The 144,179-nt window shown below is 48.9% G+C and overlaps 1 protein-coding gene across 1 annotated transcript; it reads right to left on the bottom strand.

Moving 5' to 3' along the window:
* Positions 1-40,366: 40,366 nt before the first annotated feature.
* Positions 40,367-106,377, bottom strand: LOC127570495 (growth hormone-releasing hormone receptor-like). The gene is made up of 13 exons (XM_052016128.1): positions 106,234-106,377; positions 90,442-90,547; positions 87,958-88,065; positions 87,670-87,767; positions 76,998-77,095; positions 73,061-73,193; positions 56,378-56,531; positions 53,479-53,539; positions 52,340-52,409; positions 51,838-51,929; positions 44,836-44,965; positions 42,207-42,248; positions 40,367-40,468 (listed from the first exon to the last, which is right to left on the bottom strand). The coding sequence occupies exons 1-13, from the start codon at positions 106,375-106,377 to the stop codon at positions 40,367-40,369; spliced, it is 1,338 nt and encodes a 445-aa protein (XP_051872088.1).
* Positions 106,378-144,179: the final 37,802 nt, after the last annotated feature.

Below are 144,179 nucleotides of genomic sequence, written 5' to 3'. Positions count from 1 at the left end.
GGGTGCGCGGGTGGGGTCGAATGGAGATATACAAAATTAGGATGGCATAATTTAGTGAGAAACTTTGCCCCATTATGGAGACACCTAAAACCAGAGGACACAGGTTTGAGGTGAGGCAGAAGAGAAGATCTAAGGAAGTACTTTTTCACCCACATGGTGGTTGGAATCGGGAATCCACTACCTGAGGAGATGGTGGAGGCAGAGACCTTTACAACATTTACAAAGTTTCTGGACAAGCACTTGAATCACCAAGGGAGAGAAGACCATGAGCCAAGAGCTGGTAAATGGGATTAGTAGAGAAGATAGAACACAGTACAGCACAGAACAGGCCCTTCGGCCCACAATGTTGTGCTGACATAGCTATTCCCTCCTACCTACAGAATTCCCCATATCCCTCTATTTTCCTCTCATTCATGTGCCCATCCAAGCCCCTCTTCAAAGCCCCCAATGAATTTGCCTCCACCACCCTATCAGGCAACGCATTCCAGGCATCCACCACTCTCTCAGTAAAAAACTTACCCCTCGCACCTATTCTGAACCTACCCCCTCTCACCTTAAATGCATGCCCTCTGGTATTGGATCACTCAATAATGGGAATAGATATTGCTTGTCCACTCTGTCTATAGATGCGTACTTGATGGTCAGCATGGACTTGGAGGGCTCAAGGGCCTGTTTCTGTGCTGTATTACTCTATGACAATGATTCTAAGTGAGGCTGTGGAAACGAGCTTTGATCGAGGTCTTACCAAAAACAAAGAAGGGAAGCAGAAACCAACAAGGACTCGCGTGGTGTCATCAAGTTGTAACATTGACTCTGTTTCCCCTTCCACAGTTGCTGCCCAGACCTGGTGAATGTTTCGGCTCTCAGCACCTCTCTTGGTTGCACAGGCAAAAAGTGCAATCAGTTTAGTCACCTACAACTTGCTGTGCGAAAGGGATACGACAAGCAGACTCAAGGCCTTGGAGATGGGGAGATATGCTGGAGCAAATAGGAATGTGGTTGAGGCAGGTACATTAGCAACATTTAAAAGACATTTAGACAGGCATATATATGTGCAGGGAATGGAGGGGATATGAATCAGACGAAATTAGTATAATTTGGTATCAGTTGAACAGTTCCCTCCTACAATAAAATGGACTCTTGACCTCACAACCTACCTCGTTATGGCCTTGCATCTTATTGTCTGCCTGCACTGCACTTTCTCTGTGACTGCAACACTTTATTCTGCATTCTGTTATTGTTTTCCCTTGTACTACCTTAATGCACTGTTATCATGAATTGATCTGGACGATCGGCATTCAAGACAAGTTTTTCACTGTACCTCGGTGCAAGTAACAATAATAAACCAATAAATAAAGTCATGCTTGTCACTGACATTGTGGCTGAAGGGCCTGTTCCTGTACTGTACTCTTCTATGACCTTGTCAGTCACTGACTGATGTATAATAGTGGATTCAGTGCAATAGTATCCTAAGTGTAATGAACACAAGATCCATACACACTGTGTTGAACTCCCCGAGCTAGAAATGTTCCTTACATTAATATTGACTCCTCACCTCACTGTTATCCTTCAGTCTCAGACAAACCACCAATGTTCAGGCTTCTGAGTGTCTTTAATGGCTTAATTATTGACCAGAAACCATAAAACTGAAGACTGCCATTGAATCCATGCAACTCATCAGGTGTGGCCTTGTGCACAGAGGGAGACTGACCCAACACTACTCCAACACTGTTGGTTGTAAAGTGCAGCGTCAGCTCCCCCACTGGTCAAGTGTGGAAATGCACAGGATAAATTGTAAATTGGTCTATTATTGTCACTTGTACAGAGGTACAGTGGAAAACGATTTTTTTGGCATGCCATCCATACAGATCATTTCATCACACTGAGGTAGTACAAGGGAAAAACGATACCAGAATGCAGAATAAGGTGTTACAGTTACATAGAAAGTGCAGTGCAGGCAGACAATCAGGTTCAAGGCCATGATGAGGAGGTAGATTGTGAGGTCAAGAGTCCATCTTATCATACTAGGGAACCCTTCAATAGTCTTATAACAGTGGGATAGAAGCTGTTTTTATCACTCACCGACTTTTACCGATGCACCATATCCGGATGCATCACGGCTTGGTACGGCAACTGCTCTGCCCGGGACCGCAAGAAACTGCAGAGAGTTGTGGACACAGCTCAGCACGTCACAGAAACCAACCTCCCCTCCATGAACCCTGTCTGTCCCTCTCATTGCCTTCCTGAAGCAGCCAGCATAATCAAAGGCCCCACCCACCCGGGTCATTCTCTCTTCCCTCCTCTCCCATCGGGCAGAAGATAGAGCCTGAGGGCGCATACCACCAGGCTCAAGGACAGCTTCTACCCACTGTGATAAGACTATTGAATGGTTCCCTTATACAATGAGATGGACTCTTGACCTCACGATCTACCCTGTTGTGCCCTTGCACCTTATTGACTACCTGCACTGCACTTCCTCTGTAGCTGTGACACTTTACTCTGTACTGTTATCATTTTTACCTGTACTACCTCAATGCACTCTGTACTAACTCAACGTAACTGCACTGTGTAATGAATTGACCTGTACAATCGGTATGCAAGACAAGTTTTTCACTGTAGCTCGACAAGTGACAATCATAAACCAATATCAATGTGCTTTCAGGCTTTTGTATCTTCTGCCCAATGGGAGGGGGGAGAAGAGAAAATGTCCAGGGTGGGTGGGGTCTTTGATTATGCTGGCTGCTTTACCGAGGCAGTGAGAAGTGTAGACAGAGTCCACGGAGGGGAGGCTGGTTTCCGTGATGCGCTGGGCCGTGTCCACAACTCTCTGCAGTTTCTCGCAGTCCCGAGCAGAGCAGTTGCCGTACCAAGCTGTGACGGGCAAATCATGGGCACAGAAAGACTTGTAACTACTGGATGCCCCAAGATGAGGAGCACTCTTACAGTACAGCCACAACTGTAGTTTCCAAAATGCGACCACCAATCAATGCACAGCAAGCTCCCACATTAACCAATAGAGTCGGCAACCGCACAATCTCTTTTTGGCTGTTGGTGAGGTTAAATGTTAGCCAGATACTTTTCTGTCCTTCCTCAAATTTTTAGTGTAGCAAGAAAACAGGTCCTTTGGTTCAATGAGTCAAAGCCTGCATCAAGCACCCACTTACAGCCGTGATCTTATTGCGTGGCGGAGCAGGCTCGACAGCCCAGATGCCTACTCCTGCTCCTATTCTTTATGTTTTTATGTACGGTAATCCCATTTTATTCTCCCCACAGGTTCTACCACTCACCCACACACTGGGGGCAATTCACAGCGGCCAACTAGCCCACCGACCTGCCCGCCTTTGGGGGTTACTGGAGCACCCAGTTCAAACCCTGGCGGTCACAGGGAGAGCATGCAAACTCCACACAGACAGCGTGGGAGGTCAGGACTGAACCCGGGTCAGTGGAGATGTAAGGCTGCAGCTGTACAAGTCGTGGAACTGTGCGTCCACAGTTATGGGGAGGTTGGTGCCAGCTGAGGGCAAAATGGACTGCATTGCTGCCACACAGACTTCAAAGTCTAACGAAAATCCACGTGCCTCTCCTCCCCTTTTATCGGCAAGATACTTTAGCCCGTTGTTGCAGGCATCTCACTGGTGTGGGACAAGAGGCAGAAAGTGAAGCAAGTTGAGACTGTCCAACCTCTCTGCCATTTGATAGGATGGTGCCAAATCCACCTCATCCACTCTCCCATCCTACCCTCACATCGACATGGTCCCATGTCCAAAAATGTATTAGAGACATAATCCTACAGCCATAGAGTAATGCAGCAAGGAAACAGGCCCTTCGGCCCAACTCGTCCATGCCAACAAAGCTAAGCTGGTCCCATTTGCCCACATTTGGCCCATATCCCTCTAAACCTTTCCTATCCATATCTTTATCCAAATATCTTTTAAATGTCGTTGTCCCTGCCTCAACCACTTCCTCTGACAGCTCACTCCATATACCCACCACCCTCTGCGTGAAGAAGTTGCCTCTCAGATCCCTTTTAAATCTTTTCCCTCTCACCTTAAATCCGTGCCCTCCAGTTTTTCGTTCTCTTTCTGTGGTAAAAAGACGGTGTGCATTCACCCTATCTATGTCCCATTGATCTCAGTTTCAAGTTTACTCCGTGAGAGAGAATGCAAATGCTTCACAAGATGTAAGACAAGATAAGATATCTTTATTAGTCACATGTACATTGAGACACACAGTGAAATGCATCTTTTGCATAGAGTGTTCTGGGGGCAGCCCGCAAGTGTCGCCACACTTCCGGCGCCAACATAGCACGCCCACAACTTCCTAACCCGTACGTCTTTGGAACATGGGAGGAAACTGGAGCACCCGGAGGAAACCCACGCAGTCACGGGGAGAACATACAAACTCCTTACAGACAGCAGCGGGAATTGAACCCGGGTCACTAGCACTGTACTAGTGTTACGCCAACTGCTACACTACCATGCCTGCCCAAATCAGTCCCAAATGGCCAACCCCTGGTCTTCAACCCTCGAGCTGTTGCCCAGATTCTGAGCATATGTCTTGTCAATCCCCACTCAGGGGCAAAAATGTTTAGATGGGGTTACCTCTTATTCTATTGAAGAGCAGGGGGCTCCCCCAACTCATCTGCCCAAATATTCCCCCACTATCAACATCTCGGCTCGCATGGTGCTTGTGGGTGCTCGAATTGGCTGACGCACTTCCAGCATTACCATGGTAACGACACTTCAGAAACACCTCATTGGTTGTGCAAGTTTTTTTGAGGGATTCAGGGGGGTAGCAAAACGCAGTGTATTACACAATGCTGCTTTTTTTTCCTGCACTCCAGGGTGCTTGGTGTTCTGGACGAAGTAGGGATGCTTTGAGAATCTGCTTATTTGTGCATCTAAGCGTTGTCGTGTACTGAGCAAATTTCTTTGATGACTTAAGGATTCCTTGAGTAAAGCTTTCTATTCATCCTTGTCTTTGTGAAACCGTATTCACCATTCTGACACCAGTACAAAGTCCTCAAAGCAGGGCTCATCTGACAGGCTGTCAGTAAGCCTCAAGGACAAGGGTTCCCTGTTGACCTCCACCGGGACAGTCAAGAAGCCCCACCATTCAGTTCTTCTCAATGCAGGCTGTTGCCATGGCTACCGCCATGGACATTTCCATCACAAGGTGAGGCTTTTCAGCCCATCATACCCATGCTAGCTGAGAGACTTCCAGCCCAGCTCAACTCTGCGTTGTGAATTTCATAGTGTTGTACATCAGAAACAAGCCCTATAGCCCAACAAGTCCACACTGAACATCAAGCACCTCACTGATGCCAATTCCAATGGAGGCGCATCCTGATGCAAGATTTCGACCTGAAACGTCGACAATTCCTTCCCCCTTACAGATGCTGCTCAACCCATTGAGTTCCTCCTACAGATTTTCGTTACGTTAATTCCAATGTATTCTCAGTCCTACAAATCCACACATCAACAATAGAAGCACAAGTTGCTGTTGTTGAAAAGCATGGAATATGAAAGACCTGCATTCATATATCATCTTGCAAAGTGCTGAAGCATAACCTTTGCTGCAGCATTGTAGACAATTCCAGAGACTCACCTCCCTCTGCAAGAAATCCCTTCACACCTCAGTTTTAAATGGCCACTAAACTTGTAACTATGTCTCCTCACTCGAGACCCTTCCACTTAGTGGAAACATCACAACATCCATCCCGTCATAGAGTCATAGAGCAATACAGCACAGATACAGGCCCTTCGGCCCAACTAGTCCATGCCAACCACGGTGCCCACCCAGCTAGTCCCAATTTCCTACGTTCGGCCCATATCCCTCTAACCCCCACCCCTCCATGTACCTATCCAAGTGCTTCTTAAATGATACTTTTGTACCTGCCTCAACCATATACTCACTAACCTCTGTGTAAAAAAGATGCCCCTCAGGTCCCTTTTAAATCTTTCCCCTCTCACCTTAAACCCATGCCTCCTAGCTTCGGACTCCCCTACCCTGGGGAAAAGACTGTTACCGTCCACCTTATCTATGCCTCTCATAATTTTAAACATTTATATAAGGTCGACCCTCATTCTCCTAAGTTCCAAGGAATTAAGACCTAGCCTGGCCAACCTCTCCCTATAACTCAGGCCCTCGAGTCTTGGCAACATCCTCGTACATCTTTTCTGTATTCCTTCCAGTTTAACTACATCTTTCTTCTAACAGGGTGACCAAAACTGCACGCAGTACTCCAAGTGCAGCCTCACCAATGACTGATACTGTGACTTACACTGTCAAGCCCCCTGAGGATCTTCTATGGTTATATCCTATAAGATTTTATGAGATATCTCCTTCTTCTAAATTCCAAAGAATATGTGCCTCATTTCTTTAGTCACTCATGATAGGTTAACCCTTTCATTCCAGGAATTAGCCTAATGAATCTGTTGGTCTGCCTCCAATGACAGCATGTCCCTTCTTAAATAAGGGGAGCAAAACTGTGTGTTGTACTCCTGGTGTGGCCTCACTCTGTACCCTGTGCAAATGGAACTCTCTCTCTCAGATACTTCCCAACTTTTGTCACTCTGATCCAACACTCAAGAGTGACATGGAGAACATTCAATCGGTAAATTGGTTTATTATTGTCACATGTACTGAGGTGCAGTGAAAAACTTTGTTCTGCATGCCGTCCGTACAGATCATTTCATCACATCAGTGCATTGAGGTAGTACAAGGGAAAACAATAACAGAATGCAGAATAAAGTGTCACAGTTCCAGAGAAAGTGCAGTGCAGACAGACAATAAGGTGCAAGGTAGTTTGTGAGGTCAAGACTCCATATTATTGTCTGAGGGGACCATTTTATAGCCTTATAACAGCAGGATAGAAGGTGTCCTTGAGCCTGGTGGTATACGTGCTTTCAGACTTTTGTACCTTCTGCCCGATGGGAGGGGGGAGGAGAGAGAATGTCCGGGGTAGGTGGGGTCTTTGATTATGATGGCTGCTTCACCGAGGCAGCGAGAAGTGATTTACCTGAGGCAGCAGGTTAATTCACAGGGAGTAGGGCAGGAGAGCTCCAAAGTCCTGACCCTTCTTCAACAGCACAAAAACACCAGAAAAAAAAGGAGCAGGAGAAAGCCATTCAGCCCCTCAAGCCTGCCCTGTCATTTAATATGATCATGATGGATCCACTCTGGCCTCAACTCCTCTTCTGTGCCAGTTACCCAAAACCCCCAATTCCTCAATCTTTTCAAATATTTATCTATCTCCACCATAAATACATACGACAATCTGGCCTCTACCACCTTCTGGGGCAGAGAATTCGAGAGGTTCACCACCCTCTGAGAGAAAAAATTGCTACGCAACTCAGTTTTAAATGACCGCACCCTTATTTTGTATCTATGTCCCCTTGTTCGTGACTCCCCCACTGGTGAAAACATCCCAACATCTACCCTGTCAAGTCCTCTGAGGAATGACTGAATCAGGTCACCCATCATTCTCCTAAACTCCAAGGAATACAGAGCCAAACTGACTAGCCTCTCTTGGTAGGACAACTCTCTCATCTCAGGAATTAGCCTGGTGAATCTCCATTGGACTGTCTTCCAAACGTACCACCTCTACCAGATGGAAGAACGAATGTTTTTGGGGGGCGGGCTGTTAACGTCCCAGTTAGTAGCATCCAGCATAATCAAAGACCCCACCCACCCGGGTCACTCTCTCTTCTCTCCTCTTCCATTGGGTAGAAGATACAGGAGCCTGAGGGCACGTACCACCAGGCTCAAGGACAGCTTCTACCCCACTGTGATAAGACTATTGAACGGTTCCCTTATACAATGAGATGGACTATGACCTCACAATCTTGTTGTGACCTTGCACCTTATTGCACTGCACTTTCTCTGTAGCTGTGACACTTTACTCTGTACTGTTATTGTTTTTACCTGAACTACCTCAATGCACTCTGTACTAACTCAATGTAACTGCACTGTGTAATGAATTGACCTGTACGATCGGTATGCAAGACAAGTTTTTCACTGTACCTTGGTACAAGTGACAATAATAAACCAATACCAATACCATAATCCACAAGTGCATCTAGGAACTGCTGCGAGATAGGCCACATGTAGACAGGGGTGTAATCAACAAACTTCAGAGCAAAAGTAGAACTTTGCCATGTCAGCACTTGGCACTTGTGAAAGTTTCAATTAAACCTCCTTCTTAGATGTATTTAAACTTCATTGTGAAATTGTGCTTTACTCTCTGTAGAAGCTGTGTGAACCCCTCACTGAGTTGGCTGTCTCGCAATTAGACTGAGGCATCTATTATTCTGCAGAGAATGTGTTTGAACCTCCTGATTAAATTGGGGCTTTAATGTTCACAGCGAGATCTACTCCAGGCAGTGGATAAATCACCTGAGACTGTCAGTGGGACTCTGTTCTTCTCCAGTATGGGAGGAAGTTGTTCATGTGTACATCAATCATAAAAATTCCTGCCTGGAATGTCAAAACACAAACATTTATTGGAGATAAAAATCAGGAAAGAGGAGCAGGAGTAATCCGTGAGGCCCTGACCGATCCCCACATCTTACAGTAGATAAAAGCAATCAATCTCATTTGAAAGTTAGGTAAAGTAAATCAATAGAAAGTCCAGGAGATGTACAAGGAAGCTTATGATCTCAGGATATCACAGAACACTTTCTGGCCACTGAAGCTTTCTGAGGTTTAGGCACTGCTGAACATGCTCCCGCAAAGATCAGAGTGATAGTAACAAATGATCTGCTGGAAGAACTCAGTGGGTCGAGCAGCATCTGTGCGAGGAAAGGAACTGTCGATGATTTATAGAACGTAGAACATAGAACATTACAGCACAGTACAGGCCCTTCGGCCCACAATGTTGTGCCGACATTTTATCCTGCTCTAAGATCTATCTAACCCTTCCCTCTCACATAACCCTCCATTTCTCTATCATTCATGTGTCTATCTAAGAGTCTCCTAAATGGTCCTAATGTACCTGCCCCCACCACCTCTGCCGGCAGTGCGTTCCACGCACCCACCACTCTCTGTGTAAAAAACTTACCCCTGACATCCCCCCTATACTTTCCTCCAATCACCTTAAAATTATGTCCCCTCATGTTAGCCATTGCCGCACTGGGAAAAGGTCTCTGACTGTCCACTCGATCTATGCCTCTTATCATCTTGTACACCTCTATCAAGTCACCTCTCATCCTCCTTTGCTCCAAAGAGGAAAGCCCTCGCTCACTCAACCTATCCTCATAAGACGTGCTCTCCAATCCAGGCAGCATCCTGGTAAATCTCCTCTGCACCCTCTCTAAAGCTTCCACATCCTTCCTATAATGAGGCGACCAGAACTGAACACAATACTCCAAGTGGTCTAACCAGGGTTCTATAGAGCTGCAACATTACCTCGCAGCTCTTGAACTCAAGTACCCCGACTAATGAAGGCCAACACACCATAACGCCTCTTAACAACCCCAATCGACCTGCGCGGCAACCTTGTGGGATTTATGGACGTGGACCCCAAGATCTCTCTGTTCCTCCACACTGCTAAGAGCCCTGCCAATAACCTTCTATTCTGCCATACATCGAGGTTGTACAAAAGCAAAATTAAACAGGCTTGGCAAAGAGAGGGGACCTGACTGACAGTGGCTCAGAGTAACTGGTTGTTTTCTTGTAGTTCCAGAGAAAGTGCAGCACAGGCAGACAAGTAGAGTGCAAGGGCCACGATGAGGTAGATTTGCAGATCAAGAATTCATCTTTATTGTTCAAGAGGTCCATTCAAGAGTTTTATAACAGCAGGATAGAAGCTGTCCTTAAGCCTGGTTTTTCATGCTCCTGGGCTTTTGTATCTTCTGCCCAATGATAGGAGGGAGAAGGGAGAATGTCCGGGGTGGGAGGGGTCTTTGATTATGTCGGCTGCTTTCCCGCCGCAACGGCACCTGCACCCATTGTAGGCGACAAGGCAGCAACTGAACTTGCTCTGTTCCTTAACTAAGTCAATTCTGCTGACCCAGTGCGCTGTTTCCTCAGCCTTTCCCCATGTTGGTTAACCTGAGGGCTGGGGAGTGAGTTCTGGAGTTGGTGGAGAGTGACCCATATCTCAATAGGTATTAACTGGGCCGATGGAGGAACAACCCTGAGGGTGGGTTCAGACTCAAGGAGCCAAGCACTCTGTAGCCATGGTGAATGACTACGATGTACAGAGGGATCTTGGGGTGCAAGTCCATAGCTCCCTGAAGGTGGCAACACAAGTCGACAGGGTGGTAAAGAAGGCATACGACATGCTCACCTTCATCGGTCAGGATGCTCAGTAAAAAAAAGTAGGGAGGTCATGTTGCAGCTGTATAAAACTTTGGTAAGGCCACATTTAGAGTACTGTGTGCAGTTCTGGTCACTGCATTACGGGAAGGATGTGGAGGCTTTGGAGAGGGTGCAGAAGAGGTTCACCAGGATGCTGCCTGGATTAGAAAGTATTAGCTCGAACAAGAAGTTGGACAAACTTGGATTGTTTTCTCTGGAGCATTGGGGGCTGAGGGGAAGATCTGATAGAAGTTTATAAGATTATGAGAGGCATAGGTAAAGTAGGGTCTTTTTCCCAGGATAAAATGTCAAATACTAGAGGGCATAGCTTTAAGGTGAGAGGGGGAAAGTTTAAGGGAGGTTCATGAAGCACATTTTTTACACAGAGAGTGGTGGGTTCTTGGAATGGGCTGTTGGGGACGGTGGTGGAAGCAGATATGATAGCAACATTTAAGAGACATTTAGACAACATGAACAGGAAAGGAATGGAGAGATATGGACCATGTGCAGTTTCAATCGGCATCTATGCATCTCCTAATTTTATACACCTCTATAAGATCACCCCTCATTCTCCTACACTCTAATGAAAAAAGTCCCGACCTGCTCAACCTCCCTCCATAACTCAGTCCCTCAAATCCCAGTAACATCCTTGTAAATCTCCTCTGCACTCTTTCCAGCTTAATGGCATCTTTCCTATAGCAGGGCGACCATAACTGAACACAATGTTCCAAATGCGACCTCACCAACGTCCTGTACAACTGCAACATAACATCCCAACTTCTGTACTCAGTGCCCTGCCTGATGAAGGCCGGCATGCCAAATGCCCCCTTCACCACTCTGCCTACCTGTGACGCCACTCTCACTGGCCTATTGGGGAAAGTAATCCAAGGTAGTGGGCCAATCCCACACAGCTGAAATCTCTCTGAGAATGCTTTTGTGTGCAGGGGCAGGCAAACACAGGTAACGCTGAACCTCCAAAGATCTTTATTTCGCTTGAGAATGTTTCCATGGAAACCACTGAAGGACTTAATTAATGATCTGCTTGCTCCCTGTAGGAAGGAAGCTCTTCAGAAGATCGCCCATGTGAGATAGACTGGCAGTCCAGAAGCTTGAATGAGCTGCCAGCAGCATGTGGCTCAGTGGGTAATGTGCATGTCTTGGGAAGGTAATAGTTCGAATCTTGCACCTGGGACTTCAGCACAAAATCAAACCTAGTACTCCAGTGGTATTCATTCATTGACCAATGAAGGCATCTGGCATGCTAGCCGTCATCAGTCAGGGCACTGAGTATAGAAGTTGGGATGTTATATTGCGATTGTACAGGACGTTGGTGAGGCTGCATTTGGAACATTGTGTTCAGCTTTGGTCACCCTGCTATAGGAAAGAAGCCATTAAGCTGGAAAGAGCGCAGAGGAGATTCACGAGGATGTTGCTGGGACTCAAGGGACTGAGTTATGGAGAGAGGCTGAGCAGGTTGGGACTTTTTCAACTGGAGCACAGGAGCATGAGGGGTGATCTTATAGAGGTGTATAAGATTATGAGGGGCATAGATATGGTAAGATAAGATAAGATATCTTTATTAGTTACATGTACGTCGTAACACACAGTGAAATACATCTTTTGCGTAGAGTGTTCTGGGCGCAGCCCGCAAGTGTCGTCACGCTTCCGGCGCCAACATAGCATGTCCACAGCTTCCTAACCCGTACGTCTTTGGAATGTGGGAGGAAACCGGAGCACCCGGAGGAAACCCACGCAGACACGGGGAGAACGTACAAACTCCTTACAGACAGCGGCCGGAATCGAACCTGGGTCATTGGCACTGTAATAGCGTTACGCTAACCGCTACACTATGTGTGAATGTACACGGTCTTTTTCCCAGGGTTGGGGAATCAAGAACTAGAGGTCACAGGTTTAAGGTGAGAGGAAAGAGATTTAATAGGAACCCAAGAGTCAACTTTTTCACCTGGAGGGTGGTCAGTATATGGAACGAGCTGCCAGAGGAAGTGGTTGAGGCAGGTACATTAACAACATTTAAAAGACATTTGGACAGGTACATGGATAGGAAAGGTTTAGAGGGATAAGGGCCAAACACAGGCAAATGGGACTAGCTTGGATGAGAATCTTGGTCGGTATGGACCAGTTGGGCCGAAGGGCCTGTTTCCATGCTGTGTGACTCTATTATTGTCACATGTGCCGAGATAGAGTGAAAAGCTTCTGCTTTTCGTGTCATCCAGTCATCCGTGCCAAACATGTAGTGGACAGGATACATTTCTGCTATCGTTCACAGACATCCATCAGCCAGTGTCATTAGAAACAGCTGAACTGTTTGTGGGATCTTACTGTGCAGATATTGACCGCTGGAGACACAAGAGACGGCGGATGATGAAATCTGGAGCAATACACAAAAAACTGGAGGAACTCAGTGGGTCAGGCAACATCTATGGATGGAAATGGACAGTCGACATTTCGGGTCGAGACCTTTCATCTGGACTGAAAGAGGGGAGATGGCCGGTATAAAGGGGTGGAGGGGAAGGGAAGGGGCAAGAGCCAGCAGGTGATAGGTGGATCCAGGTGGGAGAAGGTGATAGGCAGATGGGGGAGGGGAGAGTGGGAATGGCGCCAGAATCTGGGAGGTGAGAGGCGGAGGTGACAGAGGGCCTCAGACGGTGGAATCTGATAGGAGAGGAAGGCGGAACATGGAACCAAATCAGGGAGGTGGGGTGGGTGGAGGGGAACAGTGGGGGCGGGGACCCCGTGGGAGGGGTGTGCGGGTGACGGGCACGTTGGCTGCTGTTTCCCACAGTTTGAGAAACCAGGGATCATACTACCTGGAGCAACACACACAAAGTGCTGGAGGAACTCTGCAGGTCAGGCAGCATCTGTGGAGGGAAGTGGACAGTCAATGTTTCAGGTCGAGACCCTTCACTGGGACTGGAAAGAAAGAGGGGAGATGGCCAGTATAAAGAGGTGGGGGGGAAGGCGTGGACAAAGAGCTGGCAGGTGATAGGTGGATCCAGGTGAGGGGCAAGGCAGATGAGGATGGGAAAGATATCAGAAGGTGTGAGGCTCCCCTCTTTCCTCCCAGTCCTATTGAGGTGTCTCGACCTGAAACGTCGACCGTCCATTTCCCTCCATGGACGCTGTCTGACCTGCTGAGTTCCTCCAGCACTTTTTGTGTGTTGCTCCGGATTCCAGCATCCGCAGTCTCCTGTGTCATCATTACTGTCTATGGATGAGGCGTACGTAGCTTTTATTAATTGCCACCTTTTTACAATCGATCCTTTATTTTTTAAAAAGAGAGCACAGCCCAGTTGATGTATTTTTGACAGGGGCCCATCCCTGTTGAAAGAAACTTCTGCTGTTGCTTATTCTGCGGTCTATTGACTTCCTAGATACTGCGTCAGGGAGTGGGTAACCCCAGGAGAGGGGATCCCTCCAAGGGCAGCCATGGGGACTTTGAAAGGCTCCTGAGCATCCGCCAGACAGCCTCTGAGCTGCTCTGTCACAGAGGGGAGTGGAGGGCCAGGGCGTTGGGAAGGACTGCAGGAGGAGGATAGGCAAAGGAGAGGGACCAGGAGATCAGGCGCCTTCAGGACTTCAAGGAGACACACAACAGGCAGAGACACCAGGAGATGATTTCAAAGTGGTTGATCTACAGGTGAAGTCTCTCTTAAGTCAATCACTCACCAGCGTGACAGGGAGGCAGGGGGTCGGTGGGGGACAGGGTTGGTTGCCGTGAAAACAGGAGTTCTCATTAAGCTGCAACTCTCAGCATTAAGTGGGATTGTGCTGTTGGTGCTGAGGTGATGTCGTCCAGTCTCCAGACATGGGTGGGGGAACACCAAGCAGTTATCTCCGACTCCTCCCAGGTTTAGGCAGGTTCGTGGCTGAGTGACACTGAGAGGGTGAGGGGGCTGGCTGGATGTGAGAGGAAACAAGAAGCCAATTTGTGCATAGCAAGCTCCCACAATGATCACTATCAGTGATTGGTATTTGAAGGTCATTTGGAGTATTGTGTGCAGTTCTGGTCACCCCATCACAGGAAGGATGTGGTGGCTGTGGAGAGGATGCAGAAGAGGTTCACCAGGATGCTGCCTGGATTGGAGAGTATGAGCTAGGAGGAGAGGCTGGACAAACTTGGGTTGTTTTCTCTGGACTGCCAGAGGCTGAGGGGAGACCTGATATAGGTTCATAAAATTATGAGAGGCAAAGATAGGGTAGACGGTCAGAATTTTTCTCCCAGGGTGAGAATGTCAAATGCTCGAGGGCATAGGTTAAGGAGTGAGGGGCAAAGTTTAAAGGAGATGTGTGGGGCAAGTTTTTTACACAGAGGGTGGTGGGTGCCTGGAACGGGCTGCCAGGGGTGGTGGTGAAGCAGATGCGATAGTGGTGTTTAAGATGCATTTAGACAGACACATGAACAGGCAGGGGAGGGAGGGATATGGATCATGTGCAAGCAGGCCGAAGGGCCTGTTCCTGTGCTGTACTGTTCTATGTTCTATGTTACGTATGGGAAAGGCAACTGGGAGGTTTCACATCCACCCTAGGGAGCAAGGGCACAGTGCCAGGAGACAGGGCAATCACTGACAGAGGTGAGGGACAATGTCTTCTCTCAGAGGATCGTGAATCTTTGGAAGTCTCCACACAGCGCTGTGTATGTCTGTATGAGTGTGAGTGTGTGTGTCTGTGTGGCTGTGTATATCTGTCTGTGTGTATGTGTTACTCCCTGTGTGTCTGCGTGTGTGTATGTCTGTATGAGTGTGAGTGTGTGTGTCTGTGTGTATGAGGGTGTGTGTGTGTGTGTGTGTGTGTGTGTGTGTGTGTGTGTGTGCGTGTGTGTGTGTGTGTCTATCAGTATTACTGGATGTCAGGTGTTATTTGTAACTCATTTGCAAGTTGTTGGCATGTACCACCTCTCAGAAGACCAGCCGTGGTAACATACACTGGGCTTCACTACTCCAGCCAAGTCATTTGTACATTTTCCAGCGATGAGCTTCTTTGAACTGAGAAGTATAATTGGAACTGAAGCACATTATTCAGTTGAGTAGCAGGTATATTTTAATTTGTAATTACCATCTGATTGGGACCTTTGTTTGTATCGGGTGCTGGAGTTGGCCAGATGTGTTGTCAAATCTCGGGCCCCCTCTCCTGGTTTACACTTTCAGTGAGTCGGATCACAATACGGTGAAGAATTCACTTAGAGTCATAGAGTCATACAGCACGGAAACAGGCCCTTCAGCCCAACTGGTCCATGCTGACTAAGATTTCCATCTAAGCCAGTCCCATTTACCTGCATTTGGCCCATATCCCTCTGAACCTTTCCTGTTCATGTACCTGTCCAAGGGTCTTTTAAATGTTGTTATTGAATAAGTGCAGGGACTTCCTAGCACTGAGCTCTGAACACGGAGAGGCACAGCTGTGAGTCCAAGCCAGCACTCACCAGATGTGGAGCCTCTAGCTGGGAGATCAGCCCAACACTTGCCAGATATGGAGCATCCAGTTGGGAACTCAGGCCAACACTTGCCAGATGTGGACCATCCAGCTGGGCGTGTGCCAACATTCACCAGATGTGGATCGTCCAGCTGTGAGAGAGCCGTCACTTGCCAAATGTGGAGCCTCCAGCTGTGAGTGCACCATCACTCGCCAGATGTGGCACCTCCAACTGGGAGCCCAGGCCACCACTTGACAACCGTGGAACCTCTCCAGCCTTGAGCCACGAGCCATAGAGTCATGCAGCACGGAAGCAGACCCTTCAGCCCACATCATCCGTGCCGACCTTTTTGCCCATCTACACTTGCCCCATTTGCCCACACCAGGTCGGAATCCTTCTATGCCTTGCCTCTCTGAGTGTCTGTCTAAATGCTTCTTAAATGCAGTATAGAACATAGAATATAGAACATAAAACACTGCAGCACAGTACAGGCCCTTCGGCCCACAATGCTGTGCCAACATTTTATCGTGCTCCAAGATCTATCTAACCCTTCCCTCCCACATAGCCCTCCATTTCTCTATCATTCATGTGTCTATCTAAGAATCTCATAAATGTCCCTAATGTATCTGCCCCCACAACCTTTGCCGGCAGTGTGTTCCACACACCCACCACTCTCTGTGTAAAAAACTTCCCCCCTGATATCCCCAATCACCTTAAAATTATGTCCCCTCGTGTTAACAATTTTGGCCCTGGGAAAAAGTCTCTGACTGTCCACTCGATCTATGCCTCTTATCATCTTGTACACCTCTATCAAGTCTCGTCTCATCCTCCTTCTCTCCAAAGAGAAAAGCCCTAGCTCACTCAACCTATCCTCATAAGACATGCTCTCCAATCCAGGCAGCATCCTGGTAAATCTCCTCTTCACCCTCTCTAAAGCTTCCACATCCTTCCTATAATGAGACGACCAGAACTGAACACAATACTCCAAGTGTGGTCTGACCAGAGTCCTATAGAGCTGCAACATTACCTGCCAGCTCGTGAGTTTAATACCCCGACTAATTAAGGCCAGCACACCATAGAACATAGAACAGTACAGGAACAGGCCTTTCGGCCCATGATGTTGTGCTGAACTAATTAAGTTAGCAATTAAATGCCTAACACAACTAATTCTTTCTGCCTATCCCTCCATTCTCTGCACATTTCATGTGTCTAAGAGCCTCTTAAATGCCTCTTTTAATTATGTGTAATTTTAACTTTAATTATAATAAATAATTGTACCTGATTCTGCCACCTCCTCTGGCATGCCCACATCCACCAGATGTGGAGCCTCTCAAGATGTGAGGCCATACCTGCACTCACCAGCTACGTTCTGCATGTCTTCCCAATCAGTTTGGTTTGTGCCGTGTGGCCCCTGAGTGATCCGAACAAATTTATGGAACTTTTTCTAAATGTGGGGCAGGACTGTCTTTTAATGATATTACAATGATTTTGAATTTATATACTGTATATTTCACAAAACTCCTGCAGAATTGTTTCATGAGGGCCTCACTGATTTGGAAAATCGAGTTCTAACTCAGGGCGGTGGTTCCTCCCAGTGAGCCTGACATCTGTTGTCAGGTCCTGGTTGTGATCCCATCCTATCCAGATGCATTACGGCTTGGTATGGCAACCACATGACCACAAGAAACTTCAGAGTTGTGGGCACAGCCCAGTCCATCACGCAAACCAGCCTCCCCTCCATGGACTCTGTCTACACTTCTCGCTGTCTCGGGAAAGCAGCCGACATAATCAAAGACCCCACCCACCCCGGTCCTTCTCACTTCCCCCCCCATTGGGCAGAAGATACAAAAACTTGATAGCACTTACCACCAGACTCAAGGACAGCTCCTATCCCACTGCTATCAGACTCTTGAACAGACCTCTCATACGCTATAAGATGAACTCTTGATCTCCCAATCTACCTCATCGAGGCCCTTGCACCTTATTGTCTGCCTGCACTGCACTTTCTCTGTAACTGTAACACTACATTCTGCATTCTGTTTTCCCTTTTATTACCTCGATGTACTTATGTATGGAATGATCTCTCTAGACGGCATGCAAACAAAAGTTTTTCACTGTATCTCTGTACATGTGACAATAATAAACCAATAGATAAGATTAAAATAAGAGATCTTTATTGGTCACATGTACATCAAAACATGCAGTGAAATGCATCTTTTGCGTAGAGTGTTCTGGGGGCAGCCCGCAAGTGTCGCCACACTTCCGGCACCAACATAGCATGCCCACAACTTCCTAACCTGTACGTCTTTGGAATGTGGGAGGAAACCGGAGCACCCGGAGGAAACCCACGCAGACACGGGGAGAACGTACAAACTCCTTACAGACAGCTGCAGGAATTGAACCCGGGTTGCAGGTGCTGTAATAGTGTTACGCTAACCACTGCACTACCGTGCCTGCCAATAACAATTCCAATTCAGTTCCAATTCTGAGGCTGTGACTCTGGTTCCAGACACCTCAGCCAAGGGAATCTTCCACCCTGCATCCAGGGAATTGTGAGAGCTTCAATGGGATCTGCTGGAGAATGCAGCCCCAGTCTACTCAACCCCTACTCATGCAGCAAGACCACCATCCTTGGAAACAGTCTGGTGAATCTTCTCTGCATTCCCTCCTCACCTAGTACATCCTTTCCACGATAAGGAGAACTAAACTGTGCTCAAAGCTGCAGGTGTGATCTTGACAGCGCCCTGTACTGAGACATTTTAATCCTGTACTTCTCTGTAACTGTAACACTTTATTCTGCATTCTGTTATTGCTTACCCTTGTACTACCTCAGTGCACCGATCTGTATGGATGGATGGCATGCAAAACAAAGATTTTACCTGTACCTCGGTACATGTTACAATAATAAACCAATTTACAATAAAAGCAAACACCTGCGTTCTGTCCTCTGTGGCCGTCTGGATCTCCCGGTTTCTGGCCGTTTTAATTCCCCTGCCTGTTCCCACACCGACCTGTCTGTCCTCGGCCTCCTCCGCTGCCAGGGTGAGGCTAAACACAAACTAGAGGAACAGCAGCTCATATTCCGCCTGGGTCGTCCGCAACCCGACGGCATGGACATCGACTTCCAGTAACCTGCTCCCCCTCCATCCCTTTTCTCTGCTCCTGATCCACCCAGTCCCTCCTACACCCACCCCCAGCCCCCATCACCCTGTTTCACCCCCCTCCTCCATCAGCCAATCACCCACACACCCCTCCCACTGGGTCCCCTTGCCCCACTGTTCCCCTCCACCCTCCCCACCTCCCTTATTTGGTTCCATGCTCCACCTCCCTCTCCTATCAGATTCCACCGTCTGAGGCCCTCTGTCACCTCCACCTCTCACCTCCCAGCCTCTGTCACTACTTCTGCCCTTCCCTCCCCCATCTGCCCATCACCCCTCCTCACCTGGATCCACCCATCACCTGCCAGCCCTCGCTCCACCCCTCCCCTCCACCATTTTATACAGGCTATCTCCCCTCTATCTTTCAGGTGAGGGGCCTCGGCCTGAGACGTCGACTGTCCACTTCCCTCCACAGACGCTGCCTGACCCAATGAGTTCCTCCATTTTAAACCATTTGCCTTCCCAGCTGTGTGCTCTACCTGGGCAAGTTCCAAGGATGAAAAGATTGACCTGTGAGGAAAGCCATGGACGAGGGCATCAAAGTGGCTTTGAATTTCAACATGACCTACTCTTACAACACAAAAGGAGACGATTCATCCCATTGTGTCCACACTGGTTTCCAGCAGAGTAATGCCACAAGTCCCACCTGCCCCTCTCCACTGCTACCACTTATTCTGCTTCCCACATGCCTATCAAGTCGCCTTTAATTCTTTTTCTCACTTACCCACACAAGGGGCAATTTGCAGCAGCCACTTTATCTGCCCGCACGTCTTTGGGATGTGGGAGAAAAACCTGAGGGAATCCCACGCGGTCAGAGGGAGAATGTGCAGACTCCACGCAGACAGCACCGGAGGTCGGGATCCAACCTGGGATGACAGGGCAGTATAACAGCAGCAGCACTACCAGCTGCGCCGCCGTGAATCCCTTCCCCCACCATTTCAGAAACAGAATCACGTTTATTATCACTGACCTGTGTCATGAAATTTGTTGCTTTGCGGCAGAAGTACAGTGCAAGACAGAATTTCTATAAGCTGCAAAAATAAATAACGAGTGCAAAAGAGGAATAACGAGGTAGTGTTCATCAGTTCATGGACTGTTCAGAAATCTGATGGTGGAGGGGAAGAAGCTCTTCCTGAATCATTGAGTGTGGGTCTTCAGGCTCCTGTACCTCCTCCCCGATGGTGGTAACGAGAAGAGGGCGTGTCCCGGGTAGTGAGGGTCCTCAATGATGGATGCCGTCTTCCTGAGGCACCACCTCTTGAAGATGTCCTCGATGGTGGGGAGGGTTGTGCCCGTGATGGAGCTGGCTGAGTCTACAACCCTCTGCGGCCTCTTCTGATCCTGCACATTGGAGCCTCCATACCAGGTGGTGATGCAACCAGTCAGAATGCTCTCCCCCGTACATCTGTAGAAATTTACAAGGGTCTTTGGAGACATCCCAAATCTCCTCAAGCTCCTAATGAAGGAGATCCGCTGGCGTGCCTTCTTCCTGATTGCATCAATGTGTTGGGCCCAGGATAGATCCTCTGCGATGTTGATGCCCAGGAACTTGAAGCTGCTCACCCTTTCCACCGCTGATGCCTCAATGAGGACTGGTGTGTGCTCTCCCGACCTCCCCTTCCTGAAGTCCACAATCAATTCCTTGGTCTTGCTGGCGTTGAGTGTGAGGTTATTGTTGCCACACCACTCAACCAGCCGATCTATCTCACTCCTGTACGCCTCCTCGTCGCCACCTGAGATCATGCCAACAACAGTGGTGTCATCGGCAAGGTTATAGATGGTGTTTGAGCTGTGCCTGGCCACACAGTCATGAGTGTAGAGAGAGTATTTTAAAAAATACTCTTCTGTAATGGTGAAGGCTCCTCTCAGTGACGCTGGGAGGTGGACCCAGTGACAAGCGACAGCAGGCGATATCTGGGTCGGTGTGGGCGTCAGCGCAGGGGTCAGAGGGGGTGGTATTCCTGATGCCTTTGTCGTTCCAGCTGGTGGAGCTCACAGGTTTGGAAGTACTGTCGAAGGAGCGTTAGCAAGCACAGACTGCAGCGACTGTGTGGTGGATGCAGTGGGTGTTTACAGTGATAAATAGGCTATTGATCAAGTGCGCTGTTTAGTCCTGGGTGGTATTGAGTGTTACCAGAGCTGCATTTATCCAGTAAAACATCCCACGGTATCCCCGACTGTGGGTGTTAGAAAGGCTTTGGAGCCACTCCCTGGAAGATACCCAGCTTCTCACCTGCTCTTGAGTTTGCCTAGCTGCTCCGGCTAACTTTCTCAATACTGGTTACCCCTAGAAAGGCGCTAGGATGGGATGGAGTGATGGTAACATCTCTGATGGTCGTGGGGAGGTGGTTATTTACAGGAGGAAGTCATTGCCTGGCACTGGCTTGGCGGAAGAAAACAGAGGGAGCCGGTGGAGGGTTGTTCCTCGGACTGGAGGCCCGTGACCAGCGGTGTGCCTCAGGGATCGGTGCCGGGTCCACTATTGTTTGTCATTTATGTTAACGATTCGGATGGCAAGAGTTGTTGATGTGGTTAGTAAGTTTGTGGACAGACCACAACAGGATCTTGATCAACTGGGGAAGCGGGCCAAAGAATGGCAGATGGAATTTAACTGGGACAAGTGCGAGGTGTTGCACTTTGGGAAGTTAAACCAGGGCAGGACTTACACAGTAAATGATAGGGCCCTGGGAAGTGTTGTAGAACTCCTGTCCCAACTCCCACACTCGGTATTCTGACCGATGAAGGCCAGCGTGCCAAATGCTTTCTTCACCACCTTTGTCACCATTTTCAAGGAACTATGTACCTGCACCCCTCAGCAGGCAGAAGGAGCACACGGCCTCACAATCTCCTGCCCCATGTGTGGAAAAGTCACGAAGGCCTCCTCAGCCAATCCGACAGAAACTGCTTCAACCCCACTGTGATAAGATTATTGAACAGTTCCCTTATACGATGAGATGGACTCTGACCTCACGATCTACCTGGTTGTGACCTTGCACCTTATTGCACTGCACTTTCTCTGTAGCTGTGACACTTTACTCTGTACTGTTATTGTTTTTACCTGTACTACATCAATGCACTCTGTACTAACCCAATGTAACTGCACTGTGTAATGAATTGACCTGTACGATCAGTATGCAAGACAAGTTTTTCACTGTACCTTGGTACAAGTGACAATAATAAACCAATACCAATACCAACTGCGTGGAGGCAAGTCATCCTCAATCCTGAGGGACTGCCCAAGGTATAAACCACTAAGCAACCCTCAATTAGAATCGAGCCCGAAACTAACTACTAGCTATCCATTATTTAATATATAAACCCATTTAGATTCCAGCGTTTCTATGTATCCATTCTTCCTTCCAGCAAGCCTGCACCTAACAGTGATAATTTCAAATACCTTTTTACTGGGTTCATCAATTAATTAGCACGCAGAAACTCTGAAGCTGAATTAATATCAACATCGTATATCATTCTGGTCGCTGTACAGAGCAGAATTCAATACCATTAGCTCAAAATTAATTTGCCCAATTGCAAAAATTATGTTAACAAAAACCGCCTTGGTTACCAATCAGATCACATCAATTATAAATGAGTTTCTATCTGCTTCTTACCCTGTTCTCTCCTCTCCTGTTTAATCCAACAGAGTGCGACAAGAATAAATCTCAGTCTCTTGTGGCTGGTTTTGAAGTAATTTTAACACCTGATGTTTTATTGACTGAGATTTCCCTTGGCATTTGTTAATTGGTAATTTGGAAAGGTCTCATCTCAAACAAACATTGGTTGAACTGGCACAGACCAGCGGACGTTGAAGCATTAATTGTGTCGAGCCAAAGCAGATGAAGATTCGGAAGAAAGTAAGAACAGAGGGAGGCAATTTGGCCCCTCGAGGAGTTCTGAGACTCAATGAGACTTAGCCCAGTTTTGACCTACTACGCTAATATATTTGATTAACAAAAATTAACATTTATTCATAGTCATAGCGCACAGAAACTGAGCATAGGAGAATTGAGGGGTGACCTTATAGAGGTGTGTAAAATCATGAGGGGCATAGATAGGGTGAAGGCACTCAGTCTTTTTCCCAGGGTTGGGGTATCAAGTACTAGAGGGCACAGGTTTAAGGTGAGAGATTTAATCGGGACCTGAGGGGCAGTTTTTTCACCCAGAGGGAGGTCCGTATATGGAACGGGCCTCCAGAGGAAGTGGTTGAGGCAGGTACGTTAAAAACATTTAAAAGGTACTTGGACTGGTACATGGGTAGGAAAGGTGTTGAGGGATATGGGTCAAACGCAGGCAAGTGGGACTCGCTTAGATGGGAATCTTTGTCGGCATGGACCAGTTGGGCTGAAAGGCCTGTTTCTGTGTTGTGCTGACTCCATGACACCATGAGGAAGAAGTCCTTGAGGCCACCGTGACCATGCCAACCATCTACAATCATCCGGTTTACAGAGTGTGGATGCCACTGGCAATGCAGCATTTATTGCACATCCCTAATTGGCCCTGAACTGAGGAACCAGTTAAGAGGTAACCACATTGATTGGTCTGGAGTCACAAATGGAGCTAGATATTGTATGTTGTTCTGGTCGCCCCATTACAGGAAGGATGTGGAGGCTTTGGAGAGGGTGCAGAAGAGGTTCACCAGGATGTTGCCTGGACTAGACAGCATTATCTATAAGGAGAGGTTGGACAAAGTTGGGTTCTTTTCTCTGGAGCGTCAGAGGCCGAGGGGAGACCTGAGATAAGTTTATAAAATTGTGAGAGGTATAGATAGGGTAGACAGACAGAGTCTTTTCCCCGCAGTGGAAATGTCAAATATGAGAGGGTATAGGTTTAAGGTGAGAGCAGGAAAGTTTAAAGAATGTGTGTGGGACAATTTTTTTTACACTGAGAGTGGTGGGTGCCTGGAAGTGGCAGAAGCAGATACAACAGCAATGTTTAAGAGGCGCTTAGACAGACTCATGAACAGGTAGGGAATGCTGGGATATAGACCACATGCAGGCAGATCTGCAGCTTAAATTAGCATCGTGCTTGGCACAGACATGGTGGGCCAAAGGGCCTGTTCCTGTGCTATGTTCGATGTTCTTTGTTCTATGTCCATGAGGATTGCAGATTTCCTCCCCTGAAATTGTTGGTGAACCAGATAGATTTTTTCAACAATCCACTTGTTGCTAGGTCAGTCACTTTACTGGTTAATATCCTAGATTTCTTTCATGTTCTTCATTTAAATTTCCCATTTGATGTGGAGGGATGTGACCACAGCATGGAAACAGGCCCTTTGGCCCATCAAGTCAGTGCAGAGTATCATCCACCCATTTGTAGAACGTAGAACATAGAACAGTACAGCACGGAACAGGCCCTTCAGCCCACAACGTTGTGCCGACGTAACTAATCCCTCCTTCCTACAGAATGCCCATATCCCTCTATTTTCCTCTCATCCATGTGCCCATCCAAGCCCCTCTTCAAAGCTCCCAATGAATTTGCCTCCACCACCCTATCAGGCAACACATTCCAGGCACCCACAACTCTCTCAGTAAAAAACTTACCCCTCACGCCTGTTCTGAACCTACCCCCTCTCACCTTAAATGCATGCCCTCTGGTATTGGATCGTTCAATAATGGGAAAAAGATATTGCTTGTCCACCCTATCTATGCCCCTCATAATTTTATACACTTCCAACAGATCACCCCTCAGCCTCTGCCGCTCCAGAGAAAAGAGCCCAAGTTTGTCCAGCCTCTCCTGATAGCACATGCCCTCTAATCCAGGCAGCATCCTAGTAAACCTCCTCTGCACTCTCTCTGAAGCCTCGACATCCTTCCTAGAGCGAGGTGACTAGGATTGCACGCAATACTCTAAATGCAGCCTAACCAGAGTTCTATAGAGACACATCATAACTGCTTGACTCCTGTACTCAATACCTTGATTAATGAAAGCAAGCATTCCATAAGCCTTCTTAACCACCCTGTCTACCTGTGTAGCCACTTTCAATGAGCCACGGACTTGCTCCCCAAGGTCTCTCTGCTCTTCAACACTGTGAAGGGTCTTGCCCTTAAGAGTGTACTGCCTCTTGACATTGGTCCTACCAAGGTGCAACGCCTCACAGTTATCCGGGTTAAACTCCATCTGCCATTTCTCTGCCCACATTTACACCAATCCTACATTAATACTCAGAATACTCATTCTCCCCACATTCCCATCGACTCCCCCCAGGTTCTACTGCTCACCTACAAACCAGGTGCAATTTACAGCCGCCAATTAACCTAGCACCTGGCACATCCTTGGGTTGTGGGGAGAAACCGGGGCACCCGGGGCAAACCCATGATGTGATACGACAGCAACGTTTAAGAGGCATTTAGACAGGCATGTGAACGGGCAGGGGATGGAGGGATATGGACCATGTGCAGGCAGATGGGATTAGTTTGGATTGGCAGCATGTTCGGCACAGCCATTGTGGACTGAAGGGCCTGTTCCTTGTTTGGGTGAGAGATCTGTTGGTGGAAGTCACTTTTACACTGAAGGTAGTTTTGACCTCCAGCCTGTATGTGGAAAGAATGAATCAAAGCTTTCAAAAGGGACATGACAGAAAATGATTGAAAGAGCCTACAGAGAAAGAGAGGGGGGAATGGGAATGGTGGGATTGCCCCATCAGGAGCCAGACACAATGGGCTGAACAGCCTCACTCCTTGACCCCAGTTGAGTAGGTCTAATGAACCGATCGTTGACACCAATTGTTGATTGAACAACGTGACTTGCCTCTCACCATCTCACTATAAGGCTTTACCTCCAATAAAGCTCCATAGTAATATTTTGGCTCCATGAGTCAATAATTCTGTTAGTAATCAATCCGAGGAGAATCCTCTTTGGCACTGTGCATCATTCCCGCCAGCAACTTCACCCAATGAATCATCGCTTGGTGAGTTAGGGCTGTGTTGCCTGTAACGAGCTTCACTTGTTAGGAATATGCTTTCAATAAATAACCTCCTCCATAGATAGTCTACTCAATGAATTATTCTCTCTGAAAAATATTCTGAATAGTTTACTCGCTAGGAAAACGGTCCCCCTGAATGGTCTGCTCAGACAATGAAGCAGTCCATGCTCACAGGAGCAAGACTTGGATAACATCCAGGACTGGGATGGTAAATGTTGAGCAGTGCTCAGAGCCACAGCTTGGAAACGGACCCTCCGGCCCAACTCATCCATGCCGAAAGAGTCGTCTACCTGAGCTAGTCCCATTTGCCTGCGTTTGGCCCATATCCCTCTGAACCTTTCCTATCCATGTACCTGTCTGTATGAAGTTTGTACGTTCTCCCCGTGTCTGCGTGGGTTTCCTCCGGGTGCTCCGGTTTCCTCCCACATTCCAAAGACGTATGGGTCAGGAAGTTGTGGGCATGCTATGTTGGCGCCGGAAGCGTGGTGACACTGTGGGCTGCCCCCAGAACACTCTACGCAAAGATGCATTTCACTGTGTGTTTCGATGTACACGTCACTAACAAAGATATCTTATCTTATCTTGTCTTATCTTAAATGTCTTCTAAACGTTGCAATTGTACCCGCCTCTACCACTCCCTCTGGCAGTTTGTTCCACACACCCACCACCCTCTGTGTGAAAAACTTGCCCCTCAGATCCCCTTTAAATCTTTCCCCTCTCACTTTACACCTATGCCCTCCAGTTTTAAACTGACTAATAAATATATCTTATCTTACAGAGGTCCAAGTCCACAGCACTGATAGTGACCACAGCAGGGGAATCCAAAACTAGAGGACATAGGTTTAAGGAGAGAGGGGAAAGACTTAAAAGAGACCTGAAGTGCACACAGAGAGCGATGATTATATGGAACGAGTTTCCTCATTCTCTGTCTCCTGGTTCGTGACCCCTGCACCAATAAGAACTGTTTCTCTCTAGCTAACCCTGACCTCCTCCATCAGATTCCCTTGCAACCTCTCTCTCTCTCCGACCCTCTCTGTCCCTCTCTCTCCCTCTCAGGCACGGTAGTGTAGTGGTTAACATAACGCTGTTACAACATCAGTGACCCGGGTTCAATTCCCGCTGCTGTCTATAAGGAGTTTGTACATTCTCCCCGTGTCTGCGTGGGTTTCCTCCGGGTGCTCCGGTTTCCTCCCACATTCCAAAGACGTACAGGTTAGGAAGTTGTGGGCATGCTATGTTGGCGCCGGAAGTGTGGTGACACTTGTGGGCTGTCCCCTGAACACTCTACACAAAAGATGCATTTCACTGAGTGTTTCGATGTACATGTGACTAATAAAGATATCTTATCTCCCTCCCCCCCCCCCGATCTCTCTCTCTCATGATATAGAAGGAGGCCACTTGGCCCATCGATTCTCTATCAGCTCACAGAGAAATCCCATTCCCCAAATAAGTTTCCCTGTAACCTATTCTCCCCAAAGTCCCATCAACCCTCCCCAGATCCCACCACCCACCTGCACACTGTGGCCTATTTACCTGCCAACCCGCACGTCTTTGAGATGTGGGAGGAAACCGGAGCGTTAGAGGGGGAGGTGGGGGGGGAAACACATACAGCGGCAGGGAGAACGTGCAGACTCCACACCGACAGCGCGCGGGGTCAGGATGGAACCCGGATCCCTGGAGCTCCAAGGCAGCGGCTATACCATCCTCGCCACTGTGCCAGCCAGGACTCTGCTACTCACTGACGGCCTAAAAGGGTTCTCATGGTGTTCCGTCAATCCCAACGATGGCAGACTCAGCCTGGCCACCTCTGCCCTTCCTCGAAGCCTTCGTAATGTGAGACAGAAGGCAGCACTTTACTCTCATTGACCGTGGGTAGACTGGAGAATGCAGAAAACATAGAACAGCACAGGAACAGGCCCTTCAGCCCACCAGGTCTGTGCCAACCGTGGTGCCAATTTGAACCAATCCCATCTGCCTGCACATGATCCATATTCCTCCATTCCCTACCTGTTCATGTGCCTGTCTAAGTGCCTTTTAAAGGACTGCTGTAGATTGCTGATCAGCAAGGGAGAGTTTGAAGAGATTCACAAGGATGTTGCCTGGAACCGAGGGCTGTAGTTATTGGAGAGGCTGGGTCTGCTCTCACTGGAGTGTAGGAGTCTGAGGGGTGACCTTATAGAGGTTTATAAAATCACGAGGGGCAGAGATCCGGTGGATAGTCAGAATCTTTTTCCCAGGGTAGGGAGTCTAGAACTGGAGGGCACAAAGGTGAGAGGGGACAAATTTGAAGGAGATCTGAGGGGTAGGTTTTTGACACTGAGAGTGACTACCTGGAGTGAATACCAGAGGAGATGGTAGAGACAGATGCAATTGCTTTTGGATAGGAAAGAGGGATACAGGCCTAATGCAGGCAAATAGGATTAGTGTAGATAGGTATCAGGGCCAGCATGGACAAGGTGGGTCGAAGGGCCTGTTTCTGAGCTGTACAACTCTGTGACTCTAAGACTGCAGATTTGAGGTTACAGTCAGATCAGCCATGGACTTATTCAATGGCAGGGCAGCCTCGAGGAGCTGAAGAGGGTCCAGAGGAGGTTCACAAGAATGATCCCAGGAATGAAGGGGTTAACTTATGAGGAGCGTTTGATGTCTCTGGGCCTGTACTCGATGGAGTTCAGAAGGATGAGGGGGGGGAAATCTTATTGAAACCTACCGGATACTGTAGCTATTGTCCACTCTGGACATTCTCTCTTCTCACCCCTCCCATCGGGCAGAAGATACAAAAGCCTGAAAGCATGTACCACCAGGCTCAAGGACAGTTTCTATCCTGCTGTTAAAAGGCTATCCGACAGTCCCCTAGCACGATAAGATGGACTTTTGACCTCAAAATCTACCTCGTCCATGGCTCTAGCACCTTATTGTCCGCCTACACTGCACTTTCTCTGTGACACTTTATTCTGCATTCTGCAATTTTCCCTTGAACTACCTTGATGCACTGTTGTGATGAAATGATCTGTATGAATGGCATGCAAAACAAAGTTTTTCACTGTACCTCGGTACATGTGACAACAATAAACCAATTACCAATTACAAAGTCCATCTGGAGCTCCCAGTTGCTGGCCATTTTAATTCCCCTCCCCATTCCCACACCGACCTGTCTGTCCCCGGGCCTCCTCCACTGCCAGGGTGAGGCCAGACACAAACCAGAAGAACAGCAGCTCACATTCCTCCTGGGTCGTCGACAGCCCGACGGCATGAACATTGAATTCTCCTTGGACCCTTGCTGCCTTGGTGAAGCAGGCAGCATAATCAAAGACGCCACCCGGGTCATTCTCTCTTCTCTTTTCTTCCATCAGGTAGAAGATACAGGAGCCTGAGGGCACGTACCACCAGGCTTAAGGACAGCTTCTATCCCACAGTGATAAGACTACTGAATGGTTCCCTTATACGATGAGATGGACTCTGACCTCACGATCTACCTGGTTGTGACCTTGCACCTTATTGCACTGCACTTTCTCTGCAGCTGTGACACTTTACTCTGTACTGTTATTGTTTTTACCTGTACTACCTCAATGCACTCTGTTCTAACTCAATGTAACTGCACTGTGTAATGAATTGACCTGTACGATCGGCATTCAAGACAGGTTTTTCACTGTATCTCGGTACAAGTGACAATAATAAACCAATACCAATGCCCTCTGTCCCTTTCCCTCTCCCGATCGACCCAGTTCCTCCTACACCCATCCGACACCCACCATCTCTAACACCCGGTTTCTTTTCCCTCGCTCACCCACCTCCAACTGCCCACCACCCACCCACAGGGTCCCCTCCCCCCTACTGTTCCCCTCCACCCTCCGCACCTCCCTGATTTGGTTCCAGGCTCCACCTCCCTCTCCTATCAGATCCCACCGTCTGCGGCCCTCTGTCACCTCCACCTCTCGCCTCTCAGCCTCCGTCACTGTTCCCACTCTCCCCTCCTCCATCTGCCTGTCACCTTACCCCCCCCTCCCCCCTCACCTGGATCCGCCTATCACCTCCCAGCCTCTGTCGCTATCTCCGCACGTCTCTCCCCCACCTGACGCCACCTACCTGTCACCTTCCTTTACCTGCATCCACCTACCGCTTGCCAGCTCTTGCCCCTCCCCTTCCTTCCACCTCTTTATACTGGTTATCTCCACTCCAGTGGAAGGGTCTCAACCCAAAACATCGACTATCCGTTTCCCTCCGCAGATGCTGCCTGACCCGTTGTGTTCCTCCAGCATTTTGTTTGCTCCAGATTCCAGCATCTGCAGTCTCTTGTGTCTCCCCTCAACTTTCGTTACTTCAAAACCACCAGCCCCATCTTCCCTCTGGGGCTGAGATCCCTCATTCCCTAGAACAACCATCCCAGTAGATCTCTCTTGTACCCTCTCTAGGACCTACCCAGCCTTTGAGAGCATGGAAACGGGCCCTTCGGCCCAACTGGTCCATGCCGACCAAGATTCTCACCTAAGCTAGTCCCGTTTGCCCATATTTGGCCCATATCCCTCTAAACCTTTCCTACCCATGTACCTGTCCGAGTGTCTTTTAATTGTTGTTAATGTACCTGCCTCAACCACTTCGTCTGGCAGCTCGTTCCATATACGGACCACCCTCTGGGTGAAAAAGTTGCCCCTCAGGTTCCTATTAAATCTCTCACCTCTCACCTTAAACCTATGCTCTCTAGTTCTTGATTTCCCAGCCCTGGGAAAAAGACTGTGCACATTGACCCAATCGATCCCCCTCATGATGTTATACACCTCTGGTAGGTCACCTCTCATTCTCCTATGCTCCAATGAATAAAATCCATGCCTGCCCAACCTTTCTCCATAACTCAGTTCCTTGAGTCCTGCCAACATCCTCATAAATCTCCTCTGCAATCTTTCCAGCTTAATGGCACCCTTCCTATAGCAGGGTGACCAAAACTGAACACAATATTCCAAATGCAGCCTCACCAACATCTTGCAGAACTGCAACATAACATCCCAACTTCTATACTCAGGGCCCTGACTGATGAAGGCCAGCGTGTCAAAAGCCTTCTTCACCACTCTGTCTACCTGCGACACCCTTTCAGGGACCCATGTACTGCTGGGTCCCTCTGTCCTACAACACTCCCCAGGGTCCTGCCGTTCACTGTGAAAGTCCTACCCTCATTTGTCTTCCCAAAATGCAACACCTCACGCTTATCCAAATTAAACTCCATTTGCCATTCCTTGGCCCACTTACCCAGCTGATCAAGATCCCTCTGTAAATCCCCGAAAAACATCTCCTCTGTCAATGACACCACCTATTTTAGTGCCATCTGCAAAAAGTGACCTCCTATAGTGTAGCGACCAGAATTGGACTCAGTATCCCATCTGTGGCCAGACAGGCGTTTTGTGTAGCTTCAGCATAACCTCCCTGCTTTTATATTCTGTATCTCCCTTCACAGATCATTGATCCCATGAGCTTTGGCTTCTAATACTTCTTAATTTTCCCCCTCATCAAGCGAGCTGGGTCCCCCAATGCACCCCATAGTCCTTCTTATCTGTGCGATGTGTTGATCTGATGAGCCACACTTTAAAAAAAAAGCAGGAAAGGCTTGTCCCGAAGCCGCACCAATGAATAATGAACGCAAGTTAATAAAACATGTTTGTGCGCACCCTGGCGCTGAGAGAACGATTGATGTCAATAAATAAAAGCTTCAGAACCTTCCCTGTTGGAGACATTGCCAGAAGGAGTAGAGAACATTGACCACAGAGCTGTTGCCATGGCAATCATTTTATACTTTTTCCAAACTTGTCGTTGCATCTTATTAAAGGGACTTCAGGTCTTTCGTAGCTGAGCGTGCTCGATGACAATCTTTTTCCTTCCCTGAAGAACTGACGACTTCCTGCCTCTGTTTCTGATCCCCTTATTTGAGGAGAGATACACTTGTGCTAAAGGAAATTTGGGGAAGCTTCAGAATACTATCTCCAGGGATGAAGGGCCGACTTCTGTGGAAAAGTTGAGCGGGTTGGGCCTTTACTTGGAGTTTACGAGAACAAGTGTTACTGAACTGTATGATTCTGAGACGGCTCAACATAATCAAAGACCCCACCCGCCCCGGACATTCTCTCTTCTCCCCTCTTGTATTGGACAGAAAATACAAAGGCCTGAAAGCACGTACCACAGGGCTCAAGGGCAGCTTCTATCCCACTGTTATGTCTATTGAATGTACCTAGATAAATACCCACAGGTCACAGTAAGGATTGAATACAGGCCTCTGGAGCATAACCAAAGACCCCACCCACCTGGGTCATTCTCTCTTCTCCCCTCTCCCATCAGGCAGAAGATACAGGAGCCTGAGGGCACGTACCACCAGGCTCAAGGACAGCTTCTATCCCACTGTGATAAGACTATTGAACGGTTCCCTTATACGATGAGATGGACTCTTGACCTCACGATCTACCTTGTTTGACCTTGCACCTTATTGTCTACCTGCAATGCACTTCCCTGCAGCTGTGACACTTTACTCTGTATTCTGTTATTGTTTTACCCTGTACTACCTCAATGCACTGTGTAATGAATTGATCTGCATGAACGGTATGCGACAAGTTTTTCACTGTATCTCGGTACAAGTGACAATAATAAGCCAATACCAATACCAATTCTCTATGAGCTGCACTACTCTGAAGCCCAAAACTCAAAGCAATGTTCATCCTTCTCAATTCACAGTTCTCAATTTAAGAGAATGGCAAACATCAACAAGGCAACAGTGTGAAAATAATTTGGGCACGAATTATTGTGATCTGGACTGCACTCCTCGAAACGACAGTGGAAGCAAAATCCGTTGTCGGATCCAAAGAAGAAATGAATAAATATTGAACAGAAAGGGCATGGAACTAATTCAAGAAATCTTTCCAGACACAGCCAAATTTTGGGCCAAATTGTCACCTTCTGCAATGCATCATTTTGTGACTTTATGGATTCCCAGAAATCTTATCTCAGCACATGCAGTACTATTCCGGAAAGGCGGGTGGGAAAGACACAATCCCAATCTCAAGACAAGAAGTCTCATCAATTCGAAGCATCAGGTGATAAAGTGTTGAAAAATACCTTGGTGAAAGTTAGTTGTAGAGTAAAAAAAGTATATTTCTTTTACAAATACATAGCAATTGTAAAGAATTGCAAAGAATTCAGTGACACTGCAGCCGTGTCCTCCACATTCTCCCAACCCAATGTTTATCCCTCATCTGCCACGGCTAAGAACAAGTCCCTCTGGTCGATGTTGGGCAGCTGCTGGTGGGATCCTGCTGTGCCCAGATTGGACACCCACATCTCCCACGAGGAGGAAATGTTTCACTGGCGGGGAAGTGCTCTGGTAGGTGCCGAGATTCCAAAGGGCGCTGACGCTGGGTGGAAGTTCTACACACAACCAGGGTCATGTCAAAATGCCAGCCAGGTTCCTCGTTAACTTGGCCCCAGTCCCATCAGAGAAGATCGCATGGGCTCATCGTGGCTTTACAGCTCTCCCATGTGGGTTTCCCCAAGTAGGTGAAGAGATGAGCTCTGGACAGCTAGTCCAGAACAGGGTCTGTTCAGACAAATGGACAGCCAGCTTCGACAGTTCACCTGCATTACACAAAAAACACAAGAGATTATTGGGGATACTTCAAGCAGCCACATTCTTAAGTCACGTGAGCCTGGGTCTGGGTTAGGCATCTAATCTGACCCTCACTAACCTTTATCGATGCCCCGTCGAAAGCATCCTATCTGGATGCATCACAGCTTGGTACGGTAACTGCCCTGCCCGAAACCACGAGAAACTGCAGAGAGTTGTGGACACAGCTCAGCACATCACAGAAACCAGCCTCCCCTCCATGGACTCTGTCTACACTTCTCGCTGCCTCAGTAAAGCAGCCAACATAATCAAAGACCCCTCCCATCTCGGACATTGTCTCTTCTCCCCTCTCCCATCGGGCAGAAAGATATAAAAGCCTGAAAGCACGTACCACCAGGCTCAAGGACAGTTTCTATCCCGCTGTTATAAGACTATTGAACAGTCCCCTAGTACGATAAGGTGGACTCTTGACCTCACAATCTACCTCATTATGACTTTGCACCTATACAGTTACAGAGAAAGTGCAGTGCAGGCAGACAATTTCTCTGTAACTGTAACACTTTATTCTGCATTCTGTTATTGTTTTCCCTTGTACTACCTCAATGCACTGTTGTAATGAAATGATTTGTATGGATGGCATGCAAAACAAAGTTTTTCACTGTACCTCGGTACATTTGACAATAATAAACCAATTTACCAATGAATCCCTCACAATATCTTCTCCCAGGGAACAGTAGACCTCCAGAGTGAACACCTTCCCCCATGGTAGACATCCATAGACTCACAACCTTCAGGCAACAGCTGGACCTGATATGATACATACTACCAGATGGCATTATCACAGCCAGGGAGACCTACAGGACAAGATTATACCCCACTTTTGGGGCAGCAGGGGATGAGTATCAGTGAGAAACTTCTTGGTTTCCCCTCAGCCAGCTCTCCTGGGTTTTAATCTGCCTTACATTCCCCTCCCTGATGATCTGACGGGTTTATCGTGTGATCCCAGGTACCAGGAGAGAGTCCACATCAGCCCTTCACCATTTGGGCCTTAAATTACCACTTCCATTTTGGTCCTGCAAGTCTTTGCCTTGTCTCTTCAAACAATACAACCGGGACGGGAATTCATTTCTGAGCGCTTGTAAACGGGATTCGTGCAGATGGGCGGTTGATGGCTAGCACGGACATGGTGGGCGAAAGGGCCTGTTTCTCTGCTGACTAGGAGGATATCGGAGCAGCACTGCAGGGTTCTGTTGATTGGCTACTTCCGAGCTGACCCTTGGAGGGATCACATGGTCTGGGACGGGAGTCAGCTCGGGGCCAGACTGGGTGGAGTCAGGCTCCGCTCAGTGCTACTTTCCGCCCTACTTTACACTAACTCCCAGTGCAGTGATGCATTGGGTCTTTCAGATGAGGCAGTGTCCTGAGACCCTGTGTGCATGCAAAGATCCCGTGGTGCTTTCCTCAAGGTTCACCTCATGGAGCCGTAGAGTAATACAGCACGGAATCAGGCCCTTCGGCCCAACTCAGACACAGGACATATTTCTGCTGGCTCCCGAGCTTTTCACCTCTAACTGTGGAATTTTTTGCCACGGGCGGCTGTGGAGGCAAAGTCACTGGGTGTATTTAAGGCAGCGATTGATAGGTATCTGAGTAGCCAGGGCGTCAAAGGTTATGGTGAGAAGGTGGGGGAGTGGGGCTAAATGGGAGAATGAATCAGTTCATGATAGAATGGCAGAGCAGACTCGATGGGCCAAATGGTTGACTTCTGCTCCTTTGTCTTATGGTCTTATGGTCTAACTGCCAATGGGACCTTAACTGTCTTTACTTCACCACTCCCCTCACCAACTTCCGACCTCACTCCCTCTGAACTCACTGCCCTCCACTCTCTCCCCACAAATCCTAACCTCACCATCAAACCCACAGACAAGGACGGTCCTGTTGTAGTCTGGCGGACCGACCTCTACCTTACTGAGGCCAGACGGCAGGTCTTGGCCATCTCCTCAACCAGGACCCCCCTCAAGAAGCATCAGGCACCATCTCCCACACCATCACCGGCCTCATCACCTCTGGAGATCTCCCATCGACAGCCTCTAACCTCATCGATCTCCTACCCCGCACTGCCTGTTTCTACCTCCTACCCAAGATCCACAAACCTAACTGCCCCGGTAGGCCCATTGTTTCTGCCTGCTCCTGCCCCACTGAACTCGTATCTGCATACCTCGACTTTGTTCCCCTTTGTCCAGTCCCTTCCCACCTACATCCATGACACTTCGAAAGCTCTCCATCACTTCAACAACTTTCAGCTCTCCGGTCCTGACCACCTTATTTTCACCGTGGACGTGCAGTCCCTGTACACCTCCATCCCAGGTTATTCCCTCTTCTCCCTTCGCCCATCAGGCAGAAGATACAGGAGCCTGAGGGCACGTACCACCAAGCTCAAGGACAGCTTCTATCCCACTGTGATAAGACTATTGAACGGTTCCCTTATACAATGAGATGGGCTCTTGACCTCACAATCTACCTTGTTGTGACCTTGCACCTTATTGTCTAACTGCAATGCACTTTCCTGTAGCTGTGACACTTTACTCTGTACTGTTATTGTTTTTACCTGTACTACATCAATGCACTCTGTACTAACTCAATGTATCTGCGCTGTGCAATGAATTGATCTGTACGAACGGTATGCAAGACAAGTTTTTCACTGTACCTCAGTACAAATGACAATAATAAACCAATACCAATACCAATACCCCGTCAGGAAGGCCTCAGGACTCTCCGCTTCTTTCTCGACAGCAGACTAACCAGTTCCCCTCCACCACCACCCTCTTCTGTCTGGCAGAACCAGTAGTCACCCTCAACAACTTCTCCTTCGGCTCATCCCACTTTCTCCAGACCACAGGTGTAGCCACGGGCACTCACATGGGCCCCAGCTATGGCTGCCTTTTCATCGCTTATGTAGAACAGTCCATAGTTCCAAGCCTACACCGGTAACGCTCCTCAACTCTTTCTCCGCTGCATTGACGACTGCATTGGGGCTGTTTCCTGCACCCGTGCTGAGCTATTCAATGTTATCAACTTCGCCCCCAACTTCCACCCTGCCCTCAGATTCACTTGGTCCATCTCCGACAGCTCTCTCCCCTTTCTGGATCTCTCTGTCTCCATCTCTGGAGAGATTAACCACAGACATCTTCTACAAACCCACTGACTCCCACAGTTACCTTGACTACACCTCTTCCCACTCTGTCACTTGCAAGGATGCCATTCCCTTCTTCCAATTCCTCGGTCTCCACCGCAGCTGTTTACGGTCTATGTTGATGATTTAGATGAAGGCATTGTGAATAACATTAGCAAGTTTGCTGATGATACAAAGTTGGGTGGCAGTGCGACATGTGTAGAGGAAGTTAGGAGAATTCAAGGTGATTTGGATAGGTTGGGTAAGTGGGCAGATACTTGGCAGATGAAGTTTAATGTGGATAAATGTGAGGTTATCCACTTTGGGAGCAGGAACAGGTAGGCGGATTATTATCTGAATGGTGTGGAGTTAGGTAAGGGGGAAATACAAAGGGATCTAGGAGTCCTTGTCCATCAGTCACTGAAAGTGAATGAGCAAGTGCAGCGGGCAGTGATGAAGGCTAATGGAATGTTGGTCTGTATTACAAGGGGAATTGAGTACAAAAGCAAAGAGATTCTTTTGCATTTGTACAGGGCCCTGGTGAGACCACTCCTGGAGTATTGTGTACAGTTTTGGTCTCCAGGGTTAAGGAAGGATATCCTGGCTATAGAGGGCATGCAGCGTAGGTTTACGAGGTTAATTCCAGGGATGTCGGGACTGATTTATGCTGAGAGGTTGGAGAGACTGGGATTGTACACGCTGGAATTGAGAAGATTGAGAGGGGATCTGATTGAAACATACAGGATTATTAAGGGATTGGACAAGATAGAGACATGAAATATGTTCCAGATGTTGGGGAATTCCAGGACCGGGGGCATGATTTAAGAATAAGGGCTAGGCCATTTAGGACAGAGGTGAGGAAAAACTTCTTCTCCCAGAGGGTTGTGAATTTGTGGAATGCACTGCCTCAGAGGGCAGTGGAGGCCAATTCTCCGGGCACTTTCAAGAAGGAGCTAAATAGGTTTCTTATAGATAGGGGAATCAAGGGATATGGGGACAAGGCAGGAACAGGATATTGATTGTTGGGGATCAGCCATGATCTCAAAATGGCAGTGCAGACTCGAAGGGCCGAATGGTCTACTTCTGCTTCTATTGTCTATTGTCTATCTGTTCCCATGATGAGGCTTTTCATTCCAGGACATCTGAGATGTCCTCTTTTTTCAGAAAATGGGGTTGCCCCTCCACAACTATCGACGCAGCCTTCACCTGCATCTCCTCCATTTCCCGCACATCTGCCCTCACCGCATTCCCACCGCCCCCCCAGACGTAACAGGGACACAGTTCCCCTTGTCCTCACCCACCGCCCCACCAGCCTCCACATCCAACACATCATTCTCCGCAACTTCCGCCGCCTCCAACGGGATCCCACCACCCGACATATCTTCCCTTCCCCTGTCCGCTATCTGCAGGGATCTCTCTCTCCGCGACTCCCTTGTCCGCGTCCCTCCCCACCGATCTCTCTCCCGGCACTTATCCCTGCAACCGCACCAAGTGTTACACCTGTCCCTACACCTCCTCCCTCACCACCATTCAGGACCCCAGACAGTCCTTCCAAGTGAGGCAGCGCTTCACCTGTGAATCAATCAGGGTCATTTATTGCATCCGGTCCTCTCAGTGCGGCCTCCTCTACGTCGGTGAGACCCAATGCAGATTGGGTGACCACTTCGTCGAGCACCTTCGCTCCGTTTGCCCGCAACCGCCAGGATCTCCTGGTGGCCAGCCTTTTTAACTGCTCTTCCCACTCCCGCACTGACATGTCTGTCCACGGCCTCCTCTACTGCCACGTTGAGGCCAGGTGCAGGTTGAAGGAACACCTCATGTTCCGTCTTGGGATTCTCCAACCTGACGGCATCAACATCGATTTCTCGAACTTCTGGTAACCCCTCCCCTCTTTCCTTCCCTCCCGCTTTGTTTCCCCTCATTCCTGTGGCCCCTTCACCCCGTCTCTTTCCCCTCGCCCTCCCTCATGACCTGCCCACCTCCTTCCCCTTATTCCATGGTCTGCTGTCCTCTCCTATCAGATTCCTTCTTCTTTAGCCCTTTGCCTCTTCCACCTATCACCTCCCAGCTTCTGGCATCCCTCCCTTTCATCCCCCCTCCCCCCACCCACCTGCCTTCCCCACCCTCACCCGGACTCACCTATCACCCGCTTCTCCCCCTCACCCCACCTTCTTATTCTGGCTTCTGCCCTCTTCCTTTCCGGTCCTGATGAAGGGTCTCGGCCCAAAACGTCGACTGTTTATTCCCCTCCATAGATGCTGCCTGACCTGCTGAGTTCCTCCAGCATTTTGTGTAGGTTCCTTCGGCCTAACTCGTCCATGCCAACCATGGTGTCCATCTAAGCTAGTCCTGTTTCCCCGTGTTTGGCCCATATCCCTTGGAACCCTTCCTATCCAAGTACTTTCCCAAATGTCTTTTAAATGTCATTATTGAACCTGCCTCCACCACTTCCTCTGGCAGCTCGTTCCATATACCCACCACCCTCTGCGTGAAAAGGATGCCCCTCAGGTTCCTATTAAGTCTCTCCCCTCTCACCTTAAACCTATGCCTTCTAGTTCATGATTCTCTGGGGAAAAGACTGTGTGCATTCACCCTATCTATGCTCCTCATTATTTTATTCACCTCGAAAAGATCACCCCTCATTCTCCTACACTCCAATGAAAAAAGTCCCAACCTGCTCAACCTGTCTCCATAATTCAGTTCGTCGAATCACGGCAATATCGTCGTAAATCTCCTCTGCGCTCTTCCCAGCTTAATGGCACCTTTCCTCTAGCAGGGTGACCAAAACTGAGCACAATGTTCCAAATGTGGCCTCACCAACATTTTGTACAACCGCAACATAATATCCCAACTTCTGTACTCAATGCCCTGACCAATAAAGGCCAGTGTGTCAAAAGCCTTCTTCACCACCCTGTCTAGCTATGATGCCACTTTCAGGGAACCATGTACTTGTACTCCAAGGTCCCTTTGTTCTACAACACTCTCCAGAACCCTACCATTCACTGTGCAACACCTTGTACTTATCTGAATTAAACTCCGTCTGCCATTCCTTGTATCACTCATCTGATCAAGATCCCTCTGGAAATCCTGATAACCATCTTCCCTGTGAATAATACGACCTACTTTAATGTCGTCTGGAAACTTACTAACCATTCCTTGTTCCTTGTACACTCTCATCCAAATCATTGATATAGATGACAAATACCGATGGGCCTGGCACGGACTCCTGGAGCAAACCACCAGTCACGGGCCTCCAGTCCAAGAAACAATCTTCTACTGTCACCTTCTGCTTCCTACCATCAAGCCAATTGTTTATCCAATTAGCACGCTCTCCCTGGATCCCATGCAATCTAACTTTCCACAGCAGCCTAACATGTGGAACCTTAACAAAGGCCTTACTGAAGTCCATATAGACCACATCTACCGCCCTGCCCTCATCGACCTTCCTGCTAACTTCTCTAAAAAACTCAGTCAAACTCGTGAGACCTGAAGTCATGCTGTACTCATTGAAGAGTGTATTATATGACTGTGTGTAGGAAAGATGGCCAATCAATGCATCACTCACCCTGGGTCCATCCAAGTTGTTCATTCACAGCGAGACACATTCTTCCTTGTGTGAAGGCACCAGGGAGATTTCCTGTAACAACTGTATGTGCGGGCGTTGTGCGAGTGGAGTTGGTGGGGCGTGGTTAGGACGCAGATTTCGTCAGAAGTGAGAAGGACAAGGTAATGAGAAATGTAACACAGGATTGGCAGGGGATTGGTTTGACCTTAGACACAGAGTTCAACAGGAGGTGTCCATCAGGCTCCTCCCGATGACGGGCACAGCTACGTAACTGTCCATCTGCCTCCTCCGCAGCCACCTTCGATGTATTTCAGTCTGAACCTGGTGAGAGAAGGGCCATTCCTTTAATGTATTAACAGCATGACATCAGTGAGCAAGCAGGAGCAGCTCCCTGAACAGAGAAATCCGTCCCCTCTACTTCCACAGTTGTGTTGAATAGATTGAGGGGGCCAAGTGGCCTATTCATAGAATCATAACCTCACACAGCACAGAAACAGGCCCTTCAGCCCACTATGTCCATGCTGACCATCGTAAAGCTATAGTCATAGGGTTATACAGCATGGAATCAGGCCCTTCAGCCCAAGTCATCCATGCTGACCAAAGAACCTACCAGAGCTAGCCCCATTTGTCTGCGTGTGGCAAATAAACCAGTACCCATACCAATACCAAGGAGAGAGAAAACAATTCAGGCACAGTGACGCAGCTGGTCGAGCCGCTGCCTCACAGCTCCAGTGACCCGGGTTCGATGCTGACCTCGGATGCTGTCTATATGCAGTTTGGCTATTATTGCGTGGGTTTGCCCCCAACACCCCCCCCCCCGGGTGCTCCGGTTTGCTCCCACATCCCAAAGAAGGCGGATTCGTGGGGTAACTGACTTCTGTAAGTTGTCCCCCCATGTGTGGGTGATTGGCAGAATCTGGGGGCAGTTGATGGGAATGTGGGGAGAATAGAATAGGTTCCGGTAAGGTGAATTCTTAACCTCCCAAATACCTTGCGTGGTCCTTGCACTTTATTTGTCTACCTGCACCGTACTTTGTAGCAGCAACATTTTTTCTACCTCGACGTACTTGTGGATGGAATGATCTGTCTGGATGGCACGCAGGCAAAGGCTTATCACTGTATCTCGGTACATGTGACAATAATAAACCAATTACCAATACGAAGGTCAGTGTAAATAGTTGTTCGATGGTAAGGTGGGTCAGTTTTCCCCTGGAGTGTACATACTGAGGGGTGACCTTATAGAGGTTTATAAAATTATGAGGGGCATAGAAAGGTAGATGGTCACATTCTTTTTCCCAGGGTAGGGGAGTCTAAAACAAGAGGGCATAGGTTTAAGGTGAGAGGGGAGAGATTTAAAGGGGACACGAGGGGCAGGTTTCTCACACAGAGGGTAGTGGGTGTATGGAACCAGCCACAATTACAACATTTAAAAGACCTTTAGACAGGTACATGGATAGGAAAGGTTTAAAGGGATATGGGCACCTTGGATGGGCACCTTGGTCAGCATGGACGAGTTGGGCCTGTGTGCTGTACAACTCAATGTCTATGATTCCACTTGATGGTCAGTGGGCCAAGGAGCCTGCTTCCCTCCTGTATCTCTCTACGGCTCCATGACGTTCTCTGTCTCGTTGACAAGTGTAATATCTTCACTGACTCTTGGGAAACCCTGACCCATGACCACTCAAAACGAGGACCATTGAAGAAAGCATTGCACACTTCATTTCAATCATCCGTCACCTGGTCCAAACAGCCCCAAACTACCCACCATGTCAACCACCTCCTGTGGCAGAGTCTACCAGAAGAAAGTTGGGCTCATCTGTCACCTCAGAACCCACCCGGCGTCTAAGTGCTTGACCCTGACAGGCAGCTGAAGAAGGAGATGAAAAAGCTTGGAGCTGTTCTATTTGCCCAAATTACTGACGTTTGGTTGCTAACGCAGTAGACAACAACAGGTAGAGTCTCCTGTTCCATCGAGTGATTACTTTAACGGAAAATTACTTTGGATGATGGCTGGAAGAGAGGCATTCAGTTAACACATTATATCAAGATTCCACCTTACCTCCTGATTCAGAAAACAGTACAGGATTCCCACTGTCAAACCCTGTGATGAAAGGAAGAGAGATTGATCAGTAATAATGTAAAGCACTACTAAATAAGAGAGAGGGGAAAGATTTAAAAGGGACCTGAGGGGCAAGTTTTTCACACAGAGGGTGGTGGGTATGTGGAACGAGCTGCCAGAGGAAGTGAGTGAGGCAGGTACAACAGCATCATTTAAGAAGCATTTGGATAGGTACACGGAGGGGCAGGGCTTGGAGGGATATGGGCCGAATACAGGAAATTGGCTCTAGCTGGGTGGGCACCATGGTCAGCATGGACCGGTTGGGCCGAAGGGCCTGTATCTGTGCTGCAGTGCTCTGTGACTCTAAATGAGTTACTCTTTATAACCGTTGGATGGAAAGATTTTGGGCGTTTAATTATTCAGGATTCGGATTTGACATCACCAGCATTTATTGCCCATCTCTCACTGCCCTTGAGAAGGAGGGCATTGAGCCACCTTCAGGGACCACTGCAGTCCTTCTGGTGAAATTGCTCCCGGGAGAGAGTTCCAGGAGATGGGCCCAATCACAATGGAAGGACTGGCGATATATGTCAAAGTTGGATGGAGTGAGACTTGCAGGGGAATCCATTTGCCCACTGCCCTTGTCTGACTTGATGGTAGAAGTCGCAGGTGTAGGGTAGCCTGGGCAATGTGTTATGTAGCAACTGCTCTGCCTAAGACCACAAGAAACTGCAGAGAGTTGTAGACACAGCCCAATCCATCACGCAAACCTGCCTCGCCCTCCATGAACTCTGCCTACACTTCTCGCTGCCTCGGTAAAGCAGCCAGTATAATCAAAGACCCCACCCACCCCGGACATTCTCTCTTCTCCCCTCTCCCATCGGGCAGAAGATACAAAAGCCTGAAAGCATGTAACACCAGGCTCAAGGTCAGCTTCTATTCCACTGTTAGACTATTGAACGGTCCCCTGGTACCATTTGATGGATTCTTGACCTCACAATCTACTTCATCATGGCCTTGCACCTTATTGTCTGCCTGTACTGAACTTTCTCTGTAACTGTAACACTTTATTCTGCATTCTGTTATTGTTTTACCTTGTACTACCTCGATGCACTGTTGTAATGAAATGATCTGTATGGATGGCATGCAAAGCAATGTTTTTCACTGCACCTCGGTACATGTGACAATAATAAACCAATTTACCAACTTATATCCAACCAATTATGTCCGTGTCTATGAATCTTGCACTACCCTGCAGCCTCACAGAATATTTTGGGCACATTAGGAGGGATTTCTATTCTACTGAGTTGATTAAAATTAATATTTCACAGCTTTTGGTAGAATGAGTGCTGGGGACTAAAATGGTGCTTTCCAAGGTGAACACAAGGCTCCCCAGTCCAGCAAGTCTTAAACTAGGGCCACAGTCTCAGGTTTGTCCTATGGGGAGAGGTTAAGCAGACGACTCTCTGCAGCTCAGTGAAATGAGAGGGAATCCATTCAAAACCAACAAGGGGCTGGCCAGCATAACCAAACACCCCACCCACCCCAGACATTCTCACTTCTCCTCCCTCCCACTGGGCAGAAGATACAAAAGCTTGAAAGCACGTACCACCAGGCTCAGGGACAGCTTCTATCCTGCTGTTATAAGACTCTTGAACAGACCTCTTGTACAGACCACTCACACACTAAAAGATGAACTCTTGATCTCTCTATCTATCTCGTCAAGACCCTTGCATCTTATTGTCTGCCTGCACTGCACTTTCTCTATGACTGCAACATTCTGTTACTACTTTTCCCTTGTACTACCTCAATGATCTGTATGGATGGCGTGCAAAAGTTTTTCACTGTATCTTAGTACATAGAGTTATCGAGTCATAGAGTCATACAGCATGGAAACAGGCCCTTCGGCCCAACTGGTCCATGCCGACCAAGATTCCCATCTAAGCTAGATCCATTTGACTGTGTCAGGAAGTCATATTGCAGCTGTATAAAACTTCAGTTAGGCTGCACTGGGAGTACTGTGTGCAGTTCTGGTCGCCCTATTACAGGAAGGATGTGGAGGCTTTGGAAAGGGTGCAGAAGAGGTTTACCAGGATGCTGCCTGGATTAGAGGGCATGAGCTATAAGGAGAGGTTAAACAAACTTGGGTTGTTTTCTCTGGAGCATCGGAGGCTGAGGGGAGACCTGATAGAAGTTTATAAAATGATGAAAGGCACAGATAAGGTAGACAGATTTTTTTTCTCAGGGTGTAAATGTCTAACACTAGAGGTCATGCATTTAAGGTGAGGAGGAAAGTTTAAAGGAGATGTGCGGGGCAAGTTCTTTTACACAGAGAGAGGTGGGTGCCTGGAACGGGCTGCCAGGGGTGGTGGTGGAGGCAGATACGATAGTGGTGTTTAAGAGGCTGTTAGTTAGACACATGAATGTGCAGGGAACGGAGGGATGTGGATCACGTGCAGAAGAGATTTAGTTTAATTCGGCATCATGTTCAGCACAGACATGGTGGGCTGAAGGGCCTGTTCCTGTTCTGTGTAAATTAGGGGAGCAAAACAGTGGTCCCAGTGTGAAGGTGATGGGCGTGAGGTTCTTCAGAGGTTCCCGTTGACGCAGAGTTCAAAGTTCACCGTACCTGAAATGACCCAATGCAGAGTTCAAGGTAAAGCCGAATGGCCAGCACTGCTCTATCCGGTGGGAAGGCACAGATGATGTAGTGGATCCCAAACAAAGGAACCAGAAGCAGTGTAGACTTTGTCAGCCGCCTGTAGGAGAGGAGAGGAGTCATCAGGAGGTCACTGGGGTCCAAGTAGCTCAATTATAATTAAAAATAATTACATATTAAAAATACGATAACATGGACTCTTAACCTCACAATCTACCTCGTCATGGCCTTGCATCTTATTGTCTGCCTGCACTGCACTTTCTCTGTAACTGTAACATAAGAAGCTGCAGAGAGTAGTGGACTCTGCCCAATACATCACAGGCCCATCCCTTCCCACCATCGGTAGTACCTACAGGAGGCGCTGCCTCAAGAAGGCAACATCCATCATCAAAGATCCCCACCATCCGGGCCGTGCCATCTTCTCACAGCTACCATCGGGCAGGAGGTACAGAAGCCTGAAGTCCCACACCACCAGGTTCAGGAACAGCTACTTCCCTTCAACCATTCGGTTCTTGAACCAACCTGCACAACCCTAATCACTACCTCAGTACAGCAACACTGGGACCACTTTGACCACTTTATACTACAATAGACTTTTTTGTTGTTCTAATTGTGTTCTTTCTTGTAAAAATTGTGTATAATTTATAATTTCTGTTTTTCATGCGACTGCTGCTTATCTGATGCTCTGTGCCTGTGATGCTGCTGCAAGTGAGTTTTTCATTGCACCTGTGCACACATGGACTTGTGCATGTGACAATAAACTCGACTTTGACTTTGACTTTAACACTTTATTCTGCATTCTGTTATTGTTTTCCCCTTGTACTACCTCAATGCCCCGACGTGATGAAATGATCTGTATGGATGGCATGCAAAACAAAGTTTTTCACCGTACCTCAGTACATGTGACAATAATAAACCAATTGACCAATTCAAATTACCCCAGTCAAAGTGCACCCTAACCTATTCATCAAAGGGCGTACATTCAAGCGAACACACACACACTTCACCAGGATAGAGCTGGCCCAACCAGAAAGAGCAGCAAGCGACAAAAGACTCAAAATGCAAACTATCTGCCACTAAGAAGTAGCAACAAGAGTACTGTGTGCAGTTTTGATCGCTGCATTAGAACATTGACCATAGAACACTACAGCACAGTACAGGCCCTTCGGCCCACAATGTTGTGCTGACATTTTATCCTACTCGAAGATCTATCTAACCCTTCCCTCCCACATAGCCACATGGATGATAGAGAAATGGAGGTCTATCTAAGTGTCTCTTAAATGTCCCTAATGTATCTGTCCCCACAACCTCTGCCGGCAGTGCGTTCCACGCACCCACCACTCTCTGGGTAAAAAAACTTACCCCTGACATCCCCCTTATACCTTCCTCCAATCACCTTAAAATTATGTCCCCTCGTGTTAGCCATTGTTGCCCTGGGAAAAAGTCCCTGACTGTCCACTTGATCTATGCCTCTTATCATCTTGCACACCTCTATCAGGTCACCGCTCATCCTCCTCCTCTCCAAAGAGAAAAGCCCTAGCTCGCTCAACCTATCCTCATAAAACATGCTCTCCAATCCAGGCAGCATCCTGGTAAATCTCCTCTGCACCCTCTCTAAAGCTTCCACATCCTTCCTATAATGAAGCGACCAGAACTGAACACAATACTCCAAGTGTGGCCTAACCAGAGTTTTATAGAGCTGCAACATTACCTTGCAGCTCTTGAACTCAATACCCCTACTAATGAAGGTCAACACACCATACGCCTTCTTAAAAACCCTATCGAGCTGCACGGCAGCCTTGAGAGATCTATGGACTGGAAGGATGTGAAGGCTTTGCAGAGGGTGCAAAAGAGGTTCACCAGAATGCTGCCTGGACTAGAGGGTATGATCTCTAAGGAGAGGCTGGACAAACTTGGGTTGTTTTCTCTGGAGTGTCAGAGGCTGAGGGGAGACCTGATAGAAGTTTATAAAATTATAAGAGGCAGAGATAGAGTAGACAGACAGAGTCTTTTTCCCAGGGTGAAAATGTCAAATACTAGAGGGCACAGGTTTAAGGTGAGAAGGGGAGAGTTTAAAGGAGACGTGCAGGGCAGGTTTGTTTCCTGGCAAGTGGTGGGTGCCTGAAGCGCGCTCCCAGGGGAAGTGGTGGAGGTAGATACAGTAGCAAAGTTTAAGAGGCATTTAGACAAACACCTGAACAGGCAGGGAATGGAGGGATATAGACCATGTGCAGGCAGATGGCTTTAGTTTGAATTGGCATAATGTTCAGCACAGACATTGTGGGCCGAAGGGCCTGTTCCTGTGCTGTACTGTGTTCTATGATTGGACGCCTCTTTCAAACAGCCATGATAAACTAATACACCGATTGGACATTTTTATGCCAATGTCTTGGAGCAACCCCATCAAAGGGAGGCACAAGGCTGGAGACACAAAATGGCTCAATAATCCAGCAAACATGGGCTTAAACCTATCACCTCCCCCTCTTGACAGACATTGCCCATAACGACCTCGCGTTTACATAGAATCAGAAATACCGGAAACGCTCTGTAGATTGGGCAGTGTCCGTGGAGAGGGTAACATAATGCTTTGGATCGATGGCCCTCAGCTCTCATTGAGCCAGAGAGTCATAGAGTCCCACAGCATGGAAACAGGCCCTTCAGCCCAACTCATCTATGCCGATCAAGATTCTCATCTAAACTAGTCCTATTTGTCTGTGTTTGGCCCATATCCTTCTAAACCTTTCCTACCCATGTACCCGTCCAAGTACCTTTTAAATAGTGTTAATGTACCTGCCTCAACCACTTCCTCTGGCAGCTCATTCCACATACTAACCACCCTCTGGGTGAAAAAGTTCCCCCTGAAGTTCCTATTAAATCTCTCCCCTCTCACCCTAAATCTATGCCCTCTAGTTCTTGCTTCCCCAACCCTGGGAAAAAGACTATGCGCATTCACCCTATCTATGCCCCTCATGATTTTATACACCTCTATAAGATCACCCCTCATTGTCCTGTGCTCCTATGAATAAAGTCCCAACCTGCTCAACCTCTCTCCATAACTCAGTCCCTCGAGTCCTGACAACATCCTCGTAAATCTCCTCTGCGCTCTTTCCAGCTTAATGGCATCTTTCCTACGGCAGGGTGACCAAAACTGAACACAGTGTTCCAAGGGGCACATACACAAAATGCTGGAGGAACTCAGCAGGTCAGGCAACATTTATGGAGCAAAAGAAATAGCCCTGTGGCCCCGTCGCCCCTTCTCCACCCTCATAAACTGCCCATCTACTCCCTACCTCCTTCTCTTTACTTCACGGTCCACTGCCCTCTCCTACCGGATTCCTCCTTCTTCAGCCCTTTTGCCTCTTCCACGTATCACCTCCCAGCTTCTTGCATCACTCCCTTTCACCTTCCCCCCCCCCCGTCTCTCCCTCACCCACCTGCCTTCCCCCTCTTACCTGGACTCACCTATCACCTGCCACCCTGTGCTCCTCCCCCTCCCCCCACATTCCGGCTTCTGCCCTCTTCTTTTTCCCGTCCTGATGAAGGGTCTCGACCCAAAACATTGGCTGTTTATTTTCCTCCATAGATGCTGCCTGACCTGCTGAGTTCCTCCAACACTTTGTGTGTGGGTTGGTCCAGATTTCAGCATCTGCAGAGTCCCTTGTATCACAATGTTCCAAATGCGACCTCACCCACCTCTTATACAACTGCAACATAACGTCCCAACTTCTATCCTCAGTGCCCTGGCTGATGAAGGTCTCTCTCTGCTCCTCTCTGGACAGATGTTGTCCAGGGTTCCACATAAGTCCCACTGCCTCCAGGTCGAGATACATTGGTACAGAAATTCCACCAGCCACTTCTACACAATCCTTCCCTGTGACGATGATGCAATTCTCCATGCAATGATCTTTTAGACTGATAGAGGCGCCTGAAACTGGGTGAATTGGGAGGTGCAAACAGAGGATACTCAATGGGGACGCAAGAGACTGCAGATGCCGGAATCTGGAGCAACACACGAGATGCTGGAGGAACTCAGCGGGTCAGGCAGCGTCCGTGGAGGGAAATGGATAGTTGAAGTTTTGGGTCGAGACTCTTCATCTGGACTGGAAGATAGAGGGGAGATGGCCGGTATAGAGAGGTGAGGAGGAGGCGCGAGGCAAGAGCCGGCAGGCGATAGGAGAATCCCATCGCATTACAACCGTCAGTGGTCAGCGCTGTTTCATGCATAGTTCCTCACCACTGCTCCTCTGCAGAACTTGCACCTCTCGCCACCTGCCCTCCTCCCAACCCTCGTGTCTGACCTCTTCCACCTCCGCTTCACCGTCTCTGGGCATTTCACTTCCCACACCTGGAGTCTGATCTCGAGGGACCTCTCACAACTCATCCCCACTTCTTGCTCCCAGGGTCCGACCTCTGGGCGTCTCCCACCGCACCTCTCGACCCACGATCCCGGCACCAGCTGCATCTTCCCCTCCCCACCCTTTTCTGCTTTCCGCAGGGACCACTCTCTCCGTGACCTGCTCACCTCTGCCCACCTATCCCTCCGCCTCCCGAGGCACTTCCCCCGTGACCTCTCCCTACAGCTCCTCCCTCACCACTATCCGGAACCTAAACAGCCCTTAAGGTCAGGCAAACATTCACCTGCACCTCCTCCAAGCTTGTCTATTGCATCTGGTGCTCCCAGTGAGGCCTCCTCTACATCGGTGAGGCCAGACACAGACTAGGTGACTGCTTTGCAGAGGATTGGTACTCCGTCTGTCCGCCGTGGCCGCCTGGAGCTCCTGGTTGCCGGCCATTTTAATTCCCCTCCCCATTCCCGCACAGACCTGTCTGTCCTCGGCCTCCTCCACTGCCAGGGCGAGGCCAAACGCAAACCTTGTATTCCTCCTGGGGAGTCTATAACCCAACAGCAAGAACATTGAATTCTCTGATTTCTCTTCTCCCTCTCCTCCTGATCCACCCAGTTCCTCTTACACCCATCCCCAGCCCCCATCACCCTGTTTCTTTCCCCTCCTCCATCTGCCCGTCACCCACACACCCCTCCCACTGGGTGCCCTCCCCCCGCTGTTCCCATCTGCTCTCCCCACCTCCCTTATTTGGTTCCATGCTCCACATCCCTCCCCTATCAGATTCCATCTTCTGTGACCCCTTGTCGTCTCCCCATCACCTCCCAGCCTCTGTCGCTGTTTCCCACTCGTCCCTCCACCACCTGCCTTCCCCCCCCCCCACCCCTCAGCTGGATCCACCTATCGCCTGCTGGCTCTTGCCTCGCCCCTCCTCCTCACCTCTCTATACCGGCCATCTCCCAGTCCAGATGAAGGGTCTCGACCCAAAACGTCACCTGTCCATTTCCCTCCACAGATGCTGCCTGACCCGCTGAGTTCCTCCAGCATCTCCTGTGTTGCTCCAGATTCCGGCATCTGCAGTCTCTTGCGTCCCCATTGAGTCACCTTTCTTTGCACCACCTGATTCACCCAGTTTCAGGCGCCTAGTCCTACCCCTCGCATTTGAACTCTGCCATGCATAGAACACATAGAATACTACAGCACAGTACAGGCCTCTCGGCACACAATGTTGGGCCGACATTTTATCCTGCTCTAAGATCTATCTAACCCTTCCCTCCCACATAGCCCTCCATTTCTCTATCATTCATGTGTCTATCTAAGAATCTCTTAAATATCCCTAATGTATCTGCCCCCACAACCTCTGCAGGCAGTGCGTTCCACGCACCCACCACTCTCTGTGTAAAAAACTTACCCCTGACATCCCCCTTATACCTTCCTCTAATCATCTTAAAGTTATGCCCCTTCGTGTTAGCCTTTGTCGCCCTGAGAAAAAGTCTCTGACTGGCCACTCGATCTATGCCTCTTATCATCTTGTACACCTCCCACTTCACCCACTCCCCTCTCACCTTCTCCCTCACCCTCCAAAAGTACAATCTCTAGATACTTCCCACCTCATTCTAGGGCATTCCTCTCCCTGCCTTTGCCACCAACTCCAGATAACTCCCCTATCTTAGAAGGTGCTACCCTTCCCCCAACCACCACCCTAATAATTCATTCACTCTAAGTAGAAGGATTAAGCCTGGTTCACCAGTTGCTGCTGCTTCATCCAGACAGGGATTAATTGACATAACTCTCAGACAACAGTCATCTGTCTTATAGAATACAAAGCCCTCTCGGCTAACAGAATCTACTTGAAAAGAGCACTACAGAGGTCTACAGAGTGTACCTGAAAAACATCTTTCACATCCTGACATAAAATTATGAGAGACATGGGTAAAGTATACAGCCGGTATCTTTTTCCCAGGGTCGAAATGTCTAATACTAGAGGGCACACATTGAAGGTGAGAGGGGGAAAGTTCAAAGGAGATGTGCAGGGCAAGTTTTTTTTACACAGAGAGTGGTGGGTGCCTGGAATGCGCTGCCTAGGGTGGTGGTGGAGGCAGGTACAATTTAAGAGGTTCTTGGATAGGCACATGGATGTGCAGAGAATGGAGGGATACGGACCATGTGCAAGCAGAAGGGATTAGATGTCTTTAGCTTAATTAGTTGGGAACAGCATTGTGGGCTGAAGGGCCTGCTCCTGTGCTGTACTGTTCAATGATCTGTATTGAATGTGAGGAATTCATGAACAAAACTGCAGAAAGATTCTCCTGATCACTGCAGGATGGTCCCCTTGGCTACGGGTCATCAGTGGCGATTGGTCACATGATACAAATTACTAGTTCACAGCAAGTGGAGGAAAGACACGGAGACTCAATGATGTGCTAGCACAGGCGCTGCAGGCAGAATAGCCACTGTCTGCGTTTTAGGAATCCCTGATGAAGAGCCAGGGGCCTGGTGACCCTACAGGGCTGAAGTCAATAGTGCACTGCATTAGGAGCCATGAAGGAAGCCGGCCATTTGATTGTGAATCAACAAAGCAAGGAGAATTGTGCGACGTTCGTGCTTCCGGTCTGTTGAGTTCTCCCACCTGTACTGAGAGGAATTGGCCAGGTGCAGCTCCCCAGGGATCAGCTTTTGGACCAAGATCCTGATGATGTTCACAAAAAGTACAAAATTGATCTGCAAAAGTGAAGATACAATCAGTGAAGTGAGCAGGCAGATTAAACAAGAGTCATTGATTGGTAAGGGGGGGTTAAGGGTTACAAGAGAAGGGTGGAGGGTGGTGTTAAAAAAAAAATCAGCCGATGGGCCAAATGGCTTAATTCTGCTCCTATATTTTATGGTCTTATGGAGAGAGATTTGATTGGAATCTGAGGGGCAACCTCTTCACCCAGATTGGTGGTGCATATATGGAACGAGTTACAAGAGGAAGTTTTTGAGGCAGATGCATTAACAACATTTAAAAGATACTTTGACGTGTTTCCATGCTGTATGACTCTATGACTCTATTAACATGTTCTGCACCCACTCCCACCCCACCCAGCAGAGTATTTCTCCAATCTGAGCTGAAAAGACTCAATCATACTTACTGCAACAGAGGCTACGTTTGGTCCTTTGATAATCCACCAGTAAGGAGAGCCTTCTATAATATCCCAGCACCTGGAGACAGAGCAAAATATTAATATATAACATTTCTTAAGCAGCAATCTGCAGTGTGCAATGTCAGCACAACAGCAACAGAGTCAGTGTGTTCTTTGCTGTTCAATAACACAATAAAGAAATTTGTTAGGGCCACAGCCTCACATCTCCGGTGACCAGGGTTCAGTCCTGACCTCCTGAATGGCCTCTGCCTGAACTGTAAATGTCTAAGGTTCTGCCAGCTGTTTGCGGGAGCTTGCTGTGCACACAATCGGCTGCTGTGTTCTCTAATTGTGACCGCGACTGCCCTTTAAAAAATTGTCCGTAAAGCAGTGTGGGATGTTCAGAGTTCCTGAAGAGCACTATATAAATGTATGTCTGGCCTTTCCTTGAACTAACCCTTGTCATAGCCAGTTCTCGGGTAAAAGAAGCTTCTCAATTTCCTGGAAATGGGTTCCTGATGGTCGGCACAAACTCGACGGGCTGAAGGGTCTGTTTCTGTTCTGTGTGACTCTGTGACTTGCCGTCCAGATTTATCTGTGACTTATTACATGGCTTAATAAACAGCCGGATGAACTCAGCGGGCCGAGCAGCATCCGTGGAGGGGAAAATAACTGTCAACGTTTCGGGTCAAAACCCTGCTTCAGGACTGAGAGCAGGGAGGGGAGATGGCCAGGGTAAAAACGGGGAAGGGGAGAGGTGTGACAGGGGCCCAAGGTGGACTGAGGAGGGGTGTAAGATGACAGGCAGGTAGTGCCAGGTAGGGGAAGGGAACAGGGGTGGAGTTGGTACATGGAGGCAGGCAAAGAGAGAGAGGGAGAAAGACCTCGGCTCCTATCCCCTTGGACTCCTGTCTCACCCCTCCCCTTCTCCTCTTTATACTGTCCATCTTGCCTCTCTACTCTCAGTCCTGATGCAGGGTTTTGACCTGAAACATCGTCAATTCCTTTCCGCCCCACAGACACTGCTCGACCCGCTGAGATCCTCCAGCAGATTGTTTGTTTTTCCGGACTCCAGCATCTGCAGTCTCTGGTGTCTCTTATCACACGGTTTGTTTAAAGTGTGAGCTGAATACCTCCTTTATACTTACTCTGTGTTCTCAAATTGACTTTTTGTAATCACCCAGGCAGTCGTGCAGACAGTCGGAACACCTTGAAGAAGAGAAATTCTTCATTAGATTGCAAGCGAGCGAGAGATTTCTTACATTTCAGGCTGGAGTTGTACAGGTACCTCGGAGCAGGTTGCAGTCAGTGCCGGGCTCACTGTTGTTTATCATCTCTATTAACTCTTTGGATGAGGATGTACAAGGTGTGGTTAGTAAGTTTGCAGATGGCACTAAAATAGGTGGTGTCGTCAACAGTAAAGAAGGTTATCAAAAATTACAGAGGGATCTTGATCAGCTGGGTAAGTGGGCCGAGGAATGGCAAATGGAGTTTAATTCAGGTAAGTGTGAGGTGTTGTATTTTTGAAAGTCAGATCAAGGTAGGACTTTCACAGTAAATTGGGAGTGTGTAGAACAGAGGGACTTGGAGTTCAGGTACATGGTTCACTGCAAGTGGAGTCCCAGGTAGACAGGGTGGTGAAGAAGGCTTTTGACACACTTGCGTAGAGAAGTTGAGAGGTCATAGTGCAGTTATAAACGACACTGATGAGGCCGCCCTTGGAGCTCTGTGTTCAGTTTTGGTCACCCTACTGTTATTAAACTGGAAAGAGCACAGAAAAGATTTACAAGGATGTTGCCAGGGCTTGGGGGACTGAGTTGTAGGAAGAGGTTGGACAGGCTAGGACCTTTTTCCTTGGACCGTAGAAGGCCAAGAGGTGATCTTTTATACAGAGGTGTATAAAATCATGAGGGGCATAGATAGGGTGAATGCACCCAGTCCTTTTCCCAGAGTTGGGAATCAAGAACGAGAGGATATTGGTTTAAGGTGAGGGGGAAAGATTTAATAGGAACTTGAGGGGCAAGTTTTTTTTGCACAAAGAGTGGTATGTTAGTGGAACGAGCTGCCAAAGGAAGTGGTTGAGGCAGGTACAATAGCAACTTTTAAAAGACAGTTGGACAATACGTGGATTGGAAAGGTTTAGAAGGTTATGGGCCAAACGCAGGCAAATGGGACTAGCTTGGATGGGGCATCTTGGTCAACATGGACGAGTTGGACCAAAGAATCCGTTTCTGTGCTGTATAACTCTATGACTCTATGCACAGTCAGCCAGCCTCATTTCAAGGTAATCTCTCTGCAGCCAGCAGTAGATGGCCAAATCAGAAACTTACCATTGAGGACGTGATTGTACTGGAGAAAGGGCCAAAGAGATGTTGCCGGGATCAGAAGACTTTAGTTATGGGGAGTGATTGGACTGACAGAGGCTGAGGGGTGACCTGATACAATTGTGTAAGATTATGAGAGGCATTGATAGGGTGGACAGTCAAAATCTTTCTCACAAGGTAGGGGTATCAAAAACAAGCGGGCATAGGTTTAAGGAGAGAGGAAGGAGTTTTAAAGGGGTCTGAGGGGGGAGTGTTGTACACAGAGGGGTTGATATCTGGAATGTGCTTCCAGAGGAGGTGGCGGAGTCAGATACATAGAGAGGTTCATAGTCATAATGCCATACAGCACAGAAGCAGGCCCTTTGGCCCAACTCACACACGCCAATCTAAGATAATCCCATCTGTCTGTGTTGGGCCCATATCCCTCTAAACCTCTCCCATCGAAATGTCTTTTAAGCATTGTAAATTTTATCTGCTTCTATGACCTCTTCTAACAGCTCACTTCACAGCCTATCCAATCTTTCCTTATAATTAAATCCCTCCATTCTAGAAGCATCCTGGTGTATCCCTTCTGCGCTGCTTCTCGCTCTACCACATCCTTTCTATTGTGTGGTAACCAGAACTGCACACAATATTTCCAAGTATGGCCGAACCAATCTCTCATACAGCTGCAATGTGATAGGACATAGAACACAGAACAGTACAGCCCAGGAACAGGCCCTTCAGTCCGCAATGTTGACACAAACTAATTAAGCTAATGATGCCTAATTACATTAATCCCTTCTGGTGTGTCCATATCCCTCCATTCCCTGCACATTCATGAGCCTATCTAAGAGCCTCTTAAATGCCTCTATCATATCTGCCTCCACCACCACCCCTGGCAGCGCATTCCAGGCACCCACCACTCTCTGTGTAAAAAAACTTGCCCCGCACATCTCCTCTGAACTTACCCCCTCTCACCTTAAATACATGTCCTTGAGTATTAGACATTTCGACCCTGGAAAAAAGATACCGGCTGTCTACTCTGTCTACTGTTTGTTTCTCATAATTTTATCAACTTCTATCAGGTGTCCCTTCAGCCTCCAACGCTCCAGAGAAAACAACCCGAGTTTGTCCAGCCTCTCTTTATAGCTCATACCCTCTAATCCAGGCAGCATCCTGGTGAACCTCTTCTGCACCCTCTCCAAAGCCGCCACATCCTCCCTATAATGGGGCAACCAGAACCGAACACAATACTCCAGATGCAGCCTTACTAGTTTTATAAAGCTGCAACATAACTTCCTGACTCTTGAACTCAGTGCCTCGACTAATAGAGGCAAGCATGTCGTACACCTTCTTCACCGACCTGTCAACCTGTGCGGTTTTTTCACACAGAGAGTGGTGGGAGCCTGGAATGCTCTGCCAGGGGTGGTCGTGGAGGCAGATACGATTGAGGCATTTAAGAGGCTCTTAGATAGGTACATGGATGTGCGGAGAAGAGCGGGAAATATACCTTGTATAGGTAGAAGGGATTAGTTTAATTAGGCATTTAATTACCAGTTTAATTAGATCAGTACAACATTGTGGGCCGAAGGGCCTGTTCCTGTGCTGCACTGCTGTATGTTCTATGTATGTTGCTTCAGGACACGCTGTGTTGAGGGAAGTTCCTGCTGTGTACCGCGCTGCCAACCATAGACATTCTGCTGTCATGGTCTCACCAGCTGCTCAGAACTGTGGTACCTACCCCACCCCAGCAGACTCCACCACCAGATGTAACTCCTGACATAGGAGAAGGAGGCCACCAGCAGCAAGTTGAGATACAGAGCCTCCACCAGCAGCCAGAAGTAATTCGTCATCGTGGAGAAATAGCAGAACACCACGGCAATCTTACAACCCACCTGCAGCAACGGAATGGTCACAGCGTTAACCCCAGCACATTGTTGAATCCCTCTACCCTCTCCAGGAATGACGTAATTTACCCTTGCTTCAGCAGATGCATTTTGAGAAGCTAGGTGATGCATTTTGAAAGTCAAATAGGGTAGGACGTACACAGTAATGGTAGGGCACCAAGGAACGTTGATGGACATTCATAAAAGCAAGGATGTACTGCTGAGGCTTTATAAGGCGTTGGTCAGACCGCATTTGGAATATTGTGTGCAATTTTGGGCCCCGTATCCTTAGAAGGATGTGCTGGCCCTGGAGGGGGTGAGAGGGTCCAGAGAAGGTTCACAACAATGATCCCAGGAATGAAAGGCTTATCTTATGAGGAGCGTTTGATGCCTCTGGGCCTTGACTCCATGAAGTTCTGAAGGATGGGGGGGGGGGGGGGAATCTTGTTGAATCCTACTGGATACTGAAAGGCCTGGATAGAGTGGATGTGGAGAGGATGTTTCCATCAGTAGGAGAGTCCAGGATCTGAGGGCACAGCCTCAGAATAAAGGGACGTCCCTTTAAAACTGAGATGAGGAGGAATTTCTTCAGCCAGTGGGTGGTGAATCTGTGGAATTCATTGCTACAGATGGCTGTGGAGGCCAAGACATTGGGTGTATTTAAGGCAGAGATTGATAGGTTCTTGATCGGTAAGGAAGGGTTACAGGGAGAAGGTGGAAGAATAGGGTTGAAAAAAAAATCAGCATGATTGAATGGTAGAGCAGACTTAATGGGCCGAATGGCCTAACTCTGCTCCTATATCCTATGGTCTTATGGAATTGAAGGACCTTGGAGTTTATTCATGTTTCCCTGTAAGTAGCAACACAGATCATAGAGTCATAGAGCAACAGGCCCTTTGGGCCAACTGGTCCATGCTGACCAAGATGCCCATCTAAGCTCATCTCATTTATATCCCTCTAAACCTTTCCTATCCATTAGGTCAACAGGGTTGTGAAGAAGACAGATGGCATGTTTATCTTCATAGGCCATGGAGTAGAACATTAGGGTTGGGAGTTGGGATGACCCATCCTGGGCCCACACATAGAAGCAACCATAAGGACAGCACACCAGCATCTTTACTTTCTTAGAAGGTTAGGGAGGTTTGGCTTGTCACCGAACACTCTAATGAACTTCTGCAGACGTACTGTTGGAAGTGTCCTGACTGGTTGCATCATGGTCTGGGATAGCAATTTGAACGAGCAGGAGCATAAGAAGCTGCAGAGAGTAGTGGACTCTGCCCAATACATCACGGGCACATCTTTCCCCACAATCGGTAGCATCTACAGGAGGCGCTGCCTCAAGAAGGCAGCATGCATCAGCAAAGATCCCCACCATCTGGGCCGTGCCATCTTCTCGCAGCTCCCATCAGGCAGGAGGTACAGAAGCCTGAAGTCCCACACCACCAGGTTCAGGAACAGCTACTTCCCTTCAACCATTCAGTTCTTGAACCAACCTGCACAAGATCAGTAGAATTTCGCAACACTATGACCACTTTGATCACTTTGTACTAAAATTGACTTTTTTTTATTCTAATTGTGTTCTTTCTTGTAAAAATTGAGTTCACTTTACGACATTCTTGTGACTGCTGCTTGCTATGTCGGCGCCGGAAGCGTGGCGACACTTGCGGGCTGCCCCCAGAACACTCGACGCAAAAGATGCATTTCACAGTGTGTTTCGATGTACACATGACTAATAAAGAAATCTTGTCTTGCCTTGTCTTGATGCTACATGCCTGTGATGCTGCTGCAAGTAAGTTTTTCATTGTACCTGTGTGTACATGTGCTTGTGCAGATGACAATAAACTTGACTTTGACTTTGACTTTGTCATGTTGCAACTTTACAAAACACCGGTTCAGCCACACAAGTCACCACACTACAGGAAGGATGTGGTTGCACTAGAGAGAATGCAGTGGAGATTCACCAGAATTCACCACTGGATTAGAGGACTTCAATTACGGTGCGGGTGAGATTGGACAGGCTGGGTTTTGTTTTCTCTGGACCGAAGGAGGCTGAGGGGAAACTGATAGAGGTATCTCAAATTATGATACGGTGGATAACCAAAATCTTTGTCCTGTGGTAGGACTATCAAAAAACAAGAGAGCGTAGGCTTAAGGTGAGAGGAAGGGGTTTTAAAGGGGATCTGAGGAGTAAGTCTTTTTACGCAGAGACTGGTTGATATCTGGAATGTGCTGCCGGAAAAGGTGCTACAATCAGGATACAAACAGAGACATTTAGACAGACATTGAGGCAAGGCATAGAAGGGTACAGTCCTGATGTGGGCAACTGGGACTTGTGCAGATGGACATGGTGGGACTGTTTCTGTGCTGGACAGCTCAGACTCCTGGAGGTGAGGGTGCATTCTGCCTGCTGTGTCACCGCTGATTCTAAAGGTTGTGGGTTCCAAGCATGCAGACCTGTAGTGGGAGCAGGAAGAGACCACTCAGACCCTCAAGCCTGCTCCACCACTCAGCCGAGCCTCAGCTGATCTGACTGTGTGTGCGTTCCCGTTTACCCAGCCCTGTAACCTTTCACCCTCTGCTTATCATGAATCCACCTGCTCCTGTCTCAAAAGTGCTTATAGACTCTGCTTCTACTGCCCTTTGGCAAGGAGAGTTCCAAAGACTCCCAACCCTCTGACAGAGAAAATTGTTCATCTCTGTTTTAAATGGGAGACTCTTAACTTTTAAATAGTTATTCTAGATTTTCCCACAAGGAAGTATCCCATATCATCCACCCTTCTCAACGTTTTAAACAAGTCCTCCATCCTATCTGACTTTCCTACATAAGTCAACCCACTCACTACGGATATTAGTCTGGTCTTTGAACTACTTCAAATCCATTCACACCCTTTCTTAAATACTGCACACTGTACTCCATACATGAATTTTCCAGTGCACGAGGTAATTAAAGCATTTCCTCCCTAGTTTTATATTCTGTGGGCTTCACTGGAACATAAGAACATAAGAGATAGGAACAGGAGTTGGCCATCTGGCCCGTCGAGCCTGCTCCGCCATTCAATAAGATCGTGGCTGATCTGGCCGTGGACTCAGGTCCACCTACCTGCCTTTCCCTATAACCCTTAATTCCCCTACTATGCTAAAATCTATCTAAATGTGTCTTAAATATATTTAATGAGGTAGCTTCCGCTGCCTCCCTGGGCAGAGAATTCCACAGAATCATTGCTCTCTGGGAAAAGAAGTTCCCCCTCATCTCCGTCCTAAATCTACTCCCCTGAATCCTGAGGCCATGTCTCCTAGTTCTAGTCCCACCTACCGGTGGAAGCAACTTTCCTGCCTCTAATCTATCCCTTTCATAATGTTATATGTTTCTATAAGATCCCCACTCATTCTTCTGAACTCCAGTGAGTATATGGCAGGCACGGTAGTGTAGCGGTTAGCGTAAAGCTATTACAGCCCCAGCAACCTGGGTTCAATTCTGGCTGCTGTCTGTAAGGAGTTTGTACATTCTCCCCGGGACTGTGTGGGTTTCCTCCGGGTGCTCCGGTCTCCTCCCACATTCCAAAGACGTACAGGTTAGGAAATTGTGGGCATGCTGTGTCGGCGCCAGAAGCGTGGCGACACTTGCGGGCTGCCCCCAGAACACTCGACGCAAAAGATGCATTTCACTGTGTGTTTCGATGTACATGTGACTAATAAAGAAATCTTGTCTTGCCTTGTAGTCCCAGGCGACTCAATCTCTCCTTATAGGCTAACCCCCTCATCCCTGGAGTCAACCCAGTGAACCTCCACTGCACTCCCTCCAAAGCCAGTAAGTACATCTCTCCTCCAGTAAGGAGACCAGAACTGCACGCAGTACTCCAGGTGCGGACTCACCAGTACCCTGTACAGTTGCAGCATAACCTCCCTGCTCTTAAATTCAATCCCTCTATCAACGAAGGCCAACATTCTATTTGCCTTCTTGATAACCTGTTGCACCTGCAAACCAACCTTTTGAGATTCATGCACCAGCACTCCCAAGTCCCTCTGCCCAACAGCATGCCGCAATCTGTCACCATTTAAATAATAATCTGAAACCTTCTGACAACCCAAAGCTATCCTGGGGGAGTGATGCATCGGTGGGGATGCTGCCCTTGAATGAGGTATTAATCTTAGGTCCTCCCTGCTCTTCTTAGTTGAATAACATGGTACATGGATAAAATAAAGGCTTAGAGCAATATGGACCAAACACAGGAAAATGGGACTAGCTCGGGCCAAGGGGCTGTTTCTGCGCTGTGCAACTCCCTGACTCTTCAAAAATGTCCCATGGCCCTATTTTGTAGAGAAGGTCGGAAAACACTGATTGTTCAACGCCTACAAATTAAACAATATCTGTTCTTTTATACAAATAGAGCTTGTTGGAACCCACTGTGCAAAAATTGATGGCTGCTTTTCCCACATTACAACAGGAACTGTGCTTTAATGTGTGTTTCACTGACTGAATTTGGAAGGTGCTATACAAATGCCGGCCACCCACTTACAGCATAGAAACAGGCCCTTCAGTCCACCATAGAATATAAGAGCAGGGATGTGGAGGATCTATAAGGCATTGGTAAGACCTCACTTGGAGTACTGTGTGCAGTTTTGGGCTCCTTATTTAAGAAAGGATGTGCTGACATTGGAGAGGTTTCAGAGAAGATTCACTAAAATGATTCCAGGAATGAGAGGGTTAACATATGAGGAACATTTGACAGTTCTTGGGCTGTACTCCTTGGAGTTCAGAAGAATGAGGGGGGGCCTCATAGAAACATTTCGAATGTTAAAAAGCCTGGACAGAGTAGATGTGGCAAAGTTGTTTCCCATGGTAGCGGAGTCTAGTACAAGAGAGCACGACTTCAGGATTGAAGGGCGCCCATTCAGAACAGAGATGCGGAGAATTTTCTTTAGCCAGAGAGTAGTGAATCTGTGGAATTTGTTGCCGTGGGCAGCTGTGGAGGCAAAGTCATTGGGTGTATTAAAGGCAAAGATTGATAGGTATCTAAATAGCCAGGGCATCAAAGGTTATGGTGAGAAGGCGGGGGAGTGGGGCTAAATGGGAGAATGGATCAGCTCATGATAGAATGGCGGAGCAGACTCGACGGGCCGAATGGCCGACTTCTGCTCATTTCTATTATGGTCTTATGTCCATGCCGACTATCAAGTCCATTCTATACTAATCCCTATCTATGCTAATTTCTTTAATAATAGTCCAGTAAACAGCCAACCTCTCTGAGGATGTAGCTTCTTGGTTGGATCATGGAAACCCTCTTGATACCTGTGTGCATATGATTCCAAGAATAGTCCTCTGAGAGCTCCAGAAGATAGTATACAAGAAGCTCGGCTTCAAAGTAAACATGATGGACTCTACATACTACATACAGGTGGAAGGATGGTGCTACAGGAGGTCAGAGGGTGGCAAATGGAGCTCAGGGGATAAATCACAAGGACAGGTTACTTAACCTAGGCTTCTGTTCTATGGAGTGGTAAATTGGTAAATTAGTTTATTATTGTCACAAGTATGGGGTACAGTGAAAAATTTGTTTTGCATGCCATCCATACAGATCATTTCATTACAACAGTGCACTGAGGTAGTACAAGGGAAAAGCAATAACGGAATGCAGAATACAGTGTTACAGTTACAGAGAAAGTGCAGTGCAGGCAGACAATAATGTGCAGGGTCATAACAAGGTAGATTGTGAGGTCAAGAGTCCATCTTATCGTACTAAAGGACCTTTCAATAGTCTTATAACAGCGGGATAGAAGCTGTCTTTGAGCCTGGTGGTACGTGCTTTCACGCTTTTGTATCTTCTGCCCGATGGGAGGGGGCAGAAGAGAAAATGACCCGGGTGGGAGGGGTCTTTGATTATCCTGGCTGCTTTACCAAGGCAGCGACAAGTGTAGACAGGGTCCATGGAGGGGAGGCTGGTTTCTGTGATGTGCTGAGCTGTGTCCACAACTCTCTGCAGTTTCTTGCGGTCCTGGGCAGAGCAATTGCCGTACCGAGCCGTGATGCATCCGGGTGGGATGCTTTCTATGGAGTGTTGAGGGCTGATCTGATCAAGGTCTTTGAGATACTTAATGGATTTGATGGGGGTCATAGAGAGACACTACAGGGCATGCATTTAAGGTGAGAGAGGCAAGGTTTATGTGCAGGGCAAGTTTTTTTTACACAGAGAGTGGTGAGTGCCTTGAATCCACTGCCTGGGTGGTGGTGGAGGCAGATACGACAGTGGTGCTTAAGAGGCTGTTGGATAGACACACGAATCTGCAGGGAACGGAGGGATATGGCTCATGTGCAGGCAGAAGTGATTAGTGTAAATAGACATCATTAGCTTAATTACTTAATTAGTTATGCTTAATTAAAAAGTTAATGCCTAATTAGCACAACATGGTGGGCTGAAGGGCCTGTTCCCGTGCTAAACTGTTCTATGTTTCCCTCAGAATCAGACTCCACCTATTTTTTGATGTGTTTTAAACAATTAACCACAGGTGGAGCCCCGAACAAAAAATAAGTCAAGAAAATGGTCAAACTGCAGTTGGAAATGAGGTCAGGATGTCTTCTGTTGCCATACACAAGCACTAAAATAGGAACAGAGTGACTCATGAAGGGACCTCACTCAAGTGCACACATCTCGCTCCTGCCAGGCGGGGGAGCCCTCCCTCAAGGGCAGGGTCCACGTCTCGCTCCTCTACCTCCTGTCTGCTTCCTTCAATGGACGAGGTTGTGCAGTCTTCAGGACAAGGTGCTGAAGTCTCTATATCGTTGGCAGATGGCCAAGAAATGGAAGAGGAGAGGATGAGGGTGGGAACCTGATGGAGATTTGGAAGAGGTTCACCGGGATGCTGCCTGGATTGGAGGGCATGAGCTATAAGGAGAGGTTGGGCAAACTTGGGTTGTTTTCTCTGGAGTGCCAGAGGCTGAGGGGAGACCTGATAGAAGTTGATAAGATTATGAGAGGTATAGATACGGTGGACAGTCAGAATCTTTTTCCCAGAGTAGAAATGTCAAATACTAGAGGACGTGCATGTAAGGTAAGAGGGGTATTGGTATTGCTATTGGTTTATTATTGTCACTTGTACCGAGGTACAGTGAAAAACTTGTCTTGCAAACTGATTGTACAGGTCAATTCATTACACAGTGCAGTTACGTTGAGTTAGTACAGAGTGCATTGAGGTAGTACAGGGTAAAAACAATAACAGTACAGAGTAAAGTGTCACAGCTACAGGGAAGTGCAGTGCAATAAGGTGCAAGGTCACAACAGGGTAGATTATGAGGTCAGAGTCCATCTCATTGTATAAGGGAACCGTTCAACAGTCTTATCACAGTGGGGTAGAGGCTGTCTTGAGCCCGGTGGTACGTGCCCTCAGGCACCTGTATCTTCTGCCTGATGGGAGACGGGAGAAGAGAGAATGACTCGGGTGGGTGGGGTCTTTGATTACGCTGGCTGCTTCACCAAGGCAGCGAGAGGTATAGACCAAAGAGGAGGCAGGTATAAATGAGATGTGCAGGGCAGGATTTTACCCAAAGAGGGGTGGGTGCCTGGAACGTGCTGCCAGGGGTGGTGGTGGAAGCAGATATGATGGTGGCGGTTAAGAAGCTTTGAGATAGGCACAGGAATATACAGGGAACGGAGGGATGTGGATCACGTACAGGGACAAGAGATTTAGTTTAATTCGGCGTCGTGTTTGGCACAGACATGTTAGGCTGAAGGGCCTGTTCCTGTGCTGTACTGTTCTATGTCCTATGCTCTAGCTATACAAAATTACGAGAGGCAGAGACAGGGGAGACAGTGAGAAATAATTCCCCATGGCAAAGACATGAAGACCCGAAGGCACAAGAGATTCTGCAGATCCTGGAATCTGGAGCAACACACAGAAAGTGCTGGAGGAACTCAGCAGGTCAGGCAGCATCTATGGAGGGGAATAAACAGTCGACATTTCCTCTCGAGACCCTTCATCAGGACATCAGTAGTAAGGAAAGCAAATGCAATGTTAGGATTCATTTCAAGAGGACTAGAATATAAAAGCAAGGATGTAATGCTGAGGCTTTATAAGGCATTGGTCAGACCACACTTGTGAGCAGTTTTGGGTCCCATATCTAAGGAAGGATGTGCTAGCGTTGGAGAGGGTCCAGAGGAGGTTTACGAGAATGATCCCGGGGATGAAAGGGTTAATGTATGAGGAGCGTTTGATGGCTCTGGGCCTGTACTCACTGGAGTTTCGAAGGATGAGGGGGGATCTCATTGAAACCTATCCAATATTGAAAGGCCCGGATAGAGTGGACGTGGAGAAGATTTTTCCAGTAGTGGGAGAGTCTAGGACCAGAGGGCACAGCCCCAGAATAAAGGGACATCCCTTTAGAGCAGAGATGAGGAATTTCTTTAGCTAGAGGGTGGTGAATCTGTGGAATTCATTGCCACAGAGGGCTGTGGAGGCCAAGTCATTGGGTGTATTTAAAGCGGAGGTTGATAGGTTCTTGATTAGTAAGGGTGTCAAAGGTTACGGGGAGAAGGCAGGAGAACGGGGTAGAGGGAAAAATAAATCATCCGTGATCGAATGGCAGAGCAGACTCGATGGGCCGAATGGCCTAATTCTGCTCCTATGTCTTATGGACTGGAAAGGAAGAGGGCAGAAGCCAGAATAACAAGTTGGGGGGAGGGGGAGGAGCACACGCAGGCAGGGGACAGGTGAGTCCAGGTGAGGGGGGGAAGGTAGGTGGGTGGGGGAGGGGGGTGAAGGGGAGTGACGTGAGAAGCTGGGAGGTGATAGTAAGAAGTGACAAAGGGCTGAAGAAGAAGGAATCCGATGGGAGAGGACAGAGGACCATGGAATTAAGGGAAGGAGGTGGGGAACCAGAGGGAGATGATGGCAGGTCATGAGTGTGAGGGAGGGGAAAGAGAAGGGGTTGGGGGGGGGGGGCCACAGGAATGTGGGAAAAGTGGGGGGAGGGGGAAACGGAGGGAGGGAGTTACCATAAGTTAGAGAAAGACCAGAAAGCATAGGCTGAAGGTGAGAAGTAGGAGGTTGCAAGGAGATGGGCTTGTTTTCATTAGTGTGAAGGAGACTGAGGGGTGACCTGATAGGGGTTTATAAAATTATAACAGGCAAGGATAGGGTAAATAGAGTCTTTATTCCATGGTAGGTGTATCAAAAACAGGAGGGTATTAGTTTAAGGTGAGAGGAAGGAGTTTTAAATGGGATCTGAGAGTGGTTGATTGGTTGGTATCTGGAACTCACTGTCAGTGGACATGGTGGAGTCAGATATAATTCCAACATTTAAGAGGCATTTAGACAGACCCTCGCATAGACCAGGCATAGGATACAGACCTAATGCGGACAAATGGGATTTGCGTAGATGGACAAATCCCAGAACCCAGCACCTGGCACGCGTGTAACTTCACTCTAAGGCCCCAAAACTCCTTAACCCACCCCAACCCCCCCCCCCAACAACCAATGCCCTGAACACTAGATATAATTCAGGTAAATAAGGACAAACTTTCAACTAAAGTTTGGAGCTAGGGCTTTACTCTTTGGAGAGGAGGAGGATGAGAGGAGACATGATAGAGGTGTACAAAATATTAAGAGGAATAGATAGAGTGGACAGCCAGCGCCTCTTTCCCAGGGCACCAATGCTCAATACAAGAGGGCATGGCTTTAAAGTAATGGCTGGGAAGTTCAAGGGAGATATCAGAGGAAGGTTTTTTTACCCAGAGAGTGGTTGGGACATGGAATGCGCTGCCTGGGGCATTGGTGGAGGCAGGTACATTGGTCAAATTCAAGAGATTACTGGATAAGCATATGGAGGAATTTAAAATGGAGGGATATGTGGGAGGAAGGGGTTAGATAGTCTTAGGCGAGGTTTAAAGGTCGGCACAACATTGTGGGCCGAAGGGCCTGTATTGTACTGTACTGTTCTATGTTCTATGTAAATGAGAGCCATCAATTTGACTATATCTGATCTCAGCCTCCTAAGCCAGTCCCCTGAATTACTCCTTCAATATTATCGTTTGTACAAGCTGATATTTTAAACCCTCTAGTATAATGCGTGTATTGGTTAAGTGGATTTGAACTAAGAGAATGAAGATGTGGGCCCCATCAACGTGGCGGTGAGCAGTGAGGTTGACGGGTGATGAAAAGAACACACAGATGAGGGGCAGTTGCCCCACTGCTCCCAGATTGACAGCCTAACCCCTAACGCAGCCTTCAGTGAGCTCGGTAGCTCCAACAGGCCTCCCAATGTCAGCCGAGCGTTGCCTTAGATAGTGAGAGTATTAAACCAACAACCTAGCACAATGTGCTTTTAGCTTAAGTGAGACCACCCAGCAAGACCTCCAACTTTCACCTCCCAGCCTCTGTCGACATCTCCACCCTTCCCTCCCCCAGCTGACTGCAGCTGCCTATCACCCCTCCTCATCTGGATCCACCTATGGCTTTGGTATTGGGATTGGTTTATTATTGTCACTTGTACCGAGGTACAGTGAAAAACCTGTCTTGCATACTGTTCATACAGGTCAATTCATTACACAGTGCATTGAGGTAGTACAGGGTAAAGCAATAACAGAATGCAGAATAAAGTGTAACAGCTACAGACAAAGTGCAGTGCGGGCAGACAATAAGGTCCAAGCCAGCTCCTGTCTCACCCCTTCCCCTCCCCTCTCTACCTCCCCTCTTTCAGTCCAGAAACATTGACTGTCCATTTCCCTCCACAGATGCTGCCTGACCCTATGAGTTCCTCCAGCAGTTTAGCTTTTGCCAAGCAAAGGTTTTATTGTGGAGCTGTCTCCTCCGATATATGTTGGTGCAGGCAGAAAGGGTGTTGCACAGGTGGTGACACCACTTGTTGGGTGCCTGACACACTGAGGAAACAACAGGTGGGCTAACACGGATCATGCATCAAGGTTATTGGGACAATTTCACATCTGACACCTGGAAATTATTAAGGGAGCGGTGTGCTCAGGGCAAAATCAAAGCAGCGTCACGTAGCATCTGAAAAATAAGGGCTATGCTTTCCAGTTTCTGGGCAATGACTTCTTGAGATGGAGGAGCACAGATAATGGGATTGAGTCATAGAGTCAATCAGTCTATGTAGAGATAGAGAAATGGAGGGCTATGTGGGAGGTAAGGGTTAGATAGATCTTAGAACAGGATAAGATGTCGACACAACATCGTGGGCCGAAGGGCCTGTACTGTGCTGTAATGTACTATAGAGTCATAGAGCAATACAGCACAGAAACAGGCCCTTCAGCCCAACTCGTCCATGCCAACCAAAATGCCCACCTAAGCTAGTCCCATTCATCTGTGCTTAGCCCATATCCCTCTAAGCCTTTCCTATCCATGTACCTGCCCAACTGTCTTTTAAATGTTGTTAATCTACCTGCCTCAACCACTTACTCTGGCAGCTCGTTCCACATACTGACCACACTCTGGGTGAAAAAGTTGCCCCTCAGTTTCCTATTAAACCTTTGCCCTCTCACCTTAATCCTGTGCCCTCTAGTTCTTGATTCCCCTCCCTGGGAAAAAGACTGTATGCGTTCACCCTATCTATGCCCCTCATGATTTTATCCACCTCTATAAGGTCACCCCTCATTCTCCTACGCTCCAAGGAATAAAGTCCTAGCCTGCCCAACCTCTCTAGATATCTCAATCCCTCGAGCCCTGGCAACAGCCTCATCAATCTTGTCGTTCTGAGAGCTGGCTCAGGAGGTCGACTGCCCCACAGCTCCAGCGATCCAGGTTCAAGCCTGACCTCCGCCGCTGTCTGTGTGGAGTTTGCATGTTCTCTCTGTGACCGCGTAAGTTTCCTCTGGATTCTCCGGTTTCCTCCAGCATCCCAAGGATGTGCCAGCTGGTAGGTTAATTGGCCGTTGTAAATTGTCCTTAGTGAAGGGAGAGTGGTACAGTCTGGGGTAATTGATGGTAACAGGAGCATTTTTGGAGATCAAATGTAAAGAGACAGTACACAGTTAATGGCAGGACCCTTAACAGTGTTGATGTACAAAGGGATCTAGGGGTCCAAGTCCCTGAAAATGGCTGCATAGGTTGATAGGGTGGTAAAGAAGGAATATGGAATGCTTGCTTTTATTAGTCAAGGCACTGTTCAAGAGTCAGGAAGTTATGTTGCAGCTTTATAGAACTCTGATTAGGCTGCATGTGGAGTATTGCATTCACCTGGTCTCCCCATTGTAGGAAGGATTTGGAGGCTTTGGAGAGGGTGCAGAAGAGGTTTACCAGGACGCTGCCTGGATTAGAGGGCATGCGCTATAAGGAGAGGTTAGACAAACTTGGATTGTTTTCTCCGGGGTGGTGGAGGCTGAGGGGAGACCTTATAGAAGTTAGAACATAGAACACTACAGCACAGTACAGGCCCTTCGGCCCACAATGTTGTGCCGACATTTTATACTGTTTATGAGAGGCATAGATAGAGTAGAAAGCCGGTATCTTTTTTTGCGCTCTAATTCTAGTGGGCCTGCATTTAAGGTGAGAAGGGGTAAGTTCAAAGGAGATGTGGGGGGCAAGTTTTTTTTACACAGAGAGTGGCGGGTGCCTGGAATGGGCTGCCAGGGGTGGTGGTGGAGGCAGATACGATAGATGCATTTGTGCAAAGAACAGAGGGATATGGACACTGTGTAGGCAGAAAGGATTAGTTTATTTAGGCATTTAATTACGAGTTTAATTAGTTCAGCACAACATTGTGGGCCCAAGGGCCTTTTCCTGTGCTGTGCTGTACTGTTCTGTAGGTTACCAGGAGCCAAAGTCAGCAAAACCTTCTCATAGAAAGGCTGAGAGAAATGGGGAACTCTTAGTCATGCAACAATTTGCATTTGTTTAGCACCTTGAACGTAGCAAGAACCCCCATGGTGTTACACAGGGGCATGATCAGAAAGAACTTGCCACCAAGTCACACAAGGAGGTGGGAGGGCAGTCGACCAACGAGTGGTGAAGGATGTAGGTTTCCGGCAGCACCTTGAAGAGGGAGAGAGAGAGACAGAGAAGTTCAGGGAGAGAACTCCAGAGCACTGGAGCTCCTGCATGTCAGCCATTAAATTGTTTTGGTCGGCCCCGCTATGGGAAAGATGCCATTAAAGCTGGAAAGAGTGCGGAGAGGATCTACGAGGATGTTTCCAAGACTCAAGGGACTGAGCTATAGAGGGAGGTTGAGCAGGCTGGGACTTTATTCATTGGATCATAGGAGAATGAGGGGTGATCTTATAGAGGTGTATAAAATCACAAGGGGCATAGGTAGAGTGAACGCACACAGTCTTTTTCCCAGGGTTGGGGAATCAAGAACTAGAGGGCACAGGTTTAAGATGAGAGGGGAGAGATTTAACAGGAAACTGAGGGGCAACTTTTTCACCCAGAGGGTGGTCCGTATAGAATGAGTTGCCAGAGGAAGAGGTTGAAGCAGGTACATTAACAATATTTAAAAGGTACTTGGACAGGTACATGGATAGGGATATGGGCCAAACGCGGGCAAATGGGACTAGTTTAGATGGGAATCCTGTTCAGCATGGACCAGTTGGGCCGAAGGTTCTGTCTCCGTGCTCTATGACTCTGTGACTCTAAATCAGGGATGATCAAGAGGCCAGAATTGGAAGAGTACAGATGTGTGAGATTATACAGATGGAAAATTTATGTTTTTCTTGTGAATGCTGCTTCTATGATGCTCTGTGCCTGTGATGCTGCTGTAAGTTTTTCATTGCACCTGTGCATATGACAATAAACTCGACTTTGACCTTGACTTTGACTTTGAGGTTATAGGAGTGGAGGAGGTTTCAGAGAGACTCCAGACCCACCAAGGACAAGGAAGCCACTCTGTTCAGAGGCAGTTAGGGATGGGTGATAAATGCCAGTGATACCCAAAACCTGAAAAAGTGAATAGAGTAAAAACAACCAGCGCCTCTACTTCCTCAGGAGGCTAAAGAAATTCAGTATGTCCCCTTTGACACTCACCAACTTTTATCAATGCACCATCTATCTGGATGCATCACAGCTTGGTACGGCAACTGTTCTGCCCAGGACCGTAGGAAACTGCAGAGAGCTGTGGACACAGCCCAGCGCATCACGGACACCAGCCTCCCCTCCATGGACTCTGTCTTTACCTCTCGCTGTCTTGGTGAAGCAGCCAGCATAATCAAAGACCCCACCCACCCGAATCATTCTCTCTTCTCTCCTCTTCCATCAGGTAGGAGCCTGAGGGCACGTACCACCAGGTTTAAGGACAGTTTCTATCCCACTGTGATAAGACTATTGAATGGTTCCCTTATAAGATGAGACGGACTCTGACTTCACAATCTACCTTGTGACCTTGAACCTTATTGTCTACCTGCACTGCACTTTCTCTGTAGCTGTGACACTTTACTCTGTACTGATATTGTTTTTACCTGTACTACCAATGCACTCTGTACTAACTCAATGCACTGTGTAATGAATTGACCTGTACGATCGGTATGCAAGACAAGTTTTTCACTGTACCTCGGTACAAGTGACAATAGTAAACCAATACCAATACGTTCAGCGATGAGGTGGAAGGATTTCTGTAAAGTGACAGCAAGAGATATTGGACGTCAATGTGGAGGCAGACAAAATGGAACCTCATCGGGTTAAATGAAGTAAACAGTTAAACGAAGGTTTTGTGAAATGTAAACTCTGGTGTGGAGTGGATGACTTGTTATAATGCTACTCATCTATGCATCGAAGAATATGAAGCCAAGTGTGTTGAAGATCTGTCACAATCTAAATGAGTGAAGGAACAGATTTAGGGGAATAATTGGCCAGTTCCTGTCCCTAATATATCTGTGGTTCCATTTTAAAACCAAATCAATTACATAGATCGGGATTGGAAGCTATGACGACCTCTGAAAGTGGGGCTTGAAGCTAAATATAGACAGACAAAAATCAATGAATCATTGGATTACTGTATTCAAGTTATTCCGCCCAGCAGGTCTCAACTGTTATTTATTCTGTTCTGTGGCAGAATCTCTACCAAGTAATTTTCTGCCAACAGCCCCAGCTCATTTATTTCAAAAGGAGCTGTCAGCTTTATTCATTTGTTTCTCTTTCTCGTCCACATGTCTGGTAACTGATTCTGGGCAGGAGTTAAATTCCAGTGCATCGAGGTGAAATATCCCAACTTCAACCACCCTGCCAAAGGTCACACTTATATTGGTTCGTTGGGTGGATGAGGGGAGGGTAGAGCAGGGCAGTGGAGGGGGAGGGTAACAGCTACTGGTTTAGATGGTGACCTTACGCCTCTGGGCATGTCTCCTTCATTGACTCTTGACGATCCATTGGGAAGCCAGTTTGGATGGTGGGGATCCGCTATGTGCAGACCTTGGAGAAGGTGCAGAAGAGATTCTACCTGAACATTCAACTCAGCAGGTCAGGCAGCATCTATGGAGGGAAATGGACAGTCAACGTTTCGGGTCGAGACCCTTCATCAATCCTCGACCCAAAATGTGTTCTGTCCATTTCCCTCCATAGATGCTGCCTGACCCGCTGAGTTCCTCCAGCTTTTTGCGTGTTGATCCAGGTTCCAGCATCTGCAGCCTCTTGTGTCTTCAGCTGGATGCTGCCTGGATTAGAGGGCATGAGCTATAAGGAGAGGCCGGACGAACTTGGGTTGTTTCCTCTGGAGCGTCGGAGGCTGAGGGAAAACCTGATACAGTAGAGGTTTATAAAATTATGAGAGGCATAGATAGAGTAGATAGATTCTTTCTCACAGGGTAGAAATGCCAAATACTAGAGGGCACAGCTTTAAAGTGAGAGAGGGAAAGTTTAAAAGAGATTTACGAGGCAAGTTTTTCTTTTACACAGGGAGTGGAGGGGTGCCTGGAATGCATTGCCGGGGTAATGGTGGAAGCAGATATGATAGCAACGTTCAAGAGGCATTCAGGCATGAACAGGCAGGGGGTGGATGGAGAAAGATCACAAGTCCGTAAGATATAGGAGCAGAATCAGGCCATTCGGCCCATCGAGTCTGCTCCGCCATTCAATCATGGCTGATTTTTTTCAACCCCATCCTCCCGCCTTCTCCCCGTAACCCTTAACCTCCCCCCCTTACCAATCAAGAACCTATCGATCTCTGCCTTAAATACACCCAATGACTTGGCCTCCACCGCCCTCTGTGGCAACGAATTCCACAGATTCACCACCCTCTGGCAGAAGAAATTCCTCCTCATCTCAGTTCTAAAGGGACGTCCCTTTATGCTGAGGCTCTGCCCTTGGATCTTAGACTCTCCTGCTGATAGAAACATCTCTCCACGTCCACTCTATCCACGCCTTTCAGTATTTACTATGTTTCAATGAGATCCCTCCTCATTGGATAAAGCTCACATGGAGGCCTATGTGTAATTTAAGTTGACATCATGGTCGGCACAGACCTGGTGGGCCGAAGGGCCTGTTCCTGTGCTGTACTGTTCTCTGTACTATGTTCTAGAAGCCATTCTCCAACCCTCCCACCAAGATCTCCATGGAAACAGACACCAAACCCAGCCCCAGGCTCCAGAGGTCAAAGGGTACGTTACCGTAGAGAAGCTACAGTGGTCAATATCATTATCGCCAAAGAGAACAGCATCCTTAATAATCACGGATAAACTCCGGAGGATAAAAGTAATGAACAGCTGAATGTGGATGTAATTCCGTGTGCAATGTAGCTTCCTGGAAAAGAAGAATGGGAAAGTGGTTTGGAAATTGGTGCTGGATAGGAAGTCAACTTGCTTCTTATCACCACCCTGTGTCCACCCCGCCTCCCCTCTTCTATCCACCTATCACTGCTCTGCTTTTCCCTCCTATATATCGGGCTTCCCCTTTTCCTATCTTCAGTCCTGAAGGAGAGTCCTGACCCGAAACGTTGACCGCCTGCTTTTCTCCACGGATGCTGCTTGGCCTGCTGAGTTCCTCCAGCATCATCGTGTTTTTCATCTGCTTCTGCTGCAATTGTTTCTAAGTGTTTGAAGCTTGAGACCATAACTTAAGGATTAGAGTCATAGAGTCACAGAGCAATACAGCACGGATACAGGCCCTTCGGCCCAACCAGTCCATGCCGACCACGGTGTCTGCCCAGCTAGTCCCAATTTCCTGCGTTCAGCCCATATCCCTCCAAGCCCTGCCCCTCCATGTACCTATCCAAATGCTTCTTCAGTGATACCATTGTACCTGGCTCAACCACTTCAATAAAAACAGAAAATGCTGGAAACACTCATTAGGTCAGGCAGCATCTGTGGGAAGAGAAACAAGAGTTTCGGGTCTGTGGGAAGAGAAACAAGAGTTTCAGGTCGAAGAATTTTTAATCGCTGCTTCTGACTAAAGACTTTCGACCTGAGACATCAGTCTCTATCCACAGATGCTGCCTAACCTGCTGAGTATTTCCAGTGTTTTCTGTTTTTACTTTAGATTTCCAGCATCTGCAGGTTTTTTTTGACTTCCAGTTAGGACACTCTTCAGTTGAATGTTACATACTAAGCTAGGAAGGTAAGAAAGGTATTCCAAACACATAATTACAAAGCAGAGGTGTATAAAACCAGAGGGCATAGGCATACAGTAATCAGTCATAGAGATATAGGGCACAGAAACAAGGCCTTCAGCCCACCAAATCTGGGTCTACTGACAAAAAAACCACCTACGCTTATTCTCCCCTCATTCTTATCAACTGCCCCCAGATTCTACCACTCAACTAGACATCAGGGGGCAATTTGCAGCAACCAATTAACCCACCAACCCGAATGCATGTGGGATGCGAGACTTTCCCGGAGGAAACCCACACGGTCACGGGGGGAACGTGCAAGCTCCACACAGGCAGTGCCAGAGGTCAGGATCGAACCCGGGGCTCCAGAGCCGTGAAGGTGAAGAAGGTTTATAGGGGACCTGGAAAAGAATTCCTCTGTCCGAAGGCTGCTTGTAATCTGGAAGGTACTGCCCGAGGGGATGGTGGAAGCAGAGGATCTCACAACACTTATCTAGACAATAACTTGAATCAGCAAGGAAGAGGAGTATGGACCAAGTGCTGGTAGAGGGGATGAAGATAGATAGGTGCTAAACTGGAAAGGGTGCAAAAAAGATTTACGAGGATTATACTGGGACTGAAGGATTTGAGTTACAAGGCGAGGCTGGATAGGCCGGGACTGTTTTCCCTGGAGCGTAGGAGGCTGAGGGGTGAATAGAGTCATGAGAGGCATAGGTAAGGTGAATAGCCACAGTCTTTTCCCCAGGGTAGGGGAGTCCAAGACTAGAGTTAGAGGGGAAAGGTTTATAGCGGACCTGAGGGGCAACTTTTTCACACAGAGGGTGGTGCCAGAGGAAGTGGTTGAGTCAGGTACAATTACGACATTTAGAAACATAGAAAACCTACAGCACAGTTCAGGCCCTTCGGCCCACAAAGCTGTGCCGAACATGTCCCTACCTTAGAAATTGCTAGGCTTACCCATAGCCCTCTATTTTTCTCAGTTCCATGTATCTATCCAAAAGTCTCTTAAAAGACCCTATCGTATCCGCCTCCACCACCGTTTCCGGCAGCCCATTCCACGCACTCACCACTCTCTGAGTAAAAATCTTACCCCTGACATCTCCTCTATACCTATTCCCCTGCACCTTAAACCTATGTCCTCTTGTGGCCACCATTTCAGCCCTGGGGAAAAGCCTCTGACTATCCACCCGATCAATGCCTCTCATCATCTTATACACCTCTATCAGGTCCCCCCTCATCCTCCGTCTCTCCAAGGAGAAAAGGCCTTGGAAGACACTTGGAGAGGTACATGGATAGGAAAGGTTTAGAGGGATATGGGCCAAACAGGGATAAGTGGGACTAGGTGGGCAGGCACGGTAGTGTAGTGGTTAGCGTAACGCTATTACAGCGTCACAGACCCGGGTTCAGTTCCCGCCGCTGTCTGTAAGGAGTTTGTACGTTCTCCCCGTGTCTGCTTTGGTTTCCTCCGGGTGCTCCAGTTTCCTCCCACATTTCAAAGATATACGGGTTAGGAAGTTGTGGGCATGCTATGTTGGCACCAAAAGTGTGGTGGCACTTGCGGGCTGCCCCCAGAACACTCTACACATTTGCACTTGGGTCCCTCTGTTCCATAACACTCCCTGGGCTACCATTCTCTGTATAAGTCCTTGACACAAGAGATTCTGCAGATGCTTGAATCTGCATAGAAGTCCTACCCTGATTTGATCTCCGGTAATGCAATACCTCACATGCTTGTCTTAGAGAAAAGTGACTTCTGTTGTGTTTATGATTTGCCATTGTCAGTAAGTAGACAACACAGATTTACGATAACTGGCGAAAGAACCAGAAGGGAGACATGGAGAATCTTCTAACGCAGTTGCTGGCACAATGACGCAGCTGGTAGAGCCACTGCCTCACAGCGCCAGTTTTGCTGCTTCAATCCTGCTGTCTACGTGGACTTTGCACGTTCTCCCTGTCACGACGTGGGTTTTTCCCTGGTTGCGGAGACCGGCAGTTGTTAGATTAATCGGCCACTGTAAATTGGTCCTGGTGTGTAGGTGATTGGTAGAACCTGGGAGGAGTTGATGGGAATAAAATGGGATTGGTGTAGAGTAAATTGGTGCGTGATGTTGGTGCGGACGGCAATCTGAGGGGTCTGATGATGTGTTGTATGACTTTATGATTCCAATGGTGTCTACCCTTCAAACGCGTTCCACTAGTGCCGAGGAATGCAAGAGGCAACACAGGGTGGTGGGACCCAGCCAGTTCCACCGTGGGTACAGCTCTCCCCACCATCAAGGACGTCTACAAGAGCCGATGTCTCAGGAAGGCGACATCCATCATCAGGGACCCCCACCATCCGGGCCGTGCCCTCTTCTCGATGCTGCCATCAGGCAGGAGGTACAGGAGCCTGAAGACCCCACACCTCAAGGTTCAACAACAGCTTCTTCCCCACTGCCGTCAGGTTCTTGAACCCACCTGAAAAGACTTAACACTAGCCCAGTCTATATTTTTGTTTTCTCTCTCAATCATGTACTAATGTCATTATGTTTGTTTTGTTGTTTATTTTGCAAATCTGTATGTATAATTTATGTTAATTTAAGTTAATTTAACAACTTAAAAGTTAATTTAATTATGTTAATTTAACTTATGTTTGTCAGGTTTGTAATGCACTGTGTTGCTGCTGCAAAAAGCTAATCTTCATGGCATTTACACCCTGGGTGTGTGCATATACCTGTGACAACAATAAACTTGAAGCTTGAGGTTGTGAAAGGTGCCTCAGAAAAGTAGTTCTAGTGAACTGTCTGATTTCCATCACAGAATGGATGTTCCTTGGTGGTCAGCATGGATATGTTGGGCCGAATGGACTGTTTCTGCGCTCTATTATGCCAGAGCCAGTTTATAGGAAGTCCTGATGTACACCTCAAAGCGATCATTTACCCTGAAACCAGACTGCATTGTTACAATCGCAACTTTCATCAATCGAGTTAATCTCAGAGGCTTCGGTGTGAAATACTTACCGGAAGATCAACAAAATGACCACAGCGATGATAAGCACAATGAGAGACAGACTGTAGCCCACGGTGTAGATTACCTGTATTGTACTGAAGTACGAGACCTGCATTGAGAAGAAGGAATATCAGTCTTGTATCCAGGTTGTCATAACAACAGCACACACAAGTCATTGAGACATCCAACTTCAGACCCTTGAATGTTGCTGAATCTAATAACTCCACCAGTGACAGCTCTGCCTTCAGTTATCAAAGCTCTGAGCTCTGGAAGTCCCTCCATAAAATTCTCCTCCTCTTCATCTACTGTGGGCAGGCACGGTAGTGTAGTGGTTAGCATAACATTATTACAGCGCCAGCGACCCAGATTCAATTCCTGCCGCTGTCTGTGAGGAGTTTGTGTGTTCTCTCCGTGTCTGCGTGGGTTTCCTCCGGGCGCTCCGGTTTCCTCCCACATTCCAAAGACGTCCGGATTAGGAAATTGGCACTTGCGGGCTGCCCCCAGATCACTCTACGCAAGAATGTATTTCACCGTGTGTTTCGATGTACATGTGACTAATAAAGATATCTTATCTCTCTCCTTCTTAAAACCTACTTGTCAGGGCCAAGCTATTGGTATTGGTTTATTATTGTCACCTGTACCGGGATACAGTGAAAAACTTGTCTTGCACGCTGTTCGTACAGATCAATTCATTACACAGTGCATTGAGGTAGTATGGGTTAGGAAGTTGTGGGCATGCTATGTTGGCGCCGGAAGCGTGGCGACACTTGCGGGCTGCCCCCAGAACACTCAACGCAAAAGATGCATTTCACCGTGTGTTTCAATGTACATCCAATAAAGATATCTTGTCTTGTCTTGTCTAAAAACAATAACAGACTCTACTTCCTCAGGAGGCTAAAGAAATTTGGCACATCCCCTTTCAGACTCACCAACTCTTATCGATGCACCACAGAAAGCATCCTATCTGGATGCATCACGGCTAGGTACGGCAACTGCTCTGCCCGGGACTGCAAGAAACTGCAGAGAGGTGTGGACACAGCCCAGCACATCACAGAAACCAGTCTCCCCTCCTTTGTCTTTACCTCTCGCTGCCTTTGGTGAAGCAGCCAGCATAATCAAAGACCCCACCTACCGAGGTTATTCTCTCTTCTCCCCTCTCCAATCAGGCAGAAGATACAGGACCCTGAGGACACATACCACCAGGCTCAAGGACAGCTTCTATCCCACTGTGATAAGACTATTGAACGGCATCGACCTTATACGATGAGATGGACTCTTGACCTCACAATCTACCTTGTTATGACCTTGCACCTTATTGTCTACCTGCACTGCACTTCCCTGTGGCTGTGATGAACATCTCGTTATGTGGTTCAGTGTTGGTAAAAGTCACCTTGGGATTCTAGAACCTGTGACAATATAAATTTCCTGGAGGTTATTCGCACCATCTAGTCTGTGCCAGCTCATAGAGAAATCCCATTTTCCCACCTATTTCTCGGTAACGCATTGTCCCACACCTGCTCATTATTGCCCCGTTAATCCTCCCACTGCCACCTACACACTAGGGATATTTCATAGTAACCAATTAACCGATCAGCCAGAACATCTTTGGGATGCAGGAGAAAACCAGAGCTAATTATTTTTTTAGTCTTCTGTCCAGGCTAAATCTACCAATGGGTACAGCTTCCCTCTGTCCCCTGAATCCAGTGCATCATCCTTTGCTGTCTCCGCCCGCTGCAACGGGACCTCAGCACCAGCCACATCTGCCCCCTCCACCGTTCTACTTTCCACAAGGACCACTCTGTCCATGACTCACCGATTCACTCATCCCTCCCCACCCACCCACCCCTCACCTTCCCCTATCACTTCCCCCCCCCTTCCCCAACTTTAGGAGCAACACCTGTCCTGACTCCTGCTCCCAAGAGCCAAGACCACTCTCTCCTCCCTCACCAACATCTAAGAACCGAAACATCCCGTCCAACAGAGGCAGAGATTCACATGCGCCTCCTCCAACCTTGCCTATTGCATTCAGTGCTCCCAGTGTGGCCTCCTCTACATCTACGAGACCAAGCGTAGACTAGGCGATCGCTTTGCCAAGCAACTGCGCTCTGTATGCAATGGACTTCCCGAGTTCCCAGTTGCCCGTCATTTCGACTCCCCTTCCCATTCCCACAATGACCTGTCTGTCCTCGGCCTTCCCCACTGCTAGGGTGAAACCAAACACAAACTAGAGAACAGCACCTCATATTCCACCTGGGTAGTCTACAAGACAATGGAATGAACATTGGATTCTCCAAATTCACGTTATCTGTCTGCCTGCGCTGCACTTTCTCTGTAACACTATATTCTGCATTCTGTTTTGTTTTTCCCTTTTGTACTACCTCGATGTACTTATGTATGGAATAATCTGTCCGGATGGCACACAAACAAAGCTTTTAACCGTCTAAAGTTGAGTTTATTGTCACCTGCACAAGTACATGTGTGCACAGGTGCAATGAAAAACTTACTTGCGGCAGCATCACAGGCACATAGCATCAGGTAAGCAACATCCACAAGAAAAACATAGAACCACAGAGAACCATAGAACACTACAGCACAGAAAACAGGCCAATCGGCCCTTCTAGTCTGTGCCGAAACTTTCTTCTGCTAGTCCCATTGACCTGCACCCAGTCCATAACCCTCCAGACCTCTCCCATCCATGTATCTATCCAATTTATTCTTAAAACTTAAGTGAGTCTGCATTTATCACGTCAGATGGCAGCTCGTTCCACACTCCCATCACTCTCTGAGTAAAGAAGTTCCCCCTAATGTTCCCCCTTTCACCTCTTGTACTTATCTCTCCTAATCTAGGTGGAAAGAACCTAAATTAAACATAAATTATACACAATTTTTGCAAGAAAAAAAACACAATTGGAACAAAAAAAGACCACTTTAGTGCAAAGTGATCAGAATGGTCATAGTGTTGCTATACTGTAGTGGTGATTAGGGTTTTGCCGGTTGGTTCAAGAATGATAAGGATACAATAAGATGAATTCTTGACCTCACAATCTACCTCATTATGACATTGCATCTTATTGTCTGCCTGCGCTGCACTTTCTCTGTAACTGTGACACTTCATTCTGCATTCTGTATTGTTTTACCCTGTACTACCTCAATGCACTGTGTAGTGAAGTGATCTGTACGAACGGTATGCAAGACAAGTTTTTCACTGTACCTCGGTACGTGTGACAATAATAAACCAATTCCAATTCCAACCAAATGCTTGAAGTGAAGTAGCTGTTCTTGAACCTGGTGGTGTGGGATTTCAGGTTTCTGTACCTCCTGCCCGACGGTAGCTGCGAGAAGATGGCACGGCCCAGTTGGTGGGAATCTTTGATGATGGCGGGAATCCTTGATGATGGCTGTGCCTTCTTGAGGGACTGTCTCTCAGTACATGTGACAATAATAATTACCAATTCAGGTGACCCAAAACCACCTGTATTCCTTTCTCTCCCCTTCTGATCCACCCAGCTTCTCTGTCACACAGTTCCCCCCACTTTTTCCAACTTTTGTTCTCTTCCCCCACCCATTTCCAGCTGCCTATCACCCACACACATAATGCTCAATACAAGAGGGCATGGCTTTAAAGTAATGGGTGGGAAGTTCAAGGGAGATATCAGAGGAAGGTTTTTTACCCAGAGAGTGGTTGGGGCATGGAATGCGCTGCCTGGGGTGGTGGTGGAGGCAGGTACATTGGTCAAATTCAAGAGATTACTAGATATGGAGGAATTTAAAATAGAGGGATATATGGGAGGAAGGGGTTAGATAGTCTTAGGCGAGGTTTAAAGGTCGGCACAATATTGTGGACTGAAGGGCCTGTATTGTACTGTATTGTTCTATGTTCTATAATATATGGGAACTGATGGGAGAGTACTTTTCAAAGCGCTAGTACTGACCCAGTAGTCTGAATGGCCTCAGCGTAAACTGCCTCATTCTCCAACAAGTTCATTGAACCAGTGAGGGCAGATTTAAGCTTTAGGAAGGAATACTGGTCCCTAATCATCGCTTAACACCAAAAATGTAAACAAGGTGGAAAGGGTTGTTCAGACAGAAATGCTCATTGAAAATCTTTTGATGTCAGGTCTTGTTATTCTAGCAGCCTGATTAATGGAGGTTTATCCTCATGGACAGGTGCACAGCTGAAAGCAATCAATGCTAATACTGTCATTTGCTTTGCCGAGATTGTATGCACATTGGAACTCAGGAACTGCCAAAAAGGAGAGACCAAGGTTCATCTTATTTAGTTTGCATTATCCTAGTAATGACATGGTAAAAACTAATGAGCTTATTGTCCACAGGACAAGGAAGCAAGGAAGGGTAACAGAAGGACAGGGCAAAAGGCAAGGTTGTAATGCATTAAATTTAACACAAAGGTACGTAAAGCAATTTCTTTTATAGGACACAGAACGGCACAGCACAGGAACAGGCCCTTCGGCCCACCATGTCTATGCCGAACATGATGCTGAATTAAATGAATCCCTTCTGTCTGCACATGATCCATATCCCCCCATAGAACACTACAGCACAGTACAGGCCCTTCAGCCCACGATGTTGTGCCAACATTTTATCCTGCTCTAAGATCTATCTAACCCTTCCCTCCCACATAGCCCTCCATTTCTCTATCATTCGTGTGTCTATCTAAGAGTCTCTTAAACGTCCCTAATGTATCTGCCCCCAACACCTCTGCCAGCAGTGCGTTCCACGCACCCACCACCTCTGTTATCTTAACTTATACCTTCTTCCAATCACCTTAAAATTATGCCCCCTTGTGTTAGCCATTGTCGCCCTGGGAAAAAGTCACTGACTGTCCACTCAATCTATGCCTCTTATCATCTTGCACACCGCTATCAGGTCACCTCTCCAAAGAGAAAAGTCCTAACTCGCTCAACCTATCCTCATAAGACATGCTCTCCAATCCAGGCAACATCCTGGTAAATCTCCTCTTCACCCTCTCTAAAACTTCCACATCCTTCCTATAATGAGGTGACCAGAAATGAACACAATACTCCAAGTGTGGTCTAACCGGAGTTCTATAGTGCTGCAACATTACCTTGTGGCTTTTGAACTCAATACCCTGATTAATGAAGGCCAACACTCCATACGCCTTCTTAGATAGATACATGAATGACAGAGAAATGGAGGGCTATGTGGGAGGGAAGGGTTAGATAGATCTTAGAGCAGGATAAAATGTCGGCACAAAATGGTGGGCCGAAGGCCCTGTATCGTGCTGTATTGTTCTATGGTTCTATGGTTAACAACCCGATCGACCTGCGCGGCAACCTTGAGGGATCTATGGATGTGGATCCCAAGATCCCTCTGTTCCTCCACACTGCTAAGAGACCACTAAGAGTAGTGCAGTGTATGTGGTATATATGGATTTTAGCAAGGCGTTTGACAAGGTTCGCCATGGTAGGCTCATTCAGAAAGTCATGAGGTATGGGATCCATGGAAAATTGGCTTTGTGGATTCAGAATTGGCTTGCCCACAGAAGGCAGAGGGGGGTTATAGAAGGGAAGTATTCGACCTGGAGGTCAGTGACTAGTGGTGTACCGCAGGGATCTGTTCTGGGACCCCTGCTCTTTGTGATTTTTAGAAATGACTTGGATGAGGAAATGGAAGGATGGGTTGGTAAGTTTGCAGATGCCACAAAGGTTGATGGTGTAGTAGATAGTGCAGAATGTTGTCATAGGTTGCAACAGGATATAGACAGGATGCAGAGCTGGGCGGAGAAGTTGGGAGTTCTGTCCAGAGAAGTGTGAAGTGATACACTTTGGAAGAATGAACTTGAAGGCAGAGTACATGGTTAATGGCAAGATTCTTAGCAGTGTGGAGGAACAGAGAAATCTTGGGGTTTAAGTACATAGATCCCTCAAAGTTGCCACGCAAGTTGATAGGGTAGTTAAGAAGGCGTATGGTGTGCTGGCCTTCATTAGCCGGGGGATTGAGTTCAAGAGCCGAGAGGTAATGTTGCAGCTCTATAAAACTCTGGTTAGACCACACTTGGAATATTGTGTTCATTTCTGGTCACCTCATTATAGGAAGGATGTGGAAGCTTTAGAGAGGGTGCAGGGGAGATTTACAAGGATGCTGCCTGGGTTGGAGAGTATGTCTTATGAGGATAGGTTGAGCGAGCTAGGGCTTTTCCCTTTGGAGCGATGCAGGATGAGAGTCGACTTGATAGAGGTGTATAAGATTATGAGAGGCGTAGCCAGAGTGGACAACCAGCACCTTTTCCCCAGGGCGGTAATGGCCGATACTAGATGTCACCCCTTTAAGGTGCATGGAGAAGAATTCAGGGGAGATGTCAGAGGTAGGTTTTTTACACGGAGAGTGGTGGGTGCCTGGAATGCACTGCCGAGGGTGGTTGTAGAGGCTGATACAATAGGGACATTTAAGAGACTCTTAGGCACATGATGAAAGAAAAATAGATTATGGGAGGTGAAGTAGAGAGGGGGATAGATTGAATGTGGATAAGGTTTATATAGGTCAGCACAACATCGTGGGCTGAAGGGCCCGTACTGTGCTGTCCTGTTCTATGTTCTATGTTTCCTCAATGCCACTATCGTATCTGCTTCCACCACCACCCCTGCCAACCTGTTCCAGGCACCCACCACTCTGCGTAAAAAAATTTGCCCCGCACATCCCCTTTAAACTTTCCCCCTCTCAACTTAAACCTATGCTCTTTAATATTTGACATTTCCACCCCGGGAGAAAGACTCTGTCTGTCTACCCTATCTGTGCCTCTCGTCATTTTAAAAACTTCCATCAGGTCTCCCCTCAGCCTCCAACTTTCCGGACAGAACCACCTAAGTTTGTCCTTACAGCTCTCTTTACAGCCTGGGGCTACGCACAGATTTATAAACCAAATGGAACAACTTTAAAGGTGAGTGCGTGTGAGTTCAGAGAGAACTGTTGGGGCTTCATACGCAACCGTTTAAGATGGTAGGGCATGCTTGGAGGACCTATTCTGGGCCCAACACATTGATGCAATCATGGAGAAGGCACGCCAGCGGCTCTACTTCATTAGGAGTTTGAGGAGACTTGGTATGTCACCACAAAGACTCTTGCAAGTTTCTACAGGTGTATAGTGTAGACCATTCTGACTGGTTGTATCACCACCTGGTATGGAGGCTACAATGCACAGGATCGCAAGAGGCTTCATCACTGGCACAACCCTCCTCACCATGTAGGACATCTTCAAGAGGCAGTGTCTCAAGATAATGGCATCCATCACTAAGGACCCTCACCATCCAGGACATAGGAGTGAACATCACCAATAGCCTGTCCTGGTCCAACCATGTAGAAGGCACGTCCAAGAAAGCTCACCAGCGCATCTACTTCCTCAGGACGCTAAAGAAATTTGGCATGCCCCTTTCACACTCACCAACTTTTATCGATGCAACATAGAAAGCATCCTCTCTGGATGCATCACAGCTTGGTATGGCAACTGCTCTGCCCAGGACCGCAAGAAACTGCAGAGAGTTGTGGACACAGCCCAGCACGTCACGGAAACCGACCTCCCATCCATGGACTCTGTCTATACCTCTGGCTGCCTTGGTGAAGCAGCCAGCATAAAGACCCCACCCACCCGGGTCATTCTCTCTTCTCCCCTCTCCCATCGGGTAGAAGATACAGGAGCCTGAGGGCACGTACCACCAGGCTCAAGGACAGCTTCTATCCCACAGTGATAAGACTATTGAATGGTTCCCTTATACGATGAGATGGAGTCTTGACCTCACAATCTTCTTTGTTACGACCTTGCACCTTATTATCTACCTGCAATGCACTTCCCTGTAGCTGTGACACTTTACTCTGTATTCTGTTATTGTTTTTATCCTGTACTACCACAGTGCACTGTGAAATGAATTGATCTGTACGAATGGTATGCAAGACAAGTTTTTCACTGTACCTCAGTACAAGTGACAATAATAAACCAATACCATTACCATCTGGGACATGCCCTCTTCTCGTTACTACCATCGGGGAGGAGGTACAGGTGCCTGAAGACCCACACTCAATGATTCAGGAGCAGCTTCTTCCCCTCCGCCATCAGATTTCTGAACGGTCCATGAACCCATGAACACTACCTCGTTATTCCTTCTTTTTGCATTTATTTATTTATTTTTGTGATAGATAGATAGATAGATAGATAGATAGATAGATAGATAGATAGATAGATAGATAGATAGATAGATAGATAGATAGATAGATAGATAGATAGATAGATAGATAGATAGATAGATAGCAGCTTTATGTCTGCGCAGTATTGCTGCCTCAAAATGGCAAATTTCACATCATTTAAGTCAGTGATAATAAATCTGAGTCCGATTCTGATTCTGAGGTCCAAGCTTTATAAAAACAGGAGTATTTTGTGTAATTCTCAATGGGGTGAATAGTGGGAAGCTTTGCCCCATAACAGAGGCAATTAAAACCAGGGAGCATAGTGTTAAGGTGAGGTTTGGTGGGGACCTGAGGAAGAATTTTTTTCATCCAGAGGGGGGTTGGAATCTGGAACACACTGCCTGAGGGGGTGGTGGAGGCAGAGACTCTCATGACATTCAAGGAGTATCTGGACAAGCACTTGAATCACCAGGGTATATAAGTCTATGGACTAAGTGGTTGTAGATGGGGTTAGTATAGATGCATATTTGATGGTCACTGGGCCAAGGGGCCTGTTCCTGTGCTGTTTGACCCTCTGATACTTGGACTCCTAATTATCCATGGTTAGGTTGTGGTGAGCTGCCTCCTTGAACCTCTGCAGTCCTTCTGAGGGAGCTACAGGGTTCAGACTCAGTGATGATGCAGGACTGGTAAAGGGAGGTTCCTGAAGATTAGAGGGAGTTCAAACATTCAGGGGTAGCAGGACACGGAGTAGCTTGACAGGTCTTTATTCCTTGGAACGTAGGAGAATAAAGAGCGACCTTATAGAAATGTTTAAAATTATGAGAAGCATCGATAAGGTGGATGGTAACAGTAGTGTAGCGGTTAGCGTAACGCTATTACAGCGCCAGCGACCTGGGTTCAATTCCGGCCGCTGTCTGTAAGGAGTTTGTACGTTCTCCCCGTGTCTGCGTGGGTTTCCTCCGGGTGCTCTGGTTTCCTCCCGCATTCCAAAGACGTACGGGTTAGGAAGTTGTGGGCGTGCTATGTTGGCGCCGGAAGTGTGGCGACACTTGCGAGCTGCCCCCAGAACACTCTACACAAAAGATGTATTTCACTGTGTGTTTCGATGTACATGTGACTAATAAAGAAATCTTATCTTTATCTTATCTTTTCCCCAGAGTAGGGAGTCCAAAACTAAAGGGCATAGGTTTGGGATGAGAGGAGAAAGATCTAAAAGGGACCTGAGGGACAACTCTTTCACACAGAGGGTGGTGAGTATATGGAACGAGCTGCCAGAGGAAGTGGTTGAGGAAGGTACAATAGTGTCATTTAAGAAGCACTTGGATAGGTACACAGGGGTTAGAGGGATATGGGACAAACACAGGAAACTGGGAGTAGCTGGTTGAACAATGTTGTCAGCATGGACTGGTTGGGCCAAAGGGCCTGTATCCATGCTGTATTGCTCTATGACCATGACTCTGTGATGGAGGTTTGTAAACTCAGTGTGAGTTCCCATTGGGCGAGAATAATAATCAATGAGCATAACTTGATGCTAAGGGATAATGACAGCAAAGGTTGAATGAGGTTTAAAGGGGGATGTTACAAAAAGGGACTGCATTTAAACAAGGAACAAGGAAACGATGGACAGATCCTTGGAGACGAAGGTGGGAAGTCTGCTGCGATATCATAGCTGGGTATGTCTGGAGCAACAATGGTGCTGAGGTCAAGAGGGTTGAGAGCTTCAAGTTCCTAGCAGTGAACATCACCAAGAGCCTGTCCTGGTCCAAACACGTAGACGCCACGGCCAAGAAAGCTCACCAGTGCCTCTACTTCCTCAGGAGGCTAAAGAAATTTGGCATGTCCCCTTTGACACTCACCAATTTTTATCATTGCACCACAGAAAGCATCCTATCTGGTTGCATCACAGCTTGGTACAGCAACTGCTCTGCCCAGGACCGCAAGAAACTGCAGAGAGTTGTGGACACAGCCCAGCACATCACGGAAACCAGCCTCCCTTCCTTGGGCTCTGTCTACACCTCTCGCTGTCTTGGTGAAGTAATCAACATAATCAAAGACCCCACCCACCCGGGTCATTCTCTCTTCTCTCTTCTCCCATCAGGCAGAAAATACAGGAGCCTGAGGGCACATACCGCCAAGCTCATGGACGGCTTCTATCCCACAGTGATGACACGGATCCTTGACCTCACAATCTACCTTGTTATGACCTTGCACCTTATTGTCTACCTGCACTGCACTTCCCTGTAGCTGTGACACCTTACTCTGTATTCTGTTATTGTTTTTACCCTGTACTACCTCAATGCACTGTGTAATGAATTGATCTGTATGATCGGTATGCAAGACAAGTTTTTCACTGTACCTCGGTACAAGTGACAATAATAAACCAATACCAATAGAGAAGCCTAGCCTTGCAGAAGCCTCCACCACCTCACAAGATGTACCAGCAAGGGGAAGAATGTTGTTCACTCTGTGATTCCAGGGATATGCCCAAGTGGAAGGTGAACCTCTCCGAGAAAAGGCACTTACCTCTTCGTTGTGTGTTGCCTCAGTCATTATACAGGAAGTTAAGCCTGACGGCAGTGCATCTGACCAACCTTTACTGGTACAGTTTCTCCTGAACACCCCTGCCAAACAGACCAAGGAACCAATCACTCAAAGTGTCCATAGACCAGAGAACCATTTTGAAAACCTCCTGGATCCCTTCTCGACCTCGGCATTCCCAGGGTACTGTGGGTCGGGCAACACCAGAAGGTCATTTCTGATTAGTCCAGTGTCACTGACAAATATATCCTTTGCCCAATATACAGTTCTTACCTAAAACTGGACTGAACTGCAGGAAAACCGATGGACAGGACACATTGACGGTCTCCCCATATTCAGCACTGGGCCAGCACAGTCCGTGTTCCCAGATCATCCTGCAACCTGTAACGGAAGTGAAAGAGAGGGCAGAGTGAGTGAAGTGAGCCACACTGAGTTTATCACTGGCAGCTGTACTCAACTCAAAGTCTACCTCACTAACACTACCTCAGAATGTATTTCTTTAACTTGCACTAGTGTCGTTATGTTTATTTTGTCTTGTCATTTATGTATAATATATGAACATTTATCATGTTTGTAACGTCAAAGTTGAGTTTATTGTCATCTGCACAAGTCCATGTGTGCACAGGCGCAATGAAAAACTTACTTGCAGCAGCATCACAGGCACAGAGCATCAGATAAGCAGCATTCACAAGAAAAACAGTAATAAACACAATTTTTACATGTATGGTGTTGCTGCTACAAAGTGCAAATTTTCATGGCATTTATCCTCTGCCTGTGTGTGTGTGTGTGTGTGTGTGTGTGTGTGTGTGTGTGTGTGTGTGTGTGTGTGTGTGTGTGTGTGTGTGTGTGTGAGAGAGACAATAAACTTGACCTTGAGCATGAATTTAAACTTGAACTTCCTTGTCACTCTGCAAAGTATTTACCTCAAAGTGCCTATCCAGGGAGTGAGGCCAGAGAACCTCTGTATAAAACAAAACTTTTTCCTCATCCCTGTCATACCTTATAGACAGAAGTTTTTATAAGATAAGATTTCTTTATTAGTCACATGTACATCGAAACACACAGTGAAATGCATCTTTTACCTGGAGTGTTCTGGGGGCAGCCTACAAGTGTCGCCACGCTTCCGGCGCCAACATAGCATGCCCACAACTTCCTAACCTGTACGTCTTTGGAATGTGGGAGGAAACCGGAGCACCCGGAGGAAACCCACGCAGACACGGGGAAAATGTACAAACTCCTTACAGACAGCGGCCGGAATTGAACCCGGGTCGCTGGCGCTGTAATAGCGTTATGCTAACCGCTACACTACCGTAACTGCGCTATTGTATCTCGATACACGTGACAATAATAAACCAATATGTTTTTGAAACCTCGACTCCCTACAGCAGGCATCTCAAGGCACTGGAGAAATCCCACCAAAACCATCCCCTCAAAATCCTCAAAGTCTCTGGAAGGATCAGCAGACCAACATCAGTGTCCTCTCCCAGACCAACATCCCCAGTACTGAGGTGCTAGTTACTTTCAGTTGGATCCATTGAGCAGGCCCCATTATATACATAATCAACACAGGACTCCCAAAGCAGAGTCTCCATCAAGGGGGGAGATTACCAGGCAGACAATTGGTTTATTACTGCCATATGTACCGAGATACAGTGAAAAGCGTTTGTCTGTGTGCCACCAGAGAGATCATTCCATACATAAGAACATTGAGGTAATACAAACAAAACAGAATGCAGAATATAGTGTTACAGTTACAGAGAAAGTGCGGTGCAGGTAGACAAATAACGTGCAAGATTTCAGCTCCAGCAAATGAGAGTCTGATAACAGCAGGATAGAAGCTCTCCTTGAGCCTGGTGGTACATGCTGTCAGGATTTTGTACCTTCTTCCCAATGGGAAGGTGGAGAAGTGAGAATGACTAGAGTGGAAGGGGTGCCTGATTATGCTGGCTGCTTTTACTGAGGCAGCAGGAAACGTAGACGGAGGGGAGGCTGGTTTGTGTGATGGACTGGGCTGTGTCCACAACTCTCTGCAGTTTCTTGCAGCCTTGGGCAAGGAAAAAGATTCAGGGAGGTGTTCAAAGCTTCCGTGATGTGCAATATCCTCACTGGCTCTTGGGAACCTCTGGCCCACGACTGTTCAAAGTGGAGGAGCAGCAGTTGGGGAGAGTATTAAGGACCTTGGGGCCGTGCATTGGGAGCACAGGGCGGTCCTGTGTTGACAGCTAAAGAAGATCTCCACCTCACAGATGACCCACTCACCTGCCCCTTCCATCACCCCATCTGTGTTTGTCTCCACACAGAGGGTGGTGAGTATATGGAACGAGCTGCCAGAGGAAGTGGTTGAGGCAGGTACAATAGTGGTTGTTTGAGAAGCACTATGATAGGTACATAGAGGGGCGGGGGTTATGGGCCGGATGCAGGAAATTGGGACTGGCTGGGCGGGCACCATAGTCAGCAGGGACTCGGGCTGAAGGTCAACGGACTCATAGTGGTTCCCACAGCAGCCTCATCAGCCACCTCAGAGCCCACAGAATCGGGAGTGGCAGCAAGTCATTCTCAATCCCGAGGGAACGCGAAAGGTTCCTTCCCCCCAGAGAATGGTGCGAAATGTCTGCCCCCACCCTTGATACAGTTCATCGCAGAAGCAACAGACCCCAGCTTGGCCGGGAGTTTGGGGAGGCGCAGTGTAGATCTCTGTGTGTATGTCACCTTCAGCAATGAACCACTGATGGGGACAGAACAGCAGGGACTGCCTACCTGAGACTGACGTGTTTCGAATCTCTCTCATCCTTTGCAGGCATTCCTCCTTCTCTCTGATTATCTCCAACGCAACGTCACATTCCGGATGGAGCTTGGCTGTTACCTGGACAAGGTGAAGCGATTATTCACAGCACGCAGATCGTTTGAGTGCTCAAGTTTAAACCTAACTAACAGACCGCAGTCAGTGAGGATAGGCAGCAATACCTCCCGCACGATTATTCTTAACACTGGTGCCCCACAAGGCTGCGTCCTCATCCCTCTACTCTACTCCCTATACACCCATGACAGTGTGGCCAGATTCTGCTCTAACTCCATCTACAACTTTGCAGATGATACCACCGTTGTAGGCCGTATCTCAAACAGCGATGAGTCGGAGTACAGGAAGGAGATAGAGAGCTTAGTGACCATTGACTTCAGGAAAGGGGGCGGTGTACATGCACCTGTCGACACCAACGGTGCTGAGGTCAAGAGGTTTGAGAACTTCAAGTTCCTGGGAGTGAACATCACCAACAGCCTGTCCTGGTCAAATCACGTAGATGTCACGGCCAAGAAAGCTCACCAGCGCCTCTACTTCCTCAGGAGGCTAAAGAAATTCAGTTTGTCCCCTTTGACACTCACCAACTTTTATTGATGCACCACAGAAAGCATCCTATCTGGATGCATCACGGCTTGGTACGGCAACTGCTCTGCCCGGGACCGCAAGAAACTGCAGAGAGTTGTGGACACAGCCCAGTGCATCACGGACACCAGCCTCCCCTCCTTGGACTCTTTCTTTACCTCTCACTGTCTTGGTGTAGCAGCCAGCATAATCAAAGACCCCACCCACCCGGGTCATTCTCTCTTCTCTCCTCTTCCATCAGGTAGAAGATACAGGAGCCTGAGGGCACGTACCACCAGGCTCAAGGACAGCTTCTACCCCACTGTGATAAGACTATTGAACAGTTCCCTTATACGTTGAGATGGACTATGACCTCACGATCTACCTTGTTGTGACCTTGCACCTTATTGCACTGCACTTTCTCTGTAGCTGTGACACTTTACTCTGTACTGTTATTGTTTTTACCTGTACTACCTCAATGCATTCTGTACTAACTCAATGTAACTGCACTGTGTAATGAATTGACCTGTACGATAGGTATGCAAGACAAGTTTTTCACTGTACCTCAGTACAAGTGACAATAATAAACCAATACAATACCAATACCTGGTGAGGGTACCAGATAACTTTCCAGGGAAGGTGACTCTGATTGTGGGGATTCCAACACATAACAGAAAAGGAGGCGGGGGGTGCAGTGACTTTGCCTCATTAAAAATGAAGCTTTAGAGAGGGTGCAGAGGAGATTTACCAGGATGCTGCCTGAATTGGAGAGCATGTCTTATGAGGATAGGTTGAGCAAGCTAGGGCTTTTCTCTTTGGAGAGAAGGAAGATGAGAGGTGACTTGATAGAGGTGTACAAGATGATAAGAGGCATCGATCGAGTGGACAGTCAGAGACTTTTTCCCAGGGCGAAAATGGCTAACATGAAGGGACATGATTTTAAGGTGATTGGAGGAAGGTATAAGGGGGAAGGTATAATGCACTGCCAGCAGAGGCGGTGGAAGCAGTAACATTAGGGACATTTAAGAGACTCTTAGATAGACACATGAATGATAGAGAAATGGATATGTGGGAGGGAAGGGTTAGATAGATCTTAGAGCAGGATAAAATGTCGGCACAACATCGTGGGCTGAAGGGCCTGTACTGTGCTGTAATGTTGTATGTTCTATGTTCTAATCTCCAGTCACTGTCAGTTGCGAGTTCAAATCCTACTCCAGACATCAGCACACAATAGCACAGGCAGGCACTCCATGGCAGTGTTGTAGGAATGCCATACTCGGCCACCTCAGGTGGATGCAAGTGGCTGCCCGGCGCTGGTTTGAAAAGTACCCGGGACCTCCTGTGACCATTTCTTGCTCTACTTCAGACTGCACCACAGTCTGGTTGTATTTATTATCAGTTATAGAGTCATACAGCACAGAAACAGGCCCTTCGGCCCAACTGGTCCGTGCCGTCTATATTGTTACAACTGCCCATTACCATCTATACTGTTTACTCTGTGAGTTTCAGACAAACAAGGAATTTCATTGTACCCTGGTGTAAATGATGATAAACTAATCTAATCTAATCTGATCTAACCTTCACTGCACCCAACAATGTTGCCCCCAATATATGCGGCAAATAAGCTATGAGAGGGGATTCTGAGGGATAAGATATATAAGCATTTGGAAAGACAGCGGTTGATTAGGGATAGTCAGCACGGTTTTGTGCGTGAGATGTCATGTCTCATGAAGTTGATTGAATTTTTCGAAGATACCAAGAAGGTCGATGAGGGCAGGGCAGTAGATGTGGTCTATATGGACATCAGTAAGGCCTTTGATAAGGTTCCACATGCTAGGCTGCTATGGAAAGTTAGTTGAGTGGTAGAATGCAATGGCACAGTGGGAGAGTTGCTGGGCCCATAACCCAGAGGTCGGTGGATCGAAACCACCCTCTGCTATTTCGTGGGGCAGGCACAGCAATGTAGCGGTTAGCGTAACACTATTACAGCGCCAACGACCGGGGTTCAATTCCGGCCGCTGTCCGTAAGGAGTTTGTGTGTTCTCCCAGTGTGTCTGCGTGGGTTTCCTCCAGGTGCTCCACTTTCCAAAGACGTACGGGTTAGGAAGTTGTGGGCGTGCTATGTTGGTGCTGGAAGCGTGGTGACACTTGCGGGCTGCCCCCAGAACACTCTACGCAAAAGATGCATTTCACTGTGTGCTTTGATGTACATGTGACTAATAAAGATACTTATTAGTCTAACCCTAACCCTAACCCTCACAACCTAACCCTAACCTTAACCCTAACCCTCATCTTATCTTAGATGACATGGGATCCAGGGAGGGCTGGCTAACTGGACACGGAATGGGCTTGATGGTAGAAGCAGAGGGTGATGGTGGTTGTTTATCAGACTGGAGGCCCGTGACTAGTGGTGTTGCCCAGGGTTCAATGCTAGGCCCAATGACTTGGATGAGAATGAACAAGGCACGGTTAATAAGTTTGCCGCTGACACTAAAATAGGTGGTGCTGTTGTCAGTCAAGATGGTTATCACGATTTATAGAGGGATCTCAATCAACTGGGTAAGTGGGCTGAGGAATGGCAAATGGAGTTTAATTCAGATAAGTGCGAGGTGTCACATTTGGGGAAGACAAATGAGGGTAGGACTTTCACAGTGAACGGTAGGGCCTTGGAGAGTGTTGTAGAACAGAGGCACCTAGGAGTACAAGTAGATGGTTCCCTGAAAGTGGCATCACTGGTAGACAGGGTGGTGAAGAAGGCTTTTAGCATGCTGGCCTTCATCAATCAGGGCACTGAATATAGAAGTTGGGATGTTGGAACTTATAGAGATGTGTAAAATCATGAGGGGCATAGATAGGGTGAATGTGCCCAGTCTTTTTCCCCGGGTTGGGGAATCAAGAACTCATTGTCATAGGTTGAAGGTGAGAGGGGAGAGATTTAATAAGAACCTGAGGGGCAACTTTTTCACCCAGAGGGTGGTCAGTATATGAGCTGTCAGAGGAAGTGCTTGAGGCAGGTACATTAACAGCATTTAAAAGACACTTGGACAGGTACATGAATAGGAAAGGTTTAGAGGGATATGGACTAAGTGCTGGAAAATGGGACTAGCTTAGATGGGTATCTTGGTGGGCATGGACCAGTTGGGCCGAAGGGTCTGTGTCCATGCTGTGTGACTATGATCCTATGTTCTAGCCCATCCACAGTCACTTCAGTGAATTGTACAGCCATTATAAGATTGCTGTCTATGGGAGCTTACTGTGCTCCAACTGACCCCCACCTTTGTTACATTACAACAACAATTCCACCTCAAAGGAATTTAATAGGCTGCAATAACTCTTAAAACATCACAAGGAAACAAGTGGAGTGATCCAGTCCAGGATTTACATCTGACAGAAGATTGAGTGCAACCATCCAGTCACGGGTTTACATCTAACATCAGTGAACATTACAGTCACCTGCAAAACTATCTAAATCATTGAAATAAATTGTGATCAGCAGTGGTTCCAGCATCGAGCCTTGTGTCTGCTTCCAGCCCTGCCCTCTGCTTCCAGCCAGTCTGGCTTTGGTTACAGGTGAATGTTCCCAGTGGTGGCTGGTTCCTGGTGGTCAACCCCCTGCTCTGGAATTCACTGCTGATCCTCTGTGGGCTCCCCTCCTCCTCATCTCCACCCCCTCCTCCTCATCTCCACCCCCTCCTCCTCATCTCCACCCCCTCCTCCCCACTCTACCCACCCTCCCTCCTCCTCATCTCCACCCCCTCCTCCTCATCTCCACCCCCTCCTCCCCACTCTACCCACCCTCCCTCCTCCTCATCTCCACCCCCTCCTCCTCATCTCCACCCCCTCCTCCTCATCTCCACCCCCTCCTCCCCACTCTACCCACCCTCCCTCCTCCTCATCTCCACCCCCTCCTCCTCATCTCCACCCCCTCCTCCTACCCCCTCCACCCACTCCCCTCCTCCTCATCTCCACCCCCTCCTCCTCATCTCCACCCCCTCCTCCTCATCTCCACCCCCTCCTCCTACCCCCTCCACCCACTCCCCTCCTCCTCATCTCCACTCCCCTCCTCCTCATCTCCACCCCCTCCTCCTCATCTCCACCCCCTCCTCCTCATCTCCACCCCTCCTCCTCCTCACCCCCCTCCTCCTCATCTCCACCCCCTCCTCCTCAACCGCCTCCCTCTTCATCTCAACCTGCCTCCTCCTCCCCCTCCTCCTCATCTCCACCCCATCCTCCTCCCCCTCCCCCTCCTTCTTCCCACTCTGGCTCCCCACTCTACCCACCCCCCTCATCTCCATCCCTCCTCCCCGCGCTACCCACCCCCTCCTCCTCATCTCCGCCCCCATCCTCCCCCTCCCTCCCCCTCCTCCTCTCCTCCACCCCCTCCTCCCTGCTCTACCCACCCTCCCTCCTCCTCATCTCCACCCCCTCCTCCTCATCTACACCCCCTCCTCCTCATCTCCACCCCCTCCTCCTCATCTCCCCCCCTCCTCCCCACTCTACCCACCCCCCCTCCTCCTCATCTCCACCCCTCCTCCTCATCTCCACCCCCTCCTCCTCATCTCCACCCCCTCCTCCTCATCTCCACCCCCTCCCCTCCTCCTCATCTCCACCCCCTCCCCTCCTCCTCATCTCCACCCCCTCCCCTCCTCCTCATCTCCACCCCCCTCCTCATCTCCAACCCCCTCCTCCTCATCTCCAACCCCCTCCTCCTCATCTCCAACCCCCTCCTCCTCATCTCCACCCCCTCCTCCTCATCTCCACCCCCTCCTCCTCATCTCCACCCCCTCCTCCTCATCTCCACCCCCTCCTCCTCATCTCCACCCCCTCCTCCTCATCTCCACCCCTCCTCCTCATCTCCACCCCCTCCTCCTCATCTCCACCCCCTCCTCCTCCTCACCCCCTCCTCCTCACTCTAACCACCCCTCCCCCCTCCTCATCTCCACCCCCTCCTCCTCATCTCCACCCCCTCCTCCTCATCTCAACCTCCTCCTCCTCCCCTCCTCCTCATCTCCACCCCCTCCTCCTCATCTCCACCCCCTCCTCCTCATCTCCACCCCCTCCTCCTCATCTCCACCCCCTCCTCCTCATCTCCACCCCTCCTCCTCCTCACCCCCTCCTCCTCATCCACCCCTCCTCCTCATCTCCACCCCCTCCTCCTCATACTCCCCCCCCCATCCTCCTCATCTCCACCCCCTCCTCCTCTCTCCACCCCCTCCTCCTCATCTCCACCCCCTCCTCCTCATCTCCACCCCCCCTCCTCATCTCCACCCCCCCTCCTCATCTCCACCCCCCCTCCTCATCTCCACCCCCCCTCCTCATCTCCACCCCCCCCTCCTCATCTCCACCCCTCCTCCTCATCTCCACCCCCCCTCCTCATCTCCACCCCCCCTCCTCATCTCCACCCCCCCTCCTCATCTCCACCCCCCCTCCTCATCTCCACCCCCCCTCCTCATCTCCACCCCCCCTCCACATCTCCACCCCCCCTCCTCATCTCCACCCCCCCTCCTCATCTCCCCCCCCCCCCCTCATCTCCACCCCCCCTCCTCATCTCCACCCCCCCTCCTCATCTCCACCCCCTCCTCCTCATCTCCACCCCCTCCTCCTCATCTCCACCCCCCTCCTCATCTCCACCCCCCCTCCTCATCTCCACCCCCCTCCTCATCTCCACCCCCTCCTCCTCATCTCCACCCCCCCTCCTCCTCATCTCCACCCCCCCCTCCTCATCTCCACCCCCCCCCTCCTCATCTCCACCCCCTCCTCCTCCTCACTCCTCCACCCCCCCCCTCCTCATCTCCACCCCCCCCTCCTCATCTCCACCCCCCCCTCCTCATCTCCACCCCCCTCCTCCTCATCTCCACCCCCTCCTCCTCATCTCCACCCCCTCCTCCTCATCTCCACCCCCTCCTCCTCATCTCCACCCCCTCCTCCTCATCTCACCCCCCTCCTCCTCATCTCCACCCCTCCTCCTCCTCACCCCCCTCCTCCCCATCTCCACCCCTCCTCCTCCTCAACCGCCTCCTCTTCATCTCAACCTCCTCCTCCTCCCCTCCTCCTCATCTCCACCCCATCCTCCTCCCCCTCCCCCTCCTCTCTTCCCACTCTGCTCCCCACTCTACCCACCCCCCTCATCTCCATCCCCTCCTCCCCGCTCTACCCACCCCCTCCTCCTCATCTCCGCCTCCTCCTCCCCCTCCCCTCCCCCTCCTCCTCTCCTCCACCCCCTCCTCCCTGCTCTACCCACCCTCCCTCCTCCTCATCTCCACCCCCTCCTCCTCATCTCCACCCCCTCCTCCTCATCTCCACCCCCTCCTCCTCATCTCCCCCCCTCCTCCTCATCTCCACCCCCTCCTCCTCATCTCCACCCCCTCCTCCTCATCTCCACCCCCTCCTCCTCATCTCCACCCCCCTCCTCCCCACTCTACCCACCCTCCCTCCTCCTCAACCCCCTCATCTCCACCCCCTCCTCCTCATCTCCACCCCCTCCTCCTCATCTCCACCCCCTCCTCCTCATCTCCACCCCCTCCTCCTCATCTCCACCCCCTCCCCTCCTCCTCATCTCCACCCCCTCCTCCTCATCTCCACCCCCCCTCCTCATCTCCACCCCCCTCCTCATCTCCACCCCCCCTCCTCATCTCCACCCCCTCCTCCTCATCTCCACCCCCTCCTCCTCATCTCCACCCCCTCCTCCTCATCTCCACCCCCTCCTCCTCATCTCCACCCCCTCCTCCTCATCTCCACCCCCTCCTCCTCCTCACCCCCCTCCTCCCCATCTCCACCCCTCCTCCTCCTCAACCGCCTCCTCCTCCCCTCCTCCTCATCTCCACCCCATCCTCCTCCCCCTCCCCCTCCTCTCTTCCCACTCTGCTCCCCACTCTACCCACCCCCCTCATCTCCATCCCCTCCTCCCAGCTCTACCCACCCCCTCCTCCTCATCTCCGCCCCCTCCTCCCCCTCCCCTCCCCCTCCTCCTCTCCTCCACCCCCTCCTCCCTGCTCTACCCACCCTCCCTCCTCCTCATCTCCACCCCCTCCTCCTCATCTCCACCCCCTCCTCCTCATCTCCCCCCCTCCTCCCCACCATACCCACCCCCCCTCCTCCTCATCTCCACCCCCTCCTCCTCATCTCCACCCCCTCCTCCTCATCTCCACCCCCTCCTCCTCCTCCTCCCCTCCTCCTCATCTCCACCCCATCCTCCTCCCCCTCCCCTCCTCTCTTCCCACTCTGCTCCCCACTCTACCCACCCCCCCTCATCTCCATCCCCTCCTCCCCGCTCTACCCACCCCCTCCTCCTCATCTCCGCCCCCTCCTCCCCCTCCCCTCCCCCTCCTCCTCTCCTCCACCCCCTCCTCCCTGCTCTACCCACCCTCCCTCCTCCTCATCTCCACCCCCTCCTCCTCATCTCCACCCCCTCCTCCCCACTCTACCCACCCTCCCTCCTCCTCATCTCCACCCCTCCTCCTCCTCAACCCCCTCCTCTTCATCTCAACCTCCTCCTCCTCCCCTCCTCCTCATCTCCACCCCCTCCTCCTCATCTCCACCCCCTCCTCCTCATCTCCACCCCCTCCTCCTACCCCCTCCACCCACTCCCCTCCTCCTCATCTCTACCCCCTCCACCCACTCCCCTCCTCCTCATCTCCACCCCTCCTCCTCATCTCCACCCCTCCTCCTCATCTCCACCCCTCCTCCTCATCTCCACCCCTCCTCCTCATCTCCACCTCCTCCTCCTCATCTCCACCTCCTCCTCCTCATCTCCACCTCCTCCTCCTCCTCCCACCCCCTCCTCCCACCTCCTCCTCATCTCCACCCCTCCTCCTCATCTCCACCCCCTCCTCCTCATCTCCACCCCCTCCTCCTCATCTCCACCCCCTCCTCCTCATCTCCACCGCCTCCTCCTCCTCAACCGCCTCCTCTTCATCTCAACCTCCTCCTCCTCCCCTCCTCCTCATCTCCACCCCATCCTCCTCCCCCTCCCCCTCCTCTCTTCCCACTCTGCTCCCCACTCTACCCACCCCCCCTCATCTCCATCCCCTCCTCCTCGCTCTACCCACCCCCTCCTCCTCATCTCCGCCCCCTCCTCCCCCTCCCCTCCCCCTCCTCCTCTCCTCCACCCCCTCCTCCCTGCTCTACCCACCCTCCCTCCTCCTCATCTCCACCCCCTCCTCCTCATCTCCCCCCCTCCTCCCCACTCTACCCACCCCCCCCTCCTCCTCATCTCCACCCCCTCCTCCTCATCTCCACCCCCTCCTCCCCACTCTACCCACCCTCCCTCCTCCTCATCTCCACGCCCTCCTCCTCATCTCCACGCCCTCCTCCTACCCACTCCCCTCCTCCTCATCTCCACCCCCTCCTCCCCACTCTACCCACCCCTCCTCATCTCCACCCCCTCCTCCTCATCTCCACCCCCTCCACCCACTCCCCTCCTCCTCATCTCCACCCCTCCTCCTCCTCACCCCCCTCCTCCTCATCTCCACCCCTCCTCCTCCTCAACCCCCTCCTCTTCATCTCAACCTCCACCCACTCCCCTCCTCCTCATCTCCACCCCATCCTCCTCCCCCTCCCCCTCCTCTCCTCCCACTCTGCTCCCCACTCTACCCACCCCCCCTCATCTCCATCCCCTCCTCCCCGCTCTACCCACCCCCTCCTCCTCATCTCCGCTCCCTCCTCCCCCTCCCCTCCCCCTCCTCCTCTCCTCCACCCCCTCCTCCCTGCTCTACCCACCCCCCTCCTCCTCATCTCCACCCCTTCCTCCTACCCCCTCAACCCCCTCCTCCTCCTCCACCCCCTCCTCCTCCTCAACCCCCTCCTCCTCCTCAACCCCCTCCTCCTCCTCAACCCCCTCCTCCTCCTCAACCCCCTCCTCCTCATCTCAACCTTCTCATCTCAACCTCCTCCTCCTCCTCCCCTCCTCCTCATCTCCACCTCCTCCTCCTCATCTCAGCCTCCTCCTTCCACACCCTTTTTCCTCCCCCTCCTCCAATCCCCTCCTCCCCTTCCATCCCTCCTTCCCCTCCTCCTCCCCCACATTCCACCCCTCCTACTTCCACCCCTCCTCGATCCATCCCCTCTTCCTCCCTCCACCTTTCACCGCACTTCCTACCATCCTTCCTCTGTCTATCCCTCCTTACCCCGTCCTGCTTACACACCTTCTCCTCCCATTCCCTCCCTCTCCCTCTGCTCTACCTCCCTTCCCTCATGTCTCCTCTCCATCATCCTTCCTCCAGCCCCTCCTCCTGCTCCACCACCTCCGCCTCCCCTCCGTCACCCTGCTTCCTTCTCCTCCCCTGTATCCTGCTCCCCTCCAGCCTCCCTCCTCGTCCATCCCGCTCCTTGTCCCTCCTTCACCTCCTTTGTCCCCTCCTCCTCATTCTCCTGGTACCTCCCTACCGCCCCTTCCCGCCTCCTCTCCCTTCCACCGCCTCTCCCCCCGCTCCCTCTCTCTTCGTCATCCTCTGCTCCTCCTCAACTCCCCTTTGTCGCCTCCTCCTTCCCCTGTCCTCCCCCCCCCCCCCCCACACATACCCCCATCTGCCCCTCCAACTCCCTTCTACCTTCTTCCCCTCTCCTCCCATGCATCGTCCTCCCTCTTCATCCACTCTGTTCACTCCTTTTGCCGGGACTCGAGGGCCTGAGTTATAGGGAGAGGTCGGACGGGCTGGGACTTTATTCCTTGGAGCGTAGGAGACTGAGGGGCGACCTTATAGAGGTGTATAACATCATGAGGGGCATAGAGAGGGTGAATGCACACAGTCTTTTCCCAGGGTTGGGGAATCAAGACTAGAGGGCATTGGTTTAAGGTGAGAGGGGAGAGATTTAATAGGGACATGAGGGGCAGCTTTTTCACCCAGAGGGTGGTCTGTACATAGAACGAGCTGCCAGAGGAAGTGGTTGAGGCAGGTACATTAACAGCATTTAAAAGACACTTGGACGGGCACACGGATAGGAAAGGTTCAGAGGGACGTGAGTCAAATGGGACTAGCTTAGATGGGAATCTTGGTCGGCATGGACAGGTTGGGCCGAAGGGCCTGCTTCCGTGCTCTCTGACTCTTGCCCCCTGCTTCTCCTCCTCCCACATTTCCTTCTCCTTGTCCTCCTCTGCCCTCATTTTTTTCTCTCCTCATCCCCCGCTTCTCGCTCTGCCTCCCACCACCTCAGGCTAGCCCCCTTCTTTCCCTCCACTTTCCTCGCCCTCGCCCCCTCACCTCCTCCTCATCCCCTTCCGCCTTCCTTGACCCCCCCAATTCCTCTCTCCCCTCTTCCTCTGCTTCCCACCTCCTCCTCCTCCACCCCTCCCACCCTTCCCATCTTCATCTTCGCCGCCTCATCCTCATCCCTCCTCCCCTCCTGCCCATCCCCATCATCCTCCTCCTTCTCCTCTCCCCCTTCCCTTGATCTGCGGATGGGATGGAGCATCACAGTGTAAACTCACTGGAGTTTGCCGCGTGGTGGTCTCTCTCTGATTTTGCACATGCCTACCTTCCTGTCAATCACACTTAAGAGACAAGGTTACGAGAAGAAACTCAAGGGACCAGAAGAATCACCAACAACATGTCCTGGACCAGCCATTTGGACACCACAGCCAAGAAAGTGCACCAGTGTCTCTACTTCCTCAGAAGGCTAAGGAAATTTGGCAGGTCCCTGTTGACTTCCACCGATTTTTATCGATGCACCATTGAAAGCATCCGATCTGGGTGCGTCACAGCTCGGTTTGGCGACTGCCCTGCCCAAGACGTCAAGAAATTGCGGAGAGTTGTGGACACAGCCCAGTCCATCACGCAAACCAGCCTCCCCTCCATGGACTCCGTCTACACTTCCCGCCGCCTCGGGGAAAGCAGCCAACTCAATCGAGGTCTCCTCCCACCCCAGACGTTCTCTCTTCTCCCCTCTCCCATTGAGCAGAAGATGGAAAAGATGGAGAATATGTACCACCAGGCTCAAGGACAGCTTCTACTCCACTGTTATCAGTCTCTCAGATGGACCTCTCGTACGCTAAAAGATGGACTCTTAACCTCCCAATCGACCTCGTCGTGGCCCTTACACTTTATTTGCCTACCTGCACTGCACTTTCTCTGTAACTGCTACACTATATTCTGCATTCTGTTATCCTTTTTATGACCTTGATGTACTTATGTGTGGAATGATCTGTCTGGATGGCACACAGACAAAAGCTTTTCACTGTATCTCAGTACACGTGACAATAATAAACCAATACCAATACCAAAGATAGACCTGCATTTGCATAGCACCTTTCAAAATCTCAAGCCATCCCATTGCACTTTGTAGCTCTTCTAAAGTGGAGTCATGGTCTAACACAGGACATGGCAGCAGGGCTGTGCAGAGAAAGATCCCATAAGAAGAAATGTATTAATGATCAGATCATTGATACTATCAGCTCCAAGACTGTCACAGAGTCATACTTCACAGAAAGAGGCCCTTCTGCCCATCTCTATACTAATCCCATTTACCAGCTCTCTGTCCGTAGACTTCTGCATTCACCTGAGGCACAGTTAGAGTCAGGGTTCAGTGTCTCATCTGAAGCTGCACACAATTCTGGTCACCCCGTTACAGGAAGGATGTGGAGGCTTTGGAGAAGGTGCAGAGGAAGTTCACCAGGACGCTGCCTGGATTAGAGGGCATGCGTTATATTAGTTGGAGAGCATAGCATGTGCTATTTTAGTTGCTGGAGGTTGGACAGACTTGGGTTGTTTTCTCTGGAGCAGCGGAGGCTGAGGGGAGACCTGATAGAAGTTGATAAGATTATGAGAGGCATCGATAGGATAGACAGCCGGTATCTTTTTCCCAGGGTCTAACTGTCTAATACAAGAGGGTATGCATTTAAGGTGGGAAGGGGGCATTTTAAAGGGGATGTGTGGGGCAAGTTTTTTTTTACACAGAGACTGGTGGCTGTCTGGAATGTGCTGCCAGGGATGGTGGGGGAGGCAGATACAATAGGGGCATTTAGGAGGCTCTTAGACAGTCACATGGACGTGCGGAGAATGGAGGGGTATGTGCAGGCAGAAGAACATAGAACATAGAAAAACTACAGCACAATTCAGGCCCTTCGGCCCACAAAGCTGTGCCGAACATGTCCCTACGTTAGAAATTACTAGGCTTACCCATAGCCCTCTATTTTTCTAAGCTCCATCTACCTATCCAAAAGTCTCTTAAAAGACCCTATCGTATCCGCCTCCACAACCGTTGCCAGCAGCCCATTCCCCGCACTCACCACTCTCTGAGTGAAAAACTTACCCCTGACATCTCCTCTATACCTACTCCCCTGCACCTTAAACCTATATCCTCTTGTGGCCACCATTTCAGCCCTGGGGAAAAGCCTCTGACTATCTACCTGATCAATGCCTCTCATCATCTTATACACCTCTATCAGGTCCCCCCTCATCCTCCGTCGCTCCAAGGAGAAAAGGCCGAGTTCCCTCAACCTTCTTTCATAAGGCATGCTCCGCATTCCAGGCAACATCCTTGTAAATCTCCTCTATGGCTTCCACATCCTTCCTGTAGTGAGGCGACCAGAACTGAGCACAGTACTCCAAGTGGGGTCTGACCAGGGTCCTATATAGCTGCCACAATACTTCTCGGCTCCTAAATTCAATTCCAAAGAGATTTAGTTTAATTTGGCGTTGTGTTCGGCACAACATCGTGGGCCGAAGGGCCTGTTCCTGCGCTGCACTGTTCTATGACATATGCCCTAGGGATACAAAATTACGAGAGGCAGAGACAGGGGAGACAGTGAGAAACATTTCCCCATGGCAAAGACATGATGCAAGCATGCATTCTCAGGGAGCTCCCTGCCACCCCTCACCCCTCCACCCCCCTCACACCCCACTGCCGATGGTGCTTTCAGACGGCTCCTCAACTCTGGGGATCAGTCCCTGCACCTCCCCGCCTCGCTCCCCTCCCTTCCCAATCCTGAGCACAGCTCCATGCCTACACAAACTTTCCGGTTCCATCCCCTTCACCTTCAACCTCCGTTCCCCCTGGTCTCTGCTCCTTATTTGGTTCCCTATGTTACTCTCCTATTAAGTTGAACAGGTTAGGACTTCATTCATTGGAGCGTAAGAGAATGAAGGGTGATCTTTTATAGAGGTGGATAAAATCATGAGGGGCATAGATAGGGTGCCCTCTAGTTTTTCCCAGGGTTGGGGAATCAAGAACTAGAGGGCACAGGTTTAAGGAGAGAGGGGAGAGATTTAATAGGAACCTGAGGGGCAACTTTGTCACCCAGAGGGTGGTCCGTATATGGAACGAGCTGCCAGAGGAAGTGGTTGAGGCAGGTACATTAACAACATCTAAAAGACACTTGGACAGGAAGGGTTTTCACTGCATAATAAAACAATACCAATTTAGTAGGATATGCGGGCAAATGGGACTGGCTTAAATGGGCATCGTGGTCAGGATGGACCAGTTGGGCCGAAGGGCCTGTTTCTGTGCTGTTTCACTCTGTGACTCTACTCCCAACAAAAGCCTCTCTGATTTGGAACCCACTCTGCCGGGCTGCTCGGTAACAGAGACACAAGAGATTCTGCAGATGCTGGGATCTGGAGCAACACACACAAAGTGCTGGAGGAACTCAGCAGGTCAGGCGGCATCCGTGGAGGGAAATAAACAGTCGACGTCAGGACCTGCTGAGTTCCTCCAGCATTCTGTGTGTCACTGTTGAGTAACACCTCCTTGAAGGAGAACAGTTCGAACTACCCTCAAAATCGTCCATTCAGAAATTTTACCAATCATTGCCCCCAGCCAGAACCCCCTCTTCACCTGTCTCTCTTCTTTAAAAATGCTGCATTAAGACCATAAGACCATAAGACAAAGGAGCAGAAGTCGGCCATTCGGCCCATCGAGTCTGCTCCGCCATTCTATCATGAGCTGATCCATTCTCCCATTTAGCACCACTCCCCCGCCTTGATGCCCTATCAATCTCTGCCTTAAATGCACCCAATGACTTTGCCTCCACAGCCGCCCGCGGCAACAAATTCCACAGATTCACCACTCTCTGACTAAAGAAATTTCTCCGCGTCTCTGTTCTGAATTAAACCTGCCTCTCTCACTTAACCTGCGTTCTCCTGTCCGGATGTCTTCCATACTTGACCCACACTTGTATCCCACCCTGAAGGGCTTTGGGCCATTTTACCGATGTTTAAGGCGCCATGCAATGCAGGACCTTGTTGTTGTTGGAAATAAAGTCATCGGAGCCCTGAAATTCCCCAGCTGGAAGGATATTGTTAGAGTGGAAAAGGTAAAGAAAAGATTCATGAGGATGTTGCCGGGACTGGAGGGCTTGAGTTGTAAGGAGAGACTGGACAGGTTGGGACTTTCCCTGGATCATAGGAGGCTGAGGGGTGACCTTATAGAGGTTTATAAGATCACGAGGGGCATCAATAGGGTGAATGGTCACAGGGTAGGGGAGTCTAAAACTAGAAGGAGAAAGATTTAAAGGGGACCTGAGGGGCAAGATTTTCACACAGAGGATGGTGGGTGTATGAGGTAGTGGTAGACGTGGGAACAATGGTTAAAAGGCATTTAGACAGGTACACGGATAGGAAAGGTTTGTAGAGGGTAAAGGGCCAAATGCAGGCAAATGGGACTAGTTCGCGAGGCACTTTGGTCAGCATGGACCAGTTGGGCTGAATAGCCTGCTTCTGCGCTGTTTCTAAGCGGATGAGGGACTAAAATACCCCTTGACACAAGGCACAAGTATCTGCTCCCCACACCTGTCCTGGGGCAAAAAGACTTTTTATTTTCCACATGGAGAGTTCCAGTGGTTAGCGATAAACCCAATCCATCACAGCACCGATCAAGCCAGAACACTTTCAAGTGTGGTTTCCTTAAGAATGCAGAGGAAGCCACACAAGAGAAGTAGCTCAGGTGAAGAGCTGAAGCTGAAAATTACTGAACTACACCCTCAGATTTTCACACTTTAAGTCATTGACACTCTTGGGTTCCCGTCTTGGCACCACTGCCCTTTATCCTGGGTTGGCTGAAGAGTTTAGACAGACAGAGAAATCTCGTGCCGATAACCTCCACCAGTTTATTTACTAAGATCTTTGCTTCCTGTCACAACGTAAGTCCCAGGTCAACATTTCCCTCGACCCACCTTAGAAAGAAGGGAGTGGGTTGGTGGGGGGAAGGGGGAAGTGGTAGGGAGGCGAGGGAGTCTCCTGGTGCCCAAGGGTACTCACTGTTGCCGCAAGAGAGAGGGCGAGCCAGGGATTGTACCAGCTGAGCGTCTTCATGATGTCTGGAAGAGGGCTGAGCTGCCCTGTCTGCCCAAAGATTGCACACTGGTGCGGTAGGTTCCACCCCCTTCCGTCGCTGCCTGGCATCCCCTACACTACCCGTGCCTCACACCCGCCCCCCACCCCACCCCAGCACACCACCCCCCCCAACCTCCTAGTCACACCCCTCCCTCCGACGCAGGAGTGTGAGAATCTAAAGTACTGCTGTTGCAATCGCAAGCAATAAAAGGGGGACAATAAAAGGTGTTCAAGCCAACAGTGTGTGGCCTTAACCTTTGCTCCGTGGTGTGCTTTGAGTTAACAGAAAGGAATGTCGATGGGGAAGAAAGGTTTCTTTCAAGGAGATATCGGACCTGGGAAACTTATAAACCACAGCATTAGAACAAAGAACAGAGAACAGTGCAGCATAAGAACAGCCCACCATATCTGATACCAAATTAAACTAAATCTCTTCTGCCTGAACATGATCCATATCCCTCCGTCCCCTGCATCTGTCTAACAGCCTCTTAAACACCACTATCGTATCTGCCTCCACCACCACCCCCGGCAGCGTGTTCCAGACACCCACCACTTTCTGCGTAAAAAAACCTGCCCCGCACATCCCCTTTGAACTTTCCCCCTCTCACCTTAAGTGCGTGTCCTCTAGAATTTGACATACCTACCCTGGGATTCTGACTGTCTGCCCTATCGATGCTTTGTCTCACGATTGTTTACCTACTCCAAGGGACTGCAGCCAGCCTTGTTCACTTTGAAACATTAAGAACATAGAAAACCTACAGCACATACAAGCCCTTCAGCCCACAACGTTGTGCCGACCATGTCCCTACCTGAGAAATTACTAGGTTTACCCATAGCCCTCTATTTTTCTAAGCTCCATGTACCTATCCAAAAGTCTTTTAAAACCGAGATTTTCAACCTGTGGTCCGCGGACCCCTGGGGTCCACTGCGGGTTGCCAGGGTCGGCGAGCAAGCCAAGAAATAAATGGAAAAGCGACCTGTTACAAAGACGTAGCTTACTTGCTTGCTCCAGTTTTCCACTATTCAGAAAATTGGCCATATCTATTCTGTCTGTTATAGGCGACAATCTTAGAGACTTAGACGGTGTTCCCTTCTGGTAAGCTGCCACTTAATATTGAATTTGTGGAGACAGAGTAGTCAGTAGTGTTCGCTACTCACTACTATTCTGTTGTGCACTGTAGTGTTAGCGAGACTGAGTGACGTTGTTGGTGTGCCTTAATAATATTGTTTACTTACCGTGCATTTACGCCACAGTGACGTCACTGTTAAATGAAAAGTGCACAAGCATGTAAATTTTAAATTAGTTTTGATAATTTTGTTTATTAGTAATAGTAATTAAACTGTCCAGTGTGTATTGCTGAGTGTGGAGAAATTTCTGAAGAGAAAAGCTGAGCAGAAAACAGAAGATTCTGATGACGAAGGGGATAAGGGTGACCGAAAGAGAAAACAACGCAAGTACGATCCAGAATACATTTCATATGGCTTCATCGCAGTGGGGACAAATGCTGACCAACCTCTCTGTGTTGTGTGTTTGCAAATACTGTCCAATGATGCAATGAAACCAGCAAAATTGAAGCGCCATTTAACAACAGTACATCCAGATATTGCCAGTAAGCCGAAGGAATATTTTGAGTGGCAAAAGGAGCTGTACCTCAAGCAGAAAGGCAAAATGACAGCCTGCGCCACTGTAAATGAGAAGGCTCTTCGCACATCATATTTGGTAGCATTACGAATAGCACGTTCCAGAAAGCCTCACACAATTGGAGAAGAGCTTATACTGCCTGCAGCAGTAGATATGTGCGAAGATGTACTGGAAAAAGAATCCAGTCAAAAACTGAAAGCCATTCCACTGTCTAACAACACAGTAAGCAGAAGAATTGGCGATATGACAGAAGATATCCAGAGCCAGCTGATAGCACGTCTTCAGCAAGTCAGATTTGCGATTCAGCTCGATGAAAGTACTGATGTTGCCAGTGCTGCGCAGTTGTTGGTTTATGTTCGATATTGCTGGGAAGGAGAGGCTTTGGAAGACTTTTTGTTTTGCAAGGCGCTCCCAGGGCGTACAACCAGTGAAGAACTTTTCCGTGTGCTTGACACTTTTTTTGTACAATCGGCATTGGCGTGGACACAGTGTATTGGAGTATGCACGGATGGTGCTGCCGCAATGACGGGACGGAAGTCGGGTCTAGTCACACAAGTGAAAGAAGTAGCTCCACATGTAGCAGCAACCCACTGCATGATTCACTGTGAGGCTTTGGCTGCAAAGGATATGGATGAAAATCTTGCGGATGTGTTTTCCACGTGCATTAAAATCGTTAACTTTATCAAAGCCAGGCCGCTTAATCATCGTTTGTTTGAAAACATATGCCGTGAAATGGAAGCCGAGCGTAAGCACTTGTTGCTACATACAGAAGTCAGATGGCTGTCACAAGGCCGCGTTGTGCAGCGTGTATATGAATTGCGAGATGAACTGCTCATTTTTCTAAATGAGCATAACAGAACATTGGCACAGTTCTTGACCGATGAGATGTGGGTTGTCATATTAGCTTATCTTGCAGATATTTTCAACACTTTGAACAGCTTAAATCTATCATCGTAAGAACCTGGCTCAAATGTCCTGAAAACGCATGACAAAATCAATGCCTTCCAGGAAAAACTCCGTATCTGGAAGGGAAGATGTGAGCAAGGCGTCTACGATATGTTTCAGTTGCTGGCTGACTTTCTGACAGTGAACGAGACTAAGACAGAGGCCATTGCGAGCACCGTTTTGAACCATATTCAACAGCTCCATGAGTATTTCGGCGACGATGACACGAGCATGTTTGATTGGATTCAAAATCCGTTTGAATGCATGCTTACTGATTTAACTGGACATGAACAAGAATTGGCTGAACTGTCATCTGACAGGACTTGGCACTGGCAGTTCAACCGAATGCCACTGTTGTCATTCTGGATAGCATGTTCCCAGGAGTATCCACTGCTGTCCGGCAAAGCCGTCAATGTTCTGTTACCATTTGCAACCACTTACTTGTGCAAAATAGCATTTTCTGCAGTCGCTGCCATGAAAACCAAATACAGTCCAAGACTGAATATTGATGATGACATACACGTATGTTTGTAGCACATACCACCACGTTTGGAGAAACCCTGCAGTGCAAAACAGGCACAGCCTTCACATTGAACCGAACACTAAAAGACACCACTGGTAATTATCGGTGATTGAAATAGTCACTATTTCAGTAGGGCCTATGTGCAGTAAGTGTTGTATGCGTGAATTATCGATTGTTTGATTTTGTGGGCTTTGGGGGTCCGCCATCTAACAAGGACATGTTCTGGGGGGCCACAGCATGAAAAAGGTTGAAAACAACTGCCTTAAAAGACCCTATCGTATCCACCTCCACTACCGTTGCTGGCAGCCCATTCCACACACTCACCACTCTCTGAGTAAAAAACTTACCCCTGACATCTCCTCTGTACCTACTCCCCAGCACCTTAAACTTGTGTCTTCTTGTGGCCACCATTTCAGCCCTGGGGAAAAGCCCCTGACTTTGCATGTATTTTCCTACAACTATCAGGTTCTTGAACCGACCTGCACAACCCTAACCCTACCTCAGCAACAGAACTCTACAGACCACCTCTTGCACTACGGTGGACTTGTTGCTGAAGGCATTCTTTGCACTAATGTCTTGTTTTGCACACTTTGTCTTAGCGGTCTTGTACAATTTATGTTCTGTGTGTTGTCTGAATCTACATGTTTGTGATGCTGCTGCAAGCAAGTTTTTCATTGTATTGTACCCCACCAAACTTGACAGTAAACTCAACTTGACTTTACGTTTTTTACAAGGATGTTGCCAGGACTTGAGGGCCTGAGTTATAGGGAGAGGTTGGGCAGGCTAGGTCTTTATTCCTTGGAGCGTAGGAGATTGAGGGGTGACCTGAAAGAGGTGTATAAAATCATGAGGGGCATGATTTCTTTTTCCTGAGTCTTTTTCCCAGGAAAGGGGAACTAAAAACTAGAGGGCACAGGTTTAAGGTGGGAGGGGAAAGATTAAAAGGGGACCTGAGGAGCAAGGGTGGTGGGTGTATGGAACCAGCTGCCAGAGGAAGTGGTTGAGGCAGGTACAATAACCAGAGAAAAGTCTTGGTGTTTGTTTTTTATTGGCACATGTACTGAGATACAATGAAAAGCTTTTGTTTGCGTACCATCCAGACAGATTATTACATTCGTAAGTAGATTGAGGTAGTAAAAAGAAAAACAGAATGCAGAATAGTGTTGCAGTTACAGAGAAAGTGCAGACAAATAAAGTGCAAGGGCCACTACGAAGTGTTGGTATTGGTATTGGTTTATTATTTTCACTTGTAGCGAGGTACAGTGAAAAACTTGTCTTGCATACCGATCGTACAGATCAATTCATTACACAGTGCAGTTACATTGAGTCAGTACAGAGTGCATTGAGGTAGTACAGGTAAAAACAATAACAGTACAAAGTGCAGTGCAATAAGGTGCAAGGTCACAAGGTAGATCGTGAGGTCAGAGTCCATCTCATTGTATAAGGGAACCGTTCAATTGATAGATTGGGAGTTTATCTTTTAGTGTTTGAGAGATCTGTTCAAGATAGAAGCTGTCCTTGAGCCTGGTGGTTCGTGCTTTAAAGCTTTTGTATCTTCTGCCCAATGGGAGAGGGGAGAACAGAGAAAGATCAAGGTGAGAGGGGTCGATTACGTCGGCTACTTTCCTGAGGCAGTGAGAAGTGTAGACAGAGTCAGTGGAGGGGAGGCAGGTTTGGTGGTGAACTGGGCTGCATTCACATCTCTCTGCAGTTTCTGAAGACACAAGAGACTGCAGATGCTGGAATCTGGAGCAACAACCAATCTGCTGGAGGATCTCAGTGCTCCTTCATGTCCTGATGCAGGGTCTCGACCTGAAACGTTGACAATTCCTTTCCGGCTACTCAACTCCCTGAGTTCCTCCAGCAGACTGTTCGCTGCTCTCTGCAGTTTCTTGTGGTCCTGGGCAGAGCAGTTGCCATACCAGGCCGTGATGAATCTGGATAGGATGCTTTCTATGGTGCATCTGAAAAAAGAGCCAACGGGGACATGCCAAGTTTCCTTAGCTTTATGAGGAAGTGCAAATCCTTCCGCAGAAACTGAGGAATCTCAAGTTCAAGGAGTTAAATTAATGTAGAATTAAAAGTATCGGTGACCATGAAACTAATTCATCATTAAAAATGCACCTGGATTACTAAAGTCAGGGAGGGAATCTGCAATCGTTACTCGGTCTGGATATATGTGACTCCAGAATGACAACAGTGGAGCTGATTCTTGACTCAGACGAGCCACTTAGTTCAGGGACGTGAGAGAAATGGACAATGTGTACCGACGTCCCATGAATGACTCAGCTACAGAAAGCCTGTCCAGACCTTCCAAGTACAATTGAAGGCAGTTTACAGCAGTGTGGGGTGAACTGTAACATCACCTGAAGCAGCCCAAAGTCAGCAGAAAAAAAAACTGCAGAAGCTGGAATCTGGAACAACACACAAAACACTGGAGGAACTCAGCAGGTCAGGCAGCATCTGTGGAGGGAAATGGACTGTCGACCCAAATAAGGGAATGAGTCAGTGATCTCACAAGAGACGGCAGACGCTGGAATCTGGAGCAGCAAACAATCTGCTGGAGAATCTCAGCAGGTCGGGCAGCATCTGTGGGGGGAGAGGAATGGTCGACGTTTTGGGTCGAAAACCTGTTTCCTGAGTTCCACCAGCAGGTTATTTGTTGAATCGATTATCTCAGCTCACTTCCTGGCAGATAAGAACGTATCACAGCTCCACCTCAGGAGAGGTCTACACAAAATAGCTGATACTGGATCGTAATTAAGTGCAACTCAAATAGAGAGCCAGGCACCCAGTCACCAGTTGTAAAAGCTTGATTATGAAACATAGTACAAACAAGAATATTATCCACAATCTGAACTGTCTTTTCATCAGCAATCCGAGGAGCTAATTTATTTACACAAACCGAGGCAAAGATCAACTCAGACGTTGAGAGCGGTCTGTATTGGGGAAACCCTCAGGGTGGGGTTTCCAGGAATAAACCCAATCCCAAGGGGGTGTTCATCGGGAAATGTTCCATTCTTTCCTCATTTATAGACTCAAACGGCACAGAAGCAGGCCCTTCAGGCCATCAGTCCATAGCAACCATCAAGCACCCATTTGCAATAACCTCGTTTTATTCTCGCCACGTTCCCATCAACTGCCCCCAGATTCTCTACACACTAGGCGCAATTTACAGCGGCCAATTAACCCACCAACCCACACATCTTTGGGATGTGGGAGGAAACTGGAGCACCCAGGGGAAACCCACACAGTGACAGGGAGAACGTGCAGAATCCACACAGACAGCGCCAGAGGTCAGGATTGAACCAATGTTTTGGTGAGTGGTAGAATCTGGGGCTGTGGGAAAGTTGAACGGGAAAAGGGAAAATAAAATATGGGATTAATGTAAGATTTGATATCCGGGGATCTTGGGGTGCAAGAAACTAGCTTCCTTAAATTGGCAACACAGTAGATAGGGTGGTAAAGAAGGCGTACGACATGCTTGCCTTCATTGGTCAGGCCATTGAGTATAAGAGTTGGCAAGTCATATTACAGCTGTATAAAACTTTGATTAAGCCACATTTAGAATATTGTGTGCAGTTCTGGTCACCCCACTGTAGAAGAGATGTGGAGGCTTTGGAGAGGGCACAGAGGAGGTTCACCAGGATGCTGCCTGGATTAGACTGTATGAGCTATAAGGAGAGGTTGGACAAGCTTGGATTGTTTTCTCTGGAGTGTTGGAGGCTGATGGGCAACTTGATAGAGGTTTATAAGAGGCATAGATGAGGTAGACAGTCAGAGTCTGTTGTTCAAGGTGAAAATGTTAAATACTAGAGGGCATAGCTTTAAGGTGAGAGGGGGAAAGTTCCAAGGAGATGTGCAGAACAAAGGTGGTGGGTGCCTGGACCGGGCTGCCAGAAGTGGTGGTGGAAGCAGATACGATAGTGGTGTTTAAGAGACATTTAGACAGACACATGAAGAAGCAGGGGACGTTGGAACATGGATTATGTGCTGGCAGATGGGGTTAGTTAGATTGTCATCACGGTCGGCACAGACATCGTGGGCCGAAGGGCACGTTCCTGTGCTGTACTGTTCTCTGTTCTTGCGTGAAAGGGTGGTTGATTGTCAGCATGAACTTGCTGGGCTGAATGGCTTGTTTCCCTACTGTATCCCTCTATGACTCTATGTCTAGTAGGGGCCTTGCCTCAGGATTGGGGTGTGGAGATTGGTCCCGTGAGCGGCCATTAGCCTGAAGTTCCATCGATGAAGATTCCCGCCAGGATCAGTTTCAAGATGATGGACTGGGAATTGATCCTGGAGCCTGAACTAGCCATTATAAATACTTATCCAGAACATTCTGGAATCTGATGGAGAAATCCCATCTGCTACAGGTGACCCTTTGTACTCTGATAGAGAAGTCAACTGAACTCATGGACAATTACTGTCACATCTGGGCATCAGATCACGGCCTTGGGGAAGACTAGTTTGGTGAGACTAATGCCCCTGACTGACCTTTGAACCTCAAGTTGTGGGACCGGTTGCATCATGCAGTGCAGGAAGGAGATATGGAGTCCAGTGGCAGGGTGTCATGACAGCAACTTTTCCCTCAATGGAGGTTGGAGGTTCCCTCAATGGAGAAAAAAAGAGCTGGTCATTGACTTCAGGAAGGGGGCCAGTGCACACACTCCTGTTTAAATCAACCATCCTGAGGTCAAGAGGGTTGAGAGCTTCATGTTTCTAGGCGTGAACGTCACCAATAGCCTGTCCTGGTCCAACCGCTAGACACCATGGACAAGAAACCGCACCAGTACCTTTACTTCCTCAGTAGGCTAAAGAAATTTGGCGTGTCCTCTTTGACCCTCAACAATTTTTATCGATGCACTATAGGAAACATCCTATCTGGATGCATCACGGCTTAGTATCACAACTGCACTGCCCATGACCGCAAGAAGCTGCAGGGAGTAGTGGACACAGCTCAGCACATCACAGAAAACAGCCTCCCCTCCATGGTCTCTGTCTACACTTCTCGCTGCCTTGGTAAAGCAGCCAGCATAATCAAAGACCCCACCCATCCTGAATATTCTCTCTTCTCCCCATCCCATCAGGCAGAAGATACAAAAGCCTGAAAGTACGTACCACCAGACTCAAGGACAGCTTCTATCCCGCTGCTATAAGACTATTGAACAGTCCCCTAGTACGATAAGATGGACTCTTGACCTCACAATCGACCTCATTATGGCCTTGCACACTATTGTCTGCCTGCACTGCACTTTCTCTGTAACTGTAACACTTTATTCTGCATTCTGTTATTGTTTTCCCTTGTACTACCTAGATGCACTGTTGTAATGAAGTGATCTGTATGGACGGCATGTAAAACAAAGTTTTTCACTGTACCTCGGTACATGTGACAATAATAAACCAATTCCAACACCAATTTACCAATTTAGCAATTTATCAATGGTCTGATACGACAATTCATATGTTCAGGAGCATAAGAAGTTGCAGACACCAGTGGACTCAGCCCAATACATCACGGGCACATCCCTCCCACCACCCCAGCATCAAAAATATCTACATGAAGCTCTGCCTCAAAAAGGCAGCATCCATCATCAAAGATCCCCACCATCCGGGCTGTGCCATCTTCTCACAGCTCCCATCGGGCAGGAGGTACAGAAGCCTGAAGTCCCACACCACCAGGTTCAGGAACAGCTACTTCCCTTCAACCATTCAGTTCTTGAACCAACCTGCACAACCCTAATCACTACCTCAGTGTAGCAACACGATGACCACTTTGCACTAAAATGAACTTTGTTTTTTTTTGCTCCAATTGTGTTATTTCTTGTATAATTTTGCATAATTTATGCTGTTAATTTATTTTTATTTTTGGACTTTGTGTATCTGATGCTCTGAGCCTGTGATGCTGCTGCAAGTAAGTTTATCACTGCGCCTGTGCACACATGGACTTGTGCATCTGACAATAAACTCGACTTTGACCCTGGCCAATGTACCAGTGCAGAGCCGAGGGATTGCTGCGTAATCCTAGCTGACGTCTTTCAGATAAGACCACCCCCAACACCATGCTCCCGAGTGGATGTAATTCACAGAGGAGCCGAGAATTAATCCCTGGTGACCTATATTTACATCAATAGTTGGTTCTCTCTAAGATGTTACTGTGTGTAAATTGACTGCATGGTGACTCAACTTCACTCTTTCTTGGCTACATGGGATGTGAAAGGTGCTATCGAACTGAACCATTCTTTCTTAGATGTTATATTCCCCATGAACAGTTTGAACACATGACTCTAGGCTCAAAATATCCCGGTTACATGAAACATGGGCCCCATTATACGATCTCCCAGAGGGTGTGAGGTAGACCTCTGTACATCCCCCAAGCTGGCTCCTCACATTTCCAGCATTCCTTGGATTTTCCGCATCTCTATAAGCAGGAATGGGACCAGGAATTGGCCCTTCGAACCACAGGTCATGACCCTGCACTAGAGGGTCTCAGTACCTTCATGAGTTTACATGTTCCAATGGAATCAACTCAGGCTCAGTCTTGGAAACTACGAAGAGTTTAGGCTGATCTTCCTCGACTACTGTGTCCTGTTTCAGTCACCCTGTTGTAGGAAAGAAGCCATTAAGCTGGAAAGGGTGCCGAGGAGATTTACGAGGACGTTGCCGAGACTCGAGGGACTGAGTTATGGAGAGAGGTTGAGCAGGTTGGGGCTGTTTCCATTGGAGCATTGGAAAATGAGGCATGATCTTATAGAGATGTATAAAATCAGGAGGGACATAGATAGGGTGAATACACAGTTTTTTTCTCAGGGTTGGGGAATGAAGAACAAGAAAACATAGGATTAAGGTGAAAATAGAACATAGAGCACTACAGTACAGGCCCTTCGGCCCACGATGTTGTGCCAACATTTTGTCCTGCTCTATTATCTATCTAACCCTTTCCACCCCCATAACCCTCCATTTTTCTATCATTCATGTGGCTATCTACATGTAAAGTAAGAGACTCTTAGGTAAGAGTATCTGATCTCACAACCTCTGCCTCAGTGCGCTCCACGCACCCACCACTCTCTGCGTAAAAAACTTCCCCCTGACATCCCCCTTATACCTTCATCCAATCACCTTAAAATTATGCCCCCTCATGTGAGCCATTTTCGCCCTGGGAAAAAGTCTCTGACTGTCCACTCAATCTGTGCCTCTTATCATCTTGTACACCTCTATCAAGTCACCGCTCATCCTCCTTTTCTCCAAAGAGAAAAGCCCCAGCTCACAGAACCTATCCTCATAAGACATGGTCTCCAATCCAGGCAGCATCCTCGTAAATGGGAGAGAATTGATAAAAACCTGAGTGGTAACTTTCTCGCCCAGAGGGTGGTCAGTTTATGGAACAAGCTGCCAGAGGAAGTGGGTGAGGCAGGTACATTAACAACATTTAAAAGGTACTCGGACAGGTACATGGATAGGAAGGGTTTAGAGGGATATGGGCCAACCGCAGGCAAGTGGGACTAGCTTAGATGGGAGTCTTGTTCAGCATGGAGCAGTCGGGCCGAAGGGCCTGCTTCCATGCTGTATGACTCTATGACTCCACAACTATTCTGTCCTCTTCAGCGAACGAGAAGAGTTTGATCATGGTTCGATCCTTGAGCTTTGTGTTAAAAGTCCTTTGCTGGAGGTGAGCTATTTCTGTACGGCCAATTGTGGCTATAAAACAAATCTAATACGTGCTATCTCATCGCTATCTAATCTCCTCGTAATCCTGCTGAGGCAGATTTTACAACCCATCAGTAACATGGCACACTCAAGGAACACTGCAAACTCCACTGCAAGTTCCTTCTTCATTGGGGGTTGCTGCCAACCCTCAAAAAAAGTGGAGGTCAGCTCTGTCGGAGTACCTCCAATGTAGGTGCTGTTGGGGAGGCCGTTCCTGGATTTAGACCCGGCGATGATGGACTTGCCCCTTCCTCACTCACCTGTCTCTTCCTGCCTCCCTTGCACCCTCACTTCCCCTTCCTACCTCACTTCCTCCTTCCTCCTTCCTTCCTTCTCCTTCCTCCCTCACTTCCTCTCCCTGCTTCCTCCCCACTTCTCCTTCCTGTCTCACTTCCTCTCCCTCCTTCCTCCCCACTTCTCCTTCCTCCCTCACTTCCTCTCCCTGCTTCCTCCCCACTTCTCCTTCCTGTCTCACTTCCTCTCCCTCCTTCCTCCCCACTTCTCCTTCCTCCCTCTCCGCTTCCTCCCCACTTCTCCTTCCTGCCTCACTTCCCCTTCATTCTCATTCTTCCCACTTCCCTTCCTCCCTCACTTTCCCTCCCTGCTTCTTCCCTCAATTCCCCTTCCTGCCTCACCCCCTTCCTTCTCCTCCCTCCCTTACTTCCCCTTCCTCCCTCACTTTCCCTCCCTGCTTCTTTCCTCACTTCCCCTTCCTTGCCTCACTTTCCTTTCCTCCTTCCTTCATCCTCATGATCCATTTCCCTCACTTTCGCTCCATGCCCCCTAACTCCCTCACTTCCCCTTCCTCCCTTACTTCCTTATCATACCTCACAAAAGGATTTGGTATCAACAGAGAGAGTGCAGAAGAGATTCACCACGATGTGGGCTGGAGTGGAGGGCTTTAATGACCAGGAGCGATTGGATAGACTGAGTCAATTGGTTAGATTGGACAGATTGAGTGATTTGAAGGATTGAGTCACCTGGGACAACATTGGAATTCAGAAGAATGAGAGGGGATCTTATGAGAACATATAAAATTATGAAAGGGATAGCTAAGATAGAGGCAAGAAGGTTGTTTCCACTGGTAGGTGAGACTAGAACCAGGGGACATAGCCTCAGGATTTGGGGGAATAGATTTAGGATGGAGATGAGGAGAAACTGCTTTTCCCGGACAGTAGTGAATCTGTAGAATTCTCTGCCCAGGGAAGCAGTCGAGGCTACCTCATTAAATACAGTATATTTAAGACCCAGTTAGATGGATTTTTGCACAGTCAGAAAATTAAGGGTTATGGGGAAAATGCAGGTAGGTGGATCTGAGTCCACGGCCAGATCAGCCATGATCTTATTGAATGGCGGAGCAGGCTCGACGGGCCAGATGGCCTCCTCCTGCTCCTATTTCTTATGTTCTTATATTGGGCTGGGTTTGTTCTCACTGGAGTGCAGGAGGCTGAGGGGGGACTTTATAGAGGTTTATGAATATGAGGGGCTTGGATAGGGCAGATAGTCACAATCTCTTTCCCAAAGTAGGGGAGTCTAAAATTCAGAGGACGTTGGTTTAAGGTGAGTGGGAAAGATTTAAAGGGGACCTGAGGGGCAAGTTTTTCATATAGAGGGTGGTGAGTCTATGGAACGAACTGCCAAGGATGGAGGTGGAGGCAGGTACAGTTACGACATAGAACACAAACAGGCCTTTCAGTCCACCGTGTCTGCACCGCATGATATAATGGGCTACAGAACGAAGTCAGGCGGTATCGCCGACAACAGCGCATCCCTTCCCGATGAGCTTAACACATTCTGTGCACATTTTGAACAGAAGGAGATTGGAATGTCACTATTCACCCCGACAGTCTCCAAAGCACCTGAACCATTACAGACATAAGACTAGTCTTCCGGAGAGTGAACCCGCGGAAACCATCTGGCCTAGACGGTGTCCCTGGCTGTGTCCTCAGATCAGTGCAGATCAGCTGGTGGGGGTACTTGCAGACATATTTAACCTCTCCCTACTTCAATATGAGGTTCCCACCAGTTTTAAGAAGACCACGGTCATCCCCGGTACCCAAGAAAACCAAGGTAATGTGTCTCAATGACTACTGACCGGTGGCTCTAACATCCATCATCATGAAGTGCTTCGAGAGGCTGATCATGGCACACATCAGCTCCAGCCTCCCAAACAACCTCGACCCACTGCAATTCGCCTACTGCTGAAACAGGTCTATGCTGGGCAGCATCTGCCTGGCCCTACACTCATCTCTGGACAGTAAAGACACCTACGTTAGACTATTGTTTATTGACTACAGCTCTGCCTTCAATACTATAATTCCAAGCAAACTGATCACCAAACACCAAGACCTGGGACTCAACACCTCCCTCTGCAACTGGATCTTTGACTTTCTGACCAACAGACCGCAATCAGTGAGGATAGGCAGCAACACATCCAGCACAATTATTCTCAACACTAGTGCCCCACAAGGCTGCATCTTCATCCCCTACTCTACTCCCTACATACTTATGACTGTGTGGCCAGATTCTGCTCTGACTCCATCTACAAGTTTGCAGATGATACCACCATAGTGGGCCTTATCTCAAATAATGATGAGTCAGAGTACAGGAAGGAGGTGGAGAGGTCAGTAAAATGATGTCGTGACAACAACCTTTCCCTCAATGTCAGCAAAACAAAAGAGCTGGAAAGAGGGCAGTGTACATGCTCCTGTCTACATCAATGGTGCTGAGGTCGAGAGGGTTGAGAGCTTCAAGTTCCCAGGAGTGAACATCACCAATAGCCTGTCCTGTTCCAACCGCATAGATGCCATGGCCAAGAAAGCTCACCAGCACCTTTACTTCCTCAGAAGGCTAAAGAAATTCGGTGTGTCCCCTTTGACCCTCTCCAACTTTTATCGATGCACCATAGAAAGCATCTTATCTGGATGCATCACGGCTTGGTATGGCAACTGCTCTGCCCATGACTGTAAAAAACTGCCGAGAGTTGTGGACACAGCCCAGCACATCATGGAAACCAGCCTCCCCTCCACGGACTCTGTCTACACTTCTCACTCCCTCGATAAAGCAGCCAGCATAATCGAAGACCCCAACCAACACAGACATTCTCTCTTCTTCCCCCTCCCATCAGGCAGAAGATACAGAAGCCTGAAAGCACATTCCACTAAGCTCAAGGACAGCTTCTATCCCGCTGTCATAAGACTGTTGAACGAGCCTCTCACATGATAAAATGGACGACCTCACAATCTGCCTCGTTATGACCTTGCACCTTATTGTCTGCCTGCACTGCACTTCCTCTGTAACTGTAACACTTTATTCTGCATTCTGTTATTGTTTTATCTTGTACTACCTCAATGTTTTGTGTAATGAATTGATCTGTATGAACTGTATACAGGAAAGTACTTCACAGTACATCAGTACATGTGACAATGATAAACCAATTTACCATAATGCCAAATTAAACTAATCCCTTCTGCCTGCACATGGTCCATATCCCTCCATTTCCTCCCTGTTATGTGCCTGTGTAAACGCCTCTATCGCATCTGCCTCCTCCACCTCCCTGGCAGCACATTCCAGGCACCCACCTCTCTCTGTGTAAAAAAACTCCGCTTATCTCCTTTAAACTTTCCCCCTCTCACCTTAAACCCATGCCCTCTAGTACCTGACACTTCTACCCTGGGAAAAAGACTGACTGTCCACCCTATCTATCCCTCTCATAATCTTATAAACCTCTCAGGTCTCCCCTCAGCCTCTGACACACCAGAGAAAACAACCCAACTTTGTCCAGTCTCTCCTTATAGCTCATACTCTCCAATCCAGGCAGCATCCTGGTGAACCTCTTCTGCACCCTGTCCAAAACCTTCACATCTTTCCTGTAACGGGGCGACCAGAACCGCACACAACACTCCAAATGTGTCCTAACCAAAGTTTTATAAAGCTGCAACATGACTTCCTGACTTTTGTACTCACTGCCCTGACTGATGACAGCAAGCATGCCACATACATTCTCTGGACAAGTGTGAGATGTTACATCTGGGAGGTCCAATGTAAGTGGAAATTATACAGTAAATGGCAGGACCCTCAGGAGCATTGACGTACAGAGGGATCTTGTGTTGCCACTTTCAGGGAGCACCTCTGTACATCAATGCTCCTTAGGGTCCTGCCATTTACTATACATTTAACCTCCCAAATGTAACACCTCTCACTTGCCTGGATTAAACTCCATCTGTCAGTTCTCCACCCTAAAAGGTTTTTGGACAGGTACTTGGATAGGAAAGAGAATAACGCCAAGAGTAGGATTAGCATAGATGGGCATCATTGATGGCATGGATGTGTTGGGCCGAAGAACCCGTTTCTGTACTGTATAGCTCCGCGAGTCCATGATTCTAACACTTGAAAGATTTTGGAGGCTTTGGAATGGGTGCAGAAGAGGTTCACCAGGATGCTGCCTGGATTAGAGCATATGAGATATGTTGGACAAACCTGGGTTGTTTTCTCTGGAGCGTCAGAGGCTGAGGGGAGACCTGACGGAAGTTTATATAATTATGTGAGGCGTGGATAGGGGAGGCAGACTCTCTTTAGACTCTCTCTAAAGGGCACGCATTTAAGGTGAGAGGGGGAAAGTTTAAAGGAGATGTGTGGGGCAAGTGAGTGATGAGCGCCTGGAACGGGCTGCCAGGGGTGGTAGAGGGAGATACGACAGTGGTGTTTAAGAGGCTGTTAGACAGACACATGAATATGCAGGAAATGGAGGGATGGTGATCATGTGCAGGTAGAAAAGATTTAGTTTAACTTGGCATCGTGTTCAGCACAGACATTGTGGGCTGAAGGGCCTGTTGCTGTACTGTTCTATGTTCTATGTTCTACTTGATTTCCCCACAGTCCAAAAATCAGACCTTGAATATATTCAATGATTCAAGCTCCATAATTCTCTAACAGAAGAAATTCCTCCTCATCTACTACTTAAATGAACAGTCACACACAGTACTCTAAAACTATGCCCTCTACCAGATTGTCCCCAGAGGGAGAACCTTCACAACATCCACCCTGTCGCAGTCCCTCTAATGGTTCAGTGAGGTCACCTCCTAAACAACCTGTACAATCCAACCATTGAGTCACAGAGAGATACAGCTCAGAAACAGGCCCTTCAGCCCATCGAGTCTGTGCCAACCATCACCCACCCATTTACACTAATCCTATATTAATCCCATTTTATTCTCCCCGCATTCCCATAAATCCTCCCCAGACTCCACCACTCACTTACACGCTAGGGGGCAATTTACAGCGGCCAATTAACCTTGGGATTTGGGGGAAACCAGAGTACCCAGGGGAAACCCATGTAGTCACAAGGAGAACGTGCAAACTCCACACAGACGGCGGCCGAGGTCAGGATCGAACCGGGGTCTCCGGCGCTGCGAGGCAGCGGCTCTACCAGCTGTGCCACTGTGCCATCGTAACTTCCCTTTCACACTCCATCCCCTTCTCAATGTAGGGCAACATTCCAGTTGCTGTCTTAAACCCTCGCTGTGCCTCCATGCTAACTTTGTGTGTTGCTCTCCAAGGGAGACAGAGGGGAGCAGGGAGGAACAATGCTCGGAGGAGGTAATTACCTGAGCTTTCTTTTTTTTTGGGAGATTATTTACCCATTACTGAAGGAAGGAGAGTTATCTGCAATGTTAAGTCTTCAGAGATAAACAGTGCTTGCTAAACAGATGGGGAAAGTGAGGAAAATGATCATTTCAATTTGACAGTCATTTCCGTCCGTCCAGTCAGAAACAAGAGCTGCTGATAGCGGAGTTTGTTTTGCCTCTAGGTGTTGCTATGTAAAGTTTATAATCAGAGTAATGGCTTTCAAATGAATGGACTTCTGAATTCAAGTGACTGATCCGATGATCTTGTTCTCCGCACCCTCTGTCAACGGGAACAGTTGGATTGCCTTAATATTTCTGATGGTTAAAGGGAAAATGAAAAGCAAATCGTAGCTCAGCCAAGTCCTCTGCACGTGAATGGGTGATCAGAAGCAGGGTGGGCTGCAAGGGCGAAGGGGACCCATCAGCAGTGGTGGGAGAAGGTAGGATGGAGGGGAGGTGGGTAGGAAGAAGGGAACGAGGAGGTCAGAGAAGGAGCATTTCATTCTTATAAAGATTCATAGAATCACACAGCACAGAGACAGGCCATTTGGACCATCATGTCCAGTCTGACCATCAGTTACCCATCTACATGGGCAGGCACGGTAGTGTAGTTGTCAGTGTGATGTTATTACAGTGCTGGCGACCCAGGTTCAATTCCCACCGCTGTCTGTAAGGAGTTTTTACGTTCTTCCCGTGCGTGGGTTTCCTCCGGGTGCTCCGGTTTCCTCCCACATTCCAAAGGCGTACGGGTTAGGAAGTTGCGGGCGTGCTATGTTGGCGCCGGAAGCGTGGCAACACTTGCGGGCTGCCCCCAGAACACTCTACGCAAAAGATGTATTTCACTGTGTGTTTCAACGTACGTGTGACTAATAAAGATATTTCTTATCTTGCATTAATCCCATTTACCAGCATTTGGTCCATAGCCTTCTATGCTTTGGTGATTCACATCATAGAGTCATAGAGTTACACAGCACGGAAAGAGGCCCTTCAGCCCAACTCGTCCATGCCGACCATGATGCCCATCTAAGCTGGTCCCATTTGCCCACGTTTGGCCCGTATCCCTCTAAACCCCTTCTATCCATGCACCTGTCCAAAAGTCTTTTAAATGTTGTTATTGTACCTGCCTCAACCACTTCCTCCGGTGCCTCGTTCCACATTTGGACCACCCTCTTCATGAAGAAGTTGCCCTTCAGGTCCCTTTTACATCTTTCCCCTCTCAACTTGAACCTATGCCCTCTAGTTTTCAGTTCCCCTTCCTTGGGAAAAGACTGTGCACATTCAAAGGACACCCCTCAATGTCCTACATTCCAAGGAATAAAGTCCTAACCTGCCCAACCTCTCCCTATAACTCAGGCCCTCGAGTCCTGGCAACATCTTTGTAAATCTTCTCTGCACTCTTTCCAGTTTAATGACATCTTTCCCAAAACAGTGTGGACAAAACTGTACACAATACTCCGTGTGGCCTCACCAACATTTTGTACAACTGCAACATAACATCCCAACTCTTATACTCAATGCCCTGACTGATGAAGGCCAGCGTGTCAAACGCTTTCTTCACCAGCCTGTCTACCTGTGACGCTGCTTCCAGCGAACTATATACTTGTAGTCCTAGGTCTTTCTGTTCCACAGCACTCCCCAGGTGCTTGTCTAGGCAGTTCTGAGAGTCACTGACTCCACCACCCCCTGAGGAAATGTGTTTCAGTTCAGGTGTTGCTGCTGAGAAAGAGGCTTTCATTTCTCTTGAATCTTTCCTGTCCCACTGAGGGCACCCCAGGATGCTGGCATCCAATGAAATAGTCTGCTGACACATGGTCACCGTGTATAATGTCAGAGCCACCCGCCGATCTGCATACAGCAAGATCCCACCAGCGCGAGCAAGAACACGGCCAGCTAATCTTCTTGTCACAATGCTGGTTGGAGAAGAACACTCTTTCATGTGGGAGCCTGGTGACAGACAGTCACTGGCTGCTTTCACTGTCCCCCACCCTCCCTTATTCCCACGCGCCACAGAAGGCGGCCATTCAGCCCATCAAGGCCTATGCCGGCTCACAGAGCGATCTCACTAATTTTCCCCATGACCAGTTGCATCCCCACAAGCCCCAATCCCCACGACTCTTCCCGGCTACAATTAGAACATAGAACACAGAACAGTACAGCATAGGAACAGGCCCTTCAGCCCACGATGTGATGCTCATGAGAACGAGGCAAGTCGAGTTTATTGTCGTGTGCACAAGTACGGTGAGGTACAGGTACAATGTAAAAACCTGCTTGCAGCAGCATCACAGGCACATAGGTACAGATAACACACAGAACATAAATTGTACATAAATTACGCATGAAGAGGGAGAGAGAGAAAAAATATAAGACCTTAATGCAAAAAAAGAAAACATAATCAGAGACAAGTCCACGGTAGTACAAGAGGTGGTCCGTAGTGTTCCGTTGCTGAGGTAGGGTTAGGGTTGTGCAGGTCAGTTCGAGAACCTGATGGTTGTAGTAAAGTAACTGTTCATGAACCTGCTGGTGTGGGAATTCAGGCCCCTGTACCTCCTGTCCCAAGGTAGCAGCGAGAAGGGGGAATGGCCCAGATGGACAGAGTAGATGTGGCAAAGTCGTTTGCCATGGTAGGGGAGTCTAGTACAAGAGGGCACGACTTCAAGATTGAAGGGCGCCCATTCAGAACAGGGATGCGGAGAAATTTCTTTAGCCAGAGAGTGGTGAATCTGTGGAATTTGTTGCCACGGGCGGCCGTGGGGGCAAAGTCATTGGGTGTATCTAGGGCAGAGATTGCTAGGTATCTGAGTAGCCAGCGCATCAAAGGTTATGGTGAGGGGGGGGGAGTGGGGCTGAATGGGAGAATGGATCAGCTCATGATAGAATGGCGGAGCAGACTCGATGGGCTGAATGGCCGACTTGCTCCTTTGTCTTATGGTCTTATGGATGGTGGATCTTTGATGATAGATGCCGCCTCCTTGAGGCAGCGATGTTCTTGAGGAACTTGAGACGGACCGGGAATGGACTATATTCAACCTCTTGCGTCCGCTCCGTCATCCAATTGGTTCTAATTCACGGCTGATTCATTCCTGAGCCTCAGCTCCCCTTTCCCGCTATGTCCCCGTCTGCCCTTGCCTCCCCTGTAGTCCAACACCTGTCCAACCCCCCCTCATGAATATATTCAATACTTCTGCTCCCACCACTCTCTGGACAGGTTATTCCAAAGATTCGCCACCTCTGAGAGAAGAAATTCTTCCTCAGTTCTGATTGGAATGGGTCCCCCCATTATGTTGAAACCACGCCCCAGGTTCTAGATATCCGTCAAGGAAAGGCAAGGAATGGGAGCAGGAGGAGACCACACCGCCTCTCAATCCTACCCCACCATTCAATACCAGAGAGTCATGGAGTCTTCCAGCACAGGAACAGGCCCTTTGGCCCATCATGTCCATGCCGACCTTTCTACCCAGCTACACAAACCCCATCCACCCGCATTAGAACCATATCCTACTATGCCTCGCCAATTAAGTGCCTGTCTTATGTCTCTTAATCGTAGTGATTGTATCTGATTTTCACCACCTCCTCCGGCAGCGCGTTCCAGCTATCAACAACTCTCTGTGTGAAAACTTGCCCCTCAGGACCCCTTTAAAACTCCTTCCTCTCACCTTAGACCCATGCCCTCTTGTCTTTGGCACCGCCATACCGTGGGAAAGAGGTATTGAGGATCTACCCTATCTTTGCCTCTCAAAATCTTCTGTCACTCCTCCAGGCTTCACCTCCTTTTCTGTGTCAGTTCCATGCAGCCCTCTTGCAAATTATCTGCATCCAATGATCCAGCCTCCACTACCCTACGGATGTTACTGGGAGTGGAGGCTTGAGCCATAAGGAGAAGCTGGATAGGCTGGGACTGTTTTCCCTGAGTGACGATAGGATGAGATAAGATGAAACTGTGTGTTTCAATGTACATGTGACTAATAAAGATCTTATCTTTTGCGTGGAGTGTTCTGGGGGGCAGCCCACAAGTGTCGCCACGCTTCTGGCGCCAACATAGCATGCCCACAACTTCCTAACCCGTACGTCTTCGGAATGTGGGAGGAAACCGGAGCACCCGGAGAAAACCCACGCAGACACGGGGAGAACGTACAAACTCCTTACAGACAGCGGCCGAAATTGAGCCCGGGTTGCTGGCGCTGTAATAGCGTCACGCTAACTGCTACACTACCGTGCCTGCCCTTACAGTACCGTGGCTGACGGGTGACCTCATAGAGGTTTATGAAATCATGAGGGGCAGAGATAAGATGGATGGTCACATTCTTTTCCCCAGGGTAGGGGAGTCTAAAACTAGAGGGCATGTCTAAGGTGAGAGCGGAAAGAGTTAAAGGAGATCTGAGGGGTAACTTTTCCACACAGAGGGTGGTGGGTACATGGAACGAGCTGCCAGAGGAAGTGGCTGAGGCGGGACCAATTTCAACGTTTAAAAGACATTTGGATGGAGGGGAAAGGTTTGGAGGGACATGGGCCAAATGTAAGTAAAGGGCACCAGTTCAAGTAGACAACTTGGTTGGCATGGAGGAGATGGGCTGAAGGGCCTGCTTCCGTGCTGCAAACATTTCAGCTGACCTGCCCTTGCAGTAGACCATTGGAGCAGAAGTTTAATCCACACTGTGTCTGCTCTCCCTGCTGGATACAGAAGAACCCCGTAAAGGAGGGACAGATTCCCTGGAGTCCCGGAAAATATCCCAACGCCACAAAGGAATCATCCACTCAATGTCACGCTCCCGTTTTGGGGGAATCGGACAGCATGGAGACTGGCTGGTGAGAAGCAACCCAGCAATGGTCAATGAAGCCTCACTGGAGAGGAGATGTGGCAGATTGGAAAGGAACGCTGGTGGATACGGGAAAGGCACGACTGCTCACGGCTGAACAATGACCATGTGAGATCAACAATGGCTAGAACTGTTGGATCCCAGACGGAGGGGGTTACAGAGACAGGGAGAGGGTTTGGGGGGATGGAGGGGTTGCAGAGATAAGGAGGGGTGGAGGGGCTGGAAGGGGCTTACAGAGGGAGGGGTGTAGGGGCTGGAGGGGTTACAGAGATCAAGAGGGGTGTGGGGGTGGAAGAAGTCACAGAGATGGGGGGATGTAGGGGCTGGAGGGGTTTACGGAGATAGGGAGGGATATACGGCTGGAGGTGTTACAAAGATCGGGAGGGGTGTCGGCTGGAGTACAGCTGATGGTCACGGAGATAAGCAGGGGTGTTTGGCAGATGATTCCGGAGATTGGGCATGAACAAGGCAATGGAAGAATGTGATTATGTTGAAACAGTTCCCTTCTGGGGGATGGGTCACCAGAGCTCACGTGAATCTTATCTGGAGATCACATTACCTTGTTATCTGCATCACCCATGTACTCTGCACCCTGAAGAATGGATACATCATGTCATCATCTCGGACCTTGCTGCCATTATCTTCCAGTCCTTCCCTGAGGTGCAGGAATGGTCAACGTTCAGGAGAGGGATATTATCTCCTTTGTTCTTGCCTCTGGAATAAGGAATCTCAGGCAAGACAGGTCGACACCTTCCCACACTGGGGCACAGTTGGACCTCTCAAGATGGAATTGGTTTATTTTTGTCATGTGTGCCGCGATACAGTGAAAAACTTTGTTTTGCCTGCCATCCATAAGGATCATTCCAAACATAAGTGCATTGAGGTAGTGCCAAGGGTAAAGCAATGACAGAATGCAGAATATCGAGTTATAGTTAGAGGAAGTGCAGCGAGTACAGACAAATAAGGGCCACGAGGTAGATGGTGAGGTCAAGAGTTCATCTTTATCGTACAAGAGATCCGTTCAATAGTCTTATAACAGCGGGATAGAAGCTGTCCTTGAGCCTGGTGGTACGTGCTTTCAGGCTTTTGTATCTTCTGCCCAATGGAAGGAGGGAGAAGAGAGAATGTCTGGGGTTGGTGGGGTCTTTGATTATGCAGGCTGCTTTCCTAAGGCAGTGAGAAGTGTAGACAAGAGTCCATGCAGGGGAGGCTGGTTTCTGCGATGTGCTGAGCTGTGTCCACAACTCTCTGCAGTTTCTTGCGGTCCTGGGCAGAGCAGTTGCCGTACCAAGCCGTGATGCATCCGGATAGGATGTTCTCTATGGTGCATCTATAAAAATCGGCAAGGGACATTGAGGACTTGCCGAATTTCCTTAACCTTCTGAGGAAGTAGAGGTGCTGATGAGCTTTGTTGGCAGTGGTGTCTGTGTGGCTGGACCAGGACATGTTGTCAGTGATATTTATACCTAACAGTTGTACGACTACCAGACTGCCCGATTCCTGCCCACCTTTTGTTTAAAATTCATCTCCCAACCAACCCCAATCCAAGTGTTTTTTTTGAGGTGGGGGGCTTTAAATTGTTAGACCTAAAAATATGAAAGGTGAGGCAGGGAAGAAAGAATGTTGACACAAGACACTGCAGATGCCAGAATCTGGAGCAACAAACAAACTGCTGGAGGAACTCAGCGGGTCGAGAAGCATCTATGAGGTGGGGGGGGGGGGGGGGGGGGGAGTTGTCGACGTTTCCGGTTGAACCCCTCCATCAGGACTGAGAGTGGAGAGGGGAGATGGCCGGTGTGAAGAGGAGAGTGGGAGGAGGTGAGACAGGGGCCAGTAGGTGATAGGTTGACCACGGAGAGGTAGGGGATGGTGGGGGAGGGTGAAGGGCGGAGTGACGAGACGGAGGTGGGCGAGTGATAGGTGGGATCAAGAATGGCAATTTGACTAACAGTGAAGAAGCATCCAATCAGGAAACAAAGAGCAGTTGATTTTCCAATCAATGGAGGAAGGCGGAGAACTGTGAGGATTGACATGTCAGGTAACCAATGGCAGGAGACTTCAGCTGGAGGTGGGAGTTTACAGGATGAAAGTTGCTGCAATTTGACCGACCAAAGTCAGGGAACCTAATGGTATAAGCAAGTTAAAATTAATCCCTTCTGTTACAGTGCCTGTCCTGGCACTGCCACAGTTGGGAGGGAGGGTTAGATCTTTTATCAATGCACTTATAAGTGCAGCACAATGGCACAGCTGGTAGAGCCACTGCTTTGCAGCACCAGAGACACGGGTTCGATCCTGACTTCCGGTGCTCTCTGTGTGGCGTTTGCACGCTCTCCCTGTGGCCACGTGGGTTTCCCCTGGGTGCTCCGGTTTCCTCCAACGTCCGAAAGGCGTGCAGGTCGGTGGGTTAATTGTCCACTGTAAAGCGTCCCCTAGTGTGTTGGTGACTAGGGTTGACAGGAAGGTGGGAAGAATAGGACGGGATTATTGTATAGTGGGTGATTGATGTTTCACATGGACTCGTTGGGCTGAAGGGCCTGGTTCCAATCTATGATGCTATAACACAGGAGGACACAAGAGGTCAAGTCAATGGCTCACGAGAATGGGACATCTCTTGCTGAGACTGAGCTAGATATTAGTGATTGAGCCTAAGCTCCAATCTCAGTCCCAGTGAGGAGATGCCCATCCCTTCTGCACCAGAGCTCTTGCGTCCTTTGTGTTATTAATAGCGCATTGATAAAAGACTGGTACCTCCTTCCCAATCTCTCTGCAAGTGCAATTTAAGTTAATTTTATATAAATGACATTAGCTCTTACTTTGGATCGCTTTTATGGCCGTCATTAGCCTCGATATACTGCCATGCTGTAAAGTTTGCTAAGAATAGCCCAGCTGAGATTAACCTTCAACCTCTGGCTGAATTTTTATTGTTGGTCTGTCGAGATTGCTTTGCTGGAGGAAAAAAAATGGGCAAAAAAATGTCAGTCAGCTCCGATCCATTCCCTCTGGAGGGTTAACAAGCAGCCTGGGCCATGGGCTACAAGCCAAGTGCTGGTAAATGGGGACAGGAGGGGCTACTTTGAGCTGCCAGACTGAGGCTAGACACAGATTAGAGGAACAGCCCCTCGTATTCTCCCTTGGTAGTCTCCAACCTCACGGCATGAACACAGCTTCGTCGAGCACCTTCGTTCCGTCCGCCGCAACAGCCAGGACCTCCCGGTGGCCACCCACTTCAATTCCACATCCCACTCCCGCACTGACATGTCTGTCCACGGCCTCCTCTGCTGCCACGTTGAGGCCAGGCGCAGGTTGGAGGAACAACACCTCATATTCCGCCTGGGGAGTCTCCAACCTGATGGCTTCAGCATTGATTTCTCTAACTTCCGGTAACCCCTCCCCTTCTTCTTCTCCCCCCACCCCCCACTCCTTGTCTTCCCTTATTCCTGTGGCTCCCTTCCCCCTGCCTTGATGACCTGCCCATCTCCTCTCCTCCCCTCCTCCATTATTCCATGGTCCACTGCCCTCTCCTACCGGATTCCTCCTCCTTCACCCCTTTGCTTCTTCTACCTACCACCTCTCAGCTTCTTACATCTTCTCCCCCTCCCCACCCACCTACCTTTCCTCCCCTCACCCGGACTCACCTGTCCCCTGCCTGCGTGTGCTCCTCCCCCTCCCCTCCCCCCCCCCCGCCTTCTTATTCTGGCTTCTGCCCTCTTCCTTTCCAGTCCTGATGAAGGGTCTCGGCCCGAAACGTCAGCTATTTATTTCCCTCCACGGATGCTGCCTGACCTGCTGAGTTCCTCCAGCATTTTGTGTGGGTCGCTCCAGATTCCAGCATCTGCAGAATCTCTTGTGTCTCGATTGATCTAAGTTCTGGTAACCACTCCCCCCCGTCCCTCTTTATTTCCCCTTATCCCACCGGCCCCCATCACCCCATCTCTTTCCCCTCCCCCATCCTCTCCATCTGCCCACCACCCACACATCCCTCCATCCTGATCCCCCGTCCCCACCTCCTTGCCTTTATTCCATGGTCCACTGTCCTCTCCCATCAGATCCCATCTTCTTCAGCCCTCTGTCACTTCGGCCTATCACCTCCCAGCTTCTGACATCACTCCCACTCTCCCCCCTCCTGATCAACCCCCTCACCTGGATCCACCTTCTTGCACCGGCCATCTCCCCTCTTTCTTTCCAGCCCTAATGAAGGGTCTCGACCTGAAACGTTGACTGTCCACTTCCCTCCACAGATGCTGCCTGACCCGCTGAGTTCCTCCAGCATCTTGTGTGTTCCTGGTAAATGGGATTCGTATAGCTAGGACGTGATGGTTAGCATAGACATGGTGGGCTGAAGGGCCTGTTTCTCTCCTGTTTGTGCTTGTTAACCAGATGCAGAAAGCACGATGGAGGGTGTTGTAGAACAGAGAGACCGAGGGGTACAGGTTCATAGTTCCCTGAAGGTGGCAACACAGGTAGACAGGATGGTGAAGAAGGCACTTGGCACGCTGGCCTTCATCATTCAGGGCACTGAGTACAGGAGTTGGGATGTCATGGTATAGCTGTACAAGTCGTTGGTGAGACCGCACTTGGAGCACTGTGTGCAGTTCTGGTCGCCCAGCTATAGGAAGGATGTGATTAAGCTGGAAAGGATGCAGAAAAAATTCACAAGGATGTTACCCGGACTGGAGGACTTGAACTATAAGGAGAAACTGGATAGTCTGGAGAAACAAAGGACTGCGGATGCTGGAGTCTAGATGAGAAAACAATAAGATGCTGGAGGAACTCAGCAGGTCAGGCAGCATCCGTGGAGAAAAACAGACGGTCAACATTTCAGGTCAGGAACCTTCTTCGGGGACTGTTTTCCCTTGAGCGTAGGAGGCTGAGGGGTGACCTTATGGAGGTTTATTAAATTCTGAGGGGCATAGACAAGGTGGATGGTCACAGTCCTTTCCCCAGGGTAGGGGAGTCTAAAATCAGAGGGCACAGGTTTCAGGTGAGAAGGGGAAGATTTAAAAGGAGTAACTTTCTCACACAGAGGGTGGTGCGTATATGGGACGAGCTGCCAGAGGAAGTGGTAGACGTGGGTAAAATTACATTTTTTAAAAGATATTTGGACAGGTACACGGATAGGAAAAGATGAGAGAGATATGGGTCAAACACGGGCAAATGGGACAAGCTTAGATAAGCACCTTGGTTGGTATGGGCCAGTTGGGCCGAAGGGCCTGTTTCCGTGATGTAGGAGGACTCGCTGGCTCTCAGTACCAATTGTACTCTACACTGAGCAGAAGCAGAGCGTTTGATCTGCTGAGCTAGGTCTGGACCTTTGTACGAGTTTACCTTTTTTTTATTATATAAACATTTATTTGCTAAAAGCGCGACAAAGAGACAACCAGTGTCAATACACGACATCTAATACAGAAAAGAAGAAACTAAGCAATGACATACTACAGTAGAAAATGCAAACTAATACTAAGGAAACACACACGCAACGCTACACCCGTTAACGCAACACGCAACACTTCAAATAAGAATTGCGTTTGTACCACGACACACGCAATCCCCTGAGGGGCCCACCGAGCACGGAACTCAGCTAGGGTGCCCGCGGAAACCGCGTGCTCCCTCTCTAAACACACCCGCGCGCGCACGTAAGCGCGGAAGACGGGCAGGCAGGCAGACCGCCCAGTACCCTCGGCCGCCCGCCGCCGCGTCCCGCGGATGGCCAGCTTGGCCAGGCCCAGCAGGAGACCCACCAGGAGATCCTCCGCGCGCCCCGCCCCGCGCCGCACCGGGTGACCGTAGATCAGCAGCGTGGGGCTGAAGTGCAGCCAGAACTTGAGCAGCAGCCCCTTCAGGTACGCAAAGAGGGGCTGCAACCTCTCGCACTCTGCGTACACGTGGTAACACTTACCTATTACAGCACGATACAAGGCCACTCAGCCCATCAGTGCCATTCTCCTTTCTCCCTCTGTAGACCTGCAGCTTGTTCCCTCTCACTTCCATCACCACTACCCCCCACCTTTGGTTCTTTTTGCCACTTCCTACACGAGGGGCAATTTACTGCGGCCAGTCAACACCCCGGCACATCTTTGGGATGCTGGGGGGGGCGGGAACCGACACAGTCACGGGGAGATCGTGCAAACTCCACACTCACGCAGCGCCTGAGGTGAGAATTGAGCCTGGGTCCCTGTGGGGATATCCAATTGATATCATACAACACAGAACACGGAACAGCACAGGAGCAGGCCCTTCAGCCCACCATGTCTGTGCCAACCATGATGCCAAATTAAATTGATCCCATTTGCCGGCACATGATCCATAGCCCTCCATTCCCTGCCTGTCTAGATACCTCTTAAACATCACCATTGTATCTGCTTCCACCACCACCCCTGGCAGCCCGTTCCATGCAGCCACCACTCTCTGTGTGAAAAACTCGCCCCGCGCATCTCCCTTAAACTTTCCCCCTCTCACCTTAAGTACCTCTAGTATTTGTCATTTTTACCCTGGGAAAAAGATTCTGACAGTCTACCCTGTCTATACCTCTCATAACCTTATAAACTTCTATCAGGTCTCCCCTCAGCCTCCGACGCTCCGGGGAAAACAACCCAAGTTTGTCCAACCTCTCCTTGTGGCTAATACACTTCAATCTCTTCTGCACCCTCTCCAGAGCCTCCACATCCTTCCTGTAAATGGGGTGACCACAATGCTCCAAGTAATGCTTCACTCAAATTGGCAAGTCCAACCAGGGATATGGATCATGTGCAGGCAGAAGGGACTTAGTTTAATTCGGCATTGGGTTCAGTACAGACATTGTGGGACGAAGGGCCTGTTCCTGTGCTGTACTGTTCCACATTCTGTTAGTGGAATATAGGGAAGCCTGAGGGGGAACTTCTTCACTCAGAGGGTGGTGCGAGTGTGGAACGAGCTGCCAGCAGAAGTGGTGGATGCGGGTTCAATTGTAACGTTTGGTAGGTGCGTGGATGAGAGGGGTGTGGAGGGCTCTGGTCCAGGTGCAGGTAGATGGGACTTGGCAGAAAACCAGGCTGGCATGGACTAGATGGTCCGAAGGGCCTGTTTCTGTGCTGTAGTGCTCTCTGACTAAGGCAGATATGCGGCGGTGCAGAGATCTCGGAGAAATCTACTTACTCCTCTACATTCTCCTACAGCTAGGGTAGAGAGTCAGTCTTTTCCAGAGTGGAAATATCAAATACCAGAAGGCACAATTTTAAGGTGAGAGGGGGAAAATTTAAAGGGGATTTGTGAGGCAAATTATTTACACAGAGAGTGGTGGGCACATGGAACATGCTGCCGGGGGTGGTGGTGGAGGCAGATACAATCACTAAGAGGCATTTAGGCAGGCAAGGTTAAATACCTTTTAAACACCACTATCATATCAGCCTCCGCCACCACCCAGGCAGCCTGTTCCAGGCACCCACCGCTCTCTGTGTAAAAAACTTGCCCCGCACATCTCCTTTAAACTTTCCCCCCTCACCCTAAAGCTACGCCCTGCAGTGCTTGACATTCCTACCCTGGGCAAAAGGATACAGGACAGCATACGGACCTGATGCAGGCAAATGGGGTCAGTGTAGATGGGAAACAAGGTCAACATTGACATGGTGGGCCGAAGGGCCTCTTTCTGTGCTGTACAGCTCCATGACTTCATGACATGCAATGTAACAACACATCCCTGCTTGGTACGGCAACTGGACTGCCCGTGACTGCAAGAAACTGCAGAGAGTTGTGGACACATCACAGAAACCAGCCTCCCCTCCGTGGACTCTGTCTACACTTCTCGCTGCCTCAGTAAAGCAGCCAACATAATCAAAGACCCCACCCACCCCGGACATTCTCTCTTCTCCCCTCTCCCATCAGGCAGAAGATACAAAAGCCTGAAGGCACGTCCCACCAGGCTCAAGGACAGCTTCTATCCCGCTGTTATAAGACTATTGAATGGTTCCCTAGTACGATAAGATGGACTCTTGACCTCACAATCTACCTCGTTATGACCTTGCACCTTATTGCCGCCTGCGCTGCACTTTCTCTGTAGCTGTAACACTTTATTCTGCATTCTGTTACTGCCTCAAACCACTGTATAATGAATTGATCTGTATGGATGGCATGCGAAACAAAGTTTCTCACTGTACCTCAGTACGTGTGACAATAATAAACCAATTCCAATTCCGTTCTGCATTCTGTTATTGTTTTACCTTGTACTACCTCAATGCACTGTGTGAACGGTATGCAAGACAAGTTTTTCACTGTACCTCGGTACAAGTGACAATAATAAACCAATTTACCAATTTACCGTTCCCTGTGGGAGTGAGTTCATCTCTCTCTTGAGTGTGTGAGGTGCCGGAGGAACGCCGTCTGTGTTGCTCCAGATTCCAGCATCCGCAGTCTCTTGTGCCTCCACATTCTCACTGCTGTTTGAGTGAGAAGATGCTCCCAATGACTGTCTTACATTTGACTGGCCCCAGGGTCTGGAATCCCTCACAAGGGCATCCGTCCCTCGTACATCCACACTACAGGATCAGGCAGCAACTCAGCTGAGGCTGAGACTGCCTAATACTGCCACCTACTGACTGAAGAGACTTTGAGTGAATTGTATTTTGGGAAGAGTTGTATTGAAGAGCAAATGGATCAAAGAGAGCCACTCCAGGCAGCCCGAGGGAAAACCAATTCAAATCATCCTTACAACATAGGAGGCTATTCAGTCCATTGACCATGTACCAACTCACTGTGTAGTCCCATTCCCTGTAACCTATTCTCCACACATTCCCACCAACTCCCCTTAGATTCTACCCCTCATTACACACTGGGGCAAATTTACCCTACCAACCTGCACGTCTTTGGGCTGTGGGAGGAAACTGGAGCACCCGGAGGAAACCCATGCAGTCACAGGGACAATGCGCAAGCTCCATGAAGCTGGCACCGGAGGTCAGGACTGAATGAATGTGTCAGTGAGCGGTCGAATCTAGGGGGGATCGAGGGGAATAAGGGAGAACAAAATTTGCAATTAATGTAAGATTTGACGTACAGAGGGATCTTGGGGTGCAAGTCCATCGCTCCCTGAAAGTGGCAACACCAGTGGATGGGGTGGTAGAGAAGGCCTGTGGCTTGCTTGCCTTCATTGGTCACTTCATTGTGTATATAAGTTGGCAAGTCATTTTGGAGCTGTATAAAACTTCGGTTAGACCACATTTAGAATATTGTGTGCAGTTCTGGTTGCCCCACTATAGAAGGGATGTGGCGGCTTTGGAGAGGGCACAGAAGAGGGTCACCAGAATGTCGCCTGGACTGGAGAGTACTAGCTACGTACAAACGAGAGGCTGGACCAACTTGGATTGTTTTCTCTGTAGTGTCAGAAGCAAACTCCACGCAGACGGCACCCGAGATCAGGATTGAACCCACGAATTCCTCAGTTCTGAATGGGAAAGTTTCCAGTAAGATTTTAAGATCTTAAAATCCTAAGATTTCTTTATTAGTCATATGTACATTGAAACACACAGTGAAATACATCTTTTGCGTAGAGTGTTCTGGGGGCAGCCCGCAAGTGTCGCCACGCTTCCGGCGCCAACATAGCACGCCCACAACTTCCTAACCCGTACGTCTTTGGAATGTGGGAGGAAACCGGAGCAGCCGGAGGAAACCCACGCAGACATGGGGAGAACGTACAAACTCCTTACAGACAGCGGCCAGAATTGAACCCGGATCACTGGTGCTGTAATAGCTTTACGCTAACCGCTACACTACCGTGCCTGCAGTAAATTTGAAACAATCCATTTGGCATGGCAGACATTGGGAAAAAAACTGCTAGATCAAAGGATTTGGAGGCAAAATTCAAGAGAGGCTCAGAATTATATGGAATATGCAACAGAGAAACAGGCTATTCCTAATGGATAGGAGGATATGGGCCAAACGCAGGAAAATGGGGCTAGCTTGGTGGGCAGGAATGAGTTGGGCCGAAGGGCCTGTTTCTATGTTGCATGACTCTCTGCATGGCTCTATTCATCCCAAGTGTTCATTCCCCTCATGATCCTCCTCATCCCCCTCCCAGCAATTTCCTCAATTTCCCTCCTTAAAATATATCCACAGCCATCCTCTGTGGGAAGGAGTTCCATGTTCCCACTGCTACATGGGCAAAGGTTTTTCTCTAGAACTCCCCACTGACAGAAACAGAGAGGAGGAGTCTCCTCGATTCTGCCCGTGGGCAACCAATCACAACTGCCCCACTTCCCCTGGTTAACAAAATTACCCAATGCCTCAGGAACTCCCATTTTCCAGAGAGAATTCCAAACTTCTATTTCCTCTCCTTCCAGCAAGATGTTTCCAAGACTCACTCCTGAAAGTCTCATTCAAATTTTTAGACTCTGCCCCTTATTCCCAGTCTCCCAGTGCAGATAAGATCTTTATTAGTCACGTGTACATCGAAACACACAGTGAAATGCATCTTTTGCGTAGAGTTTTCTGGGGGCAGCCCGCAATTGTCACCACGCTTCCAGCACCAACATAGCATGCCCACAACTTCCTAACCCGTATGCCTTTGGAATGTGGGAGGAAACCGGAGCACCCGGAGGAAACCCACGCAGTCATGGGGAGAACATACAAACTCCTTACAGACAGCGGCCGGAATTGAACCCGGGACGCTGGCGCTGTAAAGCATTATGCTAACCGCTACATTACCGTGGTTTCTTTCTCCACCCTGTCAGGTGCCCTATATATCCTGAAAATTTCAATCAAAGCTTCCCCTTACGTAGAATATAGAACATAGAATGGTACAGCCCACGATGTCTGTGCCAAGCAAGATGCCAAATTACACTGATCCCTTGTGCCTTCACATAGTCCACATCCTTCCATTCCCTGTGTGTTCATGTGCCTGTCTAAGTGGCTCTTAAATGTCACCATCATTTCTGCTTCCACAGTCAAATGCCACCAATCATCAGAGACTTTTAAAAACTGTTCAAAGGCCTTGGACACCAGTGAACTGTCAAAAGGCCATCAGGGTGGTCCAGTGGGGGGGGCTTAACCTCTCTCCATAACTCAGTCTCTCGTGTCCCGGGAACATCCTTGTAAATCTCTTCTGCACCCTTTCCAGCTTAATGGCACCTTTCCTATAGCAGGGTGACCAAAACTGAATGCAATATTCCAACGGTGGCCTTACCAAGGTTTTGTACAACTTGAGAAACACGATGATGCTGGAGGAACTCAGCAGGTCGGGCAGAATCCGTAGAGAAAAGCAGGCGGTCAACGTTTCGGGTCAGGACCCTTCTTCAGGACTGAAGATAGGAAAAGGGGAAGCCCAATATATAGGAGGGAAAAGCAGAGCAGTGATAAGTGGACAGAAGAGGGGAGGCGGGGTGGGCACAGGGTGGTGATGAGTAGACGCAGGTAAGAGATAGTGATGGGCAGGTGTGGGGGGGGAGGAGGGGAGAGCAGATCCACTGGGGGATGGGTCAAAGGTAAAGAGAGACAAAAAGGGGTAGAAAAAAGAGAGCCTAGGAAAGGGAAGAGGCACGGTTGGGTGTGTGTGGGGGGCGGGATTTACTTAAAGTGGGAGAATTCAATGTTCGTGTCGTTAGGCTGCAAGGTTCCAAGACGGAAAATGAGGTGCTGTTCCTCCAGTTTGCGTTTGGAATTCTCCTGGCAGTGGAGGAGGCCGAGGACTGACATATCAGTGCTAGTGTGGGAGGGGGAGTTGAAGTGACCGGCGACGGGGAGATGCAGATCGCGGTTACGGACAGAGTGCAGGTGTTCTGCGAAACAGTCACCTAGTCTGCGTTTGGTCTCACCAATGTAGAGGAGGCCACACTTGGAGCAGCAAATGCAGTGGATGATATTAAGGGAGGTGCAGGTGAATCTCTGTCTCACCTGAAAGGACTGTTTGGGTCCCTGGATGGAGGTGATAGGGGTGGTGTAGGGGCAGGTGCTGCACCTATGGCGGGGGCAGTGGAAAGTCCCCAGGGTGGGAGCGGGATGGGTGGGGGTGGAGGAGTGAACTCGGGAGTCGCGGAGAGGGCGGTCCCTGCGAAAGGCAGAAAGGGGTGGGGGGGGGGAAGATATGCTTGGTGGTGGGGTCCCGTTGGAGATGGCGGAAGCGGCGGAGAATGATGTGTTGGATACGTAGGCCGGTGGGATGAAATGTGAGGACAAAGGGGGACCCTATCCCTGTTGGGTCTGGGAGGGGTGGGGGTCAAAACAGAGGTGCGGGAAATGGCAGCCATCCCGCCCCCACCCCAGGAGCTTTCCACTGCCCCTGCCATAGGTGCAACACCTGCCCTACACCACCTCCATCCAGGGACCCATCCTCCCCTGCACCTGCCTATCACTATCTCCTACCTGCATCTACCTATCACCACCCTGTGCCCATCCCACCTCCCGTCTTTTGTCCACCTATCACTGCTCTGCTTTTCCCTCCTATATATTGGGCTTCCCCTTTTCCTATCTTCAGTCCTGAAGAAGGGTCCTGACCCGAAACATTGACCGCCTGCTTTTCTCCACGGACGCTGCCTGGCCTGCTGAGTTCCTCCAGCATCATCGTGTTTTCCACCTAGATTCCAGCAACTGCAGTCCTTTGTTTGTCTTCTTTTGTACAACTTTGGTCGCAATTGTACGTTGAAGACCTCTCTTTTGCCGTCTCCTATTGGGCAGAAGATACAAAAGCTTGAGAACGCGTACCACCAGGCTCAGGGACAGCTTGTGTTCCGCTGTTATCAGACTCTCGAACAGACCCCTCATATGCTAAAGGATGAACTCTTCGTCTCCCAATCTACCTTGTCGTGGCCTTGCACTTTATTTGTCGACCTGCACTGCACTTTCTCTGTAACCGTAACGCTACATTCTGCATTCTGTTTACCATTTTGCTACCTCGGTGTACTTATGTATGGAATGACCTGTCTGGATGGCATGCAGACCAAGCTTTTTATTGTATTTCGGTACAAGAGACAATACTGAACGAGTACCACTCACACAAACACCACACACACTCACACACTCACGCACGCACGCACGCACGCATGCACACACGGACACACAGAGACACATACAGACACACACACACGCACCCATACACACACACATACACGCACACATATAGACACACACACATACACACACACACAAACACACACATGCACACGCACGCACACACACACAGACACGCATACACACACACATACACACACACCATCCTCGCACACACACAACGCACACACACACATGCACGCACACACACACACGCCCCCACACACTCACACAGACACAGAGGCGATAATTGTACATATTTTTATTTGAGTAACAAAACAAAATATATGAATTATTGCAATAAATATAATCTATACGTGAAGAGTACAATATACAGAGAAAATGAAACAATAAATGAACAACAGCTCAGATACTGGAAAGAATGCAGATAATGGAAATCCAAAATTAAAAAGAAAATCCTGGAATATTCAGCAGGTCAGGCAGCATCTGTGGGTAGGGAAACAGAGTTTCTCAGCTCATTTATTAGTGGCTAAGGTTAGTGGATAAGGATGTGGTGTTTATAAGGTCCTCTGTTTCAGCACGGGTGTTAATTGGTTCATTAACAGGATTAAAGCTCTCGCTGAAACCCTGGAGAGAAGCAATATCACCAACATCCTACACATTTCCAGGGCTTAATTACAGACTTAAAATCAGAGCTTACAGAAGTCAGAAGGGGTTTAGGTTGCTCCTTCTGTACATGTTATATCACGTTGAAAGTGAATACTTGCAGACTTTCTCTCCCGGTTGCTGGGGACGGATATTTTGTGCCAGAAGGCCACCAAGGGAGGGACAATGTTGAGGCAGGGGTTCTGGCTGTTCTGTGGTGAACGTTTGAGGCTCCATACGCCACCGATTCCCTCCCCGTCAACTGCCCTCCTCACCCACCACCCCTGCACCCAAACCCAACTCCCCACCCACTGCACCCCACCCCCCCTTCTATCACCACCCACCACACCCATCCACCCTCTCCCTCTCTCCACCGCCACGCCCACCCTCCCACTCACCGTACCCCCTTCCCCTGTCCATACCCTGGACCCCACCCCTCCCCTGCACACTGTACCCACCCCTTCCCCACCCACCAATCACTGCACTCTCTCTCTCCCTATCATAACCTCTGTGGAATGACCCTGTACAATTATACTGACAGAAATATCTTATAAAGCTAGCTAAAGTAACATAAAATGAGCTTATTTATATAATACTGCCTCCTGATGGTTTCACATTGCTTTATATTTAGTGCTGTGCAGCAGAGAGTCAAACTAAACAACCGCAGATGCTAGAAATCTGAAATAAAACCAGAAACAGCTGGGAATGCTCAGCAAGTCAGGCAGCACCTGTGGGGAGAGAAACAGTTTATGTCTCAGCTTGAGGACCCTACATCACGAGATGATATTTACTGGATTATTTTATGCATTTTTTTTCCGATGAACGATCATCCAACTGAAACGTCGAATCTGCATCTCACTCCACAGATGCTGCCTGACCTGCTGAGTGTTTCCAGTATTCTCTGTCTTTATTACAAGGTCATTCAGCCCATTGGGTCTGTGAAGGACTATCCAATTAATCCCAAGCTCTCCAGCCCCTGCCCCTGAAAATTCTTCCCAGATGAGTTTTCCTTGAGTACTCCAACCACTTCCGCGACCCTTTTCAGGAGGATCCAATGATATTCCGATGCTGAAAAGGAGAACTCTCAGCAGAATACTGAGACTATCCTCCTATTCGGATGCATCCCAGCTTGTTATGGCAACTGCTCTGCCCAAGACCACAAGAAATTGCAGAGAGACATGAACGTAGCACAGTCCATCACGCAAACCAATGCACCCACCATTCACTCTGCTTACACTTCCCGCTGCCTCGGGAAAGCAGCCGATATAATCAAGGACCCCTCCCACCCCAGTCATTCTCTCCTCTCCCCTCTTCCATTGGGCAGAAGATACAAAAGCTCGGGAGCACAAGGACAGCTTCGATCCCGCTGTTATCAAATTCTTACATGGATCTCCCATACGCTAAAAGATAAACTCTTGATCTCTCAATCTACTTTGTCGTGGCCCTTGCACCTTATTGTCTGCCTACACTGCACTTCCTCTGTAGCTGTTACACAATATTCTGCATTCTGGTTCCTTTTGTACTACCTCAATGTACGTATGCATGGAATGATCTGTCTGGATGGCACGCAGACTAAAGCTTCTCACTGTATCTTAGTACATGTGCCAATAATACTCCAAGAAACCTCAGGAAAGGAGTGGGCCAACCTTGACCCCGATTACCCTCTTAGATACCAACATAGGGCGAAGGAATTCTACAGTCAGGCTGCACTCTTAACCATAGAGTCATAATGGGATACAGCACCAAACAGGCTCTTCAGCCCTTTGCCCTACTATCAACCCACCCATTGTGATCCCAACCCTACCCCAATCCATTTCACTCTCCCCACATTCCCATCAGGTCTCCCCAGACTCTACCACTCACCCGCACACTAGCGGCAATTTACAGTGGCCAATTAATCTACCGACCCCCAGACCTTTTGGATGCGGGAGGAAGCAGAGCATCTGGGGGAAACCCAATGAGTCACATCACTGGGATCTTGCTGTGCACACGTTCTTCCCTGCCCCTCCCCCTCGCCTTTTCCAGCAAGCAGTACACTAGCTGAAGCTACTTCATTGAGAGCCAGGCATTTGGCATCTCCTGGGTAGGGGAGGGTGGTGTGGATGGAGGGATCAGCCTCAGTTCCTGGGAATGCTCCCTGTCCGTGGTGCAGAAGGTGGGAACGATCCCCATCAATGAGACTGAGGGTAAACATCTCTGATGGGACTGAGAGTGGGAATGTTTACTGGACAAAGGGAGGGACCATTCCTGAATGGGACAAAAAGGGGGAACCATCCAGGATGGAACAAAGGGTGAAATCCTCCTGAATGTGACAGAGAATTGGAACTATTCCCTCATGGGACGGAGAATGGGAACTTTCCCCGATGCGACAGGGAATGGGAACTTTCCCCCGATGGGACAGGGAATGGGAACTTTCCCAGATGGGAGTGTGAATGGGAACCTTCCCTGATGGGACGGAGAATGGGAAATTTCTTCTGTGCGACGGAGAATGGGAACTTTCCCTGATGGGACGGAGAATGGGAACTTTCCCTGGATGGAAGAGGGAATGAGAAATTTCCCTGATGGGACGGAGAATGGGAAATTTCCCAGATGGGATGGACAATGGGAACTTTCCGGGATGGGACGGAGAATGGGAACTTTCCCTGGATGGGACGGAGAATGGGAACTTACCCCGGATGGGACGGAGAATGGGAACCTTCCCTGATGGGACGGAGAATGGGAACTTTCCCCGGATGGGACAGGGAATGGGAACTTTCCCGGATGGAACAGAGAATGGGAACTTTCCCCTGTGGGACGGAGAATGGGAACTTTCCCCGGATGGGACAGGGAATGGGAACTTTCCCGGATGGAACAGAGAATGGGAACTTTCCCCTGTGGGGACGGAGAATGGGAAACTTTCCCGGATGGGACAGAAAGTGAAAAATCTTCCAGGATAAGAATCCTCCAGTATGGGACGGGCGGAGGTAGCATTCTGTGTTCATGGGACGTGGACATCATTAGTAGGA

This window comes from Pristis pectinata, chromosome 5 (assembly GCF_009764475.1).
Source record: "Pristis pectinata isolate sPriPec2 chromosome 5, sPriPec2.1.pri, whole genome shotgun sequence".
Lineage (NCBI taxonomy): Eukaryota > Metazoa > Chordata > Chondrichthyes > Rhinopristiformes > Pristidae > Pristis > Pristis pectinata.
The sequence above is the reverse complement of the archived record's forward strand: the minus strand, read 5'-3'. Positions and strand labels throughout refer to the sequence as shown.

What these genes read in the sequence shown, in the direction of transcription:
- LOC127570495 (XM_052016128.1), bottom strand. Translation starts at nt 106,377, where the DNA reads ATGCCAGGCAGCGACGGAAGGGGGTGGAACCTACCGCACCAGTGTGCA. An exon ending in CCCTCTCTCTTGCGGCAACA is followed by an intron (nt 90,548 to 106,233) that starts GTGAGTACCCTT and finishes CACCTTGTCCAG; the next exon opens with GTAACAGCCAAGCTCCATCC. An exon ending in TCGAAACACGTCAGTCTCAG is followed by an intron (nt 88,066 to 90,441) that starts GTAGGCAGTCCC and finishes CTTCCGTTACAG; the next exon opens with GTTGCAGGATGATCTGGGAA.